This window comes from Alnus glutinosa, chromosome 5, assembly GCF_958979055.1.
Source record: "Alnus glutinosa chromosome 5, dhAlnGlut1.1, whole genome shotgun sequence".
In the NCBI taxonomy this organism is placed as follows: Eukaryota; Viridiplantae; Streptophyta; class Magnoliopsida; order Fagales; family Betulaceae; genus Alnus; species Alnus glutinosa.
The window spans coordinates 19,771,498-19,915,676 of NC_084890.1; the positions used below are offsets into that span (position 1 = coordinate 19,771,498).

A 144,179-nucleotide genomic window follows, 5' to 3' on the forward strand; every position below is an offset into this window, starting at 1 on the left:
TGATAAAACATGGGCCAAAGGAATATAATTCTTAAGTGGCTTATTACTTTAAGATGATTGGGCTTAGAAATTTATTTCCTCTGAGCTTAAGCAATTTGAAGAGCTTTAGGCTCTTGGAATTTATTCCAAAAGGCTTAAGTGGAGTTAAAGATACATTGAGCCTAAGGGATAAAACCCAAACCCATACTTAAAAGTGTGTAGTAATGGGTTAGGGTTAAAACCCAAGCCCTAGACGCATGGGGAGAATTTTTCTCCCTATAGCCGTGTGGTACAGGGGCAAGAGTAGTAATTTTTCTCCCCATGGCTGTGCATCCTATAGGATAGGATTAGGAGTCTTGGTTCATCTATGACTCCAGTCCTAATTCAACTACAGCTCTAGTTTATCTCATAGCCAATTATGATTGTAAATCCAAGTCTATAAATAGAAGACCATAGTGAAGCATAAAATTTACCAATTCACTGTATCAATAGTTTGTGAGTCCACACTCGGGGTCATAATCAATCATCAAAGAGAAGATTTGGATATTTAATCAAGAACACCAAGAAGAACAAGAACGTGTTCTTGATCATTCAACATGAAAGAAGAATCTCAGCTTAAGTTAAATAGCCCTACATGCCTAGGAGATGCTGAATTCGATTGTAAGTACCTCGAACTTGTGTATTTGATTTATCTAGCCCTGTTTATTAGTTGCCGCTGTGCTTACTCTATACATGCATGATTCCTAACACTAACAACATGAGAAAGGAGTTTAAAGTTCAAATTTTACCTTAATGAAGATTGGACAACACCAAGATCACCTCTTTCTCTCTCTCTCTCAAGGAATACGGTGGCTAGGATGCATGGAAAAGTAGGGAAGTCTGAAGGGTGTGGGGGTGACTTAAATAAACGTTAATTGAAGTAGATTAGGCTAAACGATGGATAGTAGTTTAAAATTGCTTTTCAGGCAGGTTCCAACGTTCGGTGTACTGTTTCTAAACAGGAAAAGTGGTGCACATCGAACGTTCCAAAATACACCGAACGTTCCAAAATACTTCGAACTTCAGTGTACTATTTCTGAGCAGAAAAAATGGGTCCACTTCGAACGTTCAAAAGATGCTTTGAATGTTCGAGTAGGGGTACATATCGAACGTTCTGGAGACTCGTCAAACGTTCGAGCAAGGTTAAAATTCATTTTTTTATAATATTTTCAGGAAAATTATTTTAAGGCACATAGTTGAATAAAATAACAATATGAGTATATAATGGTCATTTATTTGTTATTATCATTTTGGGGTATTACATAACTGCAGTGTTTACTTCATCAGCTACAAGTATTTCGAAATGAAATGCTTAATAATTAGTAGTTTTTATTGTAAACTCATGTAGAAAATGGAAAGTTGGCTCACTCTAAAAGTTAGAGTTTTTCTATACTTGCTGAGACCATGAATTCATATCTCCGCCTATGTAATCGTGGTATCCCATGATCACATAAATCATGTTGTTGATGCAGGTGATAAGGACTATGACGAGCATCCTATCGCCGCATACTTAGGGTTTCTATGACTAAGGCTTGGGGATGTTGGTTATTTTGGGTTAGACTATTGTGATAGTCTATTTTTTTGTGTACATCATTGTTATTATATTGATACACTCATGATATATATTAGCTTGTGTTGCTTTTGACACTTTTGTATAGCCATTCTTTTGTATGCAGTTGATGATATAATGTTAAAGTGTTAAAAATATAGATGTTTATGTCAACTCCGTGTGTTTTATATTGTTATGATATGTTTAGATCTGCAATGTATTATCTTTGGTAGGGCTATAAATAAACCAGTTCATTCGACAACCCACTTGATACCCACTCAATAAAACCTGATTCGAACTCGAGCTCGGTATTGTACAAACCTACTTATTACTGTAGAAACCCACTCGATTGGTAAGTGATACATGCCTAACTCGCTAGAGAAAACTCGATAAGGGCTCGTGAGCCTAACTCATTTAATGCTCGACCCAACCCACTCCCCCGACTCGTTTAAGGCTCGCGAGCTTAGCTCGTATAAAGCTCAACTTGACTCGCATGCTCGACTCGTTAACTCGATCATATATATAAATAAGGGTTATATACAGGGGCGGATGTAAGGGAGGGCGAGCAGGGGCGCTCGCCCCTGCATCTTATTTTTTTTAAAAAAAAATTATACGTCTAATTTAATTCCATTGGCACTTTCGCCCCTACAAATTTAAGCCCAAACAACAGGCCTAGCCCTTTAAAAATTAAGTTGCTTTCAAATTTGGGCCGCTCTCTAACAAATCAAACACAAGTTACCCAAGTATCCAACCAAATTTTTTTACCTAGCTACAACCGTATAATATTCTAATTTTTACACCAATATGAAGACCGAAGCAAACAAACAATGAAAGTTATGAAACAAACCTAAACCTTTTTATAATCTTCTTTCCGTAAGCCTTTGCTGCTACCGCTGGGCTAAAAATTGAAGAAAATCGCTCAAGAAATTGGTTCTTCCGCAACTCCGCTCTTCTTCTTTGTTTGTTGATATCGCTGATATGTTGTATTGCTGTGCTGCTTGTGCAAACCGTGGAGACTGCCTGACTGGTGAGTTATGTCTTGAGTTTATGGAGATGGAGACACGAAGTAAAGAGACATGGAGTCACGAAGTAAAGAGACATGGAGTCAGACTGATACTGTCATAGAGAGTCATGCTATAGAGTCGTGCTATATAGCCTATATTGCTTCTTTTTTTCTTTTTGGAAAAGATGCTATATTGTTGTGCTCCACCTGCCTATGCATGTGTCATCGGCAATTAGACTCATCATAGAGTCTATGACTATGAGTATGGAGATATAGAATACTAAATTGTCTGAATATAAGTCATGTTTTGTCTTTTTCACTTGTCAATTTGCCAGATGTGTCATTGATTTAGTCTCAATTATATAAAACATTAAAATTTATTTTTTTGTTTAACCCGATTACCCATACCCCACTCATCATACACCTATTTTTTTTTTCTTCCTTTTTGTGAAATTAAAATTTACAAATATGTAAATTTGTGTGAATTTGTTTAATGGGTAGTTATTTATGTTTGATTACATATATGCATTTTTTTTTTAATTTTATGTGTAGTCGTATCTATGTCTTATAAATGTAAAGAAGTATTGACTATTTGAGTCCACTTGTGGTGTGTCATGAATTTAGAAATTTTTTTATGCTAACAATTTTTTGAATTATTTATTTTACATTTATGTAATTAGAAATAAATTTATTGACTATTATTTTTTATTATGATTATTTTCTTATTTAGATAAGAACAACATTGGCATATTTTGAGAAGGTTTTCTTCATACTTTGAAATTTTGCTAGTGTCAATAAGTTTCAGTAGATTTTTGCCACTTTCAGGTACATTTTTTGTTATTGTTTAGTCGTTTTATTAAGCTATTTTTTAAATATTGGTTAGATTAATAGTGATCATAATATTGTAATAATTTAATTATATTATTATTGGAATATGTGTCATAAGTCATGAGATTTTTTAGTATAAAAACACTTAAAACTAATAGATAAATAAATTTTCAGGTTTCCGAAAAATCTTAGATTACATTATGGGCAAGCCAAAAAGAATTGATGCATTTTTTAAGAAAAAAGATGCAGATCCCAATTCTAAAATGTCTTCTTACACATCTAATCTTCAAGCTTCAACTCTTGAGCAACACCTTTCTAAGATGCTAAGAATTGAATCTCAAATTGAGTCAGTTGACATTTCTACTATACAACAAGATCCAGGGTTACGTCCTCAAATATCGGAATATCCAGTTAATCAACAGGATGAAATTAGACGTGCTTATCTTAAAGACGGTCCATATAGATTCATTCCTTCTAATAGATCTGGATATCCGTTTTCGGGAATTGGAAAAAATCGTCGTAGATTTCAATCATCTTGGTACAAGATATTTAATTGGTTAGAATACTCTCATATAAAAGATGTTGCTTATTGTTTGCCTTGCTATCTTTTCGGTAAAAAGCTAACGGGACGACCCGGAGCTAATGCATTTATTATTGAAGGATTTCGTAATTGGAAAAAGGTTAATGATGGTATAAAGTGTGCTTTTTTGGTCCATATGGGAAAATATCCATGTTCACTTCATAATAATGCTGTTAAATGTTGTGATACTTTGAAGAATCAATCTCAACATATTGAAAAGGTGATTGATAAGCAAACTTCGGAACAAAAATTGAACAATCGATTGTATTCATTATTTAACATCCCAAGGATGTGCTCTTAGAGGTCATGATGAGGGTCCAGATTCAAAAAATCGTGGCAATTTCCTTGAGTTGATGAACTTGTATCCTTGTACAATGAGAAAGTTGCTAAGGTTGTCTTAGAAAATGCTCCACAAAATGCTAAATATACTTCACATCATATCCAAAAAGATATTTTACATGTCTTGGCAAAGAGGGTACGGAATGCAATTCGTGAAGAAATTGGTGATTCAAAATTTTGTATTATTGTTGATGAAGCACGAGATGAGTCCAAGAAAGAATAAATGGCTATTGTTTCAAGATTTGTTGACAAATATGGTTTTATACAAGAACGTTTCTTTGATGTTGTCCATGTTAAAGATACATCGGCATCGACTTTAAAGAATGAAATATCTGTTGTTCTTTCTCAACACCATCTTGATATTCAAAATATTTGTGGACAAGGGTATAATGGTGCTAGTAATATGCGTGGTGAATGGAAAGGATTACAAGCATTAGTTCTTAATGATTGTCCTTGTACATACTCTGTTCATTGTTTCGCTCATCGATTACAATTAACATTAGTTGCTACATCTAGAAAGGTAGTTTCTATTCATGAGTTCTTCTCAAATTTGAATTTCACTATCAATGTTGTTGGTGCTTCATGTAAACGTCATGATGAATTACAAGCTGCTCAAACAGCAGAAATTGCACATTTGTTAGCTATTGATGAACTTGAAACTGGAAAAGGAGCTAACCAAATTGGCACTTTGAAACAAGCTGGTGATACTCGTTGGAGTTCTCATTTTCAATCTATTTGTAGCCTAGTAAGGTTGTTTAATGCTACTTGTTCAGTGCTTGAAAATATTATAAATGAAGGATCCACTTACTCTCAACGTGGTGATGCTAATGCTGCTTATCAAATGACTACTTCATTTCAATTTATATTCATTTTACATTTGATGAAGGAAATCATGGGTATTACTGATGGTCTTTGTCAACATTTGCAACAAAAATCTCAAGATATCTTGACTGCTGTGGAATTGGTTGCTAATACAAAAAAACTTATCCAAAAGTTGAGAGATGAAGATTGGGATAGATTGCTTGAGAAAGTGGTATCTTTTTGCAAGAAATTTGAAATTGACATTCCAGATTTGAGTGCTCGTTATGTTCAACGTCGAGGTCGTCATCAACGAGATCACATCACAGTGGAGCATCATTATCATTTTGACATATTCAATGCTACCATAGACTTTCAATTGCAAGAGCTCGATAATAGGTTTAGTGAAAGAGCAATGGAACTCTTGACACTTAGTTCAGCTTTGGATCCAAATGATGCCTATAAGTCCTTTAATATTGATGATATATGTAGGCTTGCAGAGAAGTATTATCCTCTTGATTTTTCAGAGCAGGAGAAAATTAATCTGAGATTTCAGTTGAAACATTTTCAACTTGATATGCTTAATGATCCGAAATTAAAAAATTTGTCTTCCATTGCAGAATTATGTCGAGGATTGATAGAGACAGAAAAATCAGAGAGATATCATCTTATTGACAAATTGATTCGTCTTGTTTTGACTCTTCCAGTATCTACAACAACTACCGAACGAGCATTTTCAGCAATGAAAGTCATTAAAACAAGACTTCGTAACAAAATGGATGATGAGTTTCTCGCAAATAGTTTAGTTGTCTATATTGAGAGGGAAATTTCTAAGAGTTTCAATTCAGATTTGATACTTGATGATTTTGTTTCTCTGAAAACGCGGAGGATGCAATTTTAGACACTTTGTATTTTTGTTTAATTCCATACTATTGCCTACATTAGAACTTATTAATATATTAATTATGACATATTTATGAAGTTTGATAGATATACTTTTTGTGATTCATATATTGTGTTATTATTCTTATTTTGAATTGTGTTCACCATAATTTTATATATAATATAAATGAAGTATACAATGAGAATAAAAATTTATTTTATCATTATATTTTATTATTCGAGTTTCGCCCCCACTAGGATCAATTCCAGGCTTCGCCTCTGGTTATATAAATATAAGTATGTATATTAATAATTATGTAATATATATTATGTTTTTATAGGTTACTCAATATTTATATTTATATTACCCCATTTAATCATTATATCATATACAATATAAATATATAAGCATAATTTAAATAACAAATAACAATTGTCATTATATATTAAGTAGCAATAATTAATTGGTTATGTGTATATTAAATATGAAAAGTGAATAATATCAATACTTCATATGTTAATCTTATGATCAAATGACAATTTGGATACATAATATGTTAATCATGTTATTCATGTAGTATAATATGACTTATGATCATATAATAATGTAACATTGTGTCATATGACAATATAATATGACTATATAATCATATAATAATATAACATTGTGTTATATGACATATAATTACTATATCAAATGAATATGATCATATGATTATATGTATTATCATTAGAATTTAGATTAATTGATTATAGGATCCAACATTGTCCCATATAATTATTATATCATATGTTATAAATATGATACTGATTAGACTAAAAAAAAGTATTATAATTATATACATAGGACCATATGATTGTATAATAATTATTATTCTTAATGTTATTAACTTAATATATGTTAGTTAATATTTAAATTGACTAGTGTTCCAATTTTTATATAAATACACTCACAAATGTCAAACAAACAGTCTAATTATATTTTATGTTAACTATAGTTTTATTATAATCACTTAATTATATGTACTATATTGGACTTAACACTTACTTATACTATACATATACTAGTCTCTAATACTACGGCTCTCTGCACTTTTTGATATATACTACATTACTTATAAAAAAAAATAAAACATATACTAGTCTCTAATACTATTATATAGTATGTATATTAAGATTGTATAATATCTATAATAGTGCTTAAATATTAATTGGTGTACCATTTTTTTAATCAGTTATAATATCTACAGTATGACAGCATATTATGCAATATATGTTAATAATGTAACTAATTAATCAATTAACGTATTAATATGATTGTGTATTTGTAATATATGTAAATATATTAATTATTTAATATGTTACTACATATAACATATTAATTAGTTCATATTAGTATATATTATTAATACATGTTAATACAAATTTATTAAATCAAACATTTATTCATTAATTAATGGGATAATTACACCATTGGTTTCTGGGCTTAGCTTAAATTTCAAATTACTCCCTGGGGTTCAAAAAGTTCATGGAGGGTCCTTGTAGTAAACTATAATTACAAATCAGTCCCTGAACATGTTTTCCATATACCAAGTTAACAGATTCCGTTAGTCAGCCACGTTACACCCAATAGGAAGCCGACACGTGTTCATTACAATAAAAAAAATCTAATAAAAATATAAACAAAATATTCATTTTTTTTTAAATAATAAGAATAATAATAATAAAAAAAAATACAAAGGGGGTCACCTCCGGGGGTTGCGCGCGACCACCTGCAAAGGCTTTTAGGGGTGGCCCGAAGGCCGCGCACGGCCACCCCCATTGGCTAGGGATGGCCTGGTCACCCATTTATATTTCTTTTTTTTAAAAAAAAAAATTGTTTTATTTATTTTGTTAGTATTTCATATTGGCAACATTCTGGTTGACAAAAACACTTTATGTAACGGTTGCTTTTTAACAGGATTATTGGTTCTATTTAGAGTTTTCATGTAATATGGACAGTGTCTCTTTTCATGCTATGTGTTGGTCACAAGTTTCTAGAAGATGTCCATGAAGATTCCATGCAATTTCCAAGTCAGAACAGTCGGTTCCTGTGCAATCATCCGGACGCTTTGCAGTGTCTAGAAGCTTCAGCGTTGCAGCAGTCCGGAGGACCGAGCTACACCGTTAGGACACTAGGTCAAGCTACTTCGAGTTCGACACGGAGTTGGATTATAGACGACACTATTTGAGAAGGTTCTGCCAGACGTCTAGACGATGTGGCAACACTTTCGGACGCTACCCAGTGTTCCAGAATATTCTGGGTCTCCTTTACAGATGCGGAAAGGAGTGACAGCATTGACCGTCCAGACGCTCAATCAAGCCGTCTGAATGCGGTCCTGTTTTAGGAAGAATTGTGCTATTCTGGAAAGGCGGTCGCAAAAGACCGTTCGAACGCAGCTAAGTGATCCTTCGTACACCACTCGCCAGAGTCCAAATTTGAACAGTATTAGGTTTTCTATAAACGTATAAATAGGTGGCTCTAGGCTTGTAACTTGTATGAATTCAGTATAGAATTCCATAGTGCTTAGAGAGGGTGTTTAGAGAGAATTAAAGATCTGCTAGCTCTCTAACTGTTGCCAGTGTGTGCTCAATTGTTTGTGTGAAGTCTATCTTAGGGGTTGGTCCTAAGGTAAAGCATTCTATTGAAGACCCTTCAAGTAGGAGACTTGGTTGGGAAGCGTTCACGATGGGTTTCGTGTCAGAGTCATAGGGATGATTGCTGCATCAGGCTATGTGAGTGTTAATTTCTATGTACTAGCTTTGTCTTTTGAATAGTGGATATCCTGTGTTTGATTTCCCCGGAGTGGTTTTTCTCTTCATAGAGTTTCCACTTCGTCAACAAAATATTTGTCTCTTTTGAATTCCGCAATTTAAATATTTTGTTGCACACTATCACACATTTGGTAAATTAGAAGTCAAATTTATTTTTCGTATTTATATTTTTATTAGATTTTATATATATTTTTTTATTGTAATGGACGTGTGTCAACTTCCTACTGGGTGTGACGTGGCTAACTAACAGAATCTGTTAACTTGGTGGATAGAAAATGTGTTCAGGGACTGATTTGTAATTATAGTTTACCACAAAGACCCTCCATGAATTTTTTGAACCACAAGGAGTGATTTGTAATTTTGGTCAACACTATGGACCAATTGTGCAATTATCCCTTAATTAATATGTCATATATGTCAGAAATTGAAATTATATAAGTATATTGTATGTTAATATGTTATAATTATAATTTATAAGTGTAAAGTATAAAATGTAATATAGAATGACATTTTATTATCCTATTTGGTTTTGTGATGAATATTGCAACTGTTGGAAGAAGATACATACAACAAGGAACATCTTTTTGCAAAATGTCTCCTCTTAGCACTAGGTGGTTTTGCAAAGCCTGACTAAATATTGAATTGCTCTATGTTTTTGGGAGGAAAATTTCCCTCAAATTCTCAAAGTTAAGAATCAAAATGCACCTTCTAGGAAAGTAGACAAGTTGTCACATGCCTCACTTGAGAATTCTTCTCTTTAAGCCACGTGTTGCTTATATGAGGTGGTCTGAAGGCAAATGTGTTATAGCTGTAGTGGGGGGGTTTTCGAGCAGTCCTTCTTTTCAAATGGTCAGACTTTCCTCTGCTCTCAATTACCTTTGCCACATATCACACGTCTTGAGGCAGCCTTGGGAACTACAATTTTTTTTTCTTTTCCCCAAAACATCACGCAATACGCCTTTTAAGTTTTTCCAAAACACGTCACCCCTTCATCTCTCACTACAAAAAAAAAAAAAAAAGAAATTCTGGACGGTTTCAAACCGTCCAGAAATTGGAAAAAACCGTATGGAAAACGGTCCAGATGGTTTTTTCTGGATGGTTTCAAATCATCCAGGACAATGGGTCGCTAATTGGTAGTGGGCTTACCGGCTACGTGGATTTTAAATTTATAAGTTTACCACTCGCAATAGTACGTATCGATTGTCCTATAGTAAGGGTGATCGAACCCAAGAGATTATTGGTTGTTTTGCGTAACGGGATACTTATAGAGCGTATGTAACTTGACTTTGAAAAAGAAAACAAAAGTAAAGGTTATAGAATTGAAGCTACAACAATAAGGTGAAGAAATGAAAGCGGAAATTGAAAACAACTTAAAGAAAACTTAGGGTATTGATATTGTCCAATCCTCAACTAATGAGATGCTTAAAGTCTATATGGATCTTCCTAATATGCATGATGTGAGCGCGTAATGGGTGTCAACCATTACGACGACCTCGACATGAAAACACTTTCGTTACAACGTAGTTATAAAGCACCTAGTTTTACATTAATCAACTCCACGTAAAGATTAGTCTATAATTGAAAAACGTTTACACTACGAAAGGTGTGGAGTGATTAATGCTCCCTAACTTACTACTCTACAAATACATCCTAATAAGCATACACAATACATGCAAACCCTAACTAGGCCATAATGATAAGGTATCTAGTTTTGCACCGGTCTATTCCATGTAAAGATTAAACTACAATAGAAAGACATTTTACACTACCAAAGGTATGAAATGACCGGTGCTCCCTAGCATACCCTATAAGGTGACTCTAATGAGAAAACACACATCATGTCAAAAAGCATCATTGCACAAGACATCATTCTCTTTAAAAAATGTTGGTTTTATTCATGAATCTAAGCAAACCCATAGACAAGCATAACTCTTTTTCATGAATAATTAGATTGAAATATTGAAGGCAAAACCTTATAGCATGGGTTTTGCAATCCTCTAGCCTTACACAATCATCAAACATATTAAGAAATTCTCAAGAATATCAAGAACACTTCATGGTTTTTGGATAGGATTTTGATCAAACCCTAAGAACTAAATTAGCTATGCATAATTGAATATAATCTATGCATGAAATCTAAGGAAAACAGTAAAGGAACAAGAAGAAAATGAACTAAAAATAACTAGATTAAAATCATAAAATTCGGATTACAAAAGAAAATAAAACCTAAGCTAGAACATTAAGAACAAGGAAGAAAAAGAAAGGGAACAAGCTTTCTGGATTTAGGTCCAGAGAGTTGCATCAAAGACACTTAAAAGCAAGAAAATTAAGTTGATACACCTAAGCAAATCCGAAATCCCAAAAAGATGCATGTCTAAACCTAAATCCCTAATCTCATATATATAGAGAATTGGATTTACAAAAGACCATCAAGAGTAAATTCTAGCCGCACAAATAGAGCTGGTCGGCGTCCATTTCTGTCCACAAAATCCAACTTATGATTTGAATTGCATAAAGAATTCAAAAGATTTGGAAATATCTGATTTTCTAGAAGACGGAGAAATCGATCGATTGATTATAAAGTCGATCGATCGCATTTCACTCTATCGCAGTCGGGCTTGTCCTGGTTCGATCGATCGAGTTTTGCTCGATCGACTTTTCTTCAACTGATGAACTTCGATCGATCGATTATAAAGTCGATCGATCGAATTGCCTTGGTCAATTCTTCAACTAACAGGAACAATCTCAAACTGTGGAAATGACTAAAATACCCTTGATGTATTTTCAGGTATAATTCAAGTGTTTTGAATTAGATTTCAACTAAGACCTGAAAATAAGACATAAAACAAAACTACAACAAAACGTTATATATACAATACGAACTAGGTCTAACAAATGTAAATTAAGGGGTCTTGAATCGAACAATTCAAGACTTATCACTAATCCGAGTTATGGACGGTTTGGGTCAAACCGTCCACAATTCCAGACAATTTGGCCCAAACCGTCTAGATTTTTTTTTTTAATTATAATTAGAATTATTTTTTTAATATAATTATTATTCTTATTTTTTTTGTCTAGCGGTTAGAATTGTCCAACGACGATCCATACTGCTGGTCTCTTTCGGGTTCCACCGGAAATCAACGGTAGATCCGGTCATTGGGATTCAAACAATCATTCACAAATCAAACCCAATAATTTTCACAAATCATACCCAATAATCATCACAATCCAAACTCAAAACAAACACAAAATGTAAATCAAACCTAAGAATTTCACTTACCAAAAAAAAAAAAAAAAAAATCAAAGATCCATCCGGTGGTTTGTTTGGAAGAGAGTGATGTCGAGGAGGCCGGAGGGGGGAGAGAAAGAAAGAGAAAGAGAGAACCGGCCGGAAATCCCCGTATTCAGGCCGGATTTGTCTCTGTATCCGGCCAGAGATCCGAAGGGGGGTGGGTTTCAGCCGGATTCGGCCAGAGATCTGACCTTCCGTCTCAGTCGCCGGCCGGTGAGAGAAGAAGAAGAACGAGAGGGAGAGATGAGATGAGATCGAGACTGGAGAGAGAGATTTTTTTCGAAGGGAGATTATTGGGTTAAAAAGAGGTATTACGTTTGTCTCTGTATCAGGCGTTGGTCTTTCTATTTAAAAAAAAAAAAAAAATGAAGAAGAAGAGGTTAAGCGATTTCGTTAAATTTCCAGACGGTTTTGGAAATTTACAGATGGTTTTCCTTAAACCGTCTGGAAAAAAACAAGGAAAAAAAAATTCAAATGGTTTAACTGAAACCGTCGTAATTTATTATTTTATGGATGGTTTTCAAAAACCGTCAATAAATGGAATTGTTTTTTGTAGTGTCTATCTCATTCATTTTCTTTTCTCACGCATTCAATTCTTCATTTTCGTTTCTTGGTCCTTTCCAAAACATCAAGCAAAAGTGTCGTTCTCAGTCGTTCTTCAATATTGGGATGTTCTGGCATGGGGAAAGCCATCACACGCGGTTGCCATCCTTTGGGTTGTGATCTTGTGCCGTTTGGGTGTTGGAGAGGGTTGCCTTATCGAGGAGTGGTTCTGCAACCCCCCCCCCCCCCCCCCCTTTTTTGGTGAAATTATTTCATTACTTTTCTTCTTCTCTTTTTTTTGATTTTCTTTCAGAAACCTTTATTTATTTATTTTTTTTTCTTTTTTGTGAAATATGAAATGAACTCTTACTTGAGTCAAGCCGACTACTCGATAAGGCACTTGGTTCGACATATAGGCGAGTTCAAGCTTGGGCTCAAATCAGTCATTTTTTCAAAGTCAAGCTGCTTGAGTACCCGGCTCGACTTGACATAGTATTTTTAGCGAGCTTGAGCTGGAGCTAGGGTGTTTATCTAGCGAGCCAAGCTCAGACAAGGATTTCAAAGCTCGGCTTGAGCTCGAGCTTGGCTCGTTTAGAGGACCTCTTAAACGAGTCAGTCCCGAAGTGTCCAAGCTCGACTCGGCTCAGCTTGATTATAGCCCTAATCTCTGATGTGATATGCTCACGTTGAGAGAAGTAATTAGGTATGCACACGTTATTGTGATGATTGTGGGAAAAAAAAATATGACATGGCACTAGAAAATATTAATGTTGTGAAGTTTTTATTGCAAAGCATTATTGTGGCATATGCATTTTATATTATACAGACTTCATTTTATGGCCAAATTGTTAATTGTACATTGGATTTAAGTGCTATTAGCTGGCACAACCACCCATGGGGTAGGGCTACCAATTGCAGGCATTTCTAGATTAAGTAAGCCACCCAAGGTCAGACATGGTCAATCAACTAGGATATCGTGCTATACGCATCACCCGTGGTAGAGGGGTTGTACTAGAGGTCCTATGGAACACACAAAACTCACCGTAAGAATTACGAACCATGATGAAGCCAACGGTGGTTATTGGGAAGGGAAAAAAGTAATAAAGGATGATGGTGGTAGTTACTGAGTTTTCCCGAATAATAATAATGATAGCTATAACCATTAGGATGAATAGCGGTAGTGGTAGCTATCTGGGAGTGCGAGATTTATGATAGCGGTATACCTAGGCACAAAGCACTCGAGATGGTTAGGGCGTCTCCTTCAAAAATCACTTTATGAAAACCCAAATCGATGTAGAAATTTACAGCCTTCCAAGTTGATGAGTGCCAAATATTGTATATTTGGACCCCTTGATTTACACTAGTTAGACCTTTGGCCTTGTTATTTTATGATGTTTTGGCTAGTTTTTGTGTTTTTGTGTTTTGTAGGATATTAAAAGAGAAATGGCAAATTTCAAGGAGAAATACTCTGAAATTCGGAAATCCTGGAAAGTCGATCGATCGAATGTTAAGTTCGATCGATCGAAATTTTTCCCGATGTAGATCGATCGACTTTAAGTGGATCGATCGATTTTTCCCAGAACTGACTGTTGTAGAAGTGCGCCAGAACGTCCAATCAGGAGCTTCTCCATGAAAAAAAGCAGTTCTCCCTCTGATTTTCACAGTAGAACACACTGGTTTTGTGACCTTGGTTGTCTCTAGCAAGAGAGGAACCCTGTAGGGGGTAAAGGAGTCATTTTACATGGGTTTCTAACCCTAACTTCCTTCTATAAAGCCATAGCCATGCCTCCTTGTTGGAAAAATCTCATAACAGTAACTAGGTTTAATTTCGTGCATTTTGTAGTTTATTTCAGTAGCTCTTTTCTTTAGATACTTCTCTTTGTAAAGTTTATCTTCTAATTTCATGTTTGTTCTTCAAGTTCTTGTGGTGTTTTTAGTAAACCTCACCATTGATAACACTCACACTTTTGTTATATTTTTTTTTTGAATGGACACTTTTGTTATATTACTTGCACATTTAATGATCTATCCATATGTTGTTCAAGTTCCATTCACTTTAATGCTTTATCTTTTGGAATGAATGTGGTTGGTGGTAGAAGTAGGAAATTTAATGTGTTTTAATCGATGGATACATTGATTTATCGGTTTGAAGGAGGATATCCATTGTCATTTGTTCTTTGAATGGATACAATGGATGATTTGATTTCAAACGAGTGCTCTTTGTGATTTGTCTTTGAGTTGAATTCATTTAATGGTTCTAAGATTTGTGGTTAAGAAACTTGAATGACACCTTAAGCTTAAATGTTTTTTGGGTGTTCAAGTAGAAACCAAAAGTATGTGTTGTTGGATTTGGTTTGGTGGATTCTTTAGCCTTAGTTCTTTTTACACATTTTATTTCATCATTTTTAACTTAGTGTCATTATGCATGCTTAAACCTCAAACATTTGGAACTAGGTTAAAATGAGGTTAATTAAACAAGACACTGATTCTTGACCATTTCCCTGTGGATTCGACCTCGCACTTGCACACACTATATTGCAAATGATTCGTGCGCTTGCGAGTACTCTTTTAAACACACAACACAAGCTACCACTGCTTCACCTATAGTCAGATCGATAATAAAAGGAACTACCGTCGCCAAAGCTGCCAAGACGGAGCCTGAGTTGTCACACACGACCACTCCCACACCCAATTTAGTTTCGCCATCCCTTCAAGAGGTTTGTCCCAACATTGGTAATGTTGCACAAGAGAACTGTCGTTCGGTTCCAAGCTCTGATTTGCTAGGTGGAAGTTTTCCACTGCATCATTAGCACTAGTTACCAGTTGAGAAGGGGGAGTAAACTCTCCTCCGAACAAAAGGAATTTCTGCGAAGCCAAAGGATGCAGGCCACCGTAATTTCCACTTCAAGGTCTTCTGCATCAAGTTTTTCCATAAGTTGTTTCACAATACACAAACCGTTGCTCTCCATAATAGAGAGTTTCTAGATTCGTCGACTACACTCTTGCCAAGCAGCCATCGAGGAGGGGTAGCTCCACAGAATATGGCCATTTGTTTCTATGTCTGCTTGACAAAAAGGACACAAAGGGACTTGGGCAATGTTCTTTCTGAAAAGACTCTCCTTTGCGGGGAGCCAATTGTTGCAAATCTTCCATAGAAAGTTCTTTGTAACAATTGGAACTCGCATTTTCCAAATAGTTTTCCTTACCTCATGGAAATCTATTGTCATGGAACATTCTCTTGCCTCTTGGAGCCTTCTATTCTTCTCAAGATGGTAAGCACTTTTGACTGAGAATAGCCCATTTTTCGTGCCAATCCAAACTAGTTTGTCAGGTTGCCAAAGGGGACTCAAGACCATTGTGCAAATTCTATCAGCTTCATCCAAATTGAATACTCTTTGATGAGTTGGAAATTCCACCAACCTGTATCAGGATCAATGAGGGTGTTTACACGTGCATCTGGTCGTAGACAGCAGGCTTGAGATTATACCTCATAAGTAGAGAGGGACAGGAGCCACTTATTACCCCAGATTTTAATATGCTCACCATTCTCAACTCGCCATACCAGACCCCTTCTAAGACTGCCCTGGCATTGAAAATGCTCCGCCACGCGTACGTGGACCTTCGTCCCAATTGTGCTTGCCAAAAGGTCCCATTCGGGAAATATTTCTCATGCAAAATCTTCCCAATCAAAGAATATGGGAATTGGGTTAAATGCCATCCCTGTTTGGCTAGCAGGGTTAGATTGAAAACTTCCAAATCTCGGAAACCCATCCCTCTGTTGTGCTTTGACATCCCCTCCTTGCCCAACTCAACTAGGTCACACGTTTTGCATTATGTTGTTGACCCCACTAGAACTTACTCATCATGGAGTTCAGATTTTTACACAAAGTTAGCTTAAAGACCCTGATATTATATGTGGGGATAGCTTGGATGACTGCGTTGATTAGAGTTTCCTTCCTTGCTTGGGAAATGAACTTTTCCTTCCATCCATCCAATTTTTTGCAAACTCTTCCCTGGATACCTGCAAAAGTTGTGTTCATTGATCAACCCACTAAAGCTAGGAGTCCCAAATATTTCTCAAAACTAGCTGCGGCTGAAATCCCCACTATGGAGTTGATGTACTCTCAAAATTCCTATATGGTATTTCTACTGAAAAAAATGGAAGTCTTTTCATTATTCAACTTCTGCCCTAAAGCACTCTTGTAGATATGCAAAAGTTGTTGAATATTCCCCCACTCCATAAATTTTACACAGTAGAAAAGGAGGCTATCTAGGGGTGTAAACCCGGAGCCGGTTCCCGGTTATTGGGTAATAATCGAGAATCAGCTCCAGGGTCCTCGGTTACTGAATTTCAGTAACTGGAACTAGGGACCCCGGTTAACCGATTTTTACCCAGTTACCCTAGTGAAAACTTGTTATCTGGACTGGGTAATTAAAAAAAAAAAAAAAAAAAAAAAAAAAAAAAAAAAAAAAAAAAAAAAAAAACGATGAAAAACAACCAAACGGTCAAAAACAGTGACTCCGTCTCCTCAACCCACGGTGACACACCCATCCTCAGCATAAACCCCAACAACCTAAAACGAAGTCGTTCTCCTCAAATCCCTCAGATCACTTATGTTCGTCCTCTAGCAAGGACACATTTGGCTCCAAAGCATAACAGACGGGTGCTGAGTTTTACAGAGGGGGTGCTGAGTTTAGCCTTAGGGCAGTGGGTAATGAGAAAGCTTCAATGGAGAAGAAGCAAGTAGATGCGTGGATCAAAAATCGAAGGGATTGAAGTTAAATTTTTGATTGGACACAAGGCTCGAAGATGAAGAGACATGTCTGCTTAGCTGGATTCCTTTCCGAGTTCTTTGTCGTTTAATTGTTGATTTTGCATTTCAAATTAATGGAAACTTTGCAAAAGGAAGAATATTTTGGTTACGATAAGTTTAGAAAGAAAGAGTATCTTGGGTGAGTAGCTACTCCATCTAGAGCTCAAGAAAAAGAAAGTTTTCTTTTTGGGTCTTGGTGAAAACAACATCGAACACAAATTAGGCTTCACAAGGAACCCCTTGCACCGGGCAACCAGTCCAACTCCACTTGTCTTTGTGGATATTGTATATATTTGAGCTTATCCAACTTCAGTTCGCATTGAACACCAAAATCTCCTCACGCAGTGCATGGACCATTAGCAATAGTGGCTCCCACAAGTTGGTGGCGAAGTATCTAGCTAGATGCAGACACTCAGATTGAGGCGATCTTGATTTCTCACCCAAAATCTTTGTAGTTAGCTTGAAGATGAAGAGACATGGCATTAATTTGGTTCCTTTGCTTTGTAAGTGTCCAGATTCAATGAATGTGTAAAAAGGCTGGTAAAAGGCTGATGGGCTGATCCTTTGCCTAGCCTAAAGAAAAAGCTCATGTAACCATGTCCATGTCCAATATATAAATAGGCCCAAAATAATATATATATATACCTGGAGCCGGTTACTCGATTATAATTGGGTGTTTAGGAAATAAATAACCGGCTTCAAATCCAGTTACACGGTTATAAATAATCGGGTACCAAACCGGTTTCTCAATTTTTTGGTTACACGGACCCGGTTTTCCGGCTAGTTATAACTGGTCCGAAATTACACCCTTAAGGCTATCTTCTACAAAGAATAAGTAGCTCAATTGAAAACCTTTGGCAGAGGTAGGAAATCTCATTATTTTATCCTCTCATTATGCCTGCACCAGAAGAGAACTTAGGTCCTCCGCACACAGTAGAAATAAGTAAAGGGATAGGGGGTCCCATTGCCTTATTCCTCGTGTTGGGGTTACACATTCGAAGGGAGTACCATTTATGAGAAAAGAGTAGGTCGGGTCTGACACATGTCATTATCAAAGAAATCCATTGTTCTGCAAAGCTCATTTTGCACATAATAGCTTCAAGAGAAGGCCACTCTACTCTATCTTAAGGCTTACTCATGTCAAGCTTAATAGCCATAAATCCTTTCTTCCCCCTCATACGGGTGTCTATAGTATGGAAAGCCTCATACGCAACCAGAATATTATCTGTGATTAATCTGCCAGGTATAAAAGCACTTTGGTCATGGGAAATGATCGAAGGCAGAACCTGTTTTAATTGGTTGGCTAACACCTTGTCAAGGATCTTATACAAGACATTGCAAAGACTAATGGGGTGAAAATCACAAACTAAAGTAGCCGATGAGGTTTTAGGGATCAAAGCTATATAAGTAGGATTGATAGTAGGCTTGAAAATACCATTATTGAGGAAATCCAGCGCAGCTTTACGAACCTCACCTCCAACTGTATCCCAGTGTTTTTGGAAGAAACACACAACATAATCGTCTAGACCCGGGGCCTTCAAAGGACACATGTCATTATCAAAGAAATCCATTGTTTTGAAAAGCTAATTTTTTGCGCATAATAGCTTTGAGAGAAGACAACTCTACTCTATCTTAAAGCGTACTCATGTCAAGCTTAATAGCCATAAATCCTTTCTTCTCCCTCATACGGGTGTTTATAGTATGGAGAGCCTTATATGCAACCAGAATATTATCTGTGATTAATCTGCCTGGTATAAAAGCACTTTGGTCCAAGGAAATGATTGAAGGCAAAACCTATTTTAACCGGTTGGCTAACACATTGGCAAGGATCTTATACAAGACATTACAAAGACTAATGGGGCGAAAATCACAAACTGAAGTAGTCGATGAGGTTTTGGGGATCAAAGCTATATAAGTAGAATTGATAGTAGGTTCGAAAATACTATTATTGAGGAAATCCAGGGCAGCTTTATGAACCTCACCTCCAGCTATATCCTAATGTTTTTGGAAGAAACACACAGCATAACCGTCTGGACCCGGGGCCTTCAAAGGTTGCATTTGAGACAAGGCTGTATCAACTTCTTCTAGAACAAATTCACATATCAAACCATTGTTCATTTCTAGAGTGACCCGAGGAGATACCACTGAAATGCATTCAGCAACCCTCACAGGTCCTACAGAAGTGAAAAGCTGTGGAAAATACTGAGTAAAAGCCCTTCCAATGTCTTCTGGCTGTGTCTAGAGAGTGCCATCTTCACCTTTAATTTTGCCAATATGATTAGTGTTCCACCTTTGACTTGCCCATGCATGGAAATATTGTGTATTTCAATTTCAATTCTTGCACCAATTCCGCTTGGCACGTTGCTTCCATTTGAGATCCTCCATTTCCAATAGGTGATTAATCTTCCTTTGCAGCTGTTTGATGCATTCCAGATTTTTTGGGTGTTCATTCTTCTGCAGCTTCATTAAACGCTTTGTTAAAAGCTTGAGTGATCTGCCTACTGTCCTATACTTAGTAGAGCTCCAAGCTAAAAGGGCTTGTTGACAATGCTCGAGTTTCACTTTAGTTGCTTCCATAGAATTAACACCATCCACCTCCCCTGCCCAAGCTGATTTTATTACTTTAGCACACTTTGCGTCAGTGTTGCAGCTTGCCTCAAATTTAAATTGTCTAAGCAAGGTGCGGTGGCCTTGAGTTGATATGAAATGAACCCACAAAGGTTTGTGATCTGAACTCCTCACTGAAAGAACTTTGACCTCCACTTCTAGAAATTTACCACACCATTTTGTTATTGCAAGTGCTCTATCCAGTCTTTTCTTTATGAATTCTGCAGACTCCCTTTTGCTACTTCACGTGAATTTTGAACCCCTGTAGCCTAGGTCTCATAAGTGACAGTCATTTAGAGTTGAACTGAAGCTCGTCATCTGCATTTCATTACGTGTTGCCCCTCCATGCTTCTCAGATTGATCGACTATCTCATTGAAATCTCCCAAGCATAACCACTCTTGAGGATTGAAGCGGCGCAAACAGGGCAACAGGTGCTAGGAGTCTTCTCGTTTGGCGCAGTCAGGGTGACCATAGAAGCCAGTAAATTTCCAAGAGAAGTCAGAGCCTGCTAGAGTGATGATAGCATTAATATGCCGGAGAGAATAGTTTTGAATTTACACTTCTCCCTTCAATACCCAATTTATTTCGTAATAACTGTAACTTAAAATTTTTTGTTTTTGTTTCCATGAGAAACAAATATTTGGGATTCTTTTCCTTCACCATCTAGAAAAGGTCTCGAACTGTTCGAGGGTTCCCAAGCCCTCAACAGTTCCAACTAAGGAGACTCATAGTTTAGCGGCGGCTGTGCCACCAATAAACAATCAGAATCTAAGACCTCCAAGACATACCTCTTGTCCTTTTTCTGTTGTGATGTTGCCAGTTCTTCCTTTTCCAACTCCTCATGACCCCTCTTACCTAGTAAAAGTCGTGGAACTATTTTCATCCGCTTCTCGGATTGTTCCCCCCTCGCCCGTCGCTTCTAGTTCTTGAGGCGTCCCCCCCACTCATCCCATTCATAGGACCATGAAGATTGGATTTAGCTGAGCATACTCCTGACCAACCCTTTCCATGCTTAGTTGTAGTCTTTTGAGGCTCTGGTTCGTGATAGCAAGTCTAGATAGCTGGCCACGTTAAGGGAGCCTCAATAGAACGGATGTTCATAAGCCCCCATCCTCCTTGTCTTGTGACAGTTTTGTAAGGCCCTGTGGACTAGGGTCAGACACAATAGCCTGTGAAGGGGCCTCTGCTATGGGTCCACCTAATTTGGGCCTAAAGGCCAAGCCTTTTTTCCCCACCACCACATGGGTCTTTGCCATGTCATGAGCTTTAAACGCACATGTATTTGATTGGCAAGCATCCTTTTTGAACACAGGTTCCCCTTCCATAACGGTAGCCTTTTTCCCATTCCAATTCTCCATAACGGCTATCAAATTACCATGGAGAGAGTTTCCATGTTGATCACCTTTCCTTTCCCGAAGCTTACTTTCTTTGACATTTGGGCGGGGAATCGAGCTGGAGTTCGAGATTTTCGGACTAAGGGGTCTCTTGCGAGGCTTGTTTCCTTTTGGAAAACTGCTTTCCTTTTTGCTGCCCTTCTTCTCTGAAGGATCATCGTTAGTCGCTGCATGGGTTGTCGAGGGTGGAGGGGTTGGGGATGACGACTGACCTACTTGACGTCCATCGTTTAGCCCAGGGGCTCTAATATAGTCTTCCGCCCTTAGCCATGTCCCCCAAGACAGGGTACACTCTGTATGGTTTTGCCTTGTGTATGTTTTAACAGTGCATCCCTTATGGTCATGAAGAATTCTGCCACACTTGAAACAGAACACTGGCAACTTCTCTCGTATTTGAAGGAAACCCAACAAGATTTCCTCGTTAAAATCAGAGCACGTCCTTGATCAAGCGGTTGATATAGATTAACAGCCACCCGTATACGCAAGCACTGTCCCCAACCAACGTCATCCTCAACCACAACCACATCTTCCACTGTACCCATCGTACCCCAATCTTGAGTCCCACCCTTGATTCATGCACCCAGAGGCATATCATGTACCTGAACCCAAATCGGAGAATAAGTGAATTCCATCTGAGGAGGGGTACTTCCGTCAAACTCATTCAGCATTAGGATGGTACGATCATAAGACCAAGGTTGACCCTCTATAACTTGCCATTTGTCACTGTCCTCAAAGAATTCGAATAGCCAAAGATTCTCTTGGATTTCTTTGAAGAAAACCCTCCCACCATTCGCAATTATCGAGTGAGCAAGGTTTTTTCTTTATTGATTTTCTTCGCAGCGCCTAACCTTCCCACCAGGCACATAGTGTAATACCCGGTATTACCACATGCTTAAGTGTTAATTTGTTAATGTGAAATTATGGCATGTATTGAGAATGATAGTTTTTAATCCTTGACTTTATAAGTGATCTTATGTGTGTGTGTGTGTGTGTGTGTGTGTGTGTATGTATGTATTATCGATCGAGCGAATTCACGTTCGAAGTCGATTGAGCGACTAAAATGTCGATCTAGCGACTTTCTACTGTAGTGTAATGCAGTGTTCTTGTAAGTGACAGATCACGATTTTAATTCTAAATATCTTCGAACCCACTTGTTGTAACTACGTTCAGAGGATCAAAAATGTGTTAGTTAAGTTGGTTAGCAAAATTTAGTTAGTTTATAACTAAGTTGGATTAAGATAAGATTTATAAAATCTTAAATATTAGATTTTATTCCTTTAATGATTTCAAAGTACCAGCTGCTACAAATCCGACCCTTGAGGATGTGAAATGATGGGAGGATCTCAACCATTGAAGCCCTTATATAAGCCATGCATGGGTGCAACCGGAGGTGAAGAGAAAAATCAGAAACCCATGGGGAAGTGCTGCTGTTTTTATTCTTTTTCTTCCTCTTTTTGAAGTGCTGAAGCTTCAAGTTTAAAGTTTCATCACTTCCCTTCCTTTTCTAGTAATTATAAGCTACTTTTGAAGCTCTTCTAACACTCTTAAAATTCAGCAAAAATCGGATTAAAACCCACCAAAACAGTCCCTGTTTTTGGATACAAAAACAAAGGAGTTTTGATTTGCTTCTCTTTTTCTTGGTTTGGAATTTTCTGGTGTGGACTCTGGACCTCTTGATCAGTAAAGCAGCAAGACAAATAGGTAAGAGTTAGTTTATGTTTTCATTTGATGAATAACTTAGTTTAAGATAAAATATGTATAAATGAGTTTATGTATATATATATATATGTTTATCCATATAGATGTGTTTATATGTAGATGTGTATATATATATATATAACCTGTTGTTGAGTGTTGAGAGTGCTGGGTGTGTATTAAAGAAAAGAAAAGATGGAAGAAGGGCTGCTGTAGTTGCTGGCTAGTGCAGAAAAAAAAAAAAAAAAAAAAATGGGAAGGAGAAAGAAGGGAAGAAAGGATAAGAAGAAGGGAGAAAAGTTGGTGTGAATGTGTATGTGCTTTGGACAGTGAGGGAGTGACGAGAGGAGGGATTTTTTGTGAGAAAATGGGTTGTATTTGGGTAATGGACAGTAGGAGAGTGTGTGAAGAGAATATGTGTATGTGTGTGTGGGATGGAAGGTGAGGTTTTGAAAGAAAGAAGAGGGGAAGGAGAGAGTTAGATGAGTAGTGGGGATGATGAAGTGTGTACTAAATAGTGGAAGAAGAAGAAAATGAGTTGGGAGTGAAGAGAGAGTGGCAAGTTTTTTGAAGAAGAAAAGATAAAGTGCATGTGTGTGTAGTGTTTCGGATAGAGAGAGAAATATGTATGTTTATATATATGTGTGTGTGATTAATGAATAACGTGAAAGTGAATATGTGTGTATAAAGGTATGGGTTTTATGTATAAGTGTGTGTTGATATTTTAGATAGACTAAAAGGAATATATTTTGTTATGAAAGTATATTTTTATGACACAGTTAGGCTACCTTAATATCAGGTGTTTAATGTATTAATGCCATTATCCTATTTAACTTGAGATGAATAGAATAACAATGTTTTATACCATTATAACTATTTATGTATAAGATATTTTATAAATATTAGACATAGTTAAAATGTCGTTCAAATAGAGTTAATAAGTAAATGAATTCGTTAAGTATTGCTTTAATTAGTTTATTAATGCATAAATGTAATTATACAGTTACTTGGGCTTACTTTACAAATGGAACTGTAAATATTTCTATACTTACTGAGGGATGTGAACCTTTCATTAATATTGTGTTTACTATGTTATTTATTTGGTTGTGCATGTGATTTTACACATTTTATATTTTAATTAAACTGCTTAATAACGAGTTGATAGGCAGAGGGGCTTATAGGCCAGTGGTGGGACCATCAGATCCCGGTTGAACCTAATAAATAACCTGACGTTGGGACCTTTGTCTTCTAGTAACAAACAACTAAACGTTAAGTGAGAGGACGGTAATCCCTGGTGAACTCACTAACGCCAGACCTATGGATTCACGAACAAGTGGAGTGTAAGAAAGATGATTATAATTAAGACACTGCATTAAGACTATTACATTACTGCTTTATGATTATGTTTATGTACAGTTTATGTCTATGCTTCGCGACATGGATTATACATTGCATGTACATGTGACCATGAAGTTATGTATTCATTGTGCTGCATTTTATAAATAAACTAGCATTCATTTTATTAATGAAAACGGTTGACTCACTTAGTATTTTATTCTGTATTATTCTTCTCCTATGTTAAATATTAATACAGGTCTTGAGGATAAGGAATATCAGGATTTCCTTGAGGGCTGGGCTAATCCTGATAGTAGGTCTTGAGACTGTGATGTCTCCAATTTTGTGGACTGCTGGGTGGTAGTCCATATTATACTTAGGACGGATATTATGTTCATATTTATGTTGTATTGTAATCATAATGATACTATAGATGACTTAGTTATTTTATTCGTGTCTTGTGTGGAACAAGACCTATCTTATGTGTAATGACTTAATTACATTTGCTTTTATTATATGAGGTTTTTTTATTAGATGAGGTTTTTTAATTAGAAGCTTTGGTGTGTTGGCTATGTTCTTAACCTAGATATTTTTATAATTTTATTCCCCTGCTAAATTATGCTCTGATGACGTCAGTGTTGATGTCTTAACGATACGTGGAAATTCGAAATTTTCACTTACATCTTTTTGCAAAAGGCAGGTCGTTATACTTAGCACCCTTGGCCCTTAGATCCTCTGACTCCCCATCACTAATCGTGATGCCCCACTATTTGCCCTCAGTTAATGAGAAATTTCTAGACAAATCCCCAAACTCTTTGCCATATTCAACCCTCAATTCAAATCAAAAGAAGAATAAGAGAAAAAAGGCAGGACAGACCAAACTCCTGCACGGTCAGCCGAAAGGACACTATCCTTACACCTTCATGTTTTCCTCAAGAGAGAAAAAAACCCTAGAGAGGCGAACTCATCCATCAATCCCTATATATGAGGGGGGATGTCCATAGAGATTTGGGAATGATGGGGGTCAAGGGTTGGATGATGTATAATTACGATGGCATTGTTAATCTTATGATCAATTGACAATTCAGATACTTAATATGTTAATCATATTATTCATGCAATATAATATGACTTATAATCATATAATAATGTAACATTGTGTCATATGACATATAATCACTATATCAAATGAATATGATCGTATGATTATATGTATTATCATTAGAATTTATATCATAGACCATATGATATAATATTGTGCCATATAATCATTATATCATCTGATATAAATATGATGCTGACTAGACTAAAAAAAGGTATTATAATCAGATATATAGGACCATATGATTATATAATAATTATCATTGTTAATGTTATTAACTTAATATATGTTAGTTAATATTTGAATTGACTATTGTGACAATTTTTATATGATTACACTAACAAATGTCGATCAGGCGGTCTAATTTCGATAATCATTTGATCATAATTTTCTTTAAAGGTTAACTACAGTTTTATTATAATCACTTAGTTATATGTACTATATTGGATTTAACACTTACTTATACTATACATATATTAGTCTCTAATACTGTGTCCCTCTGCGCTTTTTGTTATATACTACATTACTTATAAAAAAAATAAAACATATACTAGTTTCTAATATTATTATATAGTATGTATATTAGAATTGTATAATACCTATAATAGTGCTTACATATTAATTGGTGTACCTTTTTAATCAATTATAATATCTACAATATTACATAACATATTATGTAACATATGTTAATAATGTAACTAATTAATTAATTAATTAACATATTAATATGATTGTGTATTTGTAATGTATGTAAATATATTAATTAGTTAATATGTTAATACATATAACATATTAATTAATTAATATTAGTATATATTATTAATACATGTTAATACCGATTTATTATATCAAACATTTTATTCATTAATTAATATATCATATATGTTAGAAATTAAAATTATATAAGTATATTTTATGTTAATATATTATAATTAAAATTATAAATTTATAAGTGTAAAGTATAAAATGCAATATAGAATGACATTTTATTATCCAATTTGGTTTTGTGATGAATATTGCAACTGTTGGAAGAAGGTACGTACAAAAAGGAACATCTTTTTGCATAATGTCTCCTCTTAGTGCCACGTTTTGCAAAATGCCTGACTAAATACTGAATTGCTCTATGTTTTTGGGAGGGAAAGTTCCTTCCAATTCTCAAAGCCAAGAATCAAAAGGCACCTTCTAGAAAAGTGGACAAGCTATCACGTGTCTCACTTGAGACTTCTTCTTTTTAAACCATGCGTTGCTTATATGAAGTGGTCTGAAGGCAAATGTGTTACAGTTGTAGTGGGGGTTTTTCGTGCAGCCCTTTCAAACAGTCAGACTTTCCTCTGCTCTCAATTACCTTTGCCACACGTCACACATTTAGTGCTCCGAAGTAATTTTCTTTTTTATTTTTCTTCTATCACACTTCTTGAGGCAGCCTTGGGAACTACAATTTTTTTTTTCCTCAAAACATCACGCAATACACCTTTTCAATTTTTCCAAAACACATCATCCCCTCATCTCTTTTTCATTCATTCTTTCTTGTTCATTTTTTTTCCTCATGCGTTCATTTCTTCATTTTTCGTTTCTTAGTCCTTTCCAAAACATCAAGCAAAAGTGTCGTTCTTTAGCATTGGGAAGTTCCGGCGTGGGGGAAGCCATCACAAATGGTTGCCGTCCTTTGGGCTGTGGTCTTGTGTTGTTTGGGTGTTAGAGAGGGTTCCCTTTATCGAGGAATAGTTCTCCAACTTTTCTTTTTTTTTTGGTGAAATTCTTTCATTACTTTTCTTCTTCTCTTTTGTTTGATTTTCTTTCAAAAACCTTCATTTTTTTTTCCTTTCCGGTGAAATATGAAATGAACTCTTACTTGAGTCGAGTCGAGTTCTCAATAAGGCACTCATCTTGACAAATAGGTGAGTTCAAGGTAGGGCTCAGATCAATCCTTTTGAGAATATTAACTCGAACTCGAGCCGAGTCGAGCCGTTTGAGTACCCAACTTGACTTGGCATAATGTTTTTAGTGAGCTCGAGCTCGAGCTAGGGTGTTTATCTAGCGAGCCGAGCTCGGACAAGGATTTCAAAGCTCGGCTCGAGCTCGAGCTCAGCTTGTTTAGAGGACCTCTTAAGTGAGTCAATCCTGAAATGTCCAAGCTCAACTCGATTACAACCTCTTTGATGTGATATGCTCATGTTTAGAGAAGTTATTAGGTATGCACACGTTATTGTGATGATTGTGGGAAAAAAAAAAACTATGACATGGCACTAGAAAATATAAATGTTGTGAAGTTTTCATTGAAAAACATTATTGTGGCATGTGCATTTTATATTAAACGGACTTGATTTTATGGCCAAATTGTTAATTGTACATTGGATTCGAGTGCTATTAGCCGGCACAACCACCCATGGGGTAGGGCTACCAATTGCGGGCATTTCTAGATTGAGTAAGCCACCTAAGGTCAGACATGGTCAATCAACTAGGATATCATCCTATATGCATCGCCCCATGGTAGTGGGGTTGTACTAGAGGTCCTATGAAATGCGCAAAACTCACTGTAAGAATTACGAACCATGATGAAGCCAGCGGTGGTTATCGGGAAGGGAAAAAAGTAATAAAGGACGGTGGTAGTAGTTACCAGGTTTGCCCAAATAATAATAATGATAGCGGTAACCATTAGGATGAATAACGATAGTTGTAGTTATCTGGGAGTGCAAGATTTTTGATAGCGGTATACCGTGGAGTGAAAACAGCAGTAGCAAATACATACTGGGGAGTGTGGAAGTTATGGTAGCAATATAACGAGTAAGAAATAGCAACAACTATAGCTACCAGTGAGTGAAAACAGTGGTAACAATAGCTACCAGTGTAATGCCCCGCATAAATTAAATACCAAATAATTTACAAAATTAAAATGAACCCAATTTATGTGTTAGTATTTTGGCCTTATTCTGTTTGGACAAAATCACTTATGTGTAAAGATGTTGTAAATAGGGATTCCACTTTTCAGAGCATTTTCAGAAGACTCTGCACTGCGAAAAAGATAGAAGATTTCAGATTCCTTGTTAGCCGTCCGGACGACGTGTCATCCCGTTTGGACGTCAATCTGTCCACTGCTTAATCCGTCCGAACGACGTGTTATCCCGTCCGGACGCCAGACATACAAGCATCATCTATCTGGACGACGTATTTTTTCCGTCCGGACCCTTCACTGTATTGAGAAGCTTCTGTTCCAGCTTGCATCCATCCGAACATCTCAGCAGCCCATCCGAACGTCCATCAGTGATTGATCAGATTCATATTCTTTCCAAGTTCAGAATAAGGGAAGATTGATACACCGTCCGGACGATGTGGTTTCCCGTCCGGACGCGCTCATAAATAAGGCAAGAATCGCAATTCAAATACAACCGTCCGGACGTCAGTCAGCATTGGTCCGGACGTGCGCTCATCTGTTAAGGAAATTGTCGATTCGACTTCAACCGTCCGGACATCTACCTCTCATGGTTTGGACGCGCGCATAGCAGATATGGAAATTGCGTGTTGAAGTTCAGCCGTCCAGACATTCATCCCCCTTGGTCCGGACATGCGAAAGCCTTATATGGAAGTTACTTGCAGCGGACATGTGACCGTCCGGACGTCAGTGTCTCACCGTTCGGAAGCGGCTCTTAAACAGGAAAGATTTTCAGCGAAATTTTCAGAAAATCTTGTCGCACTGTTGTCCGTCCGGACGGCCCAAGTTTACCGTCTGGACAGCGTCGGTACATATTACCACAGTCGCCCATTCTGCACCTCAGCCTATAAATAGAGGCCCTTGGGCATTAAGAACTGCAAGAATTCGGTATTGAATTCCGCAAGAGCTCAGAGAAGTTCAAGATCCCTCTGAAGCTGTTACAAGTGTGTTGCGCTACATCTGAAGTCTATCTTAGGGGTTGGCCCTAAGGTAAAGGATTCCATTGAAGACCCCTTCATGTAGGAGACCTGGTTGGGAAGCGTTCATATTGGGTTACACGTCAGAGAGCAAGGTACGACCACTGCATCGGGTTAATGTGAGTGTTACTATCTTGTATCTAGCTTTTTCTTCTGAATAGTGGAATTCCTGGGTTTGGCTGCCCCGGAGTGGTTTTTCTCTTAATTGAGTTTCCACTTTGTCAACAAAAATCTGTGTCTTTTATTTTCCGCTGTGCTTAATTTTTTGTTGACACTTGTACACACACTTTATTTTTAGAAGTCAATTTCAATTTTCAATTGGTATCAGAGCAGGCACACTCCGTTGAAATGATTTATTTCCTGAGTGTGATCCTCATCTCTTGTGACTTCTATTTTTTTTTATTACACCTTTTATCATGGATTTCTCTTAGTTGTTTGAAGAAAATCATGATATTGAGCTCTCTAAAGTTTTTGCTAAAATAGATAAAATTGTTTCTCCAAAAGAGCTCAAAAAGGTGAAGCAAGAAAAAGAGGTTTTGATTGTTCAGTTATCTGAATCACATGCTTTGATTGACTCTTTGAGATCTGAGAATACCATACTATTTAACATTATTGATACACTTGAGAATAAATTAAAAGAATCTGAGGATCTCTTGAAAAAATTCTCAAGTGATAATTTGAAAAGCATGATTTGTATTCATTCAGATATTTCTAACAAGCCTGCTTCAATTGTTGATGATATGAGTACTTCTACTTCACATGCTTCTGATTCTGAAATAGATTCTATTGATATTAAACCTGTGATAGTAGATACAGCTTGTTTAGAAAATTCTTGCTTAACTAATCATGTGATGCCAAAATCCAAAGATACAGGTACACAAGCTCATGGTAAGTTTGTCTCTACTTGTCATAATTGTGGAAAGATTTGTCATATTAGGCCAAATTGTTATTTGTTGAAATCCCACAGGCCTTGGATTAAGCAGGATGCTCTGAGGAAAAATGAAGTTGAAGATTCTTCCTCAGCAAAATATGTCCCTCCGCATAGGAGACATATAAAAGGTAAGGGCAATGTTATTTGTAAGAATGCTAAATATAATTCTGCAGAAAATGTCAAGAAGCATTCAAGCAAAAGAAGCTTGCCCACCTGCCATCACTGCAACATCACCGGTCACATCCGACTCAAGTGTCCACAGCTCCAGGCTCAAAAGCCAAAGAAGCTGCCAACAAGAACTACATCAGGCACACTACCTCCTACGAAACTTCAGGCTTCACGGCATCAGCAACAGTTTGTTCTTGCCTATCAGAGTGGCAAATCAAAGAAGAACAAACCAAGGCGCTACAAGAGGAAGCCGCAGAAGCCCACTAGCAACCATGGCTATGAAGGGTTGCTGAGCCTGATGCAAGATATGCTAAGGAGTATGGCCAATATGGACATGACCCGCAAACCATCTCCACGGGTTAAGCAGGTATGGGTCAAGAAGGATGAGACCATTCACCCCATGAGGGGGAATGAACGCACCTAGCAGGAAAAGGTGTTCATGCCTAGGATTCGGTTCCTAATCCTAAGGCATCAGGTTTGATTGCTTGCACTTTTACTTGTTATATTTGTGTGCTTACTATGCAATCGAGGAGCCAGTTTGTTGTGCCCCCTATTCTCTTGAGAGAGCGTTGCAGGTACTTGTTGGGGAAGACAGAAAAAACAGGTCGAGCGACTATTTTTCTGTATTGGCATCATCAGGTTTGATCTTGCCTTGCATATGATGTCTTTTCTATATTGCATTTTTTTTAAGTTAAAAAAAAAAAAAAAAAAAAAAAAATTGGGGAGAATTTGCAGTATATTTTTTCATTTTTTCTCTTGGCATATCAGATAACTACACGTATTTTCTCCTGATATCTCAATTCTTTGGGTATTAATTTACTTTGCTTAGATATAATTGAGAGTTTCTGACTATAATTTGCCAAGTGTTTTCCTGTATATGCAAAAATTGGATAACTTCTTTTCTCATGCGATGAAAAATGTGCACTATCCACGACTCCTCTAAAAGTACATCTTTCCTTCTCTAACTTTTTGTTTCTAGAAATTCGGGATAAGATAAGATGTTTTTGATAAGATGGCCAAATTGACCACATGCTAGTTGAACCTAGAACCTAAAAACTCTGAAATTCCCTCTAGATTGCAGCACCATAAGAATCAAGCAGTAAATCATATGAATTATGCACTTTAAATTGTATATTCACTGCTTATGTGCTGATTTTGCTATATGCATTGCCCTCTACATGCAAGTAAAAAATTTACTTTGTGCTTCATGGTACAAGTAAAACAATTAGGTGCTGCATCTCAGGGGGAGTGTATCAGATGAGGGTGGCTAGACCCTAGTAAGTTATAAGGTTTGACTTTTGGCTAATCTGTCACAGGTTTTATCTCTTGTCTAGAAAATCTGGTTGCTCTTTGTCATTTCTGTGATAGTCATACATTGTGGGTTAAGTCTTCACACACACACGCATTGCATGAGTTGAGCTGGCTATTTGAATTTTCTATGTCCAGAAAAATGTTTGTGCTGATTGAACTCTCAACTCTCTTTTATATCTCTGCTTAGTTTTGAGATGCTCCCTGATTGTGTTATCAGTGGATTATACATGTGTTCTGAAGCTAACTTTTGGAAAAAAATATTTTTCTGCAAATTTTTCTCCAATTTCAGATTTTCAGTTTGAAGCATCTTGACAGACCTATTCTTATATCCGGACGAGCGCAATCTTGCCGTATGCTGTTCTAGTAGTAGCCTTCCGAATGACTTCGTGACATATTTGGACAGGATCTCTACAGCTTTAAGACTTGCATCTCTTTCTCTGCCATACACACATCTTTGCATTTTTATCATGGCATGTTGTGTGTTTTTCTCGTGGATTTCTCCCGAGATTTTGGCATTTTTTGCACATCTCTTCTCATCCCATGATCTTCATTGTGTCTTCCGTTATTCTTTTAAGTCTTTGTGCTTTTAGAATATTGGAATATTTGTCGGGATATTTTCTTGAGATAGTGTGCATGAAAATCCTTCTATGTCTGTGTGTTGGGGTTATCTTGATATATTTATGCCTTATGAGTAGCTGCATTGCTTATATTTCTCTTTGGCATCCATTTGACAACCGTCTTAAATACCACATTATTTTTCGAACTAACAAGATCTAATGATATTTTTGGAGATATTTCTGGTTGGTTTTGATTCAGGAATATGACATCCAGCGGCTCCCAGCACAATGTTTGACAGATGGATCCTTTGGAAAACTGACTGTTGTTGAAGTTGGATGTTCAAATTCCAAAGGTCTCAAGATTAAGATGAGCTTTACCCCCTAGCTCATGCAGAGCCTTCCGTAGCATTACCTCAGATCTGCATCAGTTTGAGGTTCAGTGGTGACTCTCCTCATTTATCTTGCAGACCAGTTACGTAGAGGATGTCAATCTGCGGATAAACCAGGGTCAGGCTTTACAAAATCAAGAGATTGAAGATTTTTCAGTCCATGGTTCCCGGCTTCTGGAGCTAGAAGCCAAAGTAGTACAAATCCAACTTTTACGGATTTCTCTCCGTTACTTGATTTCAGTGGAACAGCAGGATTTGGTACTTGGAGGATTTTTGTTCCTCTCTTTTGAGCCACTTGCAGAATTTTCTTTATTTTCCTATTGTTTTGGATTTTAGAAAGTTTTTTTGTCTGTAGATATTATTACTCTGTTTACCCTTATACTTTTGAGACTTTGAGGGGGAGTAATTGTTGTGTGGTTTTTCTCATTACTCTGTTTTACCCTTTGTCCCTTTGTGACAAAAAGGGGGAGTAATTTTTGATTTGAACCGGGAATGTATTTCCAAACCGGTCAAGTGATTTTTGTCTCAGAATGGCCAAAGGGGGACTTTGTTAGTATTTTGGCCTCATTCTATTTGGACAAAATCACTTATGTGTAAAATGTTGTAAACAGGGATTCCACTTTTCAGAGCATTTTCAGAAGACTCTGCACTGCGAAAAAAATAGAAGATTTCAGATTCCCAGTCAGCCGTCCGGACGACGTGTCATCCCGTCCGGACGTCAATCAGTCCACTACTTAATCCGTCCGGAAGACGTGTTATCCCGTCCAGACGCCAAACAGACAAGCATCATCTGTCTGGACGACGTATTTTTCCATCCAGACCCTTCACTGTATCGAGAAGCTTCTGTTCCAGCTTGCATTCGTCCGGACATCTCAGCAGCCCGTCTGGACGTCCATCAGTGATCGATCAGCTTCAGATTCTTTTCAAGTTCAAAATAAGGGAAGATTGATACACCGTCCAGACGATGTAGTTTCCCGTCCGGACGCGCTCATAAATAAGGCAAGAATCGCAATTCAAATACCATCGTTCGGACGTCAGTTAGCATTGGTCCGGACGCACGCTCATCTGTTAAGGAAATTACTGATTCAACTTCAACCGTTCGGACGTCTGCCTCTCATGGTTCAGACGCGCGCATAGCAGATATGGAAATTGCATGTTGAAGTTCAGCCGTCCGGACGTTCATCCCCCTTGGTCCGGACGCGCGAAAGCCTTATATGGAAGTTACTTGCAGCGAACATGCGACCGTCCGGACGTTAGTGTCTCACCGTCCGGACGCGGCTCTTAAACAGGAAAGATTTTCAGTGAAATTTTCGAAAAATCCTGTCGCACTGTTGTCCATCCGGACGGCCCAAGTTTACCGTCCGGACAACGTCCGTACATATTACTGCAGTCGCCCATTCTGCACCTCAGCCTATAAATAGAGGCATCTGGGCATTGAGAACTGCAAGAATTCGGTATTGAATTCCGCAAGAGCTCAGAGAAGTTCAAGATCCCTCTGAAGCCATTACAAGTGTGCTGTGCTACATCTGAAGTCTATCTTAGAGGTTGGCCCTAAGGTAAAGGATTCCATTGAAGACCCCTTCAGGTAGGAGACCTGATTGGAAAGCGTTCATGTTGGGTTACACGTCAGAGAGCAAGGTACGACCACTGCATCGGGTTAATGTGAGTGTTACTATCTTGTATCTAGCTTTATCTTTTGAATAGTGGAATTCCTGGGTTTGGCTGCCCCGGAGTGGTTTTTCTCTTGATTGAGTTTCCACTTCGTCGACAAAAATCTGTGTCTTTTATTTTCCGCTGTGCTTAATTTTTTGTTGACACTTGTGCACACACTTTATTTTTAGAAGTCAATTTCAATTTTCATTACGTCACACAAATTCTTCACAACATGTATTTATGTATTACATATATATTTAAATGTATACTTCTCGAAAATTCATGTATGAGCCACTTCGAACGTTCGTTGTGCTCCCTGGAATGTTCGAAGAAACTCTATCACGAACGTTCTATTTTTCCTTCACGAATGTTCACTTTTTGCCCTAAGCTGATTCAACCTTTATCCTTATCCTCTTAGGGAGTGTTCGAATGCTCCTGACGAATGTTCAACGTGTTGTTTCCGCTAACATTCGAAGTACGTCACAAACTTTCTATTGTGTCTGGAGGATAAAAATCCTACTCATCCAATCTTATCCACATGCTTTCCCCTATAAATACACCCTCCCCCTACGTTTTTTATACACAAATTCCTTCCCATGCCATATGCTCACCCCATTTCTTGAGAAAATGAATTCCTAGGGAACTTTGAAGTCATTTCGCCCTCATTCAAGTAAGCCTTGGTCCTAAGCTCGTTTTCATGTTACCATTTTCTTGTCATTTTGATTTAATATATATTCTTAGCATGGTAGGTTTAGAAATTGTTCTTTCTTTAAAAGAAATTGGTTTTCAAAGAAATTATAAAATTACTCTTGGATTTTATGATCCGTCACATTGATATGTATTAACATGTTGTTATTAGGCTATTTAGAGTCATAGTTAAGGTTTTGTACGTTTTGGGTATAAGATCTTAAATTTCTCATGCATTTTGGTAACTATCGAACATTCCACAGCCCTGGACGAACGTTCGATACCCGTGGGACAAACAATCGATGACCTAGGTAGAACGTTCAAAGGTGCCCATAATCATGGAATTATGTTTTTAATTATAGTTTAAAGTATTATGTATTTAGGCTAGATTTTTAAGTGGTTATTTAATATGTTTGGGTGTGATTCGCAGTAACGGAAATCCAAGATGTCCAAACTTATGAATGAGCGGATGAGGCAAGTAAATACTTGCAAAACTAGTCTTATTTCGTTATGCGATATATTAGCTGACTGAGCATACTTTATTTCCTTTAATGATAGGACATAAGCCTGTTAAAGTTTCATAGTAGTCTTACAATTGCCTCGAGACAAGTATTACCTATTTTGGAATAAATGAATTATAGTACATACATTTTATGACATGGTACACCGGTATGTGCTATAAAACGGCCATGAGCCTACCATACAAGCTTAACCTTATGGTCACAGATGTTACTTTGATGTTATGATGAGTCTTGAATCAAATGGTTATTTTGTAACCAACACTTCACAGTTACAGCTTTGCTAGTAGCATGGGCTACCCGAGGTCGAACTCAATCGGGCTACTAGTATATGACAGTATGCGTACAATATCCAGGACATTGATGTTGTATTATAGGTCCCTCGGGTCAGCACTAACCCTGCTAGAAAGGGGTTAATATCCTGGGTTGACCATATGGATGACAACTATGACCTAACTTTATATATGTATAGCATATTTCTCTGCATTAAAATATCAGTATTTGTCACTGGGATTATGCCTAATAACTCTTTAAACTAATTAAACCATTTTTCTTGGCATAATAACGAAAGCAATATTCTTCAATTTGGGAAAACTCATGTCTACGATTCCAGAATTTATTTATGCGACTTAAGGCTTACTACATAACTAGTTTTGTAATAATTTATTTACTAAATTATAGACTTACATAGTTAATTTCTTTTCCTCTTTAAACACCTCGGTGTTTGCAGTTTACTAGGTTATCGGTGCTTAAGAACAGGAAATTCGTTAGGATGAAGACGCCAAGTGAATGGTTCGTAGTAGCAGGGTTGGTTGTTTTAGGAATGATATTGTAAACTCCGAGTCTATTATCAATGATATCAAAATAAATGGTTAAATACCCCATTGGTACCTGAGTTTTAAACTATTTTAAATTTAGTACCTGAGTTTTATTTTATATCACAGGTGGTACCTAAGTTATGGGTAAAAACTCAGTTAGTACCTCTGTTAGATTTTTCATCCAAATTTTAACGGTCTGCCACGTGTAGTGGCACTATATAAAAAAGATAAAAATAAAAAATAAAAATCTTTAAAATTAATTAAAAATAATAAAAATAATAATTTTTTTAAAAAAAAAAATAAATAAAAATTATTGGGTTTTGGCTCTTGGGGGTAGCCGAACCACCCCCTAGGGCCACAGGGGTGGTTCGGCCACCCCCAAGGGCCAAAACCCAACAAATTTTATTTTTATTTTTATTTTTATTTTTATTTTTTTTGCCATGAGGTGGCTAAACCACCCCAGACCGGCCAAGGAAGGGTGGCTTAGCCACCCCTCTTCTTCTTCTTTCTTTTTTTTTTTCTTTTTTTTTTTTTTTTTTTTTAATTAATTTTTAAAGATTTTTAGTTTTTGTTTTTATTATTATTATTATTTTTTATATAGTGTCATGTGTCAACATCAACAATTGACATGTGGCGGGCCGTTCAAATTTGAACAGAAAATCTAACAGATGTATCAACTAAATTTTTACCCCTAACTTAGGTACCACCTGTAATACAAAATAAAACCAAGTACTAAGTTTAAAATGGCTTAAAACTCAGGTACCAATGAGGTATTTAACCCTAAAATAAATCTCAGATCATGAATTTTTGTTTTCCACACTACTTGTACTTTGATAAGTTGCTATGGGTAATTCTACCAAACAATTACCAGTTAATTGATATGAAAAAACTTCCAGTAACTCTCCAAGATAAGTAAAAATAATTATTTAATTTTGAAGGTGTTACAACCGAAGAATGCAAAAAAGCAGTAGTAGTACATACCAGAGAGCGCGAAAGTTATGTTGTTATTATGAGTCTTAATATAAATGTGTTTGTATGGACATGATTGTGTTTGTGTGTTTGTATAAATATGTGTTTACAGGTATAATGTATATACATGTTATAAAACATACATATAATTATAAACTCGAAATTGGATTATAATATTCAAGTCATTTTGTTTAATTAACTCAAATGATAAAATCTTAATAATAATTAACTAACTAATAATTATTATGGATTTACGGAAACAAAAATATAAAATCATAATATTTACTTTATACAAAGAATGAATAACTTAATTGAGCAGCTCGTAAACAAACTCGAGTTCGCCTTAAAAAATAAATAAAATAAGATTGAACAAATTATCTAATTCGGTGATAAGTTTCAACTTGACTCGTGTTTAAAATAAAATAAAATTAACAAAACTTAAACATTTCATACTCAACTCGATTGCAACCTTAGATGCAATGCACATTTTTCAATTTTTCAATATAATACTTCGGTAACATGAACCATTGGCAGTGCACATATGCAAATGCATGTATAAAAACTAAAATTTCAAATAAAAAAATAAAAATAAAATAACTTTGTTGACAAGAGTAAAACAAACAAATGCTATAAACACATTATTATTCTCAATTATTCTAAAATACTAATGTGGCAATCTCAATTAATCCTTAATTTTTTATTTTTTAACATGGATTAATCTAAAAGTTAGTTAGAATTGTCACGTTAATAGTGTGAAATAATTATAAGACAAAAATCTATTTTCTAACATTACTCAAAACATAAAACATTAAGTGGTAATAACAATTATACGTAGGAACTTTTTGCAGGAGATAAGAACCCAACCGGCTAATTTTCGAAGAAAAAGGCACAGCTCAACATTTAAAACACAATAATATTTGTTTTCAAAATTACGGAAATAGGTATTGAACCAAATTAAAGAAATACATATGGATTTCCACATTATACCAAAAGATCTCCAAATTTAAATGTGGAAAGTTTTTGAAAAAAATATACAGATTTTACAACTACTGCACTTTCAATTATCCAATGTATTCCCATAAAATTGGAAAAACTAATATTTTAAGGTAAAAATCCTCTTTTTCATTTTATTTTTTAATATATGTTTCTTTCTTTCATTTTTTTTTTTTTTTAGAGGGGGGAAGGTGTAGAGATAATAATGAATCATTCTAAGTAGTAGAAATGCTTGTTTCCATTACAAAATAGTGAAGATGAACAGTTCAGATTTCTCATCAATATTTTATAGCTAATTCAGTTTGAACAGTACAGAGTTTCTATTTGTTTAATCTCAGCTAATGTCATATGAGTCCTACAAAACTCTTTACAAGCTGACATCAGATTCTGAATTACAGGGTTTGGCGATTCACTTCTGTTAATAAGTAAGCTAACCTCATGTATTAACCGAAAAATAGCATCATTCCGAAATCGGTGGGCATTTTCCTCGAATAAATTCAGCCACGCCATCTTAGAGAATGCCTGCAACTCATCCATGGGATGACAAGTAATACAAGAGAGAGCAGAAGTATAGTCATCATTCTCTAGCTTTATGGAAAACCTTTCTTTGATGAGAGGAGGTGGTGGAGTCCTATCTGCCTGGGCCAAGTGAATCCAAGTTGTTTCCAGTAACTTTCTCTGTCAAGCATGCATGGTTCCCACCAGTGAATATATATGGAACTAAAAATTAAATTTAACAACTAACAAGAATATTCTACTTCTAGGAATTCTAATTAAGGGAAACGCCAAGTGACATGCAGATGCCTCCAAACAACACCCCCCCCCCCCTTTTTCCACTTTTTGGAGATTCTAATTGGTGAGACGCATTTGATAATGAACAATACACAGTAGAGATATCTCATTCTGAATCACAAATCTGTGTGAATAAGCACAGAAATAACCGCCAACCCGGTTATGGCCTACGGGGCTCGGCTTCTAATGGTAGGCCAGTGTCGGATTTGGCTTTAGATTTTTCAACAAAGGTTGGAGTCGGCATCAGAAACTCTTTCAGATTTCGGACTTTTTCCAACCCAACTTCTTCTCTTTTTTTTTTTTCTTTTTCTTTTTCTTTTTTTTTTTTTTTTTTTTAACTATAAAATGCCGCCATTTCTTATTAAAGTCCAAATGGTGTCATTCGGAAGAGGCTGTAAATTCCTCCAAAACCCTACTTGGATGCGCCTGTGCCGTTTTGAGGCTTGTTCTCTCTTTTTGAGCTCTCTCAAATCTCCCACTCCCAGAAATCTCTACGTCAGACAAAACCCTACCTCCCATTCCCAGAAAGATCTTGAATCTAGATGAAGACAACGGCGACGAAGATCTGAACTTGGTCTAAATAATTTGGACATAAAGGACCAGCTAAAAATTTCTGAAACATTTATTTATTTGTTTTTTTTTTGCCATTCGTGCAAATTGTTCCTTTTGCTCCAATGGATAAATAATAAAACAGATACAAAATTTCCTTTCCATAAGATAGCGAAACAAGCACTAGATAGTAAATTATGCCATGATGAAATAAGAGAAGGAGAGGCGTAGTACCTTTCCAGCTCTAGAAGCATCCAATATCATTCGAAGATGGCGTTTTGCATTGAAGTGATACCCATGGTGCAGCATCCTTCTGTAAATATTCTCAAAATCATCCCACCTCTTGTCTGCAACGCATGCATCTAACATGGTGTTGAATGTGTAGATATCTGGTATTACTCGAACCCTGTAATCAGATTTCCTACTGATATGGTTCCCATCTTCTGACATCTTGTGGAACAGTTCATTTGCTTCATCAAACATCCCATGTGCTAGGTAAGCTTTCAGCATTATATTACATGTAACAAGATTTGGGGAGCAAAAGTTCTGCATTTCGTTGAAAATGTATGCTCCATCTTGAATGTTTCCAGAGTGAAGACAAGCTTGAATTAAGCCAGTGTAAGTCACCACTAGAGGCTTATTAGTAACTTTACATATCTTCTCGATCTGTAAAAATAATTAATATGCAATATGCGATCAAATATGCGATCAAGCTGCTTAGCTTTAAACCATGAATAGAATTATATTATAAACAGAATAGAATGTACAGTCTAGGAAAGTAGCTCAGCCAGATGAGATGATCATTGAAACGAAAAAAGGAAAGCCAGATGTGATTATGGTAACCATCCCTATACTTTCTCTCTACGGCTGCGGAAAAAATTATTAGCTGGGGCTTGCATGCATGACTTTTGTTGATATCTGGGACAGGAAAGCAGCATGACGTTTGAATCACATTATTGGACAGTTGGGCCATATATGATAGGCTACCTTAAACTACCATATGCCAATCCCCAAGAAAGGGGCCAAAAGGAGTATCATACATCACTGTATTGGTTCTTCTTTTTCATATATTGGCACCACTATTTTGAATACTGCAGGAATGTTGTACTGGCAGGAAAAATGCCAAGGTCCACCATTATATGCTACATTGTTCTCAATATATCATGTGGAGTGGAGAAGCAGATGGGATAATCATTCATCTTGAGCATTACAAAAAAGAAAAAGAAAAACAGCCCTAAATGGCTTGATCCGCAGGGACAATGCTCTAGTCCAAATATTATTCATACTTTGTGTAAGAGTTAGGGCATGCACACTTTGCAGAAGCAATAATACAAAGGAACCACTGCAGTAAGTGGATAAAGGAACATGACGGTACAAACGTCATATAGATTAGAGAATGGTTCATCAAAGGTCAGGACAATGATGTCTATTTTTCCACGATGTAACCCCAAGTACAATTTAACAGTAATGATTTTGCTATGAAATCTTTTAGGTCTTACATATTCTCCTAGTGACCCTTCCGTAATAATGAGTGTCCGTATTTTCTGTCTAAAAAAAATGAAAATCCATATTACTTTTGAACTTAAAAGAAAAACACAACCATTTCTTAGGCATTTCCATGCACTCACATGAGTTGAGAAAGTAATTGCCAATTTAGTTAGATTTTTACCTCCCAAAAAATAAGCAATGGGAGCAACCTGCTGTATTAAGCTTTTAGAGGAATGTTAATTGCAGATATATTTTACAATAATTAGTCTCCTTCATGTTTAGCATTTTTCCACATGCATATAGTTACTTCAAAAGACGTATATCTATATTAACACATGAATACAAATCAGTAGGACCTATAACTTACAATTTACTGAAATTATGTATAACATATATATACATGTTCTTTTCATAGAAATGTTCATTTACTTATATACATAAAAAAAAATAATAAAAATAAAAAAAGACATATTCTTCCATTGCATATTACATAATATAAACAATTTCCTGAAATATTAGAAAATAGTATTAGTTGCAATGAAACCAAGTTGGTTCCTGAAACGTATATTAATAATCAAAGGATATTGGTTGATAGAGCATGAGGGAACTCCAGAATTCACCATCTTTGAGGACTCCCAGTACACAGAATGCTTCTATGGCAATCACAGGTGATTTTACTGGTTCTAAGGAATAACAAACGTATGCAATAACAGCAGAGGTTCCTACTTGTTCAACCAATTATCTACAAACACACCCAAGCTATTGAGCAGATCAATTTTGAATATCCTCACAACCCTCCATACCACCTACTGGTATATAAAGAACCCACTAGAGTAAAACTAATCCATATCACCCAGCAGAGGGCCCCACACATGGATCCTGGAAACATCATTTCAATCTTCAATTTTCAAAACTGAGGCCTTGGAATGGAATTCACATTCATTTGTAGTTCCCATTCCGATAGATAAGTGGGAGAAAAGAAAAAACAATTTTAGGACAGTCAGCCCTATCTTGACTAGACCTATGGCAATGTTCTAGGTGGTTTTTGCTATTCTGTGGCATTTTACTTTTAATGAAACTATTACTATTGTTATTCTTTTCAAGATTACTGGCCAGATTTGAACCTAAAACCTAATATGATATCCCATCACCAGTTATAACTTGAGTTAAAGATCAAGGCCTTCTTATGTGGCAGAAGTTAGTGTTCAAGTGTATTGTTGAAACCTACTTAATCTCACATCACCCTCTATCACTTTGGTTAAAGATCAAAGCCTTATTATGTGGGAAACATTGGAGTTCAATGTGTTTTTGCTGCCACATCCATCTACTTTTAGGTAAAGCTTATGTAATAAGAATTCCAAGACATGGCCAGGTTGTTTCTTAAATTTCGAGTAGTATCATGGCATTTCACCTGGGCTATACAATGCTCAATAGTCAAGTATTTAGTAGATATTTTCCTCAAATAAACACAGAACCAATGTGTTACACCATCGAAGAGAATCTGTCCATATAATATGCAATAAAAATAAGAAGCATATAGCTTATGAACGCCAACATGCTGGGATGAAAACTTCGACAATATTGTGAACAAACAAAATATGCAGAATGATCTAACAAATGCAGGTAAAGCCTATCAATTCAAGTTCTATCCCTAGAGTTCAATGATGAAAACGATATTGCCTTTCCAAGCCTAAGTCGTACAGATATTAGACTTGTTTGCCTTGGTATTGATTTTAGTGATAACAACTAACATCTACAGGGTAAGCACAGGTGAAAGCTGTGAAGAACGAGCAAAAACAAAGATAATTCACCATGTGCTTCAAAGCATGTCGTTCAGCTGCCTTACTTAACTATGAACTTAATACATTCATGTAAGTGTACAGCACGTCAGTACAGCATGTGCAGTCAAATGAAGTTCTATTATGTTTATTTTGGAACATTTTATTCTAATTCAGGTTAGGTAAAGCCTTTTTAATCCCCTCCAGAGTGCGAGTTTTAGTCTCATTAGAATAAGCTTCCCTAACAGACCTGAGAAATGATAGAAGGCTATATTTATCACCCTTTCATTAACCAAGCATGCTTGTTGTCTGTATAAATTTGCAACCATTTTTATCTAACCTCAGCACTCTCTTTTTTCTTCCCACCCCCATCAGCTGCCACTCCCACCTCCATGTGAGTGGCGCTTGGTGGCGCAGTGGGTTCGTTCTCCTTCGGGGATTAAAAAGGCTTTACATAGGGGTGGTCCTTTTTGGAACAGAATGCATCGCGTGGCTATTGTCTATGCTGGAAGAGGCTTTGCATAATCCTAGGGTATAAAGATTTTGTCAAGTCTTTTAGGGAGGGGTCAAAGGTGACCATTGTGCGGAGAGGTGCAAATAGTTCCCGCCGTTTCTTGGAGGTGGCAGTCTACGACGTGGGTGGCCGGAAAGGGTTGGTTCTGTTTCCCGAAGGCCGTGATGGGCAGGGCTAGAGCCGAATCTCAGGCGAATCGTCAAAAGTCTCGTCCTTTATCGAAGACGATGGGACAACGTTGGGTAAGGAAGCAAGGTCTCTGTCGTTTGCGAAGGTGGTGCATACGGTGGCTCTCATCTCTGTTAAAAGTGCCGAGAAGCAGCGAGGTGTGGAGTACGTTGTGCCAAAGATGTAAGCGTAGCAGGCGGTGGCTTGGGGTGAGTTGGAGCAGCATCTTCTGGTGGATCTGGAGTGCTCAGTGGTGGAACGGCAACCAGTGGATTGTTATGCTTTGGAGCAACATTCACTTTATCCTCTAGGTAATACCCTTTGTGCTTCTGATGAATCTAGGCGTGCTTTGGCGTGTTGCAGGGTTTTTGAGGATGATGGTGACCTTTCAAAGAAGGAGAAGGCAAGTGTTTTCAAGAAGTTTCTCATGCTTTTTGGGGAGTGGATCGATTGGGCTAACAGGCTTTTGCCTAGTTTGGGCCTCAAGTGTTTTGGTCTTAAACGCAAGGTGAGTTGCCCAGCAATGGGCCAGATGTTTAAGAGGGCTAAGGCAGTTTTTAGTAGGGCACAGATTCGGGTTGGGTCCAAGTGTTTGGCCTCCAAGGCCTCTTCTAAGCTTGTTGCCCCAGCTCCCGGGTCAGTTGGAGATCTGGGTTTTGTGTCTTCGACGCTTGTTGGTGAAGGAGTTCCGTGTTTCTCAGGTCTGTCCGCTGTCTTGTCAATGGCTTTGTCCTCTTCATCTCTCGCCGGCGGTGGATTTGCTTCGGGTTTGACGGTGGTTTCCTCTGCTCCGGGTCTAGATCTCATCGTCTATGCAGCGCCGGCGTGTTTTGATCTCGTCGTTGGTGAGTCCATTCCGGTTGCCTCTGCCTCGATAAGGCCTGCCGGTGGGGGTCAACCTCCTTTGCTGTTTGTGTTTGAGGCCAACCGCGAACTGCTGGAGTTGGGTGTTGTCTGGAAGTTCGCCGGAGCTAGCCAGCTTGCCTAGTTTCCCTTGCCGGAGTTGGTTCCTCTCCGACTCTCATGGGAGTGGTCCAGCATTCCTGGATGTTTCCAGTGACTGCTCTTCAGGTACGGATGCGTTAGGTGAAAGGCTGCGTTGCTTTATCCCTGTGATGTTGGAGTCGGGAGCGCCTATTTATCCGTTGGAATCCAAGTCAGTGCTTAGATACTCCCGGAAGCCTAAGGTTGGCAAGATGGATGAGCTCTTGCTTGCTGAGGCCTTGGCGGCAATCAATGCTCCCTTGCCTCCTATTTCGTCATTTGGAGTTGTAGCCAAGCCCTTGGCAGCACCCGTGAGGGATGGGGTAGTGTCTCCGCCTGCGCCTTTTTGAGACGAGGTTTGTCAGCCTCTTCTTCGGCGTGGCTTCCTTCTCCCAAGCGGCGCATTTCCTCCCTCAAAAGTGGGTGAGTCTCTTCCCTCTTCGGTCCATTTTGTGTTTGGGTGCCCTCCTCTGTTGTCTTCTTCAGAGGTGGGTGAAGCTTCAAGGGGTGGTGGTTCTGAAGGGGTTGATGGTTCTCCCGAGGCAGCCTTTGACCATAGCTTCTATTTTCACACTCTAGGGGTCTCCCACGAGGGGAATGTGGAGGGCTTTTTAGACTTAATGGCTCAAGTTGATGCAGAGTAGCGCCTAGAAGCTTCAGTCTTCACTTCTAAGTCTAAAGGGAGTCGTGAGGTGAAGAACTTAGAGTGCAGGATCAATTATGATGCTAGGGGTTCTGGTTCCAGTCGGGGCAAGGCAAGAGGGCACTTGCTGTGATGTAATAGTCTCTAAGTTTTGTGGGCTGGTTTTGTTGGGTTGTTTGGGTTTCCTCCTATTTTTGGGTTTTGCGGGTGTTTTTCCTCTCTTCTATCTTTTTTCCTGTTTTGGTGTCATTTTTGTATACTTTTTGTATGCTTAGGAGCGCTTTTACGCTTTTTATAAACTTTTTGCTTACCTATTAAAAAAAATTAGTTCATGAGGGTGGTATAGGTGTTAGATTGTTGGCGAGGTTAGGGGGTAGATGCTCAATTCAAGATGTGCAAAGGGTAGCCCCGTTGTGCTTAATGTCAAGTATATAGAGAGAGCGAAATGCTAAATGTTTTGAAGATTGTGAGAAGAGAAGGAAAGAGCTCAAGAACACCCTGGTCAAGTCGCATTATAGTTGGACAGTGGCATATAGTATCTCTCAATTTTTCAACTTTTTGAATTTATAGATTTTTGTTCTTCTTTTAGCATGTAAGGGAGACTTTCTTTGTATACATCCTGCGTACTAGGGTTGCGCCCTTTGCATTCATCAATGAAATGAATTATTTATATATATATATATATATATATATATATATATAGTTTGTGAGGAGCTTTTTTTTTATTTTTTTTTATTTTTTTTGATAATCAATAAAATTTCACCCCAATACATGGAGAATATACAAGAGAATCAATGGAAGACCAAACAAAAACTAAACAAAACATAGTAAAGGTTTCTAGTGGTAGAGTTGGTAGTTGTGTGATGAAACCAAGGAAAGATGTGTTATTTGGGATCTAAATGAAAACATAAAGCAATGGGGAGAGAGAGAGAGAGAGAGAGAGAGAGAGAGAGAGAGAGAGAGAGAGAGAGAGAGAGAGAGAGAGAGAATGAAAAGGTGTGTGGAGAAGAATAAAAAGAAGAAGAAAGTATTAAACACTTACTAAGCAACATTGTCTTCATTTAGAAATGTCAAAGATAACTTTGAGTGGGCTTTCGCCGTTGTTTATGGTCCTAATATTGACAGTGATAGAAGATTGCTATGTGATGAGTTGGCTGGGCTGATTAGTTGGTGAAACATTCTGTGGTCCATTGGGGAAGATTTTAACATCATCTGCTTCCCTAGCGAGCAATCTAGCGGTGCCAAGCTGTCCTCGTCTATGTCAGAGTTCTGCGAGTACATTTTTGAACAAGGGCTTATGGACATTCCCTCTTGTTGCTGCCTGCTGGTAGTTTCACATGGTAAAAACCGAGACCCTCCAATGTGGTCCAGAATCGACAGGTTTCTTTTTTCTCCTGACTGGGAAGCCCACTTTTCTTATGCTTCTCAGAAATGGCTCCCTAGAGTTTTATTGGACCATTTCCCCTATTGCTTCACTGTGATGATGTCATTAGGACCAGAGGGTACTTTAAGTTTGAAAATATGTGAATAAAGTCTTAGGGTTTTGTGGGGAAGGTGAAACAATGGTGGTCGTGTTATAGTTTTCAAAGATCACCTAGCTTTGTTTTAGCGTGGAAATTAAAAGCTTTGAAGCTTGATTTGAAAAAATGGAATGAAGTGTTTGGCAATGTCAATAAGCAAAGGAAGGCTCTCCTAGTTGATCTTCAGGGATTGATGTGAATGCAGAAGAAAGATCTCTTTTGGATGAGGAAAATGCAAGAAAGGCTGAGATTACTAGTGAATTAAAAAGGATTTCTCTCTTGGAAGAAGTGAGCTGAGGGAGGGAGACAATAATACTAAGTTTTTCCTCCTTTTGGCAAATTCCCATAGAAGGAACAAACAATACTGTGGAATCCTTAGGGATCAGCAACTCCGTTTCTTCAAACACTACAAAGATTAGTGAGCATATACAGTAGTTCTTTTTTTTTGATAAGTAAGCATATACAGTAGTTCTACACTCGTCTTTATTCAAAACAATTCACTTGGAGGCTGAAGCTAGATGGTCTTATCTTTTTTTGATAAGTAAAGCATATTTAAAAAAAGCGCAACCCAAAGTACACAGGAAGTATACATGAAACCCCTAATTCAAAGAGAAAAGAGAATACATATCTAGAAAATCAGAATAAAAACACTCAGATATAGACTGTATCTTCACTCTCCACATAAACAAGATTTATATCACCAACTTCTTTTTTTTTGATAAGTAAGAGAATTTTATTAAAAAACGCAAAGCGCAATCAAGTATACAAGAGGTATACAAGACAGACAATTAAGAAGAAGAAGAAAGCAATACAAGGAAATCGTTATAACTAATCCCTAGAGGTGCGAGATACGCAGCCGTCCAAGAGTACAAAGAGTGAATAACAAAGGAAATGAGCTCCTCTATGGTTCTTTCTTTATCCTCAAACTGTCTATCGTTACGTTCCATCCACAAGCACCACATAAGACAACAAGGAACCATTTTCCACACGACCGTGCTTCGGGAGCGTCCCCCCGGCCACCAACAGGCAAATAAGTCTATCACCCGAAAAGGCATCACCAAGACAGACCAAAGCGACTAAGAATGACATACCAAAGAGCTCGTGCAACCTCGCAATGAAGAAGAAGGTGATCCACAGTCTCCCCGGTCATTTTACACATGCAACATCTATTAATCACAATGACACGCTTCTTTCTGAGATTGTCCAAGGTGAGGATTTTCCCTAGCGCTGCCGTCCAAGCGAAGAAGGCCACTTTCAATGGAGCCTTGGTCCTCCAAATGCTTTTCCAGGGAAATAAAATAGCCTCTTTACAAGCAAGAGCCTTACAGAAAGAACAAACATCAAAAGACCCTTTGTGAGAAAGGGACCACCAAAGCCGGTCTCCCCCATCTTGAGCAACCTTGGAGGAATACAGTAAGGAGAAGAAGGAAGCCATAACATCCACCTCCCAGTCGTGAACGTCTCGAAAAAATCTGACATCCCACTGATAGGATCCACTTACCACTACCAAGTGGTCTGCCACCAGAGTATCCTTGACACAAGCTATTTCATACAGAATTGGATAAGCTTCCTTGAGGGACATCTCCCCACACCATACATCATCCCAAAAACGGATCCTGGACCCATTACCCAAGATAAGTCTGGTATAGCTACAAAACAAGCTCCACCCCTTCCTACTGTTCTTCCAGATCCCCACACTGTGAGACCCAGGGGGGTCTAAAGAACACCAACCAGCCCTAGTAGAACCATACTTTGCATCCACCACAGCTTTCCACAAAGCCTCTCTCTCGTAAGCATAACGCCACAACCACTTCCCTAAAAGAGCCTTATTGAAAATTCTCAAGTTCCGGATGCCCAAACCACCTTCGGAAATAGGAGAACAAACCTTGGACCAACTGACCAAGTGATATTTGAATTCATCGCCCATGCCACCCCACAAAAAGTCTCGATGCAACTTCTCAATACGACTAGCAACACTGGATGGAATAGGGAAAAGAGAGAGGAAATACGTAGGAAGGTTGGAGAGAGTACTCTTTATAAGGGTAACCCTACCCCCTTTGGACAGATACAACCGCTTCCAGCTAGCCAACCTCCTCTCAATCTTACCTACAACTTCATCCCAACAAGACTTAGCCTTGAAAGGAGCTCCCAACGGAAGACCAAGATACTTTATAGGGAGAGAGGAAACTCCACAGCCCAATATGCTAGCCAAACCGTCCATATTATCCACCTCACCCACAGGAACCATAACAGATTTAGCCAAATTGATCTTCAATCCTGAAACAGCTTCAAAAGACATAAGTAGCATACGAAGATAATGAAGATGATCTGAATTAGCCCCGCAAAAGACTAAAGTATCGTCTGCGAACAATAGATGAGAAATGTTAATCGCTTCACTGTTGCCAGATCCCACAGAAAACCCTGATAGGTAGCCCTTTTGGGCAGTAGCGTAGAATAACTTACTAAGAGCCTCCATCACAATAACAAACAAGAGGGGTGACAGTGGATCACCCTGTCTAAGGCCACGAGAGCTGCTGAAAAAACCAGTTGGGGAGCCATTCACCAACACAGAGAACCGCACCGTAGAAATACAATGCGCTATCCAGGAACACCATCTCTCCCCAAAGCCACATCTTCTCAACATATACAATAAGAAATCCCAGTTGACATGATCATAGGCCTTCTCAACATCCAACTTACAAAGTAACCCTGGTTTACCGGATTTGATACGACTATCCAAGCACTCATTGGCTAAAAGAACTGAATCAAGAATTTGCCTACCTTTCACAAAAGCATTTTGAGGGGACGAGATAATCTTCTCCACAACCTTTTTAAGTCTATTTGCAAGGACTTTTGCTATGATCTTGTACACGCCACTTACAAGACTGATAGGACGAAAGTCTTTTAGATCCACAGCCCCAGACTTCTTCGGAATTAAGGTAATAAAAGTGGCATTAACACTTTTGACAAACTTGCTTTGAGAGTGAAAGTCCCAGAAAACCCTCATAAGATCTGTCTTGATCACATCCCAGCAATCTTGGAAAAACGCAAGAGAAAACCCATCAGGACCAGGTGCCTTGTCTCGATTCATGCATTTCACCACTTCTAATACCTCCAATTCCTCGAAAGGGAGCTCTAAGGAAGAGGCCTCAGCTGCATCCAAAGTGTCGAAAGCAATATTATCCATTCTAGGTCTCCAAGGGAGAGGTTCTGTAAAGAGAGACTCATAGAATTGAGCAACATGTTCCCTGATAACCTGCTGGTCGGAAGAAATAGAGCCATTGATAGAGAGCGACTCTATGGAATTAGACCTCCTGTTTGAGTTAGCAATTTGATGAAAGAATTTGGTGCATTTATCACCCTCTTTCAGCCAAAGAACCCTAGACTTCTGTCTCCAACTAATCCCTTCCTGTAAGATAGAGTTCTCCAGGTCTCTGATAACCACACATTTCCTCTCCTTTTCTTCAGAAGATAAACCTTGTTGTTCCTCCAACCTATCAAGAGTACATAATTCTTCCATGTGCATTTTTTTGCGAAACTCCACATTACCAAACTCCTGATCGTTCCATCTCTTGAGATCAACCTTTAAGGCCTTAAGCTTTTGAGTGAAGATAAAGCTAGGAGAACCCTGAAAGTGGTAAGACGCCCACCAAAGCCGAACCCTATCCACAAACCCTTCAGCCTTCAACCACATATTCTCAAACTTGAACGGTCTGGACCCCCATTGAATGCCACCACAATCCAGGAGGATAGGAAAATGATCAGAACACAATCTAGGAAGCCTTTTCTGAATAGACCCTGGAAACTTGACCTCCCAGTCTGGAGAAACAAGAAATCTGTCAAGACGAGACCAAGAAGGATTCTCCTGATTATTGGACCACGTGAAAGTCCCTCCAGCAAGAGGAAAGTCCATGAGTCCCTGCTCGAAAATAAAGTCTGAGAGCTCCATCATAGCAACATTAAGACGAACTTCCCTAGACCTTTCAGCAGGAAAGCGCGTGACATTGAAATCACCCCCAATACACCAAGGCAACTCCCACCAAGAAGCAAGGCCAGCCAGCTCGTCCCAGAGCGAGCTTCTTAAAGAGTCAAAGTTCGGACCGTATACCCCAGCGAAGGCCCAAGTAAAGTCATCGGCAACGGTCCTGAAAGAACAAGCAACAACAAACTCCCCCACATACACATCTAACTTCTCAACAACCCTTCTATCCCACATGATTAGGATACCACCAGAGGCCCCGCAAGAGGGTAAGTAGCACCAATCAACAAAGTGACATCCCCACAGGCTCCTCACTAAGCTGTTGGAGATAAACTCTAATTTGGTTTCTTGCAAGCAAATAATGTCTGCCTTCCATTGCCTAATTAAGTTTCTGACTTTCAACCGCTTGCCACCCTCGTTTAAACCTCTGACATTCCATATAAGAATTTTAGGCTTCATAAAAAACCTCCGTGCGCCCTCCCTTTGCACCTACTCTGAGAGGTACTTCCGCTTCGCGCATCATAATTAATAGAACATGATAATCTGTTTAGTTCCCTATTGAACTTGTTGCCCACTTTCAAACAAGAACCCGACTCCTTCTTGTCATTTTCAGCAAGGATAGCCTCAAACACGGCTGAAAGCTTACCTTCAAAGCCATCACACGTAATGACGTAACCCCCACCGACAGGCTGTACTCCAGAATCGCCTTCAAAAAGTCCTTTGAAGATTTTTTGCCGGCAAAACCCCTGAGATTATCAGTAGGACAGCAACACAAAGGAGACGGCTCTTCCTCCGGGAACACAACAAGCTCCAATCCATTCGTGGGCCCCGGACCGGAGGGGGGAAAGAGAGTAATAGGGGCATTCTCAAACATAGAAATAGAGGGAGAAATGCCCGAAAGAACCGTAGAATCCGACGAACTCTGACCAGCCCAGACAACCAGCACGTTTTCTGAATCCGTCCGGTCTCTGGCAGGACACGGGACTTTGGGTGATACCTCCAAAATAGAGACGGATAGCTCATACCCATCCCTAGAATCCGGTTGGGAAGTTACTCTTTCCGGGTCAGGGACTACAGGCGGTCCACCAGCGAAAAGGAGAGGTGGGCTAAGGACTGTGTCCACAGCGTTGATGACTGACCCAGTACCTAATTCCAAAATAGTGGTGTTGCTTACCAGTGCTTGGATTTCGAGAGGAGAAGATACACCACCGTCAACCTCTGTGCTTCCCACAATCGGACCCATCCTCCTGGCTAAACCCATTTCTTCCCTTACTTCCGTCACAGCCACCGCTGTGATTTCTGGTCGGGACCCCCACTCGGTTCTGGAAACAGACTCATCGAGCAATTTCTCCGAAAATGCAGTCGTCGGAGGTGGGTAACCAGTCCCGTCGGAACTCACAGCTCTTTCCGGAACTTTCTCTAGTCCACAGGAACCCAACGCCGACGTCGATCCTTCTGCTGGGAGCGCTACCAGATCGGCCGTTGGACTACTTGGATTGGGCTTAGGAGTTTTCGGAACCCATCAGGTCCTCCGATTTTTCTTCTTCCTATTCTTCTTTCTCTTTCGCCTATCACCATTGGGCTTGAAGCCCGGCCCAACCAAAAGTATCCCTTCACGAACACTTCCCAGTGCTCGGTCCACATCAATTTTTAGCTTCTCTAGCTGGCTTTGCCAGAGCAGCAGGGAGGGTAACGTGTCTTTCCCTCCAATCAGCTGAAAACCAACTTTTGTTTCACCAAAAGAGCATTCTGACTTGCCTCGAAAATCAGCATGTAACTGTGCTTCCGATTTAGTCAATCTTCTGACACCCTTCACATTCTCAGGAACGCAACGGTCATGATGGTCTTTACCCAGAGGGAGCACCGGCTGGTTCTGCTTCAAACTTTCCTTCTCCGGTCGGCGGGAGCCTGTGCACAAGACTTCTGCGTAAGAAGGTGCACTGTCTGAGCCGTTTGAATCATTAGTAGCATCTGTGATGGCTCCATCTCCATCAACCCGCTCCTTCGCTGGCAAAGGACCAAGCCGAACCATATCTTTCCCAGCTGACTCTAAGAGGAAATCCCTTACCTTACCCAACTCTGCTAGGAACCTTCTCCAACCCCACCCATTCCGACCTTCAGGAATGTAGATAATCCCTCTCAGACCCCCCAAGGCATAGGCTGCTACTTCAATGAATCTTCCGGCTACGTTACCTCCTCGCCTAACGATGATAACCTTGGACCCCTCCCTGAAAGACCTTACAAAATCCTTCCCTGAAAACCGCAGCACACTCTCCAGGGTCGAAAACAGCCACCCAATGCTTTGAGCACCAAGCAGTACTAGCCCTGAGAATTTCCTCCTCCTCCTTTCCTCCACTCTCACCACCGAAGCACCTTCTACCACCGAAAACACGAACGTCTTTGATTCCACACAACACCACCTCTCCATACCGTCAAAAAAATAACTTCTTCAAGTTAATCAAACCAGTTTCACAATCTTCAAAACCGTGTGCATTCCGTTCCTTCCATAGACCCCACATTAAACACAACAGAGACATCCGCCAAATTGGCATCATCAACCAGTTGCACTTTTGCCCCCTCCAGCTCCCAAACATCTCTTTCACCAAATGCGGCATGACCCACACAACACCAAACAGCTGCAAAATCGTACTCCACAATGTTGTAGCAACCTTACCTCTAACTCTGTTGATGAGGACTAGGCTTTGTGGTTGGAAATAGCCTTTGAGGAGAGTGAGGTGCTGGAGGTGGTGAAAGCGCTTAACGGCAATAAGGCCCTCGGGTGTTTTTCCTTAGCTTTTCTCTAATCTTGTTGGGAGGTTTAAAGAGAAGATGTAAAATGAATTTTTTCATGAGTTTCATACTCAGGGTAAGTTTAAAAGAAGTCTCAACGCATCTTCTATTTCTCTTATTCCCAATAAAGCAAGTGTAATACCCCCGTTCTAACCTAAGATTGAGAACGCCTTAATAAAGACTCAAGAGACAATACTAAATGTGGGAATTAGGCATGACCCAAAACATGGAGGAAAACAAAATTACGAAACACTTGGTGAGATATGGTTCAATACCGTTCGAAGAACGAGAGAGAGAGAGAAGGATCGTTCGGACGATATGTGCAAGAAGCCACGAATGATAATTAGAAACCCTACCGTTCGAACAAGAGAGATGGACCATTCAAGCTTTATGTGTGGAAAGCAACGTAGGATAAATTGAAAACCCTATCATTCAAACATCTCGAGGACCATTCTAACGGTAACAGTTTGCATGCCAATTAGATAAGTCCAAAACTTGCAGACAAGGGGGAGAGCTCTATTTAAACCCCAATGATAAACCCTAACACCCATTTCACTCGTCCTAAGACACCAGCAAGAGAGAAAGTAAGGGAAGAAGAGAGAAAGAGCCAAAACAGGTTTTTGGAAGTTTGAGCTTCAAATCTTCGAGGAGGTAAACCCTCCCCCACCCACCTTCTTCCTCAGTCTATTTCGTTTATAATGCATGCTTAAGTTATGATTCGTTTATAATGTATGCTTAAGTTATGATTTATGGTAGTGTTTATTGTGTGTGTTAGAGTTACGGTGTGGTGAGAAAAAGCAAAGGTTATTCAAGGAACAACTTTTGGTAGATGGTATCACATCTTGGACGGATGAGACCCTGTAATGAGAATGCCCTTAAGGTAGGAGTACACAAATGAGTAGATCTAGGCTATCTTGAAGTGTGGTTGGTGAAAGGAAATGGAAAGGAAGAAAAGTCGATAACTTTTAGGTTTCTATTGTAAAAGAGCTCGTTTTTAGGCCCTTTTTTTTTTGATAAGTAAATGAAATTTTATAAAAGCGTAAGGCCCCCCTCTATGTACACTGGAAGTATACACAAGGAAACGCCTAAGAAGGCAAAGAAAAACGAACAAGAAAATCAGAAAAGCAAATACACACGGGAGACAAAAAAGCCTCCGTCCAAAGATACAACATATGAAAAAACGAAGCAACAAAATTCTCCATGGAATTCTCCAAGTCTTCAAAACACCTAAAATTTCTCTCCTTCCAAACACACCAAAGAATGCAAAAAGGCACCATCTTCCAAACTGCAGCACTCCTTGACCTACCTGCCTTCCACCAACATGCGAATAAATCGACAACTCTCCTAGGCATAACCCAAGACATTCCAAACCTAGAAAAGACATGATTCCACAAAGTAGTAGCCACAGCACAATGAAGAAGAAGATGGTCTACAGTTTCCCCGTCTCTTTTGCACAAGTAGCATCTATCCACAATGATGATCTTTCGCTTCCTGAGATTATCCGCTGTAAGAATCTTTCCAAGGGCTGCCGACCACGCGAAAAACGCCACCCTCGAAGGAGCCTGAGTCCTCCACACACTCTTCCAAGGGAAATGACTGCCCTCACAGCCGACCAAGGAGCTGAAATAGGACTTAACCTTGAACACCCCTTTCTTGGAAGGGACCCACCTAAGCCTATCAGCACGATCTCTACTCACCCTGGCTAAATGCAATACATGAAAGAAGGACGCAAAGACACCCACTTCCCAAGCATGTGCCTCTCTAACAAAGCTCACATTCCACTGTATAGAGCCGCCCAAAACCTCCATATTATCCGCAACGGAAGCATCCTTCATCCGAGCTATACCAAAAAGAATAGGAAACGCTTCCTTCAACACCCTATCTCCGCACCACAGATCACGCCAAAATTTTGTCCTAACCCCATCCCCTACCTCCAATCTAGAGAGACCAAAGAAAATCCCCCACCTTTTCCTGATATTCTTCCACAGCCCCACCCCATGAGCACCAACCGGCTCGCGAGAACACCACCCACCCCACAAACTACCAAACTTGGCATCCACCGCAACTCTCCACCAAGCTTCTCTCTCTATCCCATACCGCCACATCCATTTACTTAACAAAGCATGGTTGAACAACAACAAATTTCGAATACCCAACCCTCCATCTGAAATTGGGGAACAGACTTTCGACCACCTCACCAAGTGAATTTTAGATTCTTCACCCAATCCACCCCAAAGAAAATCCCGTTGATGCTTCTCTAAACGAGCAGCAACACTCCTCGGGAGATGGAACAGAGACAAAAAGTAAGTAGGCACATTGGCAATGGTACTCTTAATAAGGGTTACTCTACCACCCTTAGAGAGATACATCATTTTCCAACTAGCCAAACGATGTTCAATCTTCTTAACAACCCCGTCCCAAATATGAGTGGACTTATAGGAAGCCCCCAAAGGAAGACCAAGATACTTAACTGGCAAAGTGGCAAACCCACAACCTAAAATGTCAGCTAGCCTTTCCGCTTGATCAACATGCCCCACTGGAATTAAATTTGACTTTGTCAAATTAACCTTCAGACCCGAAGCAGCTTCAAACAGGAGGAAGAGACTCCGCAGATTACGCAACTGAGAAGAATGAGCACTACAAAAAATCAGAGTATCATCTGTAAACAGAAGATGCGAAAAATCTACGTCACCTATTTTAAATCCATCCAACAAACCCCCCCTAACTGCAGCTGAGATCATACGGCTCAAGGCTTCCATCACAAAAACAAACAAAATGGGTGACAAAGGATCCCCTTGTCTCAGTCCCCGGGAGCTACTGAAAAAACCAAAAGGGGAGCTATTGATTAACACCGAAAACCGCACAGTTGAGATACAATGAGCTATCCACCTACACCATTTTTCCCCAAAGCCACAACTCAACATATACAAAAGAAAATCCTAGTTAACATGATCGTATGCTTTCTCCAAGTCCATCTTGCAAATGATGCCTGGCACCCCCGATCTAAGCCTACTATCAATGCATTCATTAGCAATAAGAATCGGATCAAGAATCTGCCTCCCTTTGATAAAAGCGCTCTGAGATTTGGAGATGACCTTCTCCAAGACTGACTTCAATCTGTTTGCTAGAACTTTAGCAATAATCTTGTAGATACCTCCCACCAAACTAATAGGCCGGAAATCTTTGATGGAGTTGGCCCCTGGAACCTTCGGAATAAGAGAAATAAACGAAGCATTCAAGCTCTTCTCAAACAAACCTCTGGCATGAAACTCATCAAAAACCTTCATAATGTCCACTCTCACGACATCCCAGCACGCTTGGAAGAAGGCCATAAAAAAGTCATCGGGACCCGGTGCCTTGTCACCATTCATAGCTGACACTACCTTCTTGACCTCCTCCTCTTCGAACACTCTCTCCAACCAGCTAGCATTAGAATCTGAAATAGAATCAAAAGAAATACCATCCACCCTAGGCCTCCACCTACTCGGCTCATGAAAGAGCTTTTGGTAGAACTCAACCACGTGATCACTAATATCTGACTTATTAGAAGTAAGAGTATCTCCAATCCAAAACGAGTCAATAGAGTTGTACCTTTTGTTTGAGTTTGCTATGGAGTGGAAGAATTTAGTACACTTGTCCCCTTCTTTTAACCACAAGACTCTTGATTTCTGCCGCCAGCTCACCTCCTCCAAAAGAGAACACCTCTCTATCTCTCTGACTATCTCTGTCTTCTTCTGAAGCTCCTCCTCAACTAAAGCCCTACTTCCTTCAATAGCATCAAAAGCCTGAAGATCTTCAAACAACTTCCTCTTGTTCCTATCTACCTTACCAAAAACCTCTTCATTCCAAATCTTCAAATCCTTCTTCAGAGCCTTTAGCTTACAAGCAAAAGCAAAACTAGAGGTACCTTGGAACGAGTAAGAATCCCACCATTGTTTCACCTTCCCCATAAAACCTTCTGCTTTAAGCCACAAGTTCTCAAATTTGAAGGACCTGTTCCCCCTAGAGAAATCACCACAATCAAGAAGAATCGGAAAGTGGTCTGAATAAAGGCGAGGAAGCCTCTTTTGAGACGACATAGGAAACCGAGCTTCCCAATCAAGGGAGACTAAAAAACGATCAATCCTAGACCAAACAGGGGGATCAAAAGTGCGTGACCAAGTAAAAGCACCCCCAGCGAGAGGAAAATCCATGAGACCTAGCTCAAAGATAAAATCAGAGAACTCTCTCATAGCAGGCCTATTGCCCTCACCAGACCTTTCACTAGGGAAACGAGCAGCATTGAAATCACCTCCTATACACCACAGCAAGCTCCACCAACTAAGGATCCCAGCCAACTCATCCCAAAGTAGACTCCTATCCATATCAGAATTCGGACCGTAAACACCTGCAAAAGCCCAGACAAAACGATCCACTACATTCCTAAAGGAAACTGCAAGAGTGAAATCCCCCAAACACACATCAACTTTCTCCACCACCCTATTATCCCACATAATCAAAATGCCCCCTGAGGCCCCACTGGAGTCTAGACAACACCAATCGACATGATTGCAGCCCCAGAGACTGCGCACAAAGCTACTCGAAATACCATGAACCTTAGTTTCTTGGAAGCAAATAATATCTGCCTTCCAATCCCTGAGCAAGTTACTAATCCTTAGGCGTTTTTCTCTTATTCAGCCCCCTCACACTCCAAGACAGAATTCTTGGCTTCATAACACAACTGGATGCCCTCTCGTCTTCCTTTTCCCGCGGCTTGAGCATGAGCCTCTAGCATCGTAGTTAATGGAACACTCCAAATTCTTAACCTCCCTTTTTCCTTTCTTCCCCCCACAAGATAGAGCTCCCTCCTCACCTAATAGACGGTCCGCTTCAATAAAAGACAAGAAATCCAGCAATTGTAACTCATGACCCTCGAACGATATCCCTAAAATGGGATAAATCTCATTTGCACGCTGAATGACCCAATCAGAGTAATCTAAGAGATCCCCCTCTGAATTAGTATAGGAATTTAGAGGAGACACCGATCCCACCCTACCTTCTCTTTCCCCCACATCCACGTCACAGAGAACCTTCCCACTATCTGCCACTGCCTTAGGCTGATCACCCTCTTGAAACACAACCAAATCTGAGCACCCAGTTGGCTGGCTGTTTGAGTTCCCCACACCATCCTTTGCCTGCATAAAAAGATAGTTCTGAAGGGGCTTCAACGGCAACCCCCACCCGTAGAGACAATCAGCTCCCCTGAAAAATTCCCTTGCCAAGCAAATGAACCTCCCCCGACACCTCCTGAGCATGGACCAAAAAGCCTTGACATCCGATCCCTACCTTCAGACACCGCACGCAGTATATCAGTCGGCTCTTGAGAAAGATCTGCCAGACCGTCGACCCTGCTCTTACTCACCGCCTGGTTCAGCTCCGATTGTACCTTGGCCGGCGACATGACTTCCATCGACTCGCCGATAGTCACAACAGACATCAGAACCATCGGATCCAGAGAAACCGCAGGACCCACCGGTCCACCCACCGAAAGAGAGTAACCTGAGAGCAAGGACGATCGCAGCACAGCCGGAGGAACACCGGAAGACGTCGACGCCTCTAAATCGCTAGACTGACCTACGTCACTCCTCATCGGCAACCAGTCCGAGCTAGAAAGAACTTGAAAATTCGGCTGGGTAATAGCTTTTCCCTTAGAATCAGGCTCAAAACAAGCCTGCTCCTGCTGATCCACACCACCTAGTTCGCTAGACTGACCCACGTTCACCCTCACCCTCGGCCAGTCCGAGAAAGAATGGGCTTGCAAACTTGGCTGGGCTGGATCCACGACCTTAGGATCCATGCCCCTGCCCAACTTCAATTTTTGCCTGAAAACTGCCTTGGGCTTGGGCTTGGGCTTGGGCTTAGGCTTGGGCTTGGGCTTAGGCTTGAGCTTAGACTTGGGCTTAGCCCTCCCAACATAACTAGAAAACACACCTGCCTCCAAACCATTCCCACCCAAGGAAGCTTCTACACTTTTAAGCTGAGGTCCCAAAGCATTATCCATCGTACACGTGGGACAAGATTTCAAAGACAACTCAGCTATATTTTCCACACTGCCCAACAACCCATCTACCCTCTCCAAGCAAGCACCAAAGTCTACTTTTAGCTGCAGCAACGTATCTCTTAGGCTGAGAAAATCGATTCTATCACCAAGATGGCAAGTCATGTCAAAAAGGTAGCATCTTTGAAGGCTTTAGAGCCGTCGGGGAACTTGTAGGAGGAAAACAAATGAGATTTTTCAGAGGTAAAAGACGATGAACAATGTATTGTTCTAACGCTGTGTGAGCCGTTAGATGGGTACCATTCTGACGATGGTCAAAACGGTTCTAACGATGTGGATTGTTCAAACATTGTTCGGACAGCGTTCTAACGGTACTTGCCAGAATGCCAAAAAATGAGTTTTAAGTGCTAGACTAGGGTTTACGATTTAGAGACCCAACTAATGATAAAATACATTGCAAGCGAGGGAACCAAGCACTTCGAGGGATATTTTGTTGAGGATTACAACGCCCAAGGTGAGTAAACTCACGTGAAACCCTAAAACTGTGCTTTTTTAGCATGCCTATTTTGATATGAAATATGCATCATCTCCCTATGAGGGTATTTCTCTTATATACTCCATGTGAACTTGGATTGCACCCATCTACGATTTAAAGATTGTTTTACTCATAAAAATTATTAATGTTATCCACTAATGCAAGTTGACATACCAGCCTAACAAAACTTATTTACTTAAGTACATAGCAAATCTACACAAAAAAATAAATAAATAAATAAATAAAAATGTGAAAAGTAAGATGAAGCAAAACAAAAAGAACCTGTTCTAATGCTTCTTGGCACCTTCCAGCACTACAAAGACAACGAGCAAGGTCATAATAAAGACCTGCAGAACCTACTATCCCTCGTCTTTCCATCTCTTGAACGGCAACCACAGCCTCATCAGTTTTACCTTCTTGCCAAAGTGTATTCACAAGAACTGTGTATAATAGAAGTCATTGTCATAATGACACTATAGACAATACTATGTAAAAGAAAAGAAACTAAATAAAGTACCTTTATATGTTAAAGCATTTGGAATAGAAGATTTCTTCAATTTTCTGAAAAACTCATGAACTAAGTTGTACTTGCCACATGCAAACATCACCTGCTCAAGTGAAAAACACTCAGGTATAGAGTTTCCTGGTTAACGAGGCAAATTAAAAGTGATATTCAGGATGAAGCCACAAAATATCAAGCAACCCTCCACCCCTTTCATAAATCCTATAAAAATATGACATAAGCTTCAGACAGAAAATGTATATATATTTCTCCAGCTGAAGGAAGTTGAGTCACATATTTTATGAACCCTAGGCTATTGTTGCCACATCAAATTACACTTGAGAAATTCAAATAATGATTGTAGGCTATGACTAAATAGCAGTTAAATAAGTTACCCCTTTTTGTTCTGAAGCCAATCATGAAATTAAAAACATAAAGATAAAACCAAAAGGATATTATGAAAGCTTAGCATGAGCCAAAATTTGAGGTCTCACTAGTATATTTCATTATGCTCCTTTAAAATGGCTATAATATGTCTAATTTTGACTCAACTTCTGATGTCTGCAATTGTTTATAATTTTTTTAACATTTCAAATGGTTGTTATAATTCAATTTAAAAATAGTTGAGCAACTATCAGAACAAAAGAAGTAAATTCCATACCAGAATTCAAATTGTTAATATAATAGTAAAAGAATGGGCCACAAGAACAAGAGGCAGCTATTACCTCCATGACAAGTCCATACGTTGTAGAAGAAGGCTGTTGCCCTTGTTGCTTTAACTGCTGCAAAACCCAAAATGCTCCTTCCCATTGTTTCCTCTGAACACAAGCATTTAGGACCTGCATAAAGAACAGAAATATATATACGATTTCTCAATAAGTAAGGAAATTCATTTAGAATGTTAAGGGGTTTGGGCCATGAGTTAGAAGAGAGAAGCATCTTATATGTAATGGTGGAAATTATATAAGCAAAGAATCAATAAACCCATGAAAGAGAAAAGATAACTATAGGCAGCGTACATCATCCATGCCTAGAAAAGATGCAAATGGTGATCTCAACCTCACCACAGATATACCCACCCCTTCAACAGTACAAGGTTTCTTCTCTAACCATGGAACAACAAATCAAACACAAGGGAGCAACTCTTCACAAGCACCAATTAGCTTTATGAACAAAGCACTCATACCAACCTGAAAACAACTCAACCACTGAAGATGGAAGGACCAATGACACACCAAATATAGAAAAAACAGTGTAACACATCTCCCAAGCGAAGGGAAAAAATAAAAAAGGTGGAATGCTTATTCTGTCTCTATCTTACACATGGATCAAGTTAGCACAGACACTCTTTAACTAGAACAAACTATCAATTGTCAAAATCTTCTCAAGGATGGGCGAGCGGCTGTCAAAGCAAAAGCTGCAACTTTCAGAGGAGTCTTAGAGAACCTCCAACTTATCTCATCCTCCTCCCCTTACCTCACTCCATAAAAGGAAAAAGAAAAAGAAAATCAATGAGACTGTATTCAATGTATATTATTCAAGGTCCAACCCAAATTTATCATTCTTATCCCACTCCATAACTAAGAAATCTGTAAAACCACTTTAAAAAATGAGTATCTGCACACAAAATATCACTACTAAAGTTGGACTGACTGGCCTTTACCTATGTTGGACAAATGAACCTTGATATCCAACTTTTTCTCGTCCCTCCCACAAAACTATCCCATATGGTCCAACCTCTACCCACTAACCATACTCTTACTACACACCTCCAAAAGCTATCATGTTACACCACAACCATTTACCGAAAAGAGCTTAATTAAATAGCCTCAAATTCCTAAACATAAACCAACTTGATCTAGAGAGCACACTGTCTTTTGATCCACGCAATGAACTTTAAAATCATCAAGAACACCCCCAAGAAATCCCTCTTACTGTTTCTCTAGTTGATCTGCAATCGAATAAGAGATGGTGAACAAAGACATAAACGAGATGAGCAAACTAGAGAAGGCACTTTCAGTCAAAATAAACTTCTTTCTCTCTGGAAGGTATTGCCTCTCCCAACCTGCCAACTGAGTTTCTCAATGATAGGATAGAAACAAGATAATGCTACAAAAGCGGAGCTCAAATGCCAACATATATAATTCATACGACAAACCTACCACAAAATCCAAGACCTCAGTCAAACATTCATTTCTCCTACCTCTCCAACTGGCACAAGCTTGATTTTCATATATTTACTCTCTGTCCCAAACTGCATCAAGGCAATTCAATAAATGATGCAAATAATGTAACTGCTCCTTGTCAGGCTTGCAGAAGACAATAGCATCATCCACCAAAAGCAGGAGCAACATCTTAAATATCCCACCTTCAGAGTCCTGCTTGAAAGGCCAAAAACCACCCACCTCCACGCTACAGCCTAATAAGCTCTACCATCACCTAATTATACAACAAAGGTGAGAGTGTCAGCTTGACTAAGGCCCCTTGGGCGGCTAAAGAATCCCCAAAGGATATCCATTGACAAGAAATGAGACTCTAAATGAACAGATGCATGAAGCAATCCACTTCCTGCACCTTCCCCAGAAGCTTATAAGCAAAACTATACAAAGAAACCAAAATGCACATGATTGTACAACATTTAAACATCTGATTACATGTCAACCCAGCAATACTGTCCTTGAGTCCAAATTTTATTTTATTTTTTAATTCTTCTTTTTTTTTATGAATAAGAATAATTTTATTAAAAAAAAGACAAATCCCTCATACATGAAGAGTATACAAGAGAGCCGAGCCTTAGCTGCTACTGCAATCTAGAAAACAAATCAGATCTACCAAATCCCCCAAGGGAAAATTGGGAATGTATACAATAACCCAATCCAAAAGAGATCTCAGAAATGAGGATTTAAGGAAAAGCACATTGGTCTCTCTATCCTCAAAAGAGTCAACGATCCCTTTCTCTTCAAATGCTCACATTAAAAGAGCGGGAATAACTTTTCAAATAGCCTCTTTGGGATGTCTCCACTCTAGAAATTTCTAGCAATGGAGAAGCTGAAGGATGTTACTCGGAATAACCGAAGAGACCCCGAAGCTGTTAAGAACTAAGTGCCAAATATCAGCGGTATACTCACAATGGATGAGAAGATGATCAATAATTTCCTCATCCTTTTTACAGAGGCAACATCAATTAACTAGTTGGAATCCCCGCCTTCTGAGATTATCCACCGTGAGAATTCTACCCAAAGTTGTTGCCCATAAGAAGAAAGCAATGCGAGGAGGAACCTTCACCTTCCAAATGCTTTTCCAAGGGAAAGAACTATGCTTACCTGATTTTAACATAGAATAGTAGCTATTCACCTCAAAACCATTGCGCCTAGGAGTCCATGCCATAGTATCCACTTCTCCCGGATGAGGATTCATGGAGCATAAAAGACTAAGAAAGCAGTCCAAAGATTCAAGTTCCCAATCGTGAGCTACTCTAATGAAGCTAGGATTCCAAAGGGTTTGGGGACTGGAGAGATCCATGTACTCAGACACTATAGCCTCCTTGTTACGAGCTAAGGAATAGAATTCTGGAAAAGTGCTCTTAAGAGCCCGTTGTCCACACCTAATGTCATGCCAGAAGCCGTCCCCAACCTTATAGGAAACAAAATTGAAAAAAAAACTCCCCAATCTTTTCTAATAATCCTCCAGAAACACACCCCGTAAGGACCTTGAGCTACCTCTAAGCACCACCCCCTTCTCTGGATCCTGCACCTCGACACAATCACCTGCCTCCATAAAAAATCTTGTTCATTCCCGAATCTCCAAAGCCATTTACCGAGGACTTTGTTGAACAACTTATGATTTTTTATGCCCAACCCTCCTCTAGGAATAGGGGAGCAAACTGTCTTCCAATTCACCAAATGCAAATTGAGATCCCCGCCTAGACTGTCCCAAAGGAAGATCCTTTGAAAACGCTCCAATCTCTTGCCTATGCCAGCTGGTAAAGATGAGTGATAAAAAAATATGTGGGAATAGGAGAAAGCGTCCTCTTGATGAGAGTGAGATGCCTCCCCTTGGACAAGTAGATCTTCTTCCAACTCGCTAGCATTTTTTCCATTTTCTCAACCAACCCATCCCAAATAGCTTTAGATTTGAAAGGAGCACCTAAAGGAAGACCCAAGTAACGCAACAGAAGAGAAGATATGTTACAACAGAGAATACTAGCCAGCTCCTCAATATGTGGGACCTCCCCCACGACGACCAACTCATAATTTTGGAGATTAACCTTCAAACCCGAGATGGCCTCGAAACATAGTAAAATGTGATCCAAATTTAGAATTTGGTCAAAGTCTTCGTCACACATAATAAGTGTATCATCTGCAAACAACACAGATTGGATATTTCCAAAGGAGTATTGTTGCGATTATTAACTCGAAAGTTGGTAAGAAAGCCAACAACAATTGCTCTAGCAAGCATCCTACTGAGGGTATCCATAACTAAAACAAAGAGAAAAGGTGAGAGAGGGTCCCCTTGGCGAAGGCCCCAAGAACTACCAAAGAAGCCACACAAGCTGCCATTGATTAGGATCGAAAAGTGAGCCGTGGAAATGCAAGCAGAAATCCACCTCCCCCATTTGGAGCCAAAACCAGTACGCCTCAAAAGATAGGAAAGAAAGTCCCAGTTAACATGGTCATAAGCCTTTTCCAAGTCTAGTTTGCATGAAACCCCAGGAATTCCTGATCTCAACCTGATGTCCAAACATTCGTTGACTATAAGAACTGAATCTAGAATTTGATGCCCCCCAATGAAAGCATTCTGGCTGCTAGAACTACGAGCTCCCACTATTGGCTTCAGTCTATTTATAAGAACTTTAGCCAGGATGTTATAAACAATCCCTACCAAGCTGATAGGTCTGAAGTCTCTTAGCTCCAGTTGACCAAGCTTCTTTGAAATAAGAGCAATGAAGGTAGCATTAAGGCTCTTCACAAACCTTTCATGCTCATGGAAGTTATGAAAGAAATTCATAAGATCATTCCTCACAATAAAGCAACTTGAAGGAAAAAAAAAAAAAAAAAGGCAATAGTGAAGCCATCCGAGCCCGGCACTTTGTCTTCCTCCCTACTAAGCAAGGCTTGAAGAACCTCCACCTCTTGAAATGATCTATCCAACCAAACTGCTTTTGAAGAATCTAAGCAGGGGAAATCCAACCCGTCTAACTTGGGGCACCAAGGAGCTGATTCGGTGAAAAGGTTTGAATAGTAATGAGTGATAGTATCTTTAATCACCTCTTTCTCGGAAGTAACACTACCATCATTTAACACTAACTTGAATCCAAATATTCATTTGACAAAAGAATCCAGAATCTGTCTGCTGTTCTCATATATATACGATTGAACACATGAACATTACATTTCTTACCTCCAATGTGGTAGAACTATATAAGTTGCAGGGACAATAGACCACCTCTTCAGTTCATCGCAAACACATGAAATATAATTCTTCTGTTTATATTGAACATGGGAAATCAAAGAACCTTATTGATGTAGGATTAGAGATCCATGATAATAAATAAGCAAGAAATAAAAGGGGAAAAAAAATAGTACGAAACTCCAAACAGATTCATAATACCAACAATCAAGACACTACTGCATATAACAAGCTACTTTTAACCATCAGCCAACTTGGCCCCTAATCTATCTTGGGCTATAATTAAACCCACAATAAAAAAATCCCAGGCCTTAACATAAAATCCCAATAACAAAAACCGAAAAATCTGACCCATTCCAGATCTTCTAAAATTCTTAAAATACCCTTGCCCCCCAGGAGTGCTCAAGCACCCTATCTTGCTAATAATAAAAAGGGGCTCCAAAGCTGCGAAGAAAGTCAAGTACTATAATATATTAACTAAAGTTTCAAAAATACTAAAAAAATAAGAAATTTTCCTAAGCTTCTTCCTTGTCCCCATTGCTTAGAGTGACTTGTTTTCACAAAACAAAGTAATTTCTGTCCTCAAAATATTTCATTTAGCAGGCACAGAAAGTATCCAATCACGCTGGTTATCTAATCTGGAAAAGCTCTAGGGACAAGAATATTGAGATTCGAAAATGTGTAAAACCTCTAATACATTTAGGTTTCTTAAAATAACAAATTATGCAGGCAATTATAGACCATTATCTTCTGCCTATGGATTTCCACCAAGCATTACTCACCGCATTGTAAACAACAATATCTGGTTCCAACCGTGTGTCCCACTTCCCAAGTGCCTCGGTTTTGAACTTCTTCTTGGGAGTAGATCGCATGCTATCAATCACATCAAAGAGTTCCTTCAAATACCCCGCTTGTCCAAGACAAACAGCAATACAATGATAAGCGACTAGGTCGGGATACGAAGACATGTGTTGCTGGAGAGGAATGAAACAGAAAATTTAGTATCGTTCCATCAAACCTTTCTCTTTCGCTCTTCACAAGGTGTATTGCACAAGCAAAAAACATGCTATACACAATGAAAATAAGTGCATATTACCTGCATTGAATGAAAAACATTGAGTGCCTCCAAAGGCCTATTTGCCTTTCCAAGTACATCAAGTGTAGTTGTGTATATGAATCTACAAAATGAAGAGGGCATGTAGTCAAAACGTACTTATGCATAATGACAATGATCTTCTTAAGTCATTCAAGAGGCAAAAGTATTTTCAGCTAATATGTAAATTATAAGAAAAGAATAATAATAATAACAATAGTAAAAGAGAACTAACTGGCAGTAGTGGCTTACTAGCAAATAAACATCCCAGTAGAAAGGTTCCAAGAAAAGTAATTTTACGAAATTACAAACCCATAAAGTCTACTTGCTGCTATTCTCAAAAAGAAAACTTCTATAAATAAGGAAGCTATTAGTGAAAATGCCTTTCTTACAAGTCTTGCAACCATAGATGACAAAAACTTATCCTTGTTTCATATAAAGGTTTAGCAGTTCCCATGTATATTAAATCATTGAAAGGTAGAAGTGATCCAAATGATACATGACCCAAGTAAGCAATTAGAAAAATCATGGCCTGAACTTTTTAGACTCATTCTCTGCCATTGTTGCACCGTTACACACCCTTCACTCTCATACATTATACGGTGATGAGAAAAATCTCAAGATCACCAAACACAAGAAATAGTACTTGGACAAGAAGGCCAACAATGAACCCCATGAATCAAGTTTAATTTCAGTGGCCTGAAAAATGACCAATTTACTTGATTAACAGCTCTATGGACCTTTTTTTCCATTGTCGTTAAAAACTCAAGGTTCCCTTGAGCACAAAGGCCTCATGTAGCCTATACACAAAGCACAAAGGGCAAGCATGCACTTGATCAAAATAAAAAGCAATTTTTTAAATGCAATGTACTATCATTTCCAAAAGAAAGATTGATACTACATAACAAAAAATGTCTTAAAAAAATAAAAACAGTGATCTATTTAGCTTGTTAGCTCAAATAGTTAAGAGCATTGTCCAAATGCATGAAGGTAGTACGTCTAAAATTCTAAAACCTCTGTAGGCTATTTAATTTCTTAAAATCCATAGAAACAAGTTTAATGAAATTACCAATGGGAAGCAAAATAATCATCGTATCAAATTATATTTACACACAAAAGTAGATACTATCATCTTGTACTTCACCAATTGTACTTTTTGTGCATCACAAACATTCAAAAGATGGAAGAAATTATAAAATTCAAGCACATGGTTTCAAAAATATACCCATAAAGTATGTAGAAAAAAGTGAGTATCACTAAGCAGCAGTCATCCTTAATTGGCTTCTCATCAATGGGTAAGTATTCAATTAAGTAATATATATTTCAGTCTACTACAAAAAAAGAGGTGCACTTTTTTGCGCCTAAGAAGGCACAGCTTTTATATTTGCGTTAATTGTGTTTCCCTTAATGTGCCCAGCTTTGAGATCAAGAAGATTTTTTCTTGTCACTTTGACAACACTATTTTTGTCAGGTCACAAGTATATGTCATACTCAAAATTTCGTCCAAGACTTTTACCCCCTTTTTTTGTTGGATGAATAATTTAGTCTAAAGAATTATTTGGCTCCCAAGAACATATTGATAAGTGCTGAATGTTACACATTCAGGCCCGTTATAGTTGATGTTTTGTATTGTATTTGTGTTTTCTTGTATTTTACAGATTTTGAAAGAAAAGCACTCAAAATCCATTAAATTCCAAGATTAGAACAAAGTCTGTAAGAATATTGAAGTTGGCAAACTCACTTTTGGAAAGATCGAACTCCAAATTAATTTTGAATTTAAGAAAAAAGAAGTTGACAAAATCTGCTATTTTTGGAAAGAATCCAGAATGAGCACGTCTATGTATTTTAATCATAACTTTCTGCTCAAGTATCGAATTGCGGTGAAATTAGTAGCGTTGGAAAGCTAATAAAAAAAAAAGCAACAAATATGTCTAAAATAGATTTTTCCTAATTCAGACGTTTACTATGCTAAAATCAATAAATGACCGCAAATCTGAACGAATTTGGAATCTTTTTCCTTCTTGGATTGGATTTCCAGTCTCCTACTTGGACTAGTAGACTGACTTCCGAATTTTCTGAGATTACTAGGGCTTCTAGGGTTCTTCTAATCCCTATAAATAGGCCTTTAAACATTAAAGAAAACACACAAGCTTTGGGAATGATCAAAGGCTGCTTCAAGAAGGGGATTCTCTCTAGTTTTCTTTAGTTTTTCTTTTTCTTTATTATTTTCTTAGGATGATGATTTTCATCCGAATTATGTGTGGCTAATACTTTAGTTAGGGCTCGATTGAAGTCCAATTATGTTTCTTTAAGGTTTTCGATTGACGTCTTTGCTACAATTCATATATTGATGCTTAACTTAATTATTTCCTGTTTTCTTAAATTCCTCACATGTTTATGCTTGATCATCATATGTATGTGGTATGAACTTATTATTTATGTCAATTTGGATGGCCGAGTCCTGAGTATAATAGAGTAACAAAAGAACCCCATCACAGGTTCTTGGATTAATCACCATGGAAATCTGGAAGTAGAAGCCATGCTCTAGGCTTCATGTGTTTGTTGATTTCCATAGTTTTATGCTTTCTTAAAGAACAACTTAGTAGATATCATGATAAATCCTTTGAGAAAGAAAAGAATTAAAGTAGATGCCATGCCTAATTCGTTGCTTAGGGAGATCAATAGCCTAAGGAGTAGATACAATGCCCTTAGGTTGACAAACATTAAGTATCATATTATAATTGTAGTAGTATGCATTGTGAATCTTAATTTAGTATGATTAGCGGTGGATATCGAAGTCCTACATTTTCTTCTTATTATTTCAATACAATATTTTATCTCATCTCATTCAAGATATTTATTTATGAAATTCTCTTTAAGCATAATTTATATCAATCCTCATGAGAATGATCTCGTATTTGTCTTCTATACTATTGTTTTGATCTTGTGCACTTGCGAGTAAAACGAACAATTATTTACCTATTTATTTAGGTAGATATTTGCACAACACATATGTATCATAAAATTTTAGCATGCGCAAGGCAAAACTAACACAAGTGAAGGCCATAATCCTAGAAGACATGATAACCTATTATTTGATTGAAAATTCTCCCTTAAGCAAAAGACAAATAAGATTCCAAGGTGAAATAAGGTATTGTTGAAATAAATTGTAGATAACTTGTAAGTTAGTGAAATAAAATATAAAGATTTATTTTTTTTTTATAATTATTTAAACCATGTTGCCTCTCCTTATTGGCCTTGTATTAGATATTGTCAAGGTCTTAACACCTACATAAGCTCATTAACTAAAAAAGACAAGCACCTTTTTGTAACTAGAGTGAACTGCTTAATCCCAGTTATGAATTTTTACTTTGATATCTTTACAACATTTAAAAAAATATTTTTTTATAAGTAATTGAAATATCAATAAAAGCGTAAGGCGCCCCTAGGTGCACAGAAAGTATATAAGAGAAGCTATCTAGCCAGTTAGGGCAAAAAAAAAAAAAAAAAAAAAAAATCATGATAACTAATCATCAAAGGAGAAACAAAAGTAGCTGGCCAAAGATACAAAGTATTAAAAAACAGAGACTTAAGCCCCGTTTGAAAACTCCTTACCCTCCTCTCTCCTTGTGTTTTTTTTTTTTTTGAATGATTGAAAAATAAAATTGATGTGATATAAAGTTGAAATAATTTATATGGAAAATTGAAAAAAATTTGTATTGTAGTAAGTTTTTTATTTAAAAAGTAATAAAAAAGTGTTGATGTGATATAAAAAGTGAAAAAAGTTATGAATGTTTTGAAGTTGATATTTTTTTGGGAGAAGTGAAGGGAAGGGGAGGGAAGGGGAAAGTGGTTTTCAAACGGGGCCTTAATCTCCTCCAAAGTCCTCTTACGGTTTTAAAAACTTCTATTATTCATTTCTCTTCATAGACACCACAAAAGACACAAAGACACCATCTTCCATACAGCAGCACTTCGAGTGTTGCCAACAGTCCACCAACAAGCATACAAATCAACTGAATAACACATTCCAAATTGCAAAAGCAACCTCACAACAAAGCAGAAGATGGTCCACGGACTTCCCCATCCCTTTTACATAAACAATACCAATCAACCATAATGACATGCCTCTTACAGAGATTGTCAACGATAAAGATCTTTCCTAGGGCTGCCGACCAACCAAAAAAGGTCACCCTCAACGGAACCTTAGTTCGCCAAACACTTTTCCAAGACAAACAGACGCCATCATGACAACCCATGACACTGTAGAAGAATTTAACAACAAACAACCTCTTTTTGGAAGGGACCCACCACAGCTTGTACTCCCCTTCCCGTGTCAATCTCACTAAATACAACACCATGTAGAATGAGGCAAAGGCTTCCACCTCCCAATCATGAGCTCCTCTAGTAAAGCTCACATTCCACTGAATGGCACCTCCAAAAAATTTCATGAGTCGCACCAAAAACATCCTTTATGCAAGCAATACCAAATAAAACTAAAAAGGCTTCCTTAAGGGCTATATCCCTATACCAATGCTCACGCCATAATCTAACCTTGGAGCCATCTCCCATCTCAAATCTGGTATGACTACAAAACTTCCTCCAACTACTCCTAATATTCTTCCATAAACCCACCCTATACTCCCTAATGGGCTCACTAGAACACCACCCTCCGGATGCATTTCCGTATTTAGAGTCCACCACCACCCTCCAGCAAGCCTCTCTCTCAAGCCCATAGCGCCAAAGCCATTTACCTAAAAGAGCATGATTGAACCTCAACAAGTTCCTAATCCCCAACCCTCCCTCAAAGATCAGTGTACAAATCTTGGACCATCTCACCAAGTGATATTTGAAATCATTACCTAGCCCCCATAAGAAATCATGTTGGAGCTTTTCAATACGGTTTGCAACACTCATAGGGAGACGAAGAAGGGACATGAAGTACGTAGATAAGTTGGATAGGTTGCTCTTGACAAGGGTAATCCTAACACCCTTAGACAAATACAACATTTTTCCAACTAGGCAACCGACGTTCCATCTTCTCAATCACAGCGTCCCATATATGCTTGGCCTTATAGGAAGCCCCCAAAGAAAGACCAAGATACTTCAAGGGTAGAGACACAACCCCACAACCCAAAATTCCAACCAACTCAACCAAATTATCAACATATCCCACAGGAACCAATTCCAATTTGGCCAAGTCCATTTTACAAATAACTCCTGATTCTCCAGATCTCAACCTTGTATCAAGGCATTCATTGACAATAAGAATATGATCTAGAATTTGTCTACCTCAAATGAATGCATTTTGTGACTTAGAAACAATCTTCTCCAACACCATCTTAAGCCTGTTTGCTAGAGTCTTAGCGATAATTAGGAGGGGTTGGGGGAAGTTTTGCAATCATACCAGATTTAAGGTGTGGGAAATGGTTCCAATGTTAGATTCTGGCATGATCTTTGGTGTGGGGATACGCTCTTAAGGAAGCCCTTCCAATTTTATTAGGTATTGCTTGCTTAAAGGATGCTTTTATTGCAACTCTCGTGGAATTTTCTGGAGATATCATTTAGTGGAACGTGAGTTTCATTGGAGTGGCTCGTGATTGGGAGGTGGAAGCCTTTGCCTCATTCTAAAGGGTGTTGTATTTAGCGAGAATAAGACAGAAAGGGGAGGACAAGTTGTGGTGGATCTCCTCCAAAAGGGCTTATCTGTTGTTAAATCATTCTACAATGTCATGGGTTGTCATGATGGTTTCCATTTCCCTTGGAAAAGTGTCTAGCGCACTAAGGTTTTGTTGAGGGTGGCCTTTTTTGGTTGGTTGGCGGCCCTAGAAAGGATCTTTACCATGGATAATCTCTAAAAGCGGCACACCATTGTGGTTGATTGTGTTGTTTGTGTAAAAGGAATAAGAAGTCCGCAGACCATCTTCTGCTTCATTGTGAGGTTGGTTGTGCCATATGGAATGTCTTCTTCAGTCAATTTGGGTTGTCTTGGGTCATGCCTGGATGAGTAATCGACTTGTATGCTTGTTGGTGGACTATTGGCAACACTCGGAGCACTACTATGTGAAAGATGGTGTCTTTGTGCCTTTTGTGGTCTCTATGGAGAGAAATAAATGATAGAAGTTTTGAGGACTGTAAGAGAATTTTGGAAAAGATTAAGTCTTTATTTTTCAACACTTTGCATCTTTGGACAGCTGCTTTTGTTTCTCCTTTCGTGATTAGTTACCATGATTTTTCTTGTTCTTTTTGCTCTATTAGTTAGGTGGCTTCTCTTCTATACTTTCTATGTACTTGGGGGCACCCTACGCTTTTATTGATACGACAATTACTTACAAAAATAAATAAATAAATAAAAGAATAATATCATCATAACTCCAGAGACATAAAGATTAAGAAACTGGCAGAAGCATGAGTAACATTCCTGCATGAATCCACACGTACATGTACTTCAGACAACTGTATGAGAGTATTTGGCATTGTAGTCAAGATGTGTTGATGTCACTTTTGCCTTAAAAGGCCACCAAAAAGACAAAGAAAAAAAGTAAAAAAAGAAAAGTTCAATCAAGATCAACTACTTTAGAAGCTCCCAAGGGCCAAAAATTGGTTGGAACAAGAAGTTAAAAATGGGTTCTCCTCATAAATCTGTGAGGACATCTGCTAGTTGAATTACCACCAAGAACCACCATACCTTCTCCATCACTACTCAAGTTCTATGCTACAATGACATTGACAACCAAGACCAGTATTAGTTAATCCTAACACCAGGGCAACAACTACCATTGCCTAATCTGACATTGTTGGCTGCAATGCCACAAATACACCTACAAACCACACAACCATCAGTCCCACCCTGACCACTTCCATTTTATTCCTCTATACCCATTACCCGCGTTAATCACAACAGCATATCGCTATTACATACCTGTAATCACTTATTCCAAATATAAGAAATTGCAGAACTATTAAAGATGCAATATTGACAATAATGTCATTTGATACATGGAATACAAGGGATTGGCTCTTTTTCTCCAAGAGATCTAGAGATAAATAGTCTAATTGCAACAAGTTATCTTGAAATTCTGTTTAACATTTATATGCAACCTAAAAAATTATTTGAAAAAATTATAGCATTTTTGTGATAATTAATATGAAACAATATACTTTGAATGTTCAAGGAAAGTTTTAGCTAATTGTAATTGCGGTGCCTTCCAGAATCACTGAATCGTACAAAAATTAATTACTCAAATGCTTTAATATTCATAGTACTTGCAGCAGAAAAAAAAAAAATGCTCTTAAAGCATGCACAATGTTTATCGGAATGAAGAAGAAAAAAAGGGAAGAGAATACCTGAGCTTGTGGGACTTGAAGCGCTCACGCATTTGAAGCCACTCAATGACTTGTAGCACCCGCCTCCAATTTCCCAGTTTTCCCAATATCTGGATAACCCTCAATATAGAATGATCTGAGTATCTGATCCTCGCACTTCGCATTGTCTTAGCAAACATCCACTCAGGCATGTCTATGTCTGCACCATTCAACCTGTTAAAAAAAGCTACTTTAACATCAACCAGAATCACGACAATCCCTAATTAAGATAAATTAGAACTACATATGAAATATTAATATTGGTAAATCACATAAAGGAAGATAAAGACTGATGCAAGACATGACAAGCAAAGCTGCCAAAATGTTATCAGTAAGCATTTTAAGGACAGAATTCTTCCTGAGGATACAAATGCACAGAACACTGTTTAACAAAATTATGATGATATCTTTCTGAAATCAAGCTTCGTAACAGCATATTTTCTGAAACAACTAATAAAATGTTAACATACATTTTTCTTTCAAAAAAAATTGCCTTTTCGTAGCCCAAAAGGTTTATTTCCCAGTAATCTATCAATTAAGATAATGGGCCAGATTATTAAACAAACTTAGTATGCATAATCATACCGCCATAATATTGTTTACCAAAATAAGTCAGGTAATACTACACCGCAAAATTTGCTCTGAACAGTTCTAGATTAGTATTCTTAACTCTTCTTTCTTTAGTCATTAGGCTGTTGTTCTGGCTTTGATGTGTTAGGCGCTCTGATTTAGGCCTTGCATCTTGTTGTGTTTTGTTTGCGTCCCGTGCTTGTTTCGTATTCTTTGATTTTGGTTAATAAAGCTTACTTATCAAAAATTAAAAATATAAAAAAAATAAAAATAAAAATAAATAAATAAATAACACTTCTTTCTTAATTCATGCCACCATAATATTATTGACCAAAACTCCAATTTGTGAAGTAAGGAAATCAAAAAAAATTTGTCAAATTAGTCCAAATAGATTGAAGCTCATAGGTGCACACAATACAGATGATTAATAAAAGTGACATAGCATATGAGAACATTATAGAGCCATGCATGACGGACCACATTATCTAACAAAAAGGCCAATCCTGTTCCAATACAACCTTCTGTTGCATGCTAGTCGAAGTCCAACTAGAGGGAATTATAACCAAACTACAAGAAATACCAAAAGTTCTTGAACATATTGTGCATCTAATCATGAGGTAAAATACATAAAAAAAAAAAAATATATATATATATATATATATATATATATAGTATGCTAAAAAAATAAAAGAAATATACATATAATCCCATAGGCTTGTCAATAAAATTTTACCTGATTGGTTGATTACCAAATATAATGACAACACAGTTTTAAATGAGATAATTTGTTCAAAATTAGGAACACCAGGAAGAAGAGAAGATAGAGTGCAGACCGATTTGCTAGCTTCTGGATTCTCTCTTCCATGTCTACCCGTGAAACTCGTGGCTTGTCCATGACATCATTGAATTCATCAAAAGTTTTGAAGGCAGCTCTTTCCACCTCTGAACCATAATCATCAGCTCTTTCAGAGAAAGCCTTACGGCTTCTAGTTAATTTTCCATTATTATGCACAAATTCATTAGTAGTAACTTTTTCAACTTGGATGTACTTCCTCTCAAGTCCACCATGCAATTCCTTATCTCTTCCAATGCCAATTTTCTCTTCGTTAAAGGTTTTCTGAAATGATTTGTGATCTCGTTGGCTAATACCAGTCCCCTTGTTTCTCAACATACCCAAGGAACCCGCATCATAAACACGTTTGCCTTCTATGTTGATACTATCGCGTTTGCTTTGAACAGGAGCGAATGCCCTTGAGCTTCCCTGTTCATTAGAAGCCTTTGTACTTCTGTCCAGGTTGGAGTATTCCGATTCTTGTTCCATGTTACTGGTCTGGTGTTTCAAGAATATTCCCTTTGTTATCTCTCTCCCAGGCTTCTTATTTAATTTTGCATTTACGTTTCCTTCTTTGGCATCAATTTCATCCTTAAATTCTTTTCTTACTTTACCTTTGTAACCAAGTTTACCTCTTACCCAGGTTTCTTTGCCCATGATTCTAAGTGCATTTTTAGAGAGCCCTTCTTCTTCGACAACTTGTAACACCTTATCTTGATCCAAAAACCCCTCAAACTCCTCCAATTTTACATTTTCTTCACCTCCTTCCATTAGTGGAGTCCTGAAAATACCCCTTTCTACTGGATTATCATTCATCTTCTGCTTTTTTGAATTATCAGTTTGTTTTTTGTCCCTACTGACCCTAACCGACTCCATAGCCTTCAAATACTCATCGAAGGACGGCTTAAACTCAACCTCTTTCTCGAGAAGGCCACCGCCGACCAACCGATTGTCGGACTCTTCCTTCAACAAAGCATTAATTGTTCTGGAATTATGTATTTTGACACCACGAACCTGAATCTTCTCATTCTTCTTCACATTTAAACCAATACGAAAAATGGGTCTCCGAGGAATCAAAAAGCCATATGAACAAAATGAATTGCAGGCATAATTTGAAACAAAGATAGCATTTCTTTCAAAATAAGAGACACCCATTTGACCATTTGTCATAACTAACCCCACCATTTCAGTTTAAACCCCCACAATTTCAGAACCACCAAAAATCATCCCTACTAACTTTCCAGAACCTTGCTGAGCTATATAGAGAAACAACTGCTATGAACGCAAAGGACATTGAGGAAACAACAAAAGTAGACCGAATTCAAGCTTTTAAGAGGACTGGAAAGAGCAGCACACTTTAACTTACAGGGCCCGTTTGGCTACAAGGATGTTCGGCGCTCCAAGAACCGTGATATCAGTTACTCTGAGAACAAAATAAAGATATTAGAAAGATGTGATGGGGCTTCGCAGACATGAACCCGGAGAGGGAGGACTGAGGAGTATGCGGATTGCACATTTGCAGCTCAGAGCGCAACAACACACGTGCGTTTGTACGTGTACAGTGCACTGATAATTGCTCAAAATTTTATTAAAGGGATAAATGTATTTGAACTACATGTGAGTTTGGCTAAAAATCAACCAAAACAAAACAAAACATTTTACCCCTCAAAGTTTAACCACTTTTTCATTTTTGTCTCCTATTATTAAAAAGTGGCAATATCCTCCAAAAAAGTTTCCAAAATTTTTAATGTAAGCACTTCGTTAATAATTTATGTCTTCTTTAACAAAAATTATTGAAAATACCTAAATGCCCCCATTTAAAAAAAATTAAAAATAAAAAGAAAAAAGAAGAAGAAGAAGAAGAAGAATGAGAAGGAGAAGAATGAAGCAAAGGAGTGGCCGTAGCCACACCATAAGGCCAAATTGGGGTAGCCAAAACCACCCCCATCTGGCCATAATGGATCTCACCAGCCACATTTTGTCTAGTTAGGGGTGGCTGACAGCCACTCCCCTTTTTCTTATTTTTCTATTGAGGGCATTTTTTAGAATTAACACGTGTATATGGGGCTATTTTGAAAATTTTAAATTTATACCAAAAAGTGCACACGTCCAGCGCATGTGTGCCATTTTTTGTCAAAAAAGACGAAAATGACAAACAAAGTGCTTACATTGAAAATTTCAAAAACTTTATTGGGGTACATTGCCACTTTTTAAACATCGTAGGCAAAAGTAAAAAAGTTGTCAAACTTTGTGGGGTAATATGTATTTTTCCCCAAAAAATACAAAAACTAGTTCCTTAGAAAAGTTTACAAAATAACATGTCACATTATAGCATAACATGCGTTACTTACAATAAATAAAAATAAAATTTCACATTGTCTCAAAAGGACTATAAATCGAGAGAATTAGATCATTTACCTACATGTGTGTGTGTGTGTGTGTGTGTGTGTGTGTGTGTGTGTGTATCTTCAAAGCGTCGAGAACAATTTTTGGAACGACAAGTAATTCTTCAATTCTATCCTTGAATTATAGTCATAAGGCTGTAATCAAGCCTAGTCAAACTTTAAGACATTAAGACTAGCCCATTTTATGAGGATGCAAAGTCTTGAAGAGGACACATTAAACACATAAAAAGGAAAAAGAAGAAGATGTAAAGTCTTGAAGAGGAGAAACACAAGGCTAAGAGCTATCAAGGTAATAAAATGTTGTCTTTGGTATTATTTTTGAGTTGCTTTGTGAATGTATATTTGAATGTGGTATTTTTTAAATGGTAAATTGGTGTTAGTTGTGAGTTGTTTAAAGAATGGTGACTTGTTGTTGTTGTTGTTGTTAATTTTTTATGAGATTGTATAGGTGTTTTGGGGTAGGGGTGAGTTGAATATTGTAACACCCCACCTAAACACATGGTAATTATTATTTTACAAACCCCAATATCCTTAAATATTTTAAGAAATTATTTGTGAAAGGAAATTGTGACAACCCGGGTTTTTTTTTTCTTTATATATATATATATATATATACACACAAATGTAAAACGAGTCATCACAGTGGCACGACTACGTGTTGCTCAACCAACATAACATACACGTTCCATAACATGTACCTAATATTCAGAGTTACATCTAACAACGGAATATAATAATCAATGTGCAGCGGAATACATATCATAAGCGGAAATACATCTAATGCCTAACAGATAATTATATCAAGAGTCATTTACAAGTTTATCTATTTAATGCTTATTAAACACATTATTATAATTACATACCAAAATACAGGCTCAACAAATACATATGCCACGTAGGACATGAGCCATAAATAAAATACCCAAAATCCGAACTACCCATGAGTCCAGCATATCATTATCACGATATGCTCCAATCATACCACCCCACATGCTAAGCAAACTTGTCATCATCTACATCTACGGTACCTGCAACCAAGAAACCCCATCTACACAATTATGGTGGTATCCACATTCGCATAGGTGAAAGAATGAGTTCACCGTCTCAATATAAAACATGCTAAGACCTCAGTGATATTAAACTAACTGAGTTTTCACAAAGAACCAACATTTTCTTTATTTTTAGTCATGCGAACACTATATCGCCACAATTTACCAATAGCTAATACAGTAAATGCTGACTATCCAGAAAATATTTAAAACATACTATATAGCTGTGAATATATGTAGAAGTTCTAATCTACCGTTTGGAAATTTCTACATATAGACCCCTCTATAATAATACTTTTCAACGATAACTCAAACATATGTGCACACGATCACTCCATCACAAATATCACGCATACACATAGGTCTTAAGCAAGAAAACATGGCATCTTATTCTTCCATACTAAGATATCATCCGTCAACATAATACTCACAACACCATCGCTAATCGTATTTCAGTTTCATGCCTTAAACGTCAATAAATCATGTGAGCACTAGAGTAAAATTCTATTATGCTAACACGTCTTTCCTGAAGAACAATAACAGTCAACCTTCTTACTCATAGACATGCCATTACTCGCACCTAGGCAATCATGAATCCATGTATTTTCAAGTTCAATGTTTCTTAAACACATGGAACCATCCAATAAGAATATACATAAGCTCTTTTTATTTAAGACACTTATGCATACCAATACATCTAGTAAAACTACTCATAATATAAAAACATCGCACTCATAAAACAATGTTATATATGTTATGCATGAAACTGGGTTTATTGGGGCTTAGGTTCCCCACAATATTGATAACTGTTGTTTCACTGTGTTTATTGCGTTCTGTTACTGCTATACTGTTGTTGTATGTATGCTCTATACTACATGATCTATACTCTGTGCTTGATCAGTATATGTCTCACTACTGTATCATGTTGTAAAATCATGCTTTACTAAATCATGTTCTCTTAAAACTAAACAAATCCAACATTTCATCAAACACTTTGAAATCATTCAAATCATAGTTTCTTCATAAAACATAAACAATTTAAATATGACATGTTCTCAAACAATTTGCATAATTTAAATCCCACACACTCAAACACTTTAAATCAATTCAACACTCTTCACTCATGCATCATTTCTTAAACATGATTGATATAATTGAATATAATCAAACTATTCAAATTATCCAAAACATATATTTCATTATATGGTCGGTTCGAAATTATAAAACAATATATTTTACAAATCCATAATATACAAAATATATTTTCTCAATGAGTAAAATACTTACTTGGTTGCGCAAATATTAGGCACTAGGCTTCCTAGATATCACCATTGTAACGGCCCGTTTTTTTTTTTTTTTTTAATTTTTTATACAAAACATTCGCCTAAACATTAATCTCTTAAAATATAAACGGATCTTCACAGTGGCACAACGATGTGTCGCAAAGCCAACATATGGTACATATCCCATAATATGTACCTGGTAAAGCAGAGTATAACTTCTATCTACAATGCAGCGGAAAACATAAACCTAATAGCGGAAATCACATCTTAAACATCTATCATAAATTAATCATAATCAAGAGCCAATATTACATCTATCTATTTAAGTATTTCCTCAAATTAATTACATAACATAAATGACTCTATACAATAACAAGTGACACAAGCGTCACAAGCCATAAACAAAACCCATCAAGTAGAGGATGCCCATGGTCCCACAATTACGACCGTCATGGCGAGCTTCGGTCATAATATTTCAAGTACACTTTTACTACGTCATCAACTACGACCGGAGTACCTGCAGCCAAAGAAACATCATCTATACGGTTGTGGGGGTTTGCCACATCCGTATAGGTGGAATTATGAGCCCACCGCCTTAGCATAAATAATTACACTAAGACCTCAGAGGTATACTATTCATTGAGTTTTCGCAAAAAACCAACTTTTCCTTTTTAGTCATGCGTACACTATAACAGCTACCAATTTTATAAACTTTTGTTTGAAAATCCACATAGCTGATATAGCATACACTGACAAATAGAAAGCATTTTAACATACTATGCAGTTAATATTATTCGTAGGAGATTCATTATAGAAAACAATGGCATTTAAATCATGCAACAATCCAATACCAATATACATAAGTTCTTTTTCTATCGAGACTCTTATGCATACTAATACGTCTAGCAAAACTATAATATACTTATCTTGAAAACATCACACAATTTAAACAATGATATGCATGCTCATGATAGTCTTTTTGTTCATTGTGAGGCTTACCCTCTCTTCCATTATTATGAGCCTTACGCTTTATTTGTTATTATGAGCCTTACGCTCTCTTCCGTTATTATGAGCCTTACGCTCTCTTTCATTATTATGTGTTCATGCTTTATGCTTTACAATTCAAACTTTATACTCCTATTCTTTGCAAATCATGCTTTCTGACTCTATATTCCTATTATTTGCAAATCATGCTTTCTTCAAATACCATGAACCAATCAACATGAAATTTCATCATTCTTCTTTGCATAATTAAATCCCAACTGCAACACACTTTCAGATACTTCAAATCAATTCAAAACCTTTCATTCATGCATCATTTCGTAACATCATTGATATTTCAACATAATTGAAACTACTTAAAACATCCAAAACATACATGTTAACATATCGTTGGTTCAGTTAGAAAATCATATATCATTTGCATTTCTATAAAATACATAAAAATATATTTCCTCAGTGAGTAGAATACTCACCTGGCTGCATTGGACTTATGACTCGAACTCTACATTGGAGAACCAATTGAAGTCTCCAATCCAGACTCTATCCTGCAAGTAATTATGACGTCAGACTAGCCATTGAATCCCATACCCTTATAACACCTACACTACCCGCATACTCACACGTCGCGTTACCCACTTCGAAGTTTAGTTAAGGATCCTAAACTATTATTAGGTTATCATTTAGACTAGGTTCTTATTTTATTCCACTTATCATCTCTAGGACACGTTTACTATCTTATTTGACTACTTATTATTATTATTATTATTATTAAGTCACACTATCATTGTTAATGCTTTTATAGCTTATTACTCGCCTACATATATATATATATACATATACATGAATGTATACGATGCTTAAACCCCATCTAATGATACACTAAAATGCTTAGTGTACATGAATAGGTGGATTAGTTACTTAGTTACCTACTTATCATTATTAACAATTAAGTCTTATAGTTGGTTTATCCATTTAAGCAAATTAAGTGTATTCGGTCCATACACACACATATATACACATATATGTATAGGATGCTTATCAAGCTAAGCATTATACTTGGAATCAATTTGTTATTAGTTCACAACTCATATCAATTTTATTACATCCATTTCGATATCTAAATTGTTATCTATGTTTACTTGACTTACTCATTGATTCTTGTATTTCTTTTATAGATATCTATTCATATATTTCACTTTATCTTTTTATTATTTTCTTTGACTATTTATATCTGTGTCTAAGAAGGAAATTCGATTTCTTGTCAAACACTAATGAGCGTCCGGACGCATTGCTGAGACGTCCGGACGGATGCAACCTTGAACAGTTCGAAACTTCTTGACACTAATGGGCGTTCGGACGCATGACTGGGTTGTCCTGATAAAAGCTTGGGATTCGACTTCTCTGACTTGAAATCTGCACAGAATCTTCTTTAAACTTCTTGTAGCATATTTCTGAAATGAAGACTTTGAAATAAACGACATCCCTAATAAAATGGCAACATTACTTAGAAGTGATTTTGTCAAACATAATGCAGCCAATCACATACTAACACTGCCTAATTGCATTTTTGTAGTTTAGCATCTTATCTTGTAGGTTTGGATTTATATGTTTAATACTATGGGTTGAATGTTGGTTTAGCATGGGTAGGTTATGGTTATGATTAAGTATGTGATTCCTTGTTATTTTTGCATGATTAACCTACTATTCAGAAGCATTAGATGTAGACCCATGGGTTATTTTTATAGGGTATTTTCAAGTTGATAATGGGTTAGATATTATATGCAATGCATGGTGGTTGCTTGTGTTTTACATGTAATTTCATGATGTATAATAGAAAGTATGTTTGGGAACAAGAACAAAATAAGATTTTATCTCACTTTTTCAAAAACAAATCAGATTTTAGCTCACTTTTTCTAATTTTTTCTCAGAAAGTCAAACTATCCAAACGTCTTTTTTAACTTTATTTTCCTCGAAATTTGCGCACTAACTTATAGTTGAATTCAGATTTCAAAAAATCAAACACCCAAACGTGCAGAGTTGTTGTAATGTTCAAGAAATTGATTAGGTGTTAAAAGACTTGAATTAGACTAATTAAACAAGAAATTAGGAAAAGTGAAGGAAAAACACTTAGGATTTGCCCAAAAGGGAGTTTATGTGAAGAGTGTCTGGACGGACTAAATGGTGTGTCCGAACAGGTTTAGCAGAAAGTCAGTTGTGACTTTCTATGAATTGTGTCTTGATGGGCTTGGCAGAAAGTCTTGGTTTTCTATGCGTGTCCGGATGGGCTGGGCTCGTGTCCGGACAGGACTTCCAGTAAGTCCCGGTCCCTTGCGTGTGTCTGGACGGACCGATATTGCATCCGGACAAGCCTTACAAAAAGGTTAGGTTTGCGAATCCTCTTGCGCGTGTCCGGACAGGGCACTTGCATGTCTGAACAAGACACTCTCTCGTTTTCTTTTAGGGTTTTTGTCTAAACCTTGATTCTTGAAGGTTTAAACCTCTGATCTCAAATCCGACTCCGGAAACATGATCTACAAAGCGAGATCTACGTTTTCACCGTTTTATTTGAGGTAAATCCGAAATTTTTAAATTTCTCTAGTTTTGGTATAAATCTTGAGAGATTGAGTTAATCTTCCATTTTTCTCTAGGTTCTGAGTGTTTTGGAGCACCCTAAGCGATCTCCAAGCTTTGGGTCACGCTTTGGTGTATTTAAGGCAAAGGTCCCGAAACCCTATCTTTTAGTTTAAATGGTTAAATTGTGGTTTGAAGTTTCTAACTCTAAGTTTATCTTATAGGTTAGTACTATTTGTTATTGGGTTGTCAATAGAACCCTAGAAATTCTATGGGTTTTCCATAGGTATAGCCTTTGAGTAATTCAAGAGCTATTTGAGAATTAGAGTTAGAAATACTAATGTGTCATGCAATGTGTTAATACAGAGATACATTGCAAGGAGTTGGTTAGGAATCCACCGTTAATCATAATACCGAGCAGCCAAAGTGAGTATTCTACTCACTGAGAAATATACTATGCTTTGTGTATTTTATAGCAACACTAAATGATATGTTTGTTTGAATTTGAGTCGATGATATTTTATGACAATATGTGTTTGAGTGTTTTCAATACTTTCAAATATGTTGAGATATGATGATGATGTTTTATGTGTTTTAAGATATGAGTATGAAAGTATGGATTGAAGGATGTTTTGATGAGTTTTAAAGTATGATGAGAATGAGATATCATTTATGTGATTTATGATGAGTAAATGATTTTATGTGATGTTTATGAATTATGAAAGAGATATGTGTTGAAAGCATGATCATGGAAAAGAAAGAAAGATGATTTTATAGCATGAGCATGGATGTGAATGAGAAAGTGCATAAGAGACTAAAGTATTGGGACAAGTCCCCAATATCACACTAATGAACAAGTCCATGGGGGCAAGCCCTTGATGATGTAAATGGAATGATGATGATGTAATGGAGGACAAGTCCTCGAAAGAATTGAGTTGCAAGCTCTCACTACCTAGGGACAAGTCCCTCATGATGTTAAGTGTGTACACGAAAGGATATCCTAGAAGCCACCATAACAAGTCCCAGAGTGATAAGAAAGAAAGCATGCATGGCATAATTTTATATGATGTTTTATGTGATGTTTTAAATGAGATTTCATGCTAGACATATCGATATGCCTATGAGTTTGAATGGAACAAAGCATATGATGTTTTAAAGGTTTTAAGCTTAATTGTGCTTAAATACTTGTATCTCTATATAGCTAGGTATGCTTGTATCTCTGTATAGCTAGGTATGATGCCACTTGATTTCTACTTAGACGTACATGTATGATAGTACCTCCCCAAAGGTTAGAAAGCTTGTGTACAAGTATAGCTAAGTCACATAGTATGTACGTATGTAAAGGAAAATAGTATGTTATAGATAGGCTTATATGTAGGTGATTCCAAGTAGGAGATTGGAACACACACACACACACACACACACACACACACACACACACACACACACACACACACACATATATATATATATCTATTCATAGCTACGTAGTATGATGTTCACATGTTTATGAAATATCAGTGTTTACTTAATCAGTTACGGAATGTTTTAAAAGAAAGAGTTATATGAATGGTAGCTGGTATTGTAAACGTATGATAGAAGGAAAGAATGGTAACTGGTATCGCGACAGTTATATGTAACGGACTTGAGGGTAGTCCATATTTGGTAGACTTTTGTATTGGCTTGTGTCGCTTGTGACACATATTCTTTTTATATGTAATTAATATTTTTATTAAGCCTTTAACAGATAGACGATGTTATGGCTCTATTGATGTAATTAACATTTGATAGTTTTATGAGATTTAATTTTCGCTGCAATAATGTTTTCTGCTGCATAGATGATATACTCTGATATACCAGGTACATATTATGGGATGTGTAATATGTGTTGGCTTAGTGACTAATCGTCATGCCACTATGATGATTCCATTTTGTAATAAATAAAAAAATAAAAAATGGGTCATCACAGTTGTGGCTAAGCTTGAGAATAGGTTTGAATAAGAGTTTCTAGCATTTTATGGGTTCTGAGTACCCCCGATGGTCGAATGATTGATGAAGGTCTTAAATGGGTTACTTAGGTGTTGTGCAAATATTCACCTAAGTAATAGCTGAATAAATGTACGTTTTACTCGCAAGTGCATAACATCAAAATAATAGTATAGAGAACGAGTATGAGATCATTCCCACGAAGATTGGTAAATTGTGTTTAAAGAGAATTTCCTAAGATAAATATTTTGAATGAAGTAAAATATGATTACAATGGAATAAAGCAAACAACATAATTAAAATCAATAAATAAAAGGGTAGGGCTCCGTTATTCACCACTAATCATATTCTTTTTAGGAAACAATAAGCACAATGCTACAAACCATATTGCGATTGTAGAGTCCCGAATTTTAAATAGCATTTTAAGAGTAAAATCTAGAGGATAAACGACTAGGGTTAATTAGATGTCTAGAAAATGCAAGAGGACATGTAGAAAACACTTAGAAAATCCTAGAAATAGAGTTTCTGGACTGGCGTCCGGACGCTTGCTTAGTCCGTTCGAACGGCCTTGACAGAAAGTTTGTGTTCATAGCCCTGTCCGAACTCTCCTGCGAACACCAAAGTCCGAGAGGACCTATTAGCAGTGCTGTTTGAACACCCCTGTGAACACCAAAACCCGAGAGTTTCTGTTCGTTGCCCCGTCCGGACACCCGAGCGAATAGCTGCGACTTCTCATGCGTGCGTCCAGACGCTCACTTACCCCGTCTAGATGGCCCTAGAGATAAATGCGAATCTGAGCCTTTTTGAGTAAGTTTGGTGAACTTTTGGTAAGTTTTTTTTCTCAAACCCTAACTTATGGGTATTTTGTTTAAGTGTTGTTTTGTGAGTTTAACCCTAAGGAAATACTTATGGGTTAACATTGTTGTGGTTGAGTTGTGATTAGAAGTTATGGGTAAATGTTTAGAACCCTTAGAATTTTATGGGTAATTTAATAACGTAGCCTTTGAGCGATTCAAAGCGCTACCCAGTGTGGTTAATAGGAGACTAAAATGGTGCAATATGTTGTGTTTTAGCGGCATCTTACAGGTTGATCTAGGAGTTCATTGGGAATTATTGTAAAAGCAGCCTCAGGTGAGTATTCTACTTACTAAGAAAACTATACTTTTTCTATATTTATAGAATTGCAAACATTATATTGTTTTACATAACCGAACCGTCGTTATGTTAATTATCTGTTGTTGGATGATTCGAGTAGTTTCGATTATGTTCAAATTATATCAATGATGTTTATGAAATGATGCATGAATGAGAGTAATTATACATGATGCTTAAAATTCCATCAATCGTCCATCAGTGCTGATGTGGCACCACGCCACGTCAGCACTTATATTTTTTTTAAAAAAAATCAAAAATCAAAAACCTGCGTGCATTGAAAAGTAAAAGACCGAGCCATTTTTCTTTCCCAAAATCATTTTCCCCCATAAAAAATCTCTCTCTCTCTCTCTCTCTCTCTCTCTCTCTCTCTCTCTCCATCTCTCCATCTCCTCCCTTAACACCACCGTCGACCACCCACAAAGCCGCCACCGATACGTCCAGCTCCATCTCCGTCCAAAAGTCAACGGCTCTCCGGCCGTTCTCCATCTCCGGTTCAACTCCGACGATTCTCCATCTTTGGATCTCCGGTAGTTCTCCATCTTCGGATCTCTAGCCTTTCTCCATCTCTTATTTGGCTTTGATGGATCCGACGACCCAAACACTGTACCTCCAACCGAAGAATCCAAACCTATATCCGTTTTACTTTTTTTGTGTTCTCTTTGGATTTTGGTTTTTGGCTTTGATTCGTTGTTTTTATGCATTGATCTGTTGGTTTTTCTTGGCGTCGATCTGTTGTTTTTATGAAGAGAAAAAGAACACTGCAGAGGAAAAATGTTCCTCAACTTATTATTTATATTAAATTTATTTGGGTTAAATTTATTGTCATCTGCTGCTCTAAATTTTTTACTGTGCCTTCCGGCCACTTGCTTCAACATGCTCTGAATTGTTCCAAGTCTGATCGCGTGCCGAGGCTGATATGAAAAAGAGGTATGTGTCAGTCTGATGTTGTTTTGTCAAATGGAGGTTTTTGGTTTCTCTTTTGATTATGGGTTGATTTTGAATTTGGTTATTTGAAATTGGTATTCTATGCTTTGTGTGGATTATTTTGGAAGTCGGATTTTTTTTCTTAAAAAAAAAAAAAAAAATTATGGAGGTTTGGTTATGAATTTGGTGAGTTCAGTTTCGAGTGTTTTAGAAATTGGTTTTGTAATGTGAGTCATTTAGGGGTTTCTGATTAAATGTCTCCTAATTGTTGGCTAGCAAAGACTGTTAATCTTCAGTTTTTTTTTTTTTTGTTTGGCAATCAGATAAAAAATGAAAGAAAAGGGGAAAAAAAACCTCAAAGTTTTAATATGATATTTTCGTTCAGATTTTTTCATGTCCCTTGTTGAGTTGATGATTTTTCTAATAAAAGTTCAAACTTTTGTTGAAGAAAACCACTAAACAGCGGATTCAGATCTTGTACAATGAGGCCCATATAAATTCTAAAAAATGCCCATATAGCTGACTATTGAATGCAATTTTGTTAACAAAGATCAAAGATCATAGCCACATATGGGGATATTTTTGAGCCATAATCATGAATAGTTAGTAATATATTTCCTTTAAAAAAAAAAAAAGAAATTAAGGGCTAAATGGGAATTATGGAGAGGTTAGTGGGGTTTTTGGCGTGTGATAGATTGGTTATGTTTCTGGAGTGGTGATGTGAGGATGTGGATTGTTGGGGATTTAGAAGATTGGTAAGAGGGAAATGAAGAAAATGGTATTTTATATTTGAGAATAAATTAAAACTATTATGTTTGACGTGTGATAGGATGAGTATGAGCTACGGAAATCACATGATTTATTTGTTAATTTGAAATCATTTGTCTGTTGATTTAGATGTTGTCGAATTGGTCATCCTCGGGAAATGGTAGTGAAGAGTCGCGGAAATGCTATTGTGGTATGAGAACATATCTGAGGACTTCATGGACGGAGAAAAATCTAGGAAAATGGTTCTTTGGATGCGCTCAATACGGCAAAGGCCCACATTGCAAGTATTTTGAATGGTTTGAACCACGCATGTGACGACCCTTTTTTTTTTGTATATAACATTTTTAAAACATAAAAGGGTCATCACAGTGGCACGACTACGTGTCGCTCAGCCAACCTACGTACATGCTCTATATCATGTACCTGATATTCAAAGTAATATCTAACAGCGGAATAATCATAACACTAAAACTCATAACGGAAAGCGTATTTGAAAATACATGTGGTCCATACAAAAGAGCCATATATCTGTCTAATTGTTTAAGGCTTACAGTTATCCACAAATACAAAAGAATGGCTACACAAAAGAATATGTGACACCTATGTCACTAGCCATATACAAAATACCCCAAAAGAGTGAACTCCATAGTCCAACTCAATACGACTGTCGCGGGGTGCTTTAATCGTAGTATCCCAAATACACAGCTACGAGGTCCTCTTCTAAGTCAAGTGTACCTGCAGTCAAAGGGACATCATCTATACAGTTGTGGGGGTTTGCCACATCCGTATAGGTGAATTGATAAGTTCACCTCCTCAGTACATAATACCGAGACTTCAATGATATTAAACTAACTGAGTTTTTGCAAAGAACCAACCTTTTTTTCTTTTCAGTCTCGCATACACTATAACAGCTACCAATTTATGAACTTTTGTTTGAAAACCCCCATAGCTGATATAGCGAACACCGACTATCAGAAAACATTTAAAACATACTATGTAGTTAAACCCATACGTAGAAGTTCCAATGGCTTGGAAGCAACTACGCATACACCCACCTACAATAATACTTTTATGTTGGTAGCTTAAATGCACAGAGATCTAACATTATTAACTGTGATATCACCGTGCCTCAGGGTATTACAATTTCATGTCTATGACACATAGTTGTCCATGCGGTTACTAGAGGAAAACTCTGATATCCAAGCACTTCTTACTGATGTACCACGACAATCCATCTACCTATTCCCAAGTCACACTGATATCACAACCAATAGCGTCTCAACCAAGTACATTAAGCTTAAAACATGCTATCTCGCTCTTTAGTATGAGCTTACTATCATTTTTCGAATATGGTTAACACTGAATCCTAGGGCAATACAACTTCATGTCTATGGCACATAGTTGTCCATGCGGTTACTAGAGTAAAACTCTGATATCCAGACACTTCTTACTGATGTGCCACGATAATTCATCTACCTACTCCAAGGACACTATATTACTCATACCGAACCATGACAATACCCTTGTACGTCAAAGCTCAATGTTCTTAAATCATGCAACTAGACGATAGAAGTATACATAAGTTCTTTGCCAATAAATCTCTTAGGCATACAAATACGTCTAGTATAAAAACTACAATATTCTATATCATGAAAACATAACACAATTTAAACAATGATATGCATGCTCATGATTGTCTTTTCATTCCTTGTGAGGTTTACCCTCCCTTTCATTCTTTTGAGGTTTACCTTCTCTTTCATTCCTTTGAGACTTACCCTTCCTTTCATCCTTATGAGGTTTACCCTCCCTTTCATTCTTATGTTCATACTTTATGATTTACGGTTCAAACTCTATACTCCTATTCTTTGCAAATCATGCTTTCTTCAAATACGATAAACCAATCAACATGTAATTTTATCATTCTACTTTGCATAATTTAAATCTCAACCGCAGCTCACATTTAAATACTTTAAATCAATACAACACATTTCATCTATACATCATTTCATAACATCATTGATATTATTTGAATATAATTGAAACTACTTAAATCAACCAAAACAGATATATTCAACATACAGTTGGTTCGGATTCATAAAACACATATATTTTGCAATTCTAATATACATAAAAATAATAGTTTCTCAGTGAATAAAATATCACATGACTGCTTGCACACCAACACTAACAAGTCCTAGGCTCAATCCACAAAGTGCCGCTGTACATAACATATTGCATCCATTTAGTTTCCATCCAATAATTACACTAATTTTTGCTTTGAATTGCTCATTGACTATTTTACCCGTCAATTGTCTAAACTCATACTTAGCAATATTCCTAGGCTTATAAATAAAACTCCCAATTTATATAAATTACCAACATTAAAACATAACCCCACAAATAATTATTTTTCTACAAAACTCATGGTTAATTTGGGGTTAATTATCACTATCACCACAATTAGCCTACAAATTAACAATATAATTTTAAATAATTAAAAACCTCAAATTTATCTAGTCCATCAAATTAAGGTTTCCCCAAACTTAACCCTAATAAGAATATTACTAACTCATTGGTAATTACTAAGGGTTAATCTCATAAAATCTCACAAATATCATATACCCAAAAATTAAGGCTTGAGGAAAAGCTTACCCAAATTCACCAAACTTCAACCAAAAGTTTGGGTAGCCTCAAGTAAGCTTCAATAAGCCAAAATACCTAAAGAATATAGAAGATTAAACTCATATTTAGAATTTTACTCAAAAATCACAAAATCATGAGTTTAGTGTTTTACCTAAAAACAATCGGTAAGAACGTAGATCCGAGTGCAAGGATCACGTTTCCGAAAATGGATTGAAGATCCGATCGTTAGATCTTTGTAGATCACAATTTTTCTCTTCTTGTGGGACTAAGGGCTCACTCCTCATTTCTTTTTCCCCTTCTTTTTTGTCATTGTCCAGAAGGAATGAGCTACCTCATTCCTTGTTCTCCTTTAAGTGAGGCGCATGTGCACCTCATGTTACATTTTTTTTTTTTTTTTTTTTTTTATATCAAAGAGGTAGCGCCTCTTTGGTTGAAGGGCCGTACGACCCTTCAACATTTAAAATGGTGAGGCGCACGACTGTGCGCCTCATCATTTTACTTTATTTATTTATTTTTCTTTTATTTTTCATTTATTTTTTATTTCTTATCCTGATAAACCCATTAAATATTTTTTAGGACATTACAACGCAAATGTGAATGTGATGGCAAACGTGTATACGAAATGAGGGTGAGGATTAAGATTATGGAAGAAGAACTTCGTAAACATGCAAAAAAAGGAGCGATCAAATGTCCTTTTGTTTGTGTGTCATGGGGATTATCTGTTGCACTTTTGTTTGCTTTTATGTATTCGTTTTAGATCACGTTTGTTTATTTAGTAGCAACAGATAAAATTGGTCATGATTGTATATGAGCAAGAATGCTTTTTGTTATATGTAGTTAGTTGTAATTTTATTTCTTGGACCTTAAGGACATAGAATAGGGTATCTTCAGAATTGTTTTTTGTTTTGTCGTCCACGTGAAGAACGATTCGTAATGGTAATCTCATTATTCAGATGCTTAATTGAGCGAAATGTTATGTGAGTTTGTAATTTGTGATTTGATTGCAATGGTAATCAGTTGCTACATCTATTTGTTTTAGCAAGTCAACGTCCAACTTTTAGGTAATGTTTTGAAGTTAAAAGATGAGAGCAACTTTTTAGAAGACTTATGCCTTGCCGCAAATGATGCAAATAGAAACTCCCATGAGGCACATGCTGCAAACATGTAAGGTTATCAAGTGGCAATTTTATTTTGCTCCCAACACTAGTTATGTTGCTGTGAACTCAAAAGCTTTAAGGAACTCAAAAGTTTTCCCATGTAAAGATGTATCTAAAACAACATTGCTGCTAGTTAGCAGGTTGTACCATAGAAAAAGTTGTGAAATCATATAAGAAATAAAATCTTAATTCAACATGCATGAAAAGATTGGATTTTGCTCAAGTACAGAAGAAGCCAAGCCCATAAGTGAACCTTCTGCTTGAAAATAATTTCTCAAATCCAATTCAATTATACACGGTGATGTACATGTTTGAATTTCTACAACCGTGTTCAAAGTCTAAGTTTCTCATTTCTCCTTGAACCATATATAGGGCTTTAGCATCTCTTTTCTTCTTTCTCTTGGATCAACACATTATGGCCTTTAGTCTCTATTTGAATGACTACTAGTTCCAGCTGACTTCTTACCAGCATACCCCTATTAAAATAAACAGTAACAGGTTATGAACATAACAAGAGATGAACAGCTGAAAAGGACCAGCCACCAAAAAAATTTCAACAGCAGAATTTTAAAATAACAATTACATGATAACAAGATACAAATTAATGATCCTACAAAGTACAAAAAGCCTAACCTAAAAACCATAAAAATGAACATAACAAACTCACACACAGCAAAATAACACTTACCAAAAGTGAGAACTAGAAAATAAACCTTCGTTGGAAAAATGGGGGATCAACACATTATGGCTTTTAGTCTCTATTTGAACGGCTACTAGTTCCAGCTGACTTCTTACCAGCATAACTTTGTTAAAATGAACAGAAACATGTTATGAACATAATAAGAGATGAACGGCTGAAAAGGACCAACCACCAAAAAATTTCAACTGCAGAATTTTACAATAACAATTACATGATAACAAGGTACTAATTAATGATCCTACAAAGTACAAACAGCCCAACCTAAAAACCATAAAAATGAGCATAACAAACTCATACACACAGCAACATAACACTTACCAAAAGTGAGAACTAGAAAATAAACCTTCGTTGGAAAAACGGGGCACAACATGATTCTGTAGGATTTGGGATCCCTGCAAAAAATATTATATACAGTACCGACATCATTTTATACAATTACTCAGTTATCATGTGAAGCTTGTGTTTTATTTTGTAATACCTGAGTAATCACACTATTTTGAGTTTCGATTACATTGACATGTTGAATATTAGTTGCGGAAGGCAACGAAGCTTCATTTGTGTCCAATGCGTATTGTTGCGTTCCTTCGCAAGTCTTCAATTAATAAATCATATAAACATCTTAAAAAAGCATTTTAAAAATATTCAAATAAGCATAATTAAACACAAGGAACAGAAGCAACCTTCTTTACCTTCTTTGTTTTACTCTTTTGTTTACCATTTGTGTCACTTGTTTGATTCTTTTTTCCTCGTGTCTTCTTTTTCACCACCACTTTTTCTACTTCAGAAACCATCCTTTTTTATGGTGGCTTCCCTCTCATTTGAACCATGAGAGGACTACGAACCTTGTTACTTTCCACTGTTGTATCATCAATGGACAAATTAGAGGTAGTAGAGCCACTAGCAAGGGCTTGAAAAAGTGGAGTATGTTCACAGATCGAACCATTGAATTGCTTCGTTAACATATGATCATATTTTTTCAATGTCATGTAATGCTCCATGCTATTTGCGGCTATTTCTGCTAATTCAAGCAAATCTTTGCACAAGTCGGAATATCTTTTTGCACTAGGGTTGTGAGTACCTAAATCATAACTACCATTGATTCATTTATAATTTCGCTTCAAGTGCCTTCCTCCATCGGTTAAGAAAATATTTTTCTGGCAATGATGTAACTCCAACCATATTCAATATAGATACGACATGTTTGCATAAAATTCCTCTTGATTCAAACAAGCAACAACTACAATTCACTTCACATGAAGATCCATTGTAGTAAACAGTAAAGCATACCTTTTTCGTGTACGCATCATTAATTTGTACATGTTTAGTCATTTGATACATACACATTGCACCTTCTCGTGTGAGAAAAGAATTACTGCAATACATCACCTCTTTAATTCTTGTACTTCTTTGAACTTTGCGATAGTGTAAAGTTGTTGAAATTTCTTCTCAAAAGGAAACCTACTTAGACATGCAATTGCCTCATTAAAAGAGATGAAATCAGCAATATTCTCATTCTCAACTTTTCTATGCAAAGCACTATCGTATTGATCCACAAATTCCTTCAATGTGGTTGATAAGTGCACATAACCATAAAAAAAAACATTCATACTTTCACTTCGTTGTGTGGTAGTCATTCCAGCCCAAAATAAATCTTTTAGATATGCTGGTACCCAAAAAATATGCTCACTATATAACCCACACAACCATGCATTATCCTTCAGATTATAACAATCAAGTAGACTTTGCCAACTTACATCAAACTCATCGCATGTTTGAGATTCATACACATAGCTTCATATGGCACTCTTAATGGCATGGTACTATGAATGTAATCCAAATTTTCTCTAAGTTTTTTCAATATGTGCCACAAACACCATCTATGTCAGGTATTTGGACAAACTTTATTAATTGCATTCTTCATAGCCCTATCTTGATATGTTATAATTGCACTTGGTGCTCTTCCATTTATGCAGTTCAACCATGTCTTAAACAACCATACAAATGTCTCTATATCCTCACTTAATATTAATATTGCCCCAAGAAGTATTAACTGACCATGATGGTTAACTCCCACGAAAGGAGCAAATGACATTTCATATCTATTAGTCAAGTAGCTCGTGTCAAATGTAACCACATACCCAAAATCTTCATACGATACCGTACTTCGTGCATCAACCCAAAACACATTTCTTAACCTACAATCATCATCAAAATATATGGCAAAGTAGAAATTATTATTAATTGCTTGCATCCTTTTGAAATAGTCACAAAGAGCTCCGGCGCCTCCTTTGCTAAGACGAAGATGCCTTGACTTGGCAATAAAATTATGGCAATCTTTTTCACCAAATGCGAGATGCTCATACCCCCCACTTCAACTGCTAGTGAGTTATAACTCTTGCTTATACTTATTCCAGCTTTATCATTTATTAAAAGCTTTCTCTTCGCAGTAGAGTCCAAATTCTTATTGCATCTAAAGTATCTAGCATTGCCTGGGCTTAAATCATGATTATGCTTAGCAGATACACTAGTCACATACCACTTTGTATCAACTAACCTTGCATTCAAACAGGCCTTGCACCCCGTTCTAGTTGTTTGAACATGCTTACTTGAGCTGGCTTTTCTAGTGCCTTGACGTGCACATGAGAGGGTGATGTAACATGTATGCCCACTTGTATTCTTTCTTTTATTCTTTTGTAGCACCCCAAAACCTTGTTGCTGTGCATATGTCCTATCATGCAAAGCAAGTTCATCTAAGGAGTTAAATGCCATTCCTTGCTTAGGTTCCTCCACATTTTCAACTCCATCTATGAGCTTTACATCGTTCTTGCAATTGACATCATTATCTTTGGACTCTATATCATATACAGTTTCATTTCCATCTATATCAAAATGAATAAAACAAAGTTAAGAGGAAACAACTATGAATAATAACATGCACTAATATTTGAAGCAAGATTAAAGGAAGAATGAAATGCCTAACATACCATTTTAAGAGTCAATTTCAATGGGCAAAACATCATCAATTGGAAGTTGTGTCAATGAATGATCATCTTCATATTCATTCCCCAATACAAATAATGACAAGTCCATCTATGAGTTAATTTCACAAAAACATCTAACTAGTTTTCCTCTCGAGAGAAGACTAGGGTTGAAGCTTTTTCATCTGGCCCCCACTAGGTCTAGAGTATCAATAGTTATTTGTGTTCTTTCTTTTTTCATTTGTTGGGGTTTTTTGTGGCGTTTTCCAAGTTTTTTTTGTGGTTATTCTGCCTTTGTATTCTCTGAGTGCCCTTTTCATTTTTGTCTGCCATGGATGTCCTTTCATCCATGTGGGGCAATTTTACTCTCTTTGAGAGAGAAGATTCGGAAGTACAGATTGGAGAGGATCGTGCTGCTCCTCTAACTACCAGGGGTCAGTCATGTCTGGTGGGAAAGCTGCTGGCGGACAAGGTTGTTCCAAAAAATTTCATCCGGGTGCATATGCTACGTGCATGGAAGACTCTGGGTTCGGTATCATTCAAGTTTCTTGGCGATAATCTTTTTTGATAGAATTTGAGCATGCGTGGGAAAAAACCAACGTGTTAGAGGGGAGACCATGGTTGTTTGATGGAAACCTGGTTGCCATTGTGGATTTTTATGGCTTTACACCCCCTACCTAGTTGGTCTTTGAGAAAGTAGCCTTTTGGGTGAGGATGTATAACCTTCCCTTAGCTTGCATGGGGTCGGAGATTGGACATTAGATTGGGTCTACTGTGGGAGAGGTGGAAGATGTTGAAGTGAATGATGGGGATGCGGCGTGGGGAGAATACCGCAGGGTCCGTATTATTATTGATCTTTCCAAACCACTTGACGGGGGAGGAAGATTAATATTAAGAATAAATCCACTTGGGTGGCTTTCAAATATGAAAAGTTGCCCACTTTCTGCTATGCTTGTGGAGTGGTGCGCCATGGGAAGATGGGGTGTAAAGCTGAAGGTGATCAGGGTGATGGTGGTTTATCGGGGGATTCCCCTTTTGGGCCATGGCTAAGGGTTGCCCCTGTTTTTAGAAAGTGGCGTGGTGGAATTGATTACAAGGGAAGAGGAAGGTTGGATGATGGTTTGAACGATAGGCGTGTACCCAAGGCGGCAGCAGAAAATACTGGCGGTGGAAGAACTTCTGGTAGTACTAACCCTAACCCTATGGTGCATATGCAGCGGTAGTCGGGAACGGCAAACTCTGTTTCGGAGGATTTTGGAATGTTGAAGCGAGATTTCCGGGAGCGTGATTTTCGGCGGGAAAAAGTTTCAATAGTAACGGTGATCCGTTATATAGCGCCCAGAGCCTTAATGGTGAGATGCAGGGTGTTGGTTTTAAAAGGAAGGTGGCCGTTATGAATATGGAAGATGGAGAAGCCGAAAATATTTTCCTCCATAAGGAAGGAACCGTTTCTGGCGCTGAAGAGGAATCAAATGGGTTTCCTTTTATAAGTAACGGTCCAGCTGAAGGAATATCGAGCGATTTAGAGGAGAAGTGTCCGGGTGATGGGCCCTCGCCACGTTACGTGGGCAGCTGGGACTCAAAAACGGGCCAAATGAAATGGCAGCTCGTGGGTGATGGATTACATGAGGTCCAATTGGACTGAGACCCCACTGCCACATCTTATTTCCTCAAAGTCATATCTAAAAGCTCCCTTGAGGTGGACACGTGTAACACTAGGCCACCACATACCACTTTATCCCCATCAAGACTTTTTTAGGAGAAACCATCTGAAGCTCCTAGATTCTCAGGTCGTGTTTCTCATACTTATGGAACGACCAGAAGGAAAGCTCCAGCGTGGAAAAAGAGAGCTAAGAAGACAAAGGTGCTCGACTCAGGCTGAGGAAGAGGCTGTGTACGGGGAAGCTCATGTTGGAAAACGTAAGTTGGCTGGAGGCAGTGAAGGTGGGTCATCAAAAAAGGAGAGAAAGAATGCGGTTGGCAGTAATCCCAGTAGGGGGATTCCGACGGAGGCTGTGGCACAGCCCCGCCAAGCACCATGATTGTTCTAAGCTGGAACTGCCGGGGGCTTGGGAACCCCCAGACAGTTCGATCCCTTTACCGATTGGTGAAGGAAAAGAAGCCTACTTTGGTCTTCCTTATGGAAACCAAAGTGTCACGAAGGAAGGTAAGTTTTCTGCCTTCTAAACTTGGATTGAAAAATATGTTTTTGGTGGACTGTCGAGGGAAGAGTGGGGGTTTCATTCTCCTGTGGAAGTCGACGGCTCTGGTTGAAATACAAAATTTCAGTAACAATCATATCAATGCTGTGATAAAGAACTCCCTTGATGGGGTCCCCTGGAAATTGACGGGTTTTTATGGGCATCTTGAAGTCTCCATGAGGCGGCATTCGTGGGCTTTGCTTAGGCACTTGGCGACTATAAATCCAACTCCATGGCTCTGTCTCGGAGATTTCAACGAGATAGTCTCCCTGGGTGAAAAGTCGAGTAGCACGGCCTGCCCTCGAAGTCAGATGGTATCCTTGCAAGATGCTTTAGATGATTGTTGTTTAATGGATTTGGGGTTTGCAGGCCCTAAATATACCTGGTGTAATGGCCGAATGGGTGGTGGAATCACTAGGGTGAGGCTAGACAGAGCTGTTGCCAACCAGGACTGGAGTCGACTCTATGATGTGGTCAGTGTTGATGTTCTGTCCAGATGCGGGTCCAATCACAACCCCCTTCTTGTGTTTTTTTCTAAGCATCAAGACATGGTATGGCGAAAGAGAAGACAATTCAGGTATGAGGCTAGCTGGGAGAAACACAAGGATTATGGAAAATTGGTAAATCAAGTATGGAGGGTTCGTGCATCTGCTGAAGCAGCATGGACAAAAATGAGGAATAATCTGAAAGGCTGCCAAAGAGTGTTCCAGAAGTGGGTAAAAAAGGAAAGGGGCAACTTGGAGGAAAAAATAAAAAGGAAAGAGCAGGAATTGCAGACCCTTCAAATGAAGGAGAATGATATTGATCTTGAATAGGAGAATCAGATTAAAGAAGATATTCACTCTCTCCTTGAACAGGAAGAGGTAAAATGGAAGCAACGGGCGAAGGAAAATTGGTTGAAATTTGGTGATAAAAATACCAAATTTTTTCATGCTAGTGCAAGCCAAAAGAATAGAAGTCATCATATTGAAAACATTCTAGATCAGGAGGGGAGGCTTTGTTCCACTCAAGAAGAGATTGAGAAGGCTTTTGTGAATTATTTCCAGGGTTTGTTCAGGGCAGGGGTCAATTTGGAGGTGGAATACAGTACCAGGTTTGTTCAGAGAAAGGTCACTCCAGCCATGAATGATCGGCTACTGGCAGAATTTACTAAGGAAGACATAAGCTCAGCACTGAATCATATGGCAGCCCTAAAGGCTCCAGGTCCAGATGGGTTCACTGCCAATTTTAATTAACAGAACTGGGCCACTATTCACATGGAGGTTTGCAATGCTATTCTACATTTTTTTGCTACTGGTTTTATGGATCCTATGATTAATGTTACAAACATTGTTTTGATTCCAAAAAGTGATTCACCATGTAGTGTCACTGATTTTAGACCAATTAGTTTATGTAATGTTATTAATAAACTGATCTCAAAAGTCTTGGCTAATTGGCTAAAAGAGGTGCTACCAGGTATTATTTCTCCATCACAGAGTGCTTTTATTCCTGGACGCTTGATTACTGATAACATTATAGTGGCATATGAGACTATGCATACCATGCAGACCCGAATGTGGAGTAAGGTTGGATTTATGGGGATGAAACTTGATGTGAGTAAAGTTTACGACGGGGTGGAATGGGTTTTCCTGGAAACTGTAATGAAGAAATTCGGGTTTGATGATAGATGGGTATAGTTGGTGATGAGCTGTGTCCAGTCTGTTTCATACTCAGTAGTGGTAAATGGGCACCCGGCAGGGAATTTTCTACCATCGAGGGGTATTCGATAGGGAGACCCTATTTCCCCTTACCTTTTCCTATTGTGTGCTGAAGCTCTTAGTGCTTTGATTTCTCAGGCTATGGACTCAGGAGCTATCATAGGGGTCCCAACCTCCCCTTAGGGTCCAAGACTTAGCCATTTGTTTTTTGCAGATGATAGCCTACTTTTTTGTAAAGCCAATTCGGTGGAATGGAGACAATTAATGAGAATTCTTGAAGTCTATGAAGCTGGTTCGGGGAAAAAGTTAAATCTCCAAAAGACTTCTATCATTTTTAGTTGTAATACTAGCACTGCCAAACGGCAAGAGATTCTTAGCTTATCTGGCTTCTCAGAGTCTCAACGGATTGATACATACCTCGGATTGCCTTCCTTTATTGGTAGGTCAAAGGTCCAGGCCTTTAACGGTATTAAGGACCGGGTCCAGCAAAGATTAAACAATTGGAAGGTCAAGTTCCTCTCCCAAACGGGCAAGGAAATCTTACTTAAATCTGTTGTGTAGGCAATTCCCACCTATAGTATGAGTGTGTTTCTACTTCCTGCAACACTGTGTAGAGAGCTACAAGGTATGATGCAGCACTTTTGGTGGGGACACATGGCAAAGGAGTCAAATGTGCACTGGATGTGTTGGGAAAAAATGGGAAGATCTAAGATGGAAGGGGGGCTTGGTTTTCGGGAGCTCACTACTTTCAACAAGGCCTTGCTTGCAAAGCAAAGATGGAGGATTGTTCAAGAGCCTAATTCTCTAGTTACTCAGGTACTTAAGGCCAAATACTTCCCACATGGCTCTTTCTTGATATCTGAAGTTGGATCGCGCCCTTCTTTGTATGGAGAAGCTTGATGTCGGCCAAGAAGCTACTAACAGAAGGCTTAGTATGGCGTATCGGGGATGGGAAGAGTATCAAAATTTGGCAGGACAAGTGGCTACCGACGCCCATCTCTTATTCAGTTCAGTCACCTCCACGGCTTGTTCCTGATGACTCTAATGTTTCGGTGTTGATTGACTCAGAGTTGTGTGGGTGGAAGGAGGAACTGATCACCACAATTTTCAGCCCGGAAAAGGCTAGGGTTATTGCCTCCATTCCCTTATGTCCTACACTACCGCTGAATAGGCTTGTCTGGAGAGGAACCACGAGTGGTGTATTCTTAGTACGGAGCGTTTACCATATGGGCATGGAAATAAAAAAAAATGCAACAATGGAAGTACATCCAGGGACGAGGACAGGCATTGTGTATGGTCTGCTCTTTGGAGTCTGGGGGTTCCGAATACAGTGAAGATATTCTTGTGGCGTGCTTGTAATGACCTGCTCCCTACCAAATGTAATCTTTTTAGAAGGAATATAGTGAAGGACAACATTTACCCCTGCTGTTTCAGGGAGATGGAGTCGGGTTTTCATGCTCTGTGGACTTGTCCAGCTGCTCAAGACGTGTGGGGAGGGGGCTCAAGGATTTTCCAAAAATGTGCCTTCTTGGGGGATACTTTTATGCAGTTGGTGGAGTTTTGTTTGGATCGATTAAATACCGAAGAGTTGAGTTTAATGGCTGTGATCTCTCACAGGATATGGTTGAGAAGAAATAAATTTATTTTTGAATCTCTTTTCACCCATCCCCGGGTAGTGTTTAATGAAGCTGTGTCATCTTTAGAGGAGTATCGCCGGTATAACAGTCGTGAAGATGATAGGAACAATATCAATGGGGTGCCGTGCTATACTATGCCCCCTTTGGTTTGGAACCCCCCACCTTTGGGTGTTATTAAAGTAAACAGGGATGCCTCAGTAAATGCTAAAAAGAAATGTGTGGGAATTGGTATTGTGACTAGAGATAACAATGGTGAAGTGTTGGGTGCAAGAGCTGTTACTAAACCTGTTGTAGCACCACCCAAAGTTGCAGAAGCAATGGCGGCTCTAGAGGCCGTTCTATTTTGTAAGGCATCAGGTTTTTTTGAGGTAATCCTAGAAGGGGATGCAAAACAAGTGATTGATGAGGTAAATTCAGCAACCCCAAATCTTAATGATGCGGGCCATTTTGTAGAAGGAATAATAGCAGAGATACAAGGTCTAGGAGTTGCTTCTATGGTCCATGTGGGTAGAGTGGCAAATAGTGCTGCTCATTGTTTAGCAAAGGAGGCCTCTTCTACTTTTTTAGACTCTGTATGGCTTGAGGAGATACCTAGTTGCATTTTGCATGTTGTACTTAGGGAAAGTTTATTTCCCTAAATCCTTTCTTTAGAGATCAATTTTGTCATTCAATGAAGAGATTATACATTGTTCAAAAAAAAAAATAATAAAATATATATATATACAAATTTTATGACAAGTTAGTAGCCAAAAAGCAGTTTATTTTGTAAGGGTGAACAATTCAACAAGAAGAAACTTCTACATTAAAATAAAGCTTTCAAACTTCTAATCTTAATTTATTTATTTATTTATTTTTTTTGTAAGAGAGAGAATCAGTGCAGGATTATTTTAAATAAGTATATAATTTCCTGATCTCAAGAGATCAATTAATGAGCAAAAAATAAACATTCCCAAACAGCAAAACAAAACAAAATAACAAAAACAAATATAAGTGTTTAGTCCTACACCAAAAGAAAAAAGAATCAAAATAACCATAATCTTCAACAACAACAAAAATCAACTTTAGGAGTATTTCTTTCATAAAAGGAGTTATCAACTCCAAAAACCATCTCTTTATTCAACTTCCCTCAGTTTTTCAAGTGCCTATGTCATTTCGGTAACTATCACATACAAAGGAAGGATCATTCCAATTTGCAGGTACAGATTATCTAAAATATTAAAAGCACCTTGTGAAAAATGTCAAGTGTGGAATATTTTTTTTTCCCAACCAAAAAGAAAATAAAAATTTATAACCAAAGAAAATTTATAGCTAGTAAAGTGTGGAAGCACCTTGTGATAAAGTGTGGAGAACGGTCGGAGATACAGTGACTTTTGGCCGGAGATGAAGCTTCGACGTTCCGAAGATGAAGAATCGGTACGAAGTCAAACCGGAGATGGAGAACGGTTGAAGATATGGTGACTTTTGGCTGGAGATGGAATTGGACGTACCAGTGCCAGCTTCGTAGGTGGTCAATGGTGGCGTTGAAGGAGGGGATGGAGAGATCGAGAGAGGAGGTTTTTTGTGGGGAAAATGATTTTGGGAAAGAAAAATGGCTTGGTCTTTTACTTTTCAACGCACGCAGGTTTTTGAGGAGATCCGGTGACTTTTGGACGGAGATAGAGTTAGACGTATCGATGACAGCTTTGCGGGTGGTTAACGGTGGTGTTGAGGGAGGAGATCGAGAGAGGGAGGTTTTTTGGGAGAAAATGATTTTGGGAAAGCAAAATGGCTTGGTCTTTTACTTTTCAATGCACCCAGGTTTTTTAATTTTTAATTTTTATTTTTTTAAAATATAAGTGCTGACGTGGCATGGTGCCACATCAGCACTGATGGACGATTGATGGAGTTTTAAGCGCCGTGTAGAATTACTCCATGAATGAAGGGTGTTGAATTGATTTAAAGTGTTTGAATGTGTGTTGCTGTTGGGATTTGAATTATGCAAAGTAGATTGATAAAGTTGTAAGTTGATTGATTTACTGTTTGAAGAAAGTATAAGTTGCAAAGAGTAGGTTATAGAATTTGAATAGTAAAGCATAAAGCATGAGCATATAACTCGAGGGTAAGTGTCATAAGAATGACTTGGGGGTAAGCCCATAACAAAGATAACTCTGGGGTAAGCCCCATAATAATGATTATTAGAGGGTAAGCCCCATAAAGAGTTAGAGGGTAAGCCTCGCAAAGAATAATAAGACTATCATGAGCATGCATAGTATTGTTTAAATTCTGTGATGTTTTCATGATATATGTATTGTAGTTTTGCTAGACGTATTAGTATGCATATGAGTTTTAATGGAGAAGAACATATGTATACTTCTATCGGATGGTTGCATGTTTTGAGAGCATTGAGTTTGGAAGTACTTAGATGTTCACATTGCCTAGAGTTAGAAATGCTAATGTATATGTATAGATAGGTCAACTATTATTTGTTCTTCAGCAAAGACGTGTTTGCATATTGGAGTTTCACTCTAGTGCTCGCATGATCAATTGACATCCAAAGGCACTAAGCTTCAATGTATTTAGGCATGGTGTTACTTAATTCTGGAAATGCAAATGTCTTTGTATAGCTAGACGAGATGCCATTGTTTTCAGCTAAGGCATTTGTGTATATGTGAATCCAGGGAGACATTGTGTATACATATGTCTAAGCCACCGAATCATAAAAGTATTATTGTAGACGGGTCTATATGTAAATGCTTCCAAAGAAAGGAACTTCTACATATGTTCCTATATGCTTAGTATGCTTTAAATGTTTTCTTAATAGTCGATGTTTACTATATCAGCTACAAGTGTTCGCAAAAAAAAAAGTTTATAAATTTACTAGCTGTGTGTACTTAAAACTAAAAATGAAAAGTTGGTTCTTTGCAAAAACTCAATCAGTTTAATATCATTAAGGTCTCAGTATGTTTAATATTGAAATGGTGAACTCATTCTTTCACTTATACAGATGTGGCTACCACCACAACTGTATAGATGTTGTTCCTTTGGCTGCAGGTACACTGGAGGAGGACAATGACCCGGTAGCGTTATACTTGGGGTATTACGACTGAAGCCTGACGCGACAGTTGTAATGTATTGGACTATGGGGTCTTATATTTTGTAGATGGCTTGTGACCTGCGTGTCACTAATTCTTTTGTGTGGCCATTCTTTTGGGTATATGATGTAAATATTGTTAAGCCTTAAACAGATAGACTATTGATAGCTCTTTTGTATAAACAACACGTAATGTTATAAATGTGTTTTTCCGCTATGATTATGATGGTATCATGATGTATTTCGTTGTTAAATATAACTCTGATTATTAAGTACATGTTATGGAGCATGTGCCATATGTTGGCTGAGCGACATGTAGTCGTGCCATGTGATGATCCGTTTGTATGTTTTTTTTTAAAAAAAAAAAGAGTTAAAAAAAAAAAAATACTAGTCGTCACAGCGATGCTTAATGTTTACTAGCCACAAGGGCATGTCATCTACTCTTAAAGCTATTGATTTCCCCAAGCATCGGGTTTGGCATGGCATCTACTCTAATTCTTTTCTTCATTGAAGGATTTAGTATGTCATCTACTAAGTTGTTCTTCAAGAAAGCATAAAACTATGGAAATCAGTAAACACACTCAGGCTGGAACATGGCATCTATTCCAATTGTCTTCATGTTGATTAATCCAAAAACCTGTGATGGGGTTCTTTTGTTACTCTATTATGCCCATAACTCGGCCATCCAAATTAACATAAATAACAAATCCATACCATATGCATATGATGATCAAACATAAACATGCGATGAATTCAAGAAAATCAGAAATAATCAATTAAAAATCACAAAATAGTTGTAGCAAGGCAAATCAAAACCTTAAAGAAACATGTTTAGGGCTTTAATCGAGCCCCAACAAAAGTAATTAACTACAATAATCTGGACTAAAAGTATATACATACAAAAAATAAAGAAATGAAGAAAGAAAAACCAAAACCCTTTTTGATCTAGCCTCTGATTCCTCTCTCAAAGCTTGTGTGTTTTTTCTTCAATGTTTATAGGCATATTTAAAAGGGACTAGGAGAACCCTAAAAGCCCTAGAAATCCCATAAAAATCAGTCTTCTAGTCCAAGTAGGAGGCTGAAAACTCAATCCAAGAAGGAAAATGATTCCAAATTCATCCACATTTTTGGTCCTATATTGTAGGATAATTTTGGCATAGTAAACGTCTGAATTAGGAAAAACGTATTTCAGACATATTTGTTTCCTTTTGCATTATTTGTCCAACAGCACTAATTTCACTACAATCCAATATTTGAGCCAACAGTTATGATTCAAATACAGAACATGCTAATTTTGAAATCTTTCAAAAAATAATAGATTTTGCCGACTTCTCTTTTTCTGTAGCAAATAAATCCAAAATGAAATTGCATTCACATCTTTCCAAAGAAAACAGGTTTTCCGACTTCAATATCCTGCAGCAATCAAATTCAAAATTTATTTAGAGTTGGATCTTGCCAAAAGTGAGTTTGCCAACTTCAATATTCTGTAGCAATCAGTTCTAAGCTTAGAACTTGATAGATTTTGAGTGCTTTTCTTCCAAAATCCTAAAAAATGCTACACATTTATCATTTTTTTTTTAAAAAAAAGTCATACTTGCAAAACTATTATTTTAAGCTTTTCACGTGCGTTTATTTACCTTGTGTGTAGTATTCCTCAAAAAATTATTCCTCGTAAAACTTGGCTTCTCCATGTGCAAGTATTTTATGTCATTAATCAGGCCCCCAAATCACAAAACCCTATCTTTGAACCTAAACTTAAAATTTCTGCATTATATCATGCGTACCGTTTGAAAGCAATTCAAACGCTAGTCCTAGTTAGAATGGTCTTTAAATAGGACTTCAAACAGGACTCTCTATACGTGCTTCTCCGAACCACCCTTCGTCCATGTTTCGGTTTTCTCCCTTTTTTCACTCCCCAAACAATCTAAAACCCTAAAGTTACCTTCTTTTGTTTTCCTAATATCGTTTTAAGCCTAAAAAAAAACCTAACCTTGCGATCTATCCTAAAGATTCTAACTTTTCCCTTCCACGTTCACTTTTATTCAACCAATACTTTTTTGATCTATCAAAATCCTCCTCTTTTATTTCTTCCTTCTCCTTCATCGACCTCGTTTCAATGGCGATGGGATCTCCTCCTCATCAATACCAATCAAGGGGCAGTTAGGAGGATAGCCTGACCTAGGGGTGTATAACCAGTTGCGGTTGCGGTTATGACCAAATAACTGCAACCGCAACTACAACACCGGTTGCGGTTTTTACCAACCGCCGGTTATCCGGTTATTAAAAATTGGATAATCGGTTTTCATATATTGTTAAATCTTTTCAGTTTTTTTTTTTAATCCAATATTTTGCTATTCAATATTCAATGCTAAATACTAAAAAATGATATCATTTCCTAGTCGTTTCATTTCATGATATCATACATACACCACAAAAAAAAAAGGAAAAGATTGAATTTTGGCACCTCAAATAATTAGTAGAACATGTAAATAAATAATGTTAGCTAGACAGGAAAAAAATTAAGACATCAAATGATAATCAGATTTGGAAAATAATGAAGGGTTTGACGGAGTTACCTAAGACATTGCTATGGATTTTGGAAAAAACACTGAGATTTACGAAGAAACACAGAGAGAGAGAATAGCGGTTGATTTTTCCGTGAAGGAAATGTCAGTGTTTGGGATTGATTTATATAGGAAATGTTGGTGTTTGCTTGCTTTTTTAGAATTAGTTTTAACATTATTTTCATTTTTTTTTTGTAATATATATAAAAAAACCGGTTACCAATTACCCAATTTTTAACCCGTTTTTTTTTTTAAATGTTGTAACCGGTAACTACAAACGGGTACCCGGTTATTTCCGATTTTCTTGATAAAAAAACTAGTTACCGATTACCCGATTTTTAACCAGTTTTTTTAAAATGCTGTAACCAGTAACTACAAACGGGTACCCGGTTATTTTCGATTTTCCTGATTAGCAGTTGTTGGCGGTTATTAGTGGTTACCGATTATTTTCGGTTAATAAACGCTCCACTTGTACACCCCTAGCCTGACCCCAAGCCCCTCCATAGCCTCTCCCAAATTTTATTTTTTACATGCCTCACCTCCTAATTTTTATTTTTATTTTTTTAAAATAAATCTATCCATAATAAAAAAAAAAAAAAAAAAAAATTACATAAACTTTTAAAGCTAGAACCAAATCTTGCCCTCCAGAACAGAAAATCTATATGGTACTTCGGTCTCCCAAAAAATAATATAGAAAAGCCTCTCACGACATGGTTTTTGAATTAAAAAGTTTATAGATTTTTGTGAGCAAAAAACCCAAAAGCTCCTAAGCTAGCCTCCCAAAATTGGAATAAATAAATAAATCCGTATGATGGCCAAACTCCTTGAAAAATAAAATTATATAGAATGGTCACTCGAAACATGGCATCACACGTTTTTACACTTTTTTGCTTGCTCATTATTGTTCTTCAAAGTGTTTTTTTTTCCCTCCATGGTAATTTGGCTCTTTCCATTCTTTTTGATTTTCTCTCTTCATGCCCCTACTTTCTTCCTTTTATTTCTTTCTTTTCTCTACCAGCAAAGAATGCAAAAGCTTAAAAGATATATATAACATAAAACTAAAACCTGAAAGAAACGTAAGACACGTTTGGTACATAAAATGATCATTCTTTTAGGAATATGAATGGCTATTACTAAGAATACATGGAGTTGGAATGGATTAAAGGGTTATTGAAGTAGGAACAAATGTGCAAGCTGTGACCATGGACAAGGGGTCCTTGGAGAAGGAGCAAAAAGGTTCATGTCATAGACACAAACAAGAGTCCATGGAGTAGGGACAAAGGTACATGGTGTGAACAAACTCACATAGCCTACAAATGATCTTTTAGAGGCCCATAAGATTGATACATTGGAAAGTCTTTTAGTGAGCCCATAATATACAATGGGAGACACCATTAAACCCAAAAGTTTAAGCCCATAGGTTTGGGTCCACTATATCATATTAACCACTCACACTTCTTATATATTTCTAATGTGAGATTCAATCCTTTTACAGTTACAGATAGGGGTTTACACGTAGAAGTTGATGCGGTTATTTGCAATAACCGCAACCGCATTCGTAAAATGTGGATATTACTTTTAGATATCCGTATCATGTTTTTACTAATTGCATTAGCGCGGTTATTATCTGTTGTCTGCATATTAGGTAATGGGCATTTTGGGCTTTCAATGGATTTCTATTATGGCCTATTTTAAATGATTTTGAAAATAATTTAGGCCAGTTTTTAGTGTTTTGAACTTGTTTTAATTTTGTTAAAGCCCAAATACTTTGAAAATGTACTAATTTTACATTAATTTTGCTTTTTTGCCCAAGTGTTACACGATAAAGGAATACAACCAACAAGACCAATGTAAAAATAACTTATACCTAATCCAAAACGACATTGTTTTGGTAAATTTATTAAATATAATATATATAATAAATATATATTATATATAAAGGGTATGCAGATATGGTTAATATAAGAAATAACCACATCCGCATATGCGGATAATAGTTTTTGTTAACTGCATCCACATGTATGGATAGCAAATAGTTATGGATAGTTGATGTGGGTGGTTAATACCTGCCCACATGTACATCCCTACTCACACATGCATACCCAACAATGGGGAGATTGATCTTTAGTTTGGTGAAGATACATATATCTTCTTACTAGAATTGAATCAAAATTCCTAAAATACTCACGATTTATATAAAAATAATAATAATATATATTTTTTTTTAAAAAAAAAAACTGGAATAACGTCCTTTGGTGGCCTACCACCATGGCAGAACCACAGGGGTGGTGCGACCACCGTAGTGGTTATGCTAGAGTGGGTGGCTACCCATATAATGTTTTGTGTGAGTGTGTGTGTGTGTGTGTGTTTTTTAATTGAGCTTTGTAAAAAAAATAAATTGAATAGGTTCTAAAAACCCCATTTTTTTCTACAAGGAATAGCTATTCATCATTGTAAGGGCATATTTATTCTATGTGAATAGCTATTATTAGAAATAGTATGTAACCAAACAAAAGAATAGTTATTTAATAGGAATAACCATTTTATTATAGGGGTTTATCTATTCCGCATACCAAACGTGCCATTAGTATTCAATAAATCATCTTTCTCTTATACTTTTAATCTTCCTTTTCTCTTAGCTATCTTAATATATTGTATTATTTTGGTCGAGTTATAGATAAAGTTAACTACTTTAGCTATTAGCATACGACTGTTAAGCCCCCCACAAGTCACGTCCATTTACAATACAAAACTTGTTAAATTGTTAGGCTGCCTAGGGTTTTTATTGTTTTGGAGTATGCATTTTATTAAGTAAAAAGAAATGCCATCTACCATTTATGATGTTTATTTTTGTTTTTTGTTTTTTATTATTTTGACAACAATTCAGGTGGATTAAGTGAAGTTTTCCTAAAATTATATTTAGATGAGATAAAATAACCTTCTTCTTTTTATTTTTTTTTTTTCTTTTTTTTTTTTTTTTTTTTTTTTAGCAATACAAAATAGAGGAAAAGTGAAGATAAAATGGCTTATTTAAAAAAAAAAAAAAGTCTTATTAATTTGACCAAAGAAAAAAATTCTACCCATTCTTTAATCATTCTCCTGTCCACAGCAATGTCATTTGGCTAAGGCTGTTATCTGGCTGTTATCTGTTGCCCAGGTACTGATCGATGGTGAAAGAAATGTGCAATATATCCTCATCTTGTCATTCTCCTATCCTCCCACTTTTAAAAATTACTATTAAATTTGTGGAGTCCATATGAGGGACCCACATGGTAATTTTCAAAAGTGGAATGATGGAAGAAGAACAAAATGAGAAAATGAATAATTTCTCGTGGTGAAATTCGTCTTCCTACAAGAAGGAAGGGCAATTTCATCCCCTATGTCATTTATGAGGGTGCGAAAGAGAGAAAAAGTCAATGAGGGAAGTGCCCTTGCGCTTGCCCTTTTAAAGCATTTCCAACAAAATAGGCAGAATATAATTTTTTTCTTTTAGTGTGAATAGTAAATAGGCAGAATAACATAGAGAAATGCTTGGTTGTACACTCTTATCCCACTCCTATCCCACCTTTGTCTACGTGGACCAATAATGTTGTTAAAAAAATAGGGTCCCACTATACTCTCTCTACTATCTCTCACATTATTGGTCCAAGTACACAAGGGTGGGATAGGAGTGGGATGACAGTGTACAACCAAGCATTTCTCAATAACATATTCGTTATGAGAAATGCTTGGTTGTACACTCTTATCCCACTCCTATCCCACCTTTGTCTACGTGAACCAATAATATTGTTAAAAAAATAAGGTCCCACTATACTCTCTCTACTATCTCTCACATTATTGGTCCAAGTACACAAGGGTGGGATAGAAGTGGGATGAGAGTGTACAACCAAGCATTTCTCATTCGTTATTTACACTACAAACTATTTTTTATTTGTTTTCTCCCTCTTCCTTTTTTTCTTTCACACACACTCTCTTTCTCTCTCTCTCACTTTTTTTTACACTTTCTTCCACACAAAATAATATTTAAAGAAAATAAAGGGTAAAATAGAGAATCTGTTGAAGAGAGCATAGAAAAAAGAGATGCATTACTGATCCTTAGGGTTGGCCTAAATTACGAATCACTTCATATGATATAAAGAGTTCATGCAGGGTTCTTATAGTAAACTATAATTATAAATCACTTTCTGAGCCCGTTTTTTGTCCACCAAGTTAACAGAGTCCGTTAGTTTGCCATGTCATACCTAGTAGGAAATCGACACGTGTCCATTACAATAAAAAATATAAATAAATAAAACTTAAAAATAATTGACACGTGTTAATTTATTTATACTTTTAATATATTTATTTTTTTATTATAATTGACACGTGTTGATTTCTAATTAGGTATGACGTGGCAAACTAACGGATTTTGTTAATTTGGTGGACGAAAAACAGATTCGGGGAGTGATTCGTAATTATAGTTTATTAGAAGGATCTTCCATAAACTATTTGTACCACATGTAGTGTTTCGTAATTTAGGCCAACTTAAGAGATCAGTAGTGCAATGATCCTTACAAAAAACAATAAGTAGGGTAAATAGTTATACTTTTTCGGTAGTTATTTTTACTATTATGATTGAATTGCTTATATATATATATATATATATATATATATATATATATATATATATTATTCATATTTGGGGGACAATTTATTACTCATTTGACAACAATGCCCTTCATCTGGCACCATATTCCCCTTACTAACCCCAAACGTGCGTGGTGGGGCCAGGCACACAATACGACCGTTGTCTCTTCCAGAGGCAAAGGCCACATTCAAATTTCAAAAATTCAAAATGGTGCAATAAAGCTAAAGCTGCCATTTCTCTCCTGAAAATTGCAATATGTTCTTGGAATTGGAGCCGTCATCACACTTTCCCATTCAAAGAACAATCACCAGCTCCACCTCTCACCACTCGAAAACTCTCACTCCAGCTCGCTTCAAATTTCTTCTGGGTTTTTGGGAAAAAGCAAAAGAACCCTTAAATTTCTGTGGTTCTTTAAAGTTTAAGCCATAGAATATAGAATGTGTGAATGTTTAGTTTTCTGTTGACATGAAAATCTGATGGTTTCTGTTAGATAGATTTTCGGATTGCACAAACAGTTTCTCTGTAAGGTTCCGATTCCGGAAAACTACCCGATTTTTGTTTTCAAGAATGAGAGAATCAAACCCATCAGTGAACCGGGCGAAAGCGCCGAAATTTGCCGATCAAAATCTGATACCAAAGCCTCAAAGCACCAAAGGCAATGGCAACCCTTCAAAGTTGCGGTGGGGATCCCAAATAGTAAAGGGCTTCTCAGCGGACAAGAAAAGCCAGGCACAGCAGGCGACGGTCCAAATCAAGAAACAGCCGCTTACCAGCTCCGACGCCACGAACCAGAAGAACCCAATTGTGCCTTCCCACTCACGCGTCAAGCGGTCGCTAATCGGCGACTTGGCTTGCTCGATGAATGCCAGTCAAGTCCACCCGAACGTGTACCAGACACACCGGAGGCAGTCTTCGCGCGATTTGTTTATCGAGCTGGATCATCTGAGAAGCCTGCTGCAAGAATCGAAGGAAAGAGAATTCAAGCTACAAGCTGGAATTTCAGAATGTCAGAGAAATCCAAAAGTGTTGGACCTTGAAAGGGAACTAGAAGTGAAGAATGGTGAACTCGATGATCTTGTTCGGAAAATGGGGTTGTTGGAAGCAGAGAAAACGAGCCTTTCGGAGCAGATTTCAGCGCTAACTTCGATTTCGGAGGTGTCCAAGGGTGAAGACAATGAGAGTTCGATAGCATTGTCGTCGCAAGGCCTTGAAATGGAGGTTGTGGAGTTGAGGCGCCTGAACAAGGAGCTACAGCTTGAAAAGAGGAACCTTGCTTGCAGACTTGCTTCTGTGGAGTCTCAGTTGGCTTCTGTTGCTAAGGCTTCCGAGGTATTGTCGGCAACTGTTCTTTCTAATGGATATATTTGGTGGCCTATTACTTTGTCTGTTTGGTTATTGAGAAAATGTTAGAATTTTTATTCCACGAGGGACACAAAGAAAGAAGGGTCCTTCTTCAGATGAGTTGTTCGTTTTTCATAAATGGATAACATCAAATGATAGAAAATATCTTATGTAGTTTATATGGCGGACTTATTTATTTATTTTTTATTTTATTTTATGCTCCTAATAATTCTTCAGCTAATAAATAGGTAGGGAGTTTGATGAATACGTTGGACTGGCTAAGCTTTAGTTTATTTTCCTCCCATAGTCTAAACATTAACTGTATTAATCTGGTTCACTTTGTTTTGTAACTGTACTCTGCCTTCTTGATAATTATCAGAGTGAGGTTGTTGCAAAAATTAAAGCTGAAGCAGCTTTGCTAAGACACACAAATGAAGATTTGTGCAAACAAGTTGAAGGACTACAGATGAGCAGATTGAATGAGGTCGAGGAGCTTGCTTACTTGAGGTGGGTGAATTCGTGTTTACGAAATGAGTTGCGCAATTCATGCTCAACAGCGAGTTCTGATAAGTCATCTAGCCCCCATTCAATTGAGAGGAGTGGTGAATCTATTGGATCGTTTTCTTGTGGAAGCAATGAGTACTTAGAATGTAGTAGTGCAAAGAGATTAAACCTGATAAAGAAGTTAAAGAAATGGCCGATTAGTGATGAAGATTTGCCAAATTTAGAATGCCAAGATGGTCTTGTAGATAAAAACTGGGTTGATTTAGAGGAAATCAGAAGTCCTAGGAGAAGACACTCTATCAGTGGATCCAAATGCTGTGAAGAAGACCTGGTACCAAGTACGAGAAGGCAGTCTGATTGTTTTGTATGTACAAAAGACATGGAAAAGGAAGTAGAGCCATTAGCCTCTCAAAAATATCATTTGGATATGGTTCGACCACAAGTTTTTAGAAACTGCCAAGAAGCTAATAAAATTTCAGTTTCTTTAGATGTTGAGAAAAGGGCTTTGCGAATCCCAAATCCCCCTCCAAGGCCTTCATGTTCCATTTCTAGTGGACCTAAGGACGAAGTTTCTGCTCAAATTCCACCGCCACCACCACCTCCACCTCCCCCACCACCTCCCAAGTTTGCAGTGAAGAGTACTACAGGAGTGGTCAAGCGAGCACCGCAAGTTGTCGAGTTTTACCAGTCACTCATGAAGAGAGATTCTAGAAAGGATTCCTCAAATGGTGGAATTTGTGATGCCCCGGATGTTGCAAATGTTCGTAGTAGCATGATTGGTGAAATTGAGAACCGATCCTCACATTTGCTTGCTGTAAGTGTTCACTCTTTTCTTACTCTTTCTTCTGTTAGAATATTTATTTATATGGCCATTGAAGGATTTTAATTTGATAAATGATAATAACTCCAAATTTGTTTTCCAATTTAGATTCCCTGTTTAACAGCTGTTAAGAGGCAAAAAAGTGATAAAAACTTGTAGAATGATTGAAGTTGCTAATTGAGAAGTGAAATTTTCTTCTCCTGTCTTCTTGCATATTATATGAATTATAAATGATATGTACAGTTTCATAGCTTTAATATCTGTTTGTTTAGTACATTACCTGATTCATATCCTTAATGAAGTGTATTTATCATTTGTAATGTAGATAAAAGCAGATGTTGAGACTCAAGGAGAATTTGTAAATTCATTGATAAGCGAGGTGAATCATGCAGTTTATCAGAATATTGAAGATGTTGTGGCATTCGTGAAGTGGCTAGATGATGAACTTTGCTTTCTTGTAAGTAGATCACTGTCACTTCCATAATAACTATTTTAATTCATAATTATTTTTTTTTCCTGGATGTCTTGAAGAAACTTTCACTTTCTCTAGTTTATTTGGTTTAAAAGCCAACAGGGATGTGAATATACAGGCATATGCATGCAAAGGATAAATAAATTCAAAGATATTGATATTGATTTCTAGAAATAATCTCTACAATCTTTTCATCCTTCGGGGTCATGTCTTTTCTGCATAGTCGGTCCCAAGCTAGAATAAAGGAGGTTGACAGCGAACATAATAACTTCTATCGCGTCTTATAAATATGAATCATGTGGAGTAATTTTACAAGAAATGTCACGTGACTTTAAAAATTACCATTGAATTTGAGATGATCATAAGTGAATTTTGATCTAATGATAATTTTTAAAAGCTACGTGGCATTTGGAAGGACACAAAGAGGACGAGTCGTCCTCCTTTTAGCATTACTCGATCCAGTGGGTAAAAGAATCCATGTAACCAAGCACCCCAATTAGTTGGGATTAAGGCTTGGTTGAGTTGAGAATCTTACTTTTGAAGTTAGCATTTTTGTTTAGTTTCTTGGGATTGTTGAAGATTGTATTTTTATTATGTCATAATTTAGATAATAGTTATGAGGATTCTCTATTTGCTTCCATCTTGAAGGTGGACGAAAGGGCGGTCCTAAAGCACTTTGATTGGCCAGAGAAGAAAGCTGACACATTGCGAGAAGCAGCATTTGGGTATCGAGATCTTAAGAAATTGGAGTCTGAAGTGTCTTCTTATAAGGATGATCCCCGACTACCTTGTGACATTGCACTAAAGAAAATGGTTGTGTTGTCTGAGAAGTAAGAATCTGATATTTTTCTTCTCTGAATTTATATTGATTCTCCTAGGACTCCAATATATTATAAATGCTGACTTTTTAACATTTCACACTATTAGGATGGAGCGTACTGTTTATAACCTTCTCAGAACAAGGGATTCATTGATGCGTAATTGCAAAGAATTTCACATTCCCACAGATTGGATACTTGATAATGGTATCATAAGCAAGGTAATTGATGTCATTTTCATTATCATTGTCTGCTTTTCATATGGTTCTACAATTCCAAATCCATGAAACCATTCAAAAATCTGTCTATATCTTGTTCCAATAAGAGGTAAAATGTTAACCCATTACACAGAATAGTAGACAGATCAATTCTAGAGAGTCTAAGAACAGGAAAGAAAAAGCGCCTTGTTTTTCTTCTTTTCAATAAAGCCTCACTTTTGAAAGAAAGATGTACGGTGGCGGTCTTCTCGTCAATCCTAGGTGCTGCCTCTTATAGAATACCTTAAGTGACTTCGCTTGGCAATTGATTGAACCACTGGATTTTGCAGATAAAGTTTGGCTCTGTCAAGCTGGCAAAGATGTACATGAAGAGGGCAGCTATGGAACTTCAGTCAAAGGCAGCTGTGGAAAAAGATCCTGCAATGGACTATATGCTACTTCAGGGAGTGCGATTTGCTTTCAGAATTCATCAGGTTTGTAGCATAGCAATAAAAAATTTTGGCTTATTTTTACTTCCACGTTGGATTGGTCATGAAGAAGTTGGGAAAAAAATCATTGAAGCTAACTAACTTTTCTAGATTCCAAATTCTTTTTGCCATCTTCAAAGCACACATATACAGCGTAAAAACCGCTCTAAAAATATAAAGAAGAAAAAGAAGCCTTGTTCTTAGGAAATTATATCTTCTTAGGCTCCTTATCCATAAATATGAGGCTTACCCCCCCAAAAAAAAAACCAAAAGCCTGAGCGACTTCTTGCAGATGGCGGGTTTGTGTTGAAATATTAGATAATCATATTGATTCTTTCCCTCTTGTTCATGTTTGATGCAGTTTGCAGGAGGATTTGATGCAGAAACAATGCATGGGTTCGAGGAACTTCGCAACCTCGCTCACCTCCTTAACAAAAAGTAAAGAGAGAGAAATAGGATAGGGAACAATCTTGGCTTACCACGTTAGTGAGCTTCATGCTGAAAATGTATATAAATTTTGGTGTGTGCAATCTGGTTGAGCAGCGTGATTTTGAGTGGGGCTTGCTTAGTTTTTTGGGTGTAAGAAGTTTGATGTGAAATAGAAATGAGTTGAGTTTGAGTTTATAATTATTTAAGATAATGATATCTAATTATCTAAAATTTTGGCTGACTAAAGGCTCTGCTTGTCTGCAATAGTGCAATATATGGTTTCTGCAGATTGCCATTTGCTACAATTAATAGGCACATTGCCATTTGCATATCATATCCAAGATTTTGTGGTTCAAGGAAGACTTAGAACTGGAGAAAGTATTGTTTTCTTGCCTGCTGAATATTTCCTTCGAAATCTGGTTACAGTGCCCAACACATGCGACTCGGGCAGTCAGGCTGGTAGACAATCTTTATTCTTGATAGAAACTCTTCTGCAATCACTGAACTCAACTCCTTAATTATATTGTTTTTTCATGTTGTGGTACATGTTTAAGCATTTAAAATCACAGTTCGGCTTTTAAAATTGTGCATTGTGCATCAACATATTCATGAGAGTGCTATATTCATAAGTATGAAAAGAGTGCTCTTTTGGAACTTAATCTTATAACATTCATGATTGCCGTATTGAAACTATCTTTTTATGCTCACCCAATTCTGTCGGCAGTAAAAAGCTTCCAAATCTGTGTAATGCATCCACTTTTAGACTCTAAGCTTCTTAATAATATAATATAAATTAGGAAAAAGTTTATGTACCACCTCTAAATTACTATCCAATTGATTATATCTTTTAAATTTTTAATTGGGACAATGTCCTTATCAAATTACTAAAAAATTGTTAGTGTCCCAGGGCAGAAGAAAAAAAATTAACTAACAAAAATAAGAGACAAATGCCCCCTATAAATTAGAGAAAGAAGAAAGAAAGAAAACTACCAAAAAAAAAAAATAATAATTATGAAGATAACGAAGAGGTTCTGATCTTCAACAGCGCCAAAACAGGTGCAATGTTGAGCCGAGTAGGGCAGGATTTTGTGAATTGTTTAGTTGCTTATTGGGCTTAAGTTGTAAATGGACTAATATAAAACTAAGGGTTAAATACTTTTTTTTGTCCAATAGTCTAAAAATTTTATTTTTTGTCTCTTGGAGTTCATTTCGTATGGTAAATGGTGCATCGTTTATGGTTAAAGACAAAGATGGTATCTTCGTCTAACTTCTGAAAGTTCACGTCACATGCCTTAAAAATCAACATGTGTTCCTATGTATAACTAAAAAAAAAAAAAATACAAACTTTTTTTTTTTTAAAAAAAAAAGGAAAGAAAAAAAGAGGGGTGGCCCGGTTCGGCCACCTCCATGACTGGTATGAGGGTACAAAGAACAAATTGGGGGTGGGTTTGGCCAACTCCAAAGACAAAACCCTAACTCGAGCTTTTTTTTTTTTTTTTTTTTTGTTGGCTTGTGAGGATGACTGAACTAAACCGAATGGCTATGGATCTTGTATGGGGTGGTCTAACCCACCACCATGTTAAACGGGGGTGACTCGGCCACCCTCAAAGCTCTTGGGGGTGGTTTCGGCCACCCCTATTTTTCTCTTTGGGGGATGGTTGAACCACTTCAAGGGCTATGGGGGTGGTTCGACTACCCCCAGACCGGTCATCTAGCCACCCCTATTTCCTTTTCAAAAAGTTTTTCATTACATGTGTCGATTTTTTAAGGCATGTGACGTGAACTTTCGTCAATTTTTGGATGGAAGTTGGATGAAGGTACTATCTCCGTCTTTAACCATAAATGAGGTACTATTTACGATACGAAATAAAAGACAGGCGGCAAAAAATAAAGTCTTTAAATCACATAGGGGTCAAAGGTATTTCATCCTAAAATTAAAAATGTTTAGTTTCTATCTTTTGCCTATTTTTTGTCGAACATAAATTTCTTATGAACTGGTTTGTATGAAATTTCCGACAACCCACATTACCACATATAAGATTGATATGTGTTCCTTGGCATTTGAGAATCATATGTTATTTAAATAGCATATACTTCTTACATGCTTTTTTAATAGTATTAATAAAAAAAAAACATGTATTTCTTACATGTTTAAAAGACACATGTGATTTTTATATTTGAGTTGTAGAAAATTTTCTACAAACTAATTTGTAGGAAATTTTTATCCTTTCTTGTCCATCTCCATATAAGTAATGGGTAAATTTATCATGAATATGTAGGACCATAAATTCAATAATAAATTTAAAAAAAAAAAAAAAAAAAAAAAAAAAAAAAGAGTAAAAAAAAAATATGTAACATCTCTTATTATAAAATAGGGATACAGGTGATCTCACGTTAGCCAAAAACATGACGATTGACCATGTCATTGTTTGTTTTTCCTCAAGCATCAAAAGTTCAAAACTAAAACCAAAGCAATTTATGACTTAAAAAAAAAATAAAAAATAAAAAATATTTATGGTCATAATAGTTTTGTCGGCAAACTCTCACTTCAAAATATATATATATATATATATATATATATATATATATATATATATATTTTTTTTTTTTTCCCCTATTAAGGAGTAATTACTCTAGTAAAACTAATATGATTTGTATATATATATATATAATTTGTAAAATTGTGTTCATTTAACCTATGCATCATGAAGTATCAATGGTTTCCATAATTGAACGAATTTGTTAGGAATTACAGTTTTTCTCATGCTCGAATATTAATAACGATACTGTTTATTGTCTTCAACCTTCGAAAAAAAAACTTATTTTTAGCCCAAGTGAGGCCTCTAGAGGCCCTAAGACTTAAAAATATCACATTTTTTTTATTATTTTATTTTTAACTCTTCTAACACCTTTAAACGCCTAAAATATAAAGATAAAAGTCATGTGTTTCAAGAATAATAATCTACAAAGATCACAAAACAAGAAGATTCCCCCATAGTGAGAATGGGCTCAGAATCCCAAACATCATAATGCACTAAATCAAAAGGTGCATAAGAAATTGAGTCACTATTATTGAAAGGTAAATCACTTTGCTTTCCAAGTTGACACGCAATAGAATTAAATAGTTCATACCCTAGCTGACCACTAGATAATAAAATATTATATTTCTGTATGTTTAAGCTGTATACAACAAAGGCCTATATATAGTTGAATAAGCCCAATTAAAATAAAAAATACAATTCGACCTATACAAGAAAATATAAGTCACTCAATATATTCTAACAGACACAAATTTTATGCCTGTTTTTTATTTTAATTTTAATTTTTTTTTGATATATATTTTTAAGTTTATGCTCTTATATTGGTTGGAAAATTTTGAATATTTAACATCGACAATATCAGGAAAATTAGCTTCTTTTTTATTTTTATTTTTCTTTATCCTAAGAAGATTAGTACAAGATATAAGATCAATGGTGTTACAGTACCTGTTGAAAAGAATAGGTTCTAATTGGAAAACATTCATTATCGGTTTTATGCAATAATGGGTTTGGGATTGATTTGACTTTGTTGGGATAAAAAAGATATTCAATTTCTTTATATTTATACCTTAAAAAAAAAAAAAAAAAATCTTTATAAAATTTCCAGTTCCCTTTTGTAAAATGGGAGTGAGCTTTCCCTCAAATTGGGCAAACTAATTTTCGGGTTGAAAATCCCACCTTTTAATTTGTCTCAACCCATTCAATAATTGAGGTGCAAACAGGATGATGTCAAAAATAATTTTTTTTTTTTTTAAAAAAAGGTTTAAGAAAAGGAAATGCATTTGTAAGATTATGCGTAGTAATAGAATTATAATCATTTTTCTTATTTATCTTTTTTAATTTTTATAAAAAAAAAAAGAGCAAAAATTTGGGTGCACAACCCCAAAAAATGGGAAGTATCAGTTTTTAACCAAATAAATAATGAAAGATACCCAACATCCTTCCTAATTGTGGCTCACATATTATTCTTATGAAAAAAAAAGACAAAAAAAAAGAAAATTGTAGTCCACAAGTTTTGTGATGTTGATACTGAAAAGAAATTAAACCAAAGAAATAAAGGGAAAAGAGGTCAAAACTTCAATCATTCAAGCCCAACTATAACCAACACACTCATAATTTCCATTTCCTCCTACTTTTTAAGGAGAGAGAGAGAGAGAAAACCTGCTTATAAATGGTTAAAAATAAAAAATAAAAAGAAAGAAGCATATTTTTTCAAATTATTACTCAATTAATAATGTTCTTTTAAACTTTAGATTGCAACAGTATTTTTCTAAATTATTAAAAATTATCAATGCCTCTAAAAAATAACCTTTGTTAAGAATAATCTCATTCTCACTGGTTTATCTGAAAAGCACGTGCCTCCAGGCCAACACCAACCCATCTAAAGAGTTCCAGACCTCAAGGATAAAACCAGCCCATGAAGAAATGTGAGCCTTAAGCCAAGACAACAAGACCTCCGGATGGGCCTTTTCGGAAAGATATAATTCCCCGCCCAAATTAGGTCCCTTGCATCCCAGTACTCCTAGGTCAAGTTAAAGTAAAAGACCTAATTTGAGTTGACTCGACTTGGTAACATATATATATACCATGAATGAATTGAATTATTGTGATTTGAACTTACTTTCTTCTTGGAAACTTAAATATCGGAAATGAGACTTTTTTGACTTTTCAATGAATTATTTTTCAATAATTTTTTTTTTTAATTTTAATTGTTTTGCAATGATCGTTAGAACGAAAAATATCAAAAAATGTACCGGTTATATCGTATTAAAAATTGTTATAAAATTCTTAATAAAAATAAAAGTAAAAATTCTTTTTTAATTAAAGGTGAGTAAAGCAGGTCAAATCAACAAAAATATATTAAAAAAATAAAAATAATATACAAAGAAGCATTGCTGTGAGCCTGTGAAGGTAAAATGCAAGGTATTGGTACACCGTACACGGATGAGGGACGTCGAAAGGGCAGCGGTAAAACAGGCAAGATTAGAAGTGATTGATTGAATCAGAAAGCAGTGGGACAAAGAAAAGAAAGGTCTATCAGATTTGACGTCTCGACAAGATGTAACATCCCCTTCCCAACTTTTATTATTTTTACTATTATTAAGACAAGCAAAGAAAGCAAAGAAAGCAAAGCAAGCAAAGCAAAGCATAAAAAAGTCGTCATTCCACACTCACACTCACACTCACTCTCACTCCAATCATGATGATCAATGATCTGAGCACTCCTTTACCTTATCACTTTTTTATTTTATTCATTATCCTCTTATAATTCCTTCTTTTAAGGATTCCCCTCTATCTATTTCTATTAGTCTCAATTCCATGTACTTGTTTTGTTTCTTTAGTTTCTGTTTGTTTCTCCCTAATCTAATCAGTGATTTTCTATTGATCTCAAAATCTAATTTGTTTAGGTGGGTACCAATTTTGACAGCCATGTGTGGCAGCACTTGATTTGGCAACCCCCACATGGGTATTGGATTTGTTCGATTGTCTGATAGCCGCCACAATGGCCACCGAATTTGTTGGTGGTGGTGGCCGGCCAACCTTCCAATAAGCTAATTTTTGCTTTTGCTTTTGTTCTTTCTTTTTTATTTTTTTATAATGTTTTTGAGAAAATGTTTTAAGAAACACTTTCAAATTAGTTTTCCAAACGTGTTTTTAGATGCGTTCTCTTGATAACATTTTTTTAGATGGGGTCTTGACATTTTAGAAAACAAGTCTCAAAACATAAAAACAAAAGACATTTTTCAAAGTAGTTCCCAATCATGATATGGTGAGCATTAAGTAAAAGTAATATAAACCTAATTAAACTGCATTAATAGATAATATTTGGGGATTTGGAATAGGTAAATAGTATAGACTTTTAAGCTTAAAAGTCCATTTATGTAAATAATATTAATGGATGTGTTTAGAGATTTGGATTAGATGCTGAAAAAAAAACACTTAGCTTTTTAAATTGTCCATATTTATTTCAAAATTTTTATGAGAAAGAAAAAAAGAGATTGAAATTAAATTTGGACCGTTAAAAAAAATATAGCACATATGCTATAGTTTGTTTATTTTTTTTTAAGCATCTAAACCACAACCACCCTAAACCAGCCAGAGGTAATGGTTTCAGCCATACCCATTTAATCTTTTGAGGATAGTTGAATCACCTTCAAGTGCTTGAGCCACCCTCAAATGGCCAGAGAGTGGTTTCAGTCTCCCATTTAGCCATTTAAGGTTGGGTGAGCCACTCTTAATTTTTTTATTATTTCTCTTCTTTTTTTTTTAAATTTTTAATTTTTAAAATAATACTAATGTACCGTCTGACACACTTGATAGTCACAAATAAATTAAATTAAATTTTTTACCTTGAATAGGTAAAACAAATTAAATTACCTCGAGCAGAAAAAAATGGTAAAACAAATTAAATTACCTGATTGAATTTCATGTTTTTTTTTTTTTTTTAATTTATTTTTTGTAAAGGGGGCAGCAATAGCATTCATAAAAACGCCAAACGATACTTCATACTTAGAAGTTAAAAAGTAGTAAAATTTAAATTATAAGCCATACATAAACATATATAGCAAAATAGCAACCATACAAAGCTTGATGTGATGCTTCTTGTCCACATTGCTGTACCAAAGTATACAATTCCAAGGTTACCAGTGTGTCAAGTCACACGTCCAACTACATCTTAAGATTTGTCGACTTTAGAAAATGACGCAATTTCATTTACTATTTATTTATTTATTTTAAATTTATCATTAAATTTGTTGGATTCATATTAAATTTAATAAATTTAATTATATAAAAATAATTAAAAAATAATTAAAAAATTAATATCTAAGAGCATCTCTAACCGACCTTTTATATAGTTCATAATAATTATATTTAAGTATTACGAATAATTTTAGTCTTTCAACTTTCATAATTCATATATTATTTTCTCTATTCATCATTCCTCCCTCTCCTTCAATTTTCATGATAAAAAAAATAATATTCATCATTTTGTTATAGAAAATTTTTATATATAAAAAATTAATAATGAAAATATAAAAATATGTACGGTAAACGTTAGAGTTTGCTTCCTTTACTTTCGTTTTCAGGATTAACCGGAGCAGGTGAAAATTTTGACGTGACGTTTGAAGTGATATTGAGACTGTCTTCACTTGCCCGACGCGTCTCCCTAATGCATGGGCCCCCCTTTTGTTCCCTTCCTCCACGCTCGCTCTGCACCCTCATACTTTCTTCCTTACTTATTCCCTACTATATATCCTTCCTATTGCCTCTCTTCCTCTTGCCCTCTTCTTCAGTTCTTCTTCTTCTTCTTCTTCTTCTTACAATTTCACGATTAACATTCCATCAAAATTAACATGTCGGCTGCTGTTGCGGCTGCGGCGGCTGCGGCCTCCTCTCTCAGCCGGTGCAACGGCTCCACAAACAGCAGTTCCGGGAGCCGGACCCAGAGCCAGCACCAGCACCAACTTCAAGCATTGATCCCTGCAGCATGTCCACCAGTTCTGAGCAGGTACGAGTCCCAGAAGCGGCGAGACTGGAACACGTTTGGGCAGTACCTGAAGAACCACCGCCCACCATTAACTCTCTCCCGCTGCAGCGGTGCCCATGTTCTCGAATTCCTCCGGTACCTCGACCAGTTCGGGAAGACGAAGGTCCACAGTGAAATCTGCCCGTTCTTTGGGCATCCTCACCCGCCGGCAGCATGCCCTTGCCCGCTGAGACAAGCCTGGGGCAGCCTGGATGCTCTCATCGGGCGCCTCCGTGCAGCCTTTGAAGAGAACGGTGGGCAGCCGGAGACCAACCCGTTTGGGGTACGGGCTGTGAGGCTGTACCTTAGGGAAGTGAGGGACGCTCAGGCCAAGGCTAGGGGGATTGCGTATGAGAAAAGGAAGCGTAGGAAACCACAACTTGAGAGTAGTGTGGAAGGGTTAACCGCTACAAATGGTTCTCCTGATTATGGCGATGTGTAGATGTCTGAGTCAAATGTGGAGAGTACTGTGGTTGTGGCCGCTGGGGCTTCATCCGATCATTCCAGGAGTTCATTGATGCAGTTATCCGTTGCTGAACTAGCTAGTTGTGTTAATTATTTAGATGATGGATTTTATTATTTTAACTTTTTAATTAATTACTGTAATGTGCCTCCACACTCCGCGCGCAGTAGTAGTGTATTACCTACCTCCAGCAACAAGGGATAATTTTATCCTTTATTATGTTATATTATATATTGTTTCTATAGATTTCCTTGTAAGCTTTTGCGGTTCATTAATTAATTCTCTCATTTGCTTTACTCCATGGAAGCTCTTGAAAGATATATATATATATATATATATATATATACACAAAACCCTAAAAAGACGAAACAAAAAAAAGAAAAAGCTGGAGAAGAGTGGGGGTGGGGAGGGGGTGTTTGGTTTGGTTATTGAGGGACTTCAATGTGCTAAATCTAAAAAGAATGGTCACATCAAATGGTTTTAAGAGAGTGCCTTCTTTGAAACCATCTGTTTGCTGTGTGAAAAAATAAAAACGGGTACTGAGACTATCCTTTACTTCAAATTAAGGGTTCAATATTTTTGTTTTGTTTGTTTGTTTGTTTGTTTTTTTTTTTTTTTTTGATACATGTGGCATAGAAACTTTATTTTTTAATATTTCAGTTTAAATTTGCATCGTAGATGGAAATTGAAATTTAAGAAAAGACTGAATCAATACTTTCATAGTTTTTTCCGTAAAAAAACTAACGATTTGTCACGTGTGCCCTTAGGATAGACATGTGTTATAATGTAAAAAAAATAAAAAATAAAACTTTAAAAATTAATGAAAAATTAAAAATTAAAAATAATAAAACTTAGAAAAAACAAGTTGAAAAAAAAAAAAGAGGGTCACCCCCCAACCGGCTTATTGCTAGTCACTTAGCAATAAAAAACAAAATAAAAAATAACGAGATAAATCATTCTTTCGTGGGATGTAGATTGCATTTAGCGTATACAACAAGCCTTTTAAACCCATAGGACTCCCTAGTGGACGAGTGAAGTCTCGTGAGGGTTTGTCAGGAATGATACCCACAAACATTTTAAAGCACTATATTATTGACAAACAAAGACTTCCGTACAAACACATGGTTTAGACATCATGAGTAAGTTTAACAAGGTGAACATCACAATCACATCATCAAATCATCAAAAATCATTCAACTCATAGCTGGAAAATTGAGACAACACATGCTTGACTAAGTGCAAAGTGAAATTAACATAGACTCATGAGGTTTCAATTTTTCTCAAAGTTTGTGTATCCCAAAATTTGTAGGAATTTTATCATATAAAGAACAACCAAGGCTTATATATATATATATATATATATATATATATATATATATATATATATATATTTTGTAGGCTGTGCAATGTTTGACCCCCTTAAGCTTTCTAATTGACCTATGTAACGAGTGTTGGGCCAGTGACTCCCAAACCAGATGGTTTTAGGACACTAGATGTAGAAACATCTCTAATGGCTTAATTACTCAAGTCAAAAAGGTTACGAAGTCAAACTAGCCATACAATAAATCAAGTTGAATTTCTCATCTTTTTACGCGAACACTCAATGCTTAGTGAGGCAAGAGGTTCGGTTACTCAATGAGACTCAAACTGATGATATTCTTATTTTATTTTTTTATTTTGAATCTAAGCCAAGGTTTCATCAACAATTCATCCTACAAATCTTAAGACACACATTACTCAATTCAAATCTTATACCTCACAGAACCAATGCTAATGTGCTTGTGATAAATAATTCAAACAAGTGAAGTCTCTCTAATCCAACAGGTGAATAAAAAGATTCAGATTTTTAATGACATGCAGTGTTCAACATGTTAAACTAGCCAACGATATACAAACCACAGTTGCGATGTAGTCATGCTCAATCAACAACTTAGCACAATTTTTATTTTTTTATTTATTTTTTACTAAAAAAAATTGAGACAAAAAATAAAATAAAATAAAACACACAAGACACCAAAAAGAAAAAAAATACAAAACCTTTTTTTTTTTGGTTGAAAATATCATTTTTTTTTTAAAAAAAATATATAATAAACAAAACAACACAAAAACAACGAATAAACAAACACAAAAACAAAGACAAACATTAAGCATCAAGCTCCTCCCCCAAATCTAAAACTTACATTGTCTCAAATGTAACAAAATAAAGCACAAAAGTATAGATTAAGAGGAGTACCTTGAAGTGATGAAAACAAACTAAACTTATACCTGCAAAAATTAGAAAAACAAAAACAAAAACAAAGAAAACCCAAACTACGATGCAAACATAAATTTAAAAAGCATGATTCTCTATTTCATTTTTTTCTTATCAGGAATGTTCTAACCCATCATGCTTTTATAATCATTCAAAACATCAAATGACTTACCTCCTTGCAAAGCATCAAGTTTGGATGAACTTACCAGGGGAAAGTCATCCTTGAATTTTAAGTGCGCATACTTGCGTGCTACTGGCAAGGATTTTGAGTTATCTTTTTGCACAGTATCATTTGATGGCAATGGGTTGAGCTCATGAGGTGGCAGTTCAAACGGCTTCCAGGTGTTCACCTCCAATCCAAGTGTACAATCCTCACAAAAATTCAAATCACAAGAGTTAGTCAAGCAAGATTCAAAAGGGTCATAAAGACAAGATATTTCTAAGTGATCTTGCTCAAGCATTTCAACCAACTTCAGTTCATGGGCATCTACATCTTCCTCAACATCACTAAACATATCATCATCATCCACTTGAGGATTTTTGATTTCATTGTCCCCCATATTGAGTCAGAAAATTTTTCATTCTCAATCTCATCCTTCAAATAGGACTCAATTCTATTGAGTGGGTTTTTCACTTCTTGGTTGATTTGGGCTTGCTCTTTCATGAAGGCTTGTAATGTTTCTTCCAAGGTATTAGTTTGCAATGCATCATCCTTGATATTGGTTTGAAGGATTTGGTTGTTGACTTGAAGAAAGTTTTGGAATGTATCCTCCAATGTATTTCGATGTGGTGGCACAAAAGGATGATAATAATGAAATCCTTGGGGCTCATTGAAAAGTGAATGATTCTTCCAATTGAAATTTGAGTGAGTTTGCCAATTGTGATTATACAAGTATGGATTGCCAAATGATCTTGGGTACACACCTGAAAAAGGATTGCTCCACCAATCTTGCATTTCAAAACAAAAAGAAAATTCATAATAAAATAAAATAAAAATAAAAATAATAGAAATTAAACTTAGTGTCCTAGACGCATTTCCCGGCAACGGCGCCAAAAACTTGTTGGACCACAAATGATGCAAGTAATAAATTCTCGGTAAGTACGAGGTCGATCCACATGGAATGGTAGATACTAAGTAAAATTCCTATTATTGTGCAAAAAAGTAAATTGAATAGATTTTTCCAGTAAAAAGTGGAGCAATGGATATATGATAAACTAAAATAAAATTAACTAAACTAAATAAATAAAAAGAAAAATTGAAAGAAAACACTAAGGCTTCAGGGATCCACCTAGTACTTTATTACATATTCTTAAGACATATATTTTTAATTCAATTAGGTAGAGAATCAACTCTCCTAATCGGAAAATAAAACAATTAAGCGCGAGGTAAATATAAAATAGATTAAACATGGGTTGATTGAGAATTTGATTTCATAAACATGACACAATAAATTAAGCATTCAATATATTTTTGAATCATATCAAATCAAACAAAGTAAGCATTTGATATAAACAAAAATCATAATGAATCAAAATAAACTTGTTTCATTAAATTACTCTCAAATAAAAATCATTCCCAAATTTAATTATTAATCTATGAAGAACAAATAACATAGTCTCAAGAATACATAATAAAAATATTAGGCTTCACCGCTAGCCTTAGCTAGAGATTTAACCACTTATGTTTATAAAAAATAACAAATAACAAAACCGATTAAGAGCCTCCATAACTGCCCCCTTCTCTGTTTCTCCTCTGACTCCTCTGGCTTCTCCCCCCGGCTTCTCCTCTTTTAGCACAAGCAAAGCATGATATATATAGACTAATTTGCTAGGTCTTTTGATGCCACACACATGCTTTCTTGATTCTTTCATTGTTTAAGAATTATTGCAAGTTTGGCTCTTCATGGAAAACAAGTCACGTATCTCGACAATTAATGTAGCGTATGACTTTTCCATGTCTCCATACATGTGTTGGTGAGTTATGCATGGAAAGAGCTGATTAGGTGCTAATCCTTTCATGGTAGGAAATGTGTGTGAGTTAGGTCCCCATAAATCTGCCAGGTAAGGAAAGAAAATCAATTGCCTTGTTATGGAAAGAGATACTTTTCTTATTTTCCATGTTTTGTTTTCTTCTATGTGGACCCCACGAATTTATTCTTTATTTTCTTGGTCCTCCACGCATCTTTCTCCTTTTAGTCTTCTACAAAATAACAATTCATTGCATTAATACCAATTTAAGCTCAACTTTAATAATTAAACAATATTCCCCAATTAAATATAAAATGCAAGAATTATGATAAAACATAGTATGATAATGCTTATTTTAATAGAGAAAATATGCACTTTTAAGCTATTATCAAGGGCCACCACAAAAATGATACAGACTATGATGATGACATGTGTTGAATATAAGGACCATTTTGGTTTTAGTGCTACGTGTATTATAATCATAATGTATGAAGTTTATGCTATTAATTTTTTTTTTGTTTTTTTTTCTTAAAAATAAATTGCCCATTTATGTGTAGTTAACTAAATTATCTGTATGAACATTTTTCATAATGACTTATAGTTTGTTTGGGAATTGAATTTCCTGAAATCCGAATTTAATTCTAATTCACTGCGCGAATTTCGAAGTTTGACTTTGTGAGATAAAATTTGAAAATGTTGAATAAAATATTATTTGTTTTTGAAAAAAGTAGAAAAGAATCCAGATTCAACTATGTTGCCAAACACAGTAGCTAGTGTTTTAGTCGTCCAAACCATTTAACATGCAATATTATGGTTATATGTCTGATCCACTTCTTTCTTTCTTCCCTTTTGTGTGTGTGTGTGCTATCAACAGATCCATCATAGCATTTAAAAATGTCAAGAGGAAAATGGCGAGCAGTAGGACTAGGCCGTGGCCGAGGCCAGGGTTATATCGAGGGCCATGACAAGCTGACTCTCTCGATGAAGTTGGCGATACATACATGTTATCGCTAGTGCCCTCGAGTCGGTAGAGGGCCATCCTTCCTAGGAGTCGTATGATCTCGTACACTCATCGACAAGATTTGATTCACAAGGAATCATACCCACCGCGTCCTGTAAGTGAATATTTGGTCTTTTTTTTTTGGTTTGTTGTAAACACTATGCAAACTACTTTGCCCAATACAACTGACTACGTTTCCATTTTTTGACTAACAGCTAGCACATTTGTTAGACGGCCAAGGGGTAAGAAAAGGGATAAGAGGTTGAATGAAATGGTAGATAGGGATGATCCCATCCGTATAGAAATCCAAGAAGACATGTGGGCTCCTGTAGGAAAAAATGCCTCGTGGTGGTCGAGGAAGATTATTGAGATTGTCCTCAACCATTGCGACCTCTATTATGGTTGTAAGAAATCTAGTAAGATTTGCATACAGCTATAAGAAATCTAATGAATATTTTATTTTTTGTGCAAATTTTTCAGGCTTAGTCTAGCTGCAATACGGATAATAGAAGCCTTTTGCTAACAATTCACATTGCTGGCACCTCATCATTCATTAACTGTATTCATAACAACAAACAAGGTAAGAATTTTATAGTATTACATTATCATAGGTTAATTCTTCAGTGTGACTGTTAAATATGTGTGTTATGTGTAGACAAAGTTAACTGGTGTGAGGCCCAATGCTCTCAAACTTTATAAGGATACACGAAAAAGGATGGGTCTTTTATGAACCAAGATGTTGAGTGGTTATATGTAAGTAAATGAAATGTTTATTCATAATAAACATGTATAATTAAAAATCGATTGAATTATTTAGTTAAGGTTTATATGGCTTGTGCAAAATGAAACGGAATCAAAAGCAAACTTTGACAGCGTGAATTGCACCCAAGAAGAACTAGTGATGTCACAACTGCTATGACGGCCAAACTCATGACACATGTTAGAGGATTGGGGTATAATGTCATACCTACCCAGTCAAGTTCATCTCGAGTGTGTTCTGACGCCTAGTCTAGCAATCGATGAATGCAGGATCAAACAGCAAGAGACTGAGGAAAAAAATGGAAGAGGAACTAAACAAACAGGCTAGGCTAGATGAAGATCAAGGTAAAATGCGGGCAGAGATGGAGGAAGAACTGATTAGAATACGGGCAGAGCTAAAGGCATCATAGGCTAGCATGCTGGCAAATTTGAATAGGCTACTACTACATCTTGGAGGATTAAAGAATCTTTACATTCACTTTTATTTTTTCACACACACACATTTCAAGTAATTGTTAGAAATGTCATTGATCATTACATGAATTCTATTCTTCCTTGGCTTAGAGGGAGGTCAACTGGAGGTCAATCAAGCCAAGGCAAAATTTAAGGGAGTTTTGGTTGTAATTTTGATTTTTAGTACTTTTTATTCATAGTATAGAAGATTCGAACAAGTTTGGTTTATATTAGAGAGTATGAGATTCGAATAATTTTTTGTTTAAAAACTTTGAGTTGGTAAACCTTCCTTGACATGTTTATCAAGGTTAAATGGCTTTGAGCAAACAATGCAATAAAGCAAAATTATATAACATTATTTTCTTTTTTACATGTATGCAGGATGGCAACAGAGAAAAATGGGCAATAATTTGCAGCTCTAAAGGACTCAATTGATAATATGTTAATCCCATGGTCATTCACTTGTTGGTAGAAGTACTGTGAAATATAGCAAACGGGAGGCTTATTGAGACAAGAGTTACAAGCATTCAAGAGACAAGAGTTACAAGAACTCATGAGACAAGAGTTACAAGATGATAAATTAGATTTATTGTTGTTAATGTAGAAGTAGAAGAGATTGATAACATTTAGGCTATTTATCTATAAATAGAGTCTTGTATACAATCAAATAATCAAGGAAAGATGTAACCAAAGAAAAAGGCTTTGATGTGTGGATGTAGGCCATAGGCCAAACCACCTAAAATCTATGTTTTCTCTTTTTTTTTTTTTTTTTTTTTTTTTTTTTTTTTTTTATCTCTCTTTTAATTATTAGGGACAACTTCACAAAAGGGTATCGAACTATAACGCGTTTTGACGGAAGGGTACTAAATTAGCAAACCTCTCGAACCCGGGGTTTTAACTATCAAAATGAGTCCCAGAAGGGCATTCCGTCTGGTTTCAGCGTTAAAACGTGACGGAAGTCGAGTCACATGACTTTCACGTGACTTTTTTAATGTCGTTTGCCCGTTTTGCCCCTCACTTTCATGCATTTATACACAACTCCTCAAGCTGGACCCACTCTCCACTCACACATGAAGATTGTAATTGTCGTCATCAATCCAGCCGGAGAGAAGCTCTGGTAAGCAGGACTTGAGCTTACACAAACCATTTTAACTTACATACAACAATAACTGAAATCATTATAAAATATTGTGATTACAACAAATATTCACGAGTCACAACTAACAAAGTTCCTGAATCAAAAGAGCATGACATTTCTGGATCCCTGCATCTGATATGTTATCGCTACTGGGTTTTTGACATTCGATATTATTCCAAGAAGTAATAACAGACCGACAAATTTCATACCTCTGGATGCTCCCACAAGCTATCGCTCATATCTTCAATTATTTCTGCGGCGAGGTTATCATCACGAATTTGAGATAAAAAGGCTCAATGAACGTGGAAGTAGACAAGCGTGGCCATGGGATAAAAAGGCTCAATGAACTCGTCGGAGTCGTTATCAGTGTTCTTGATTAGAGGATGCGATTTCTTGTGCTGCATGCATGCTACGGGTTGCGGACTATCTCAACTTCAAAGTAGAAGAATCTTATTCAGGAATCTAGGCTAACGTCAAAGTAGAAGAATTTCCTCTATTTTAGCTTCCTAAAACAGAGTGTAATAGAGCCATTTGGGATTTTATACTTTTATGGCTTCCATCTCCTCTGTGTATTCTATAGGAAGTTTGGGCTGCCTAAGAATACCAACACCGATGCCATCTCTGTGGTTTGCCAAGACGACGTGCTGACTGTGACTGTCTAGAAGTTGCCTTCTCCGGAGCCCAAGAAGCCCAAGTCCATTGAAGCCAAGATTGCTTGAAGAATGGATCGTACGACTGTGATTTGGATTTTGATAGGTTATGGGTATTGGAATTCAGTCTATCGTTTCAGCAAATATGCCACAAACTTCCAAGCAAAATCTTGAGACTTATGAAAGCCTGAATCTATGGAAGAATCTCTCATCAAATAATGCTTCACTGTCCATGACAAGGCGTTCTCCACCAGACCAAGCGTGGCTACAGCAAGGCTATTGGGCTATAACTGTGCTATGTTTGGCTTGACTGGGTATGAGGAGTAGTGGCGTAAAATGCGCAAGATAACTACATTTGAGCTTTTGTCGAATCATCGATATGTAAGGAATCATGACAATAGATGCAATGCAAAAGGGGACAAAGAAGAGCTCAAGAAGCTGGATCTTCAATGCAAAGGCTGGGGCTTCTTTCAGGTAATTATATAATATCTGTACGCCAAGTAGATGGAAGAGTATATGCTTAATGTACTACCAAGTTTTTCACAAACGAACATGATTTCATTTGATGGGTGTCAAGTTCGTCGTTTTCATAATTAAAATAGAGCAAAATGATATTCTTGATCTTGAGTAGATGCAATTCAGAGTTCCCAGAATATACATACGTACTGAGATATGAAATGAAGTGAACCTTGTTTGTGGCCCCACATTTGTCAGGTCCAAACATTATGGTATAAGGTGACTCATTGTCAAATTCATTTGGTTTCCATCTAGCCTCCTATGGTCGAAGATATTTGAGATATGCACCACCACATTCAAGCCTTTCCTGGAGCTGCGTCTCAAATTGGAGGACAACAGTTCCATCCTTTAGACTCTCAGGCTCATCAAGCTCTTTAACTATTGCATACTTCCTAGCCTTCTCACGCACAAAAACCAACATAATGCATGGAAAATGCTAAGCATGCAAATCCAGAACAAACTCTGGATATGTCCAAAGATGATAGATTTAGACAGAGCACAAAGCATTCAAAATATTAAGAGACACACATGTATGTATGTATATTGAGCTATAGATAGTTCTCAGTAGTGAGGTGTTGAGCATGGACAGAACACCCACTGAATTTGGCAAGTAAAAAGATAGGGAAACTTTTTACGTGCGTGTAACAGAGAGAGAGAGAGAGTAAATGGGGAAGGTGGGAAGACACATAATTTATTTGTTTAGGTGGGGGCAAAACGGGTAGAACGCATTAAAAAAGTCACGTGGAAGTCACATGACTCGACTTCCGTCACGTTTTAACGCTGAAACCAAACGGAATGCCCTTTTGGGATTCATTTTGATAGTTAAAACCCCGGGTTCGAGAGGTTTGCTAATTCAGTACCCTTCCGTCAAAACGCGCTATAGTTCGATACCCTTTTGTGAAGTTCTCCTTAATTATTATTAGTTCTTACATGGCTTGCTTGGAGTTATAAGGATGAGTAGAATGGGATTTGAGTGTTTGGCTATTGATTATGTTATATCTTTTGGTTGGCTTGAGTTTGTTGAGGTAGGTGTCACTTTTTGGGAAACAAACAGTCACTAAACTGTTTGGCTATTGATTATTTTCTATCTGGTTCAACTAATGTACATAATTATCAGTAAGAAATCATAAAGAAAATGAATTTAGAACTATGAAATGGAAATTTTCCATGTATGTTTCTTACGGATGTGCTGTCATCATAGTTGGCCGGGGACTTTTTTTTTTTTTTTTTTTAACAAATAGCATGTGCTATTATAAATTCTGCAAATCATACATCTTGAGAAATAAAGGGACATGACTCCTTTACACTCTAAGCCAGAAGGATCTGACTTAAAAAACAGCTGCCTGAGCAGAAACATCAAACCTTACTAGAATGACATTTGAGCCTCTCTTATATTAACGCTCACTCTCAAATAAAAGAGGGCCGGTCAAGCATCTAGCCAGTAAAAATTCCAATAAAATATGAGTAATACACAGGCAGATTGTACAGGAGAGAACAAGGGAATACACAACAACACAAAGCAGAAAAACCAAAAAACAAAGCTGTCGGTAGAAGAGACAGAGGCGGACTCCGCCGGAGACGGCGGCGCGTGGAGGACATGCGCCATCACCGATACCACCCAGCCGTAGATCAGCCACCATAGCCCCCGTCCCCATTGAGCACGGCCAGAAAATGGCGAAGCGTGGCCATCACGCACGCCAAAGAGCAAAGGGCTCTCTGGCGCGTGCAGGCCACGCGCCGAACTCTGACAACCGGCGTGACCTGTGCTTCCGGCAGCGGGAGCGGACGACGACGGATAACGCAGCTGAGGTGCGCGTGTCTTGAAAAAAGTAACAGGGTTGAGTAGATCTAGCTCCAAAAAAGCGAAGAAAAGAGATGAAGAAACTAGCCAAAAACCACCGTTAAAATACACAACCGGCCGCCACTTCCCCAAGCTGGACACCTTGATTTTAGCTTAACTGCCTGAGACAAAAAGAAACAAAAGAAAAAACAATACAAATACAAACCACCATAGCCTCAAAAGGCTAGGGGAAAGTCAGCCACCATGGATCGACTGGGGGAACAAAAGCTCCACAGCCCTAGTGGCTGGGAGAAATCTAGCCTCCACTGAGAAAACTCAGGGAGGAAACAAAAGACACCTTAGTCCAAGAGGACTAAGGGACACAAGAAGCCGGGGGGGAGGGAGGCTGCCTCCCTCCCGCGGTAAACAAGTTTTTCTGCGGGGGTTTCTCTGGAGAGAGTCGAGAGGAGAGGAATTAATTGTACATGATGAGTCACAAATATTGTATATTTGGACCCCTTAATTTGCATTTGTTAAACTCTTAATTTTGTTATTTTCTAATATTTTTGGTTGGTTTTAGAGCTTTAACATTTTGCAGGTCATTGAGAGAAAATAGTGGTTTCTATGTAAAATCTGCAAAGTTTTTCTCCAGACAAGCAAAGCCTGTCCATGCTGGCAGCACTAGGACGTGTGGAAAATCCTGCCCATGCTGACTTGGAGCTTTCGATTTCTTTCCAAAGACTAGCAAACACGTGAAGACAAGAAGTACCGAATCAAGACAAAAACTCTTTCCAAAGCTGGCCTTTATATGCACACAATTCTTTCCATGCAAAAAGAGAGTAGCAGGTTCTCCAGCAAATTCTTTCCAAACGTGGCAGCAACCAAAGAAAACACACGTGATTAGTGGAGGCAAATGCTTGTGCTAGCTGTAGCCGTGCATGAAGACATGGAGCGTTGGAGGTGGGAAGCATCAAGTCAGAATTTCTTTCCTTAAGAGTAATAGCAGGACACGTTTTCATTGATGCACAAAAGAGCCACAATTCTTTCCATAAGCAGCTGTGCGTGGCAGAGTGAACGTGAAGGGACCAAGGGACACATACGTCTTTTATTGAAGATCAAGCTAGCACCGACGTCACACAATTTACTTTCCTTACCACAGACTTGCCTCTTTGCATTTCCATGCGCCGAGAAGGACCGGCAGCCCACATAAATAAATTTGCTAATTCCATGAAAACCAAAGATCAACACACAAGTCAAACCTGCAGCTGTCCATAATTCACAGCACCCAACCAGCATGAGCCATGAGACAACACAGTGCAAAAAAAAAAAAAAAAAAAAGACACGTGAACTGCTGACTCTTCCCAAGAAGATAACAAAAATAGGAAGAAACAAGTTCATTTTCTCTTGGTAGGCAATGCCCATAATTTTTTTTGCAAGCAAGAGGAAAAATGAGACCAATCTGTCCCCATTCGGCCAGCCAGGAAAAACAAAAAAAGAAGAGAAGACCAGCTCGAAAAAAAAAAGAAAAGGAAGGAGAAGTTGGAGAGGGATGTGGGCGCCACTTTTCAGCTTGTTTTTCAAACCTGGTTTTTCCTTATAAAAGCAAAGAGACACCATTAGAGAAGAAGGCCTTTTCGGGTAGAAAAATAGAGTATAGAACGTGACTGGACAGCAGCTCCAGTCACGTTGGTTTTGTTAGGATTTCAATTCTTTTCTTTACAAGTTTTGTTCAGATTAATTCTGGAAGGTTCTTGTGCTGTTCTTCTTAGTTTGGAACCTAGATTTCCTTTTCTTGTAGAAAAAAATGCAGCCCAGGACGTGATTGGACAGTAGCTCCAGTCACGCCAGTTTTGTTCTCATTTCGGTTTTACGTTCCAAGTTCCAAGTTCTAATTCTGATTCTGTTCTTTCTCTGTTTCTTGTTTTTTTTTATTATTCTGTTCTTCTCTTTTTACTTCAAAACCAAGCTCTTTTCTAAAAAAAAAGGGGAGAAGACCAGACGTGACTGGGGGTAGCACCAGGTCACGTCTGGTTTGCCTTTTCTTTGCAGTTGAGTTTTCCTTTTTCTGTTTTTTTTTTCCTTTCCTGTTTTGTAAACATAGAACAGTTCAGTGGTATCTTTGTTTTCATTTTCTTGTTCCTTTTCTTTCCAGCATGACCATGCATTTTTCTGTTTTTTTTTTTGGTTTGTTTAAAGAGAATCGGACGTGACTACCTTGCATTTTTCTGTTTGTTTAAAGAGAATTGGACATGACTAGAGCCCAGCTCCTATTCACGTGTGTTCTCTTTTAGTGTAGCAATCCTTAAGTTTTTTTATTTTTTATTTTTTTATGATTTCTTTACAATTTAATTATTTGCAAGCTTTTCTTTATTAAGCACTCATTCATAGTTTCTTTTAATGTATATGTTTTTAATTCAAGTTAGTGTGTTGTTTCGAGTCATGGAAGGCTAAAATCTTCAACTAAGGTTGAGGATGAAACCTCACCATTGATAACACACACATTCTTGTTATGCTATTTGTACAATCCGATGTTTTTTTAAAATATTATTCAAGTCCCATTCATTTTATTGATTTATGTCTTTAGATTGAATGTTTATTGATTAAAAGGTTGGATATTTAATGTGTTTCAACCGATGGATACATCGATTTATTTGATTAAAAGAGGATATCCATTGTGATTTGTTTATCAAACGGATACAATGGATGATTTGATTTAAAATGGATATTCATTGTGATTTATCTTTGAGTTGGATTCATTAAATGTTTTAACATACATTGTTAGGGAACTTGAGTAATGAACAAAGTTTAAATATTTATCGGGTGTATAAATAAAATACAAGACTATGTTGTTTGATTTGATTAGGTGGATTCTAAAACGTTAGTACTTTTTATCATTTGTTCTATTTCAATTTTAGTTTAGGTATGATGTTTTGCATGCTAAAAACCAAAAAAATTGGAAGTAGGTTAAGATTTAATTAGTTTAAATAAAAATTAATTTTTACAACGCAATTCCCTGTGGATCGACCTCGCATTGCAAAACGCTATATTGCAAACGATTTGTGCACTTGCGAGTACTTTAAAATTTACACATCAAGTTTTTGGCGCCATTGCCGGGGAATTTGTTGATTTGTAAAAATTGATTTTTGTTTAAATTGATTTTATTTTTCTACTAGTTTAGGAAGATTTTTTTTTTTTTTTTGTTTTATTCTTCTTATTGCAAGTTTTGTTTATTTTTATTTTTTGCTTTCTTGTCTTAAAAAAAGAAAAAAAAGAAAAAAAAAAAAAAAGAAGAAGAAGAAGGAGTTTTTGTCATTGTTTTGCAGCTTTGGTGTGACAATCCACGAAATTGTGCTCGAGGGCACCAACACAAAAGGGACCAATTGCAGCAGATCAGTAGCTAAAACTTTGCCAAAATTTTATTTTTGGTCCAGTTTGTAAGTTTTTTTAAGTTTTAGTTTTAATTTTTGGAAGTTTTGCTTCTGTGGTAGTTTTCATCTTTGATTTTATATTATTTATTTTTGCCTATTTTACATTTTTTGTAAAAAAAAAAAAATTCTTTTCTTTTTGGTTTGTTTTTGTTAATATTTTGTTTTACATTACATTATTGTTCATTTTTCTTTTAGTTTATTTAAGTTTTTGTGTTTGATGTATGCTTGGTAGGAGATCCTTGAACTTAGATTTGATATCTTTAGATCCCGAAATAGAAAGGACTCTTAGGAGAAGGCGTAGACCACCTGTTGTGAGAGAATCTGTTGAGATGGGAGATAATGTGCATGCGGGTGAGAATGAGAGGCATAGAGGAGACAATGTAGATCATACTAGATCATTTAGGGATTTGTTCGCACCCGTTGCGACAAACTCTCCTTCGTGTATAGTGTTGCCACCAACCAATGCCACCCACTTTGACCTCAAGCCTCATGCCATCCAACTCCTACCTTCATTCCATGGCTTGGACCTTGAAAATCCTTATAGCCATGTGAAGAAATTCAAAGACATTTGTGCCACATTTAAATTTCAAAATTTTTCTGAAGAGTCTGTGCACCTTAGGCTTTTTCCTTTCTCACTTCACGATTGAGCCAAGGTATGGTTGGATTCAAACATGCCTGGGTCTATCACGTCTTGGGAAAACTTGCTGAACAAGTTTTACAATAAATTTTCCCAATGTCCAAAGTGAACGAGTGTAGGAAGGAAATAAGTTCTTTTACTCAAGAGGAGGATGAGAAATTTTCTGAGAGTTGGGAAAGATTTCAAGAGATGTTGATCAAGTGCCCTCCACATGGATACGAGAAGTGGAGACTCGTGCAATTCTTCTACCAAGGTTTGACTCAATCAAACCGTAGTATGATCGAGTCAATGAATGGAGGCGCATTTTTGAGTTTGACGGGAGAGGAAGCATATAGGACCTTAGATCAATTTGTCCAACAATTCCCAGCAGTGGGATTTTTCAAGCTGTCGAGATAAATCTGCTCGCATCCAAAAGAAAGGAGGCATCTATGAGGTGAAGGAAGATATTGAGCTAAAGATGAAGATAGATGCCCTCACTAAGAAGGTCGATGCTATCGTCATAGGCAAGTCCATCAATGTTGCAAACCCGTTCCATGTTGGTTGTTGTTCCATCTGTGCTAGTCCTATGCACTTAGCACAGGCTTGTCTATCTTTGCCGACTTTTGTCGAGTCACCAATGGAACAAGTGAACGCTTTCAACGACTTTAGGAACCAAGCCAATGGACCTTTTTCTGAGACTTACAATCCTGGGTGGCGAAACCACCCTAATTTCTCGTGGAAGCAAAACCAACCAAGGGGGCCCCTCATCAAGCCCATAATCAATACCCCCCCGGATTTCATCAACCGATTCATCATCAGGGTCGTCCAGCGCAGCCTGCATCAGCATACTAAGCACCCAATCAAGCCCTTGCCTTTTTTTCACAGTCCACTCTGGAAGACACTTTCAAGGCTTTCATGCAGCTCACAGGTCAATCCATCAATGACGTGAAGAATGCTACCATGGTGAACACTCAAGCTATTTCCAAGATGGAGACCCAGATTGGGCAAATTGCTAATCACCTAGGGGAGAGAGAGATGGGAAAGCTCCCTAGTTAGCCTGTGCCGAATCCAAAGTTGCAGTTCCATGGGGGAAGTTCATCAAATACAGTACATGGGCAGGAGCATGTACAAGCCATTGTCACGCTTAGGTCGGGGAGACAAGTGGACAACCAAGTGGTTCTTCCTGAAAAGAACCTTGCTGCACAAGAAGGACAAGGAAGAGAGAGCACAAAGGAGATAGATGCGGAGCCATCTACAACCACTCCCACTATTGAGATTCCTCCTAGGTCTTTTGTACCTAAGGCGCCATACCCTGACAGATTGCTTGCGCCCAAGAAATGAGGAAAGTTTGAGGACATTCTGGAGGTATTCAAGCAAGTGCAGATGAACATCCCGTTTTTGGATGCCATCCAGCAGGTGCCGTCTTATGCCAAGTTCTTGAAGGACTTGATCATTGTCAAGAGGAAAACCAATGTCCCAAAGAAGGTCTGTTTAACCGAGCAAGTCAGCTCAATCCTCCAATGCAAGCTGCCTATCAAGTACAGGAACCCTGGATGTCCTACTATCTCTTGCATGATAGGAGTCAGCCGCATTAAGAAGGCTTTGCTTGATCTTGGAGCTAGTGTCAATCTCCTACCCTATTCGGTTTACCTGCAATTGGGGTTAGGAGAATTAAAGCCCACCTCCATGACACTGCAGTTGGCTGACAAGTCAGTTAAGATACCACGGGGAATTGTGGAGGATGTGTTGATAAAGGTTGACAAGTTTTATTTCCCCGTGGATTTTATAGTGATTGATACAGAGCCGGTACAGAACGTTGGAGTTCAGATACCGGTGATCCTAGGGCGACCATTCTTAGCTACGGCTAATGTCTTGATCAACTGTAGGACATGGGTAATGAAGATCTCCTTTAGCAATATGACAGTGGAGCTAAACATCTTTGACATCAGCAAGAAGCCGAGGGAGTGCGATGAGATCGAAAGTGCCTGCTTGATTGAGGAGATCATAGAGGAAGCTATTGAAGAATCAAGCACTGAAGACCCCTTGGAGCCATGCTTTGCTCAGATCGGAGAGGATTTGGACTTGGACATGTTACTTGAGCAGGCTGGTGCCATTCTAGAGTTTGCTCCTTTGGAGAGCAATGAGAAGGAGGAGGCAGCAGTACCTGAGTCTCCAAAGAAGGAACTTAAGCCCTTACCAATCAATCTCAAATATAAGTTCCTAGATCCAAAAGAGACTTTCCCTGTAATCATAGCTTCATATTTACCTGCTGCTCAGGAAGAGAAGGTGTTAGATGTCTTGAGAGAGCACAAGGAAGCTATAGGCTGGACCATTGAAGACATCAAAGGAATTAGCCCTTCGGTGGTGATGCACAAGATACACTTGGAGGAAGATGCCAAACCATCGAGGGAGCCACAAAGAAGGCTCAACCCAGCCATGCAAGGAGTTGTGAGAGGAGAAGTGATAAAGTTATTGGATGCAGGTATCATCTATCCAATTTCTGACAGCAAGTGGGTGAGCCCAATTCATGTTGTGCCCAAGAAAGCTGGAGTGATAGTAGTGCAAAACAAGGACGGTGAGTTGGTGCCAAATCGAGTTCAGTCAAGATGGAGAGTCTGTATCGACTACCGCAAGTTGAACACCGCCACCAGGAAGGATTATTTTCCTCTTCCTTTCATTAATCAGATGGTGGAGCGCTTGGCAGGGCACGAGTACTATTGCTTTTTGGATGGTTATTCTAGATATAACCAGGTCCCTGTGGACCCCGAAAATCAGGAGAAGACAACCTTCACTTGTTCTTTTGGGACGTTCGCCTACCGTCGCATGCCCTTTGGGTTATGCAAGGCACCCGCTACTTTTCAGCGGTGCATGATCATCATCTTTTCTGACATGGTAGAACGTTTCCTTGAGATATTCATGGATGACTTCTCCGTCTTTGGTTCAACATTTGAGGAGTGTTTACACCACCTCACGTTGGTTTTGGTGAGGTGCAAAGAGAAGAACCTGGTGCTCAACTGGGAGAAATGTCATTTTATGGTGAAGCAAGGCATTGTGCTAGGACATGTCATTTCTCATCGGGGGATAGAGGTTGACAAAGCGAAGGTGGATCTGATATCTAACCTCCCACCCCCACGTATTGTGAAAGAGGTTCGCTCTTTCTGGTCTATGCAGGATTCTACTTGCGATTCATCCAGGATTTCAGCAAGATCGCCAGGCCCTTGTGCAAGTTGTTGGTGAAGGAGGCCCCATTTATTTTTGATGAGGATTGCAATAAGGCATTTGGGGCCTTGAAGAAGATTCTAACATCCACACCCATCATTCAGCCACCCAGTTGGGGTGCACCTTTTGAGATCATGTGTGACGCGTTAGACTACGCTGTTGGAGCTGTTTTGGGGTAGGGCATTGATAAACTTCCCTATGTCATTTATTATGCAAGTCGGACTCTAAACGATGCCCAACTGAACTATTCGACCACTGAGAAGGAGTTGCTGGCGGTCGTTTTTGCTTTGGATAAGTTTCGATCCTACTTGCTAGGGTCGAAAGTCATTATCTACTCGGATCACGCGGCATTGAAGTATCTTTTCTCCAAAAAGGATGCTAAATCTTGCCTCATTCGGTGAATTTTACTGTTGCAAGAGTTTGACATTGAGATTCGGGACAAGAAGGGTTCCGAAAATGTGGTGGCCGATCATCTTTCGAGGATTACTGTGGATTTCATTGAGGAGGCCGGCCCCATCTCTGAGACTTTCCCTGATGAGCAGTTGATGCACATTGCTCACACTCCTTCACCTTGGTTTGCTGATATAGTAAACTATCTTGTCACCGGTCAAATGCCTTTGCATTGGGGGCGGCAAGATAAGTCCAAGTTCATGGCCATGGTGAAGTACTTTTTCTGGGACGATCCATAAAATATTGTCCCGATCAGATCATTAGAAGATGCATCCCTGAGCTTGACCAATCCAATGTCATCTCCTTTTGTCACGATCATGCTTGTGGAGGCCATTTCAGTGCAAAGAAAACCGCTGCAAAAATTTTGCAGTGCGGATTTTATTGGCCGACTATT

The 144,179-nt window shown here is 37.3% G+C and overlaps 4 protein-coding genes and 1 long non-coding RNA gene across 5 annotated transcripts; 3 read left to right on the plus strand and 2 right to left on the minus strand.

Annotated features, from left to right (window-relative positions):
- Window positions 1–4,540: 4,540 nt before the first annotated feature.
- On the plus strand, window positions 4,541–6,016 carry LOC133869058 (uncharacterized). Its single transcript, XM_062306033.1, has one exon. The coding sequence runs from the start codon at window positions 4,541–4,543 to the stop codon at window positions 6,014–6,016; it is 1,476 nt and encodes a 491-aa protein (XP_062162017.1).
- A 32,698-nt stretch (window positions 6,017–38,714) lies between these two features.
- Window positions 38,715–77,612, minus strand: LOC133869660 (pentatricopeptide repeat-containing protein At1g30610, chloroplastic). The gene is made up of 9 exons (XM_062306719.1): window positions 76,044–77,612; window positions 74,623–74,814; window positions 67,279–67,360; window positions 66,965–67,156; window positions 61,499–61,612; window positions 60,789–60,879; window positions 60,554–60,711; window positions 40,070–40,501; window positions 38,715–39,172 (listed from the first exon to the last, which is right to left on the minus strand). Exons 1-9 carry the CDS (start codon window positions 77,225–77,227, stop codon window positions 38,792–38,794), a joined length of 2,826 nt encoding a protein of 941 aa, XP_062162703.1. The 5' UTR covers window positions 77,228–77,612; the 3' UTR covers window positions 38,715–38,791.
- Window positions 77,613–81,021: 3,409 nt separating this feature from the next.
- On the minus strand, window positions 81,022–82,546 carry LOC133867806 (uncharacterized). The gene is made up of 2 exons (XR_009900190.1): window positions 82,255–82,546; window positions 81,022–81,317 (listed from the first exon to the last, which is right to left on the minus strand). It is a non-coding gene; the product is annotated as an uncharacterized LOC133867806 (long non-coding RNA).
- Window positions 82,547–112,706: 30,160 nt separating this feature from the next.
- LOC133867887 (protein CHUP1, chloroplastic-like) lies at window positions 112,707–117,744 on the plus strand. The gene is made up of 7 exons (XM_062304657.1): window positions 112,707–113,788; window positions 114,180–115,118; window positions 115,450–115,581; window positions 116,245–116,426; window positions 116,524–116,635; window positions 116,962–117,105; window positions 117,461–117,744. The coding sequence occupies exons 1-7, from the start codon at window positions 113,027–113,029 to the stop codon at window positions 117,539–117,541; spliced, it is 2,352 nt and encodes a 783-aa protein (XP_062160641.1). The 5' UTR covers window positions 112,707–113,026; the 3' UTR covers window positions 117,542–117,744.
- A 7,086-nt stretch (window positions 117,745–124,830) lies between these two features.
- LOC133869623 (protein LIGHT-DEPENDENT SHORT HYPOCOTYLS 4-like) lies at window positions 124,831–125,856 on the plus strand. Its single transcript, XM_062306664.1, has one exon. It carries the CDS (start codon window positions 124,922–124,924, stop codon window positions 125,534–125,536), a length of 615 nt encoding a protein of 204 aa, XP_062162648.1. The 5' UTR covers window positions 124,831–124,921; the 3' UTR covers window positions 125,537–125,856.
- Window positions 125,857–144,179: the final 18,323 nt, after the last annotated feature.

What these genes read in the sequence shown, in the direction of transcription:
- LOC133869660 (XM_062306719.1), bottom strand. Translation starts at nt 77,227, where the DNA reads ATGGTGGGGTTAGTTATGACAAATGGTCAAATGGGTGTCTCTTATTTT. An exon ending in TTCAAGTCCCACAAGCTCAG is followed by an intron (nt 67,361 to 74,622) that starts GTATTCTCTTCC and finishes TTCATTTTGTAG; the next exon opens with ATTCATATACACAACTACAC. An exon ending in ATATTGTTGTTTACAATGCG is followed by an intron (nt 61,613 to 66,964) that starts GTGAGTAATGCT and finishes TTCTTTATGCAG; the next exon opens with GTCCTAAATGCTTGTGTTCA.
- LOC133869623 (XM_062306664.1), top strand. Translation starts at nt 124,922, where the DNA reads ATGTCGGCTGCTGTTGCGGCTGCGGCGGCTGCGGCCTCCTCTCTCAGC.
- LOC133867887 (XM_062304657.1), top strand. Translation starts at nt 113,027, where the DNA reads ATGAGAGAATCAAACCCATCAGTGAACCGGGCGAAAGCGCCGAAATTT. An exon ending in CTGTTGCTAAGGCTTCCGAG is followed by an intron (nt 113,789 to 114,179) that starts GTATTGTCGGCA and finishes GATAATTATCAG; the next exon opens with AGTGAGGTTGTTGCAAAAAT. An exon ending in ATGATGAACTTTGCTTTCTT is followed by an intron (nt 115,582 to 116,244) that starts GTAAGTAGATCA and finishes TCCATCTTGAAG; the next exon opens with GTGGACGAAAGGGCGGTCCT.
- LOC133869058 (XM_062306033.1), top strand. Translation starts at nt 4,541, where the DNA reads ATGGCTATTGTTTCAAGATTTGTTGACAAATATGGTTTTATACAAGAA.